Genomic DNA, 113797 nt, shown 5'->3' with positions numbered 1-113797 from the left:
ACGGGAGCATCCACCGGTGCAATGCCGATGACGCAGGACGAAGTTATAAATTAAAACTACTTTTAAAAGGTGTCCAGGACAATAGCTCAGAATTTAATAAATGCCGATGGGTCTTTATTCGATCCCAGCAAAGGCACGTGATGAAGTAGCAATCTTAAGGGAAAAGTAGCACCTCCATATCCTCCCGCAGCCTGTAACATAAAGAGGAAAACCAGAGAATTCACTTTCCACAGTCATGTAGTGTTTCTCCCTGCTCTGAATCTCTTTTATGATTAATTTTGCCGCCAATATTCATTTGCCACCTGTTATTTATAAAGGTTTCTATTGTTTAAAGGGAAAGCATATATCATCTTTGCAATTTTGGGGAGTTCAGTGTCAGTGCTGTGACTTCTGCATTTGTGCTGCTTTCTGGTCCCTGCAAATGGGCACATCACAAATTCACACACCCAGAAACAGTTTTACAGCACTTCCTTTCTTAACCAGGCACACTAGCACAGATATTTCATCTGCATGGTACCAGGCAGCAGGGTTTTCAGTTCTTGGCTTTGGAAATGTCAGAATACTGATACATAACTATGGATAGGTTGGTCCTATCAATAGAATATTGTATAAACATTGGGGGAAAATAAGGTGTCATCCAGCAGATGACTTGTAATTTCAAGTATTACATAGTTTCTTAAAAGCATTTCTGATACAAGGACACAGCCTAAGATACCACCGTGGGAGATGACACAGATCTTGTGTGAGAGAGCCCATTTTGGCTGGGAGTGTTGAACCTGTTCCAGCTCCACACACCACATCTATTTCATCCAGTCATTGCTGGTTCAGGTGAAGAGGTGAAGGTGGGAATCTGCTGCTTTGCTCTGCAGTCAGTCCAGGGCAAATCTGACAGTTGCTCAATGCATATACCAACCAGATCCCATCCACAGACTTCCCATCTGGTTCTTTTAATCCTGGAGACAGATCCACTGCTTCATTCTGTGTCCTCCATCTAACTTCTCCTGAGCATGATCTGGCAACTGCAATCCATGTGAGGCTCCGAGCCTGTCCCAGAATATAAAAGGTCTCCCTGTTACACCCAGTGGGCTGAGAAAGAAGGAAAGAAGCCATGGATTTAGAGGAATTCCCCAAAGGGAGCAAGTACAGAGAACAGACAGACATTGTGAAAGTACAGCACAGAAATACTTAATTGTTTTAAATGCAAAAGACGTTTTCTGTTGTCAGATGGAAGCAAACTACATTGCTTTCACATAGAGAGGTTGCTGGCAAGAAAATAGCTGGCCCGTGTTTAAAAGCATTCCAAGGATACTTACCCCCTTGGGAAACCAAAAGCACAACAGCAACCATTTACATACAAACTGATGCTGCTTACCAAGGACCAACTTGAATTAGGCTTAGGCTTGTCACAGAGCATCAAGAGCAAACCCGAATTTCTGTCTTAGGAGTTTGCAGTCTTGCCCAGTTGCTTTCTGACTGAATGTACCTATTTGCCATGTTCTTGACATGAGTATTCAGAGAACTAAAACAAGTGTGGGCCTTCCTTAACAATATCTTGGATGGATACCAGGCATGTGTGAAGGAAAAAGCATTTGGCTTGGCAGGCTTCCAGGAGCTGTAAGACAAGCCATGTTGCTTCGAAGGGCCCTGGGAAACTAACACGCCACCAAGAGTGGCAGAATGCACCCATTTATGCAGTAAACAAATGTAGGAGTCCCTAACTCTTTCAGTTCCACAATCCCAGGCCATGAGTCCATTTTAAAAACCTATTAGAAAACATCCATTGAGGCTAATGTAAAAGCAACATAGACATTCTTTACTAGAGTAAAATACAAGCAGAAATAATGATAAAAAAGAAAGTCTTCTGGGCATCATCATTCATGTAGAACCTCTCTGTTTGTTCTGATACTCAGGATTTCTGTATCCTACTCCCCCTCACTTGTCCAAACCAGTGTGAGCACCTTGGTCCTTGGGTGCCCAAGGGACATCTGTCAATTGCAGCCACCTCTATTTTCCACATGTAGAGCCATTTCCCTAGACTCTCCAGGGAGCTGCTGAATGGATGGTCCTCTTAGGGAAAAGGCACAGGAATGTCAGCAGCCAGAGTGGGCCACCATATGATTGTTCTGACACAAAGATCCCACTATCTGTAAGCACATCTGCTCTTTTTCCTTTGCTGCACATTCACCCACATCCCAATCCTCTAGCTGTACTTACATACGTTTATATATAAATCCCTCCAAGCTACTATTTCTGTTTCATTCCTTCCCTCCCACCTCATAAACCTGTTAGATTTTTTAAAATTCTTTGAAATTAGAAAGAATCTGAAAAAATGCTCATCACTGTCTGCTCCCATCTGCTTCTGCATATCACAAGCAGAAATTTCCTTGTGAAATGTTCTTGCTGTACATTTCCGCAGTTATGTCCCAAACCCTACACTAATTGGCTTTTACACCTACACTCCCTCCTCTTCTTGACTCCATTCTGTTTTTTAACTTAATCACTCTCTTTCATCTCATTTCTTTTTCTATAAGCTCAAGCCAGTTTGGTGTGTAGCTTCCTTTTGTATTACCATTTCAGAAGTTTACATTGTTTTGAACTCCACATTCCATGTTTCACCAGCTCTGCACTCGAAGACGAGGGGAGAAGGACTCGGTCACATCAGTGACCTTCCCCATTATGGAGCAGCAGAACTGAGACCCCTTCATGGAGGAAGGTCAGCCTTCCAGATGGGACGTTCCAGGTGACACACCATCCCACGGTGCCTAAGCAAAGCAGAGCAGGGCTGCAGACAGAAATGGTTTTGACATCAAGTGACATGACAAGTCAGGCCCCAAGTCACGCCAGCCACCAAGTATGGGCAGCATGGCTGAGCACAGCCCTCCTACAGCACAGCTCAGGCCAAGAGCAGGGTGCCCCAGCCCACATGGGAGCCCCAGCCAAGGGCAAGACTTATGAGTGCACTCAGGGCTGGGCCCTCTGCTGTTTCATCTGCTCTGCAGTACCCTGCACTGTAACTGTACTCGTTCAAGAGAATGAACTGGGCACAGCTCCAGGAATTCTTACCAGCTGTAAGCATTGTTTTGGCATCTTTAAATATTGTTCAATGATGATTGGAGGAAAGCAGATTATAAGTAAATCCAGTTCAGAATTAGCTTTATCCTGCCCTAGTACAACCACTGATCAAGTAAGTGCCTTTGTTCTCAGGCCCCCTACCTTCTCTCAGAGACAGGCATGCTTTCAGTTTCCTTCCCTTTCACTCGCACTCCTGGCTTTAGCTATATCCAAGGGTAATCCATAGATGCTCCTTGTTTTCTTAGCTGATATGTTTGAACCCAATGCTCAGAGTCAGCTTCATCTAGACTTAACATCCTTTTAGAAAAACACAAAAATACTAGATGAGGCGCATTTTCTCTTGGTGCTTATTTCTGCCTTTTATATGTTTATTTAAATTATATACTAACAAAGTACACATCTTTCATAGGGATCAAGCACAGAGAATATATTTAAAGGTTTACAAAGCAGCCCTAAATCTATCACAGCTCTCACTTCTGTCATATAACATGCTGCCAACATTTTCTTTAAAAAATGTAGGACAGGGAAAACTGTGACTCTTCTTTTCCTCTAAGTGAAAATAAGCCTGTATGTCCAACTCACTTCTCTTAATACTTCCCAAATGCTTTTGAACAAGCGATCCTGAGCAAAGAAATAAATCATCCAGAAGTACATGGCAAAAAATATACACAGAAATCACAAACTAACCAACAAAAATATTTGCCTAATAAAACTTTTCAATAATCCTAAAGTGTTTTCAGCTTTCAGCTGTTTGGTCTGTAGCTGTATTCTGAGGCTGCCTATTGATATTTCTCACAAGTATTATAAGAATTAGCTGAAAATACCCTTGGAGTCAACAGTGACTTGCAGAACTGCTGTTAGCAGCTTAATAAAGGGTGCCAGAAGCATTTGCTACTGTAGAATAATAATGCTACTGCCATGTGCAACAAAGGTGTTTTAAGGTGCATTTGCAGTATGGTAGACTACTACAGCATCCAGCTTTTGGAATATGTTCAGTGTTGGATTCTGCTGGATTATGGGAAAAAAAAAAAAAAAAGATAAATTAAGTTCAAAAGATACATGAAGCACAAAAAATATCACTGGTTGGTATCACACCTGAAGGACTACAAAACAGCATAGCAGACTTGAGGAGGAACTAAAAAATGCAGTATAGAAGAAATCTGACAGATGCCTTTAGCAGGAAAACTGCAGTAACAGTGGAAAATTTATCCAAGCCACTGTTAAGTCCATCTGACATCTGGCAGCATTAGCTTTGGAAAAAAAATGTAGCAGAAAACAAAGTTTGTAAAAATCTTTGTGAGAAAGTCCCTTACTGGATTGCAGTGACTGGGGCAGGTCTCATCCTCTGAAATGACAACACAACTGTGTCACCCTTTAATTTTACAATTGATCTCTGAAGTTTTTATTGCATAGCTGTTTAGGTCTCAAGTGAAATACTAGAAAGGAAGTTCATGTGTGCCCCTCTTTGATTTAATGTACCATTTGGGACAAAAAATATTCTGTTTATTTCTGCACTGGTAGGAATCTGTCAGAGCAAGGAGAGTATCACTCGGAAGTACATTATCGTGGTTTAACCCCAGCCAGCAAGTACCAGGCAAATACTTGGTCACATAAGCCCCACAAACCATCCCAGCCCACCCCAGGGGGAATGGGGAGGATAACTAGAATAAAACAAAGGTTAAAAACATGGGTTGAGATAAGAATAACTTCTCTCTTAATAATTTTAATAATTTAAATCAAAGAAGATAAACAGCCTGTCTCTGGGCAGTACTTGGTCCCTCATGGCCAATGCCCCCCAGTTCATACAGTGCATGTGATATTCTGTGGTATGGAATATCCTCCTGGCCAGTTTGGGTCAGCCGTCCTGGCCATGCAGGTGGCTTCTCGTCTACCTGTTCATCGGCAGAGCGAGGACTGAAAGGATCTCGACTTGCGGTAAGCGCCACTGAGCAGCAAGGAACGCATCCGTGTGTTGTCGACATTATTCTCACGTTAAATCCGAAACAGCGCTGTGGCTGCTAGGCGGAAGAAAATGAACTCTGCCTCAGCTGAAAGCAAAGCATACTTCAAAGTATATCTAGACCAGAAATGCTTAGTCGCTGTGTAAGTCACTCATTTTGAGAAAACAGAACTCGGTGCATGTCATGGAAAGGTGACACACGGACACAACGTTCCGGTGGACGCGGTCCAGCCGAGCAGACAGGTAACACAGCGGCACGGTCACTTCTTCCTGTATTTCCTCCTCTCCGGATCCGACCTGCAACCGACGCCGAGCTGATGCGCGGTGCAGCGGCTCGCAGGGGCCAGGCAGGGCGCGGCCCGTCCCGGTGGCGGCGGGCAGCCGGCGCCGACCGCCTCCCACAGGCGGCGTGGCCGCGGCCGCCCCAGCGCCGCTCCGGGCACTGTCCGCGCCCCGCCCCGCCCGCGCGCGCCCCCGCGCCCCCGGCCTGTCCCTCCGCGCTCGCCGTCGCGCCGCAGCCAATCAGCGCGCGCGGCGCCGGGCGGGCGGGAGCGGGCGCAGGGCGGGCGCGGCCATGGAGGACGTGAGCGCCAAGTTCGTGTCGCAGAAGATCAGCCGGACGCGCTGGCGGCCCCTGCCAGCCGCCGCGCTCCAGCCCCCCGACGTCTTCGCTACCGGCTCCTGGGACAACGAGGTACCGGCCGGGCGGGCCCGGAGGCGCGGCGCGACCTTCCTGCCGGGGCGCGGGGCGGGCGGCGGCGGCACCCCACGCCACCTCGGTCCCCTGCGCCTCCGCCTCTTGGTGCTGGAGAGCGGGGCCGGAGCCGGGCTGTGAGCGCTGCTTGGCTCGGCTGTCCCGCCCTTCTCTTGACCGCGCCGTCTTCGTATCCCCAAGGAAGCCGTGGGGCCGCCCCGCCGCACGGCAGCCTTATCCCCCTGGGCAAGCGCTTCCCTCCCGCCGGCGGCGGCTTCCTCAGCAGCGGTGCGCAGCCCGCAGCCTACTGCTTTCCCTGGCTGAGGCTTATTGCTAGGTACCTTCAAGAGCATTTTCGTGTAAATGTGGTATCGTTTCCGTTCAGGATAACAGGATCTCCATTTGGTCTGCTGGCGACCTTGGAAATGCGGGCCTCAATGGTGAATATCATGGAGAACCTCATCTGCTGTGTGACATCCAGCACAACGGTGATGTTATGGATATGCAGGTAAAGTAGCTGTATTGAATAGATCCGTACTTTTTAAGGGCTTGTCACTTAGGAGAAGTTAAGTGGAAGTAAACTGGCAAAATACTGAGATTGCCAAAAAGTTCTTATGAGGAAAAAAGGACAAAAATAATCAATATTGCTTTGTGGGTTTTTTTTTTTGTGGGTTTGGCTTTTTCCCCTCCACTCACCAATAATTTAGGTTATTCTAAGATCGAAATTATCATCTTCGTACTAACATGGACTAATAGCATTCTTGTTATCTCCCTCTAGTTTTTGGATCAAGAGAGAATTGTGGTTGCCTCATCAACGGGAACCGTAACTATATTCCGTCATCATCAAAATAACCAGGTATGTGACATGCACTGGCTTTAAGATGTTATTCTCTGTAATACAGGTCACTTTGATTTTAGCATTAAAAACATTTGGCTACCAAAATCAATTTCTTTTTAAAGTCTGTTAAAAAAAGCTTTGACTTTACACATGTGAGGAAAGAAAATAGAGTTTTGCAAGACATGCTACATAAACTAGGTTCCAGAGCAAGACAGACTGGGGTATCTCCTCGCCTGTATCTGTAACCAAACATCCCATTCACTGGAAACATACTTTAACACATTAGAGTGTTTTGAGGCAGTAAGTATTGATGGACGGGGACCTGCCTTATCAGAGTTTTTGTATTCTTGACTAAAGGACTCGTGTTCAATTCTAACAAGTTATGAATGAATTCTCATTTGAATTCTCAAGTGTCATATGAGGGAAGATATCTAAACTCTGTAGTCTTTTGCTTTGATTATAAACCACTGAAAAGAAATGCATAATTACCCTTTTATAAATGTTCACAATGACACAGTAAAGGCGAATGGCAGTTAATATTTGGTGTGGTACCTAAAATAAACTAATTCCTTGCAATCAAGATCTAAATCTGACCTTTTATTTTCTCAAGGTCTTAGTTCTTTTCCCCTGTCCTGAGGAAATACTGAAGACATCAACCTAGTGAAAGACATTTTACAGTCTGTAGTGTTATTTCTAATTGCTAGATCATGTGAAAATGGTTCAGAGAAGAAATAATTAGCGTTTTGTAGAAGGGTTGTGTGCTTAAGAGTTGATGAAAACTTGGATCTCTTGGTTCGTATTTGTATAGGAAGCTGTCATTCCCAAGAAATAGTGTGCCTTTCCTGGTGCTTGTTTCTTGTTTCATGAGTATTCTGGAAGCTTTGTTCTATCAGGTTCATTATTTAAGACCATCCTTTCATGTCTGGTTACTACACAGACATTATCTGCCAACCACCGTTGGGAGAAAGCCCATTATCACGTGGATCAAGACACGTCTTGTGGTGGAGCTGCCTGTACTGGAGTCGTCTGCAACAACCCAGAAATTGTCACTGTTGGAGAAGATGGTAGAATAAATCTCTTCAGAGCTGACCAAAAAGATGCAGTAAGAACCATAGGTATGTGAAATATCTGATTTTTAAAATTAGTCTAGTTTGGAGGGAGTTGTTTGGTTTTCAGCTTGTTATAACAAAACAAAGATGTTAGTTTATTATTGATTTCAGTATTCCAGGTTGAACATGTTTGTTCCAGATTATTTGTATATCCCCCCATAATTCAAATACTCGAAGCATACTTCAGATATATTTCTATATTCATCTAGGTATTTGTAAGTTCGTAGTTTTACAGTGACAGTTGGAGAGGGAAGAGAGAGAACATCTTGGAAAATGCTCTCAGGTTCTTCAGGATGGAGTTCTATGGTGTAAGCAATGTGTTTTACTGGTTCCCAGTTCAGTGACACCTTTACATTTCCCCAGCACTAAGCTGAATCCCTAACATGGAGATAGAACTCTTGAACCTCATTCAATAGTTGCAAAGGAATGCCTTGGTATTTTTGTTATTGTTTAGTAGATTTAAGAGTGCAGTACTCAGTGCACAGGTTTGTAGTCAGTTAACACAGAAAAAAATATCTAAAGTTAGAGATTGTGTGAAAGTCTTTTGGGGCCATAAGCAGCTGTGTTCTGTTCTCCAGTAAGAGTTATTTTGTAAACGGAGACTAGCTTTCCATAGGTTTACCTGAATGCTCTCCTCATCTCTTGCAGACAACGCAGACAGCAGTACACTCCATGCAGTGACTTTCCTTCGCACAACTGAGATCTTGACAGTAAATTCGATTGGACAGTTAAAAATATGGGACCTCAGACAGCAAAGAAATGAGCCATCTCAAATATTTTCGTTGTAAGACATCCACTTTTTTACTTCTTTACTGAAAAACATGTGCTACTTTATGTGATCTGATTCAAATCTTTCTTAATAGCTCCCTAACAACAGGACAGTAAATGACTGATTTTTTTTAAAGTATTTTAACTTCTTTGGTACTTAAATAAACAAAGGCAGACTGCTTAATGGCTGAGTCTCTGTTGTGACTCAACATTGTGCTTAACAGATCTGTTTAATGGCTTAACTTTTGAAGGACTATTATACCGGTACACTTCTCTTCTTTGAGAAAAAAAATCTTTTCAATCCTCAACCCCAAGCTCTTTACCTGTTCATATTTGCTTTTCTCCACAGGCCTAATGTAAGGTTTCTGGCATTTGGAATGTATTTAAATGGTTACTTTGTGCCTTACAAGGTACTGTGAGAAAACAAAATGAGCTAGATTTCATTCCTGTTGTTGTCTGTGTAATAATTCCCATTGCTGATTTTGTTAGTGCCTGGTCACCCTTTTAAACTCTTAATATATACCAAAATAATAATTATATCATGCATCAGATTATTATTATTGTTGTTGTTATTATATGTAGAGTATTACTTGCTTCTCACTCCTATAAAGTCGTCAGATGCTGTGTAGATTTCAGACGCATACCACCAGGCACAGAACCCGATTGCAGCTTCATGTTATTGCCATTCCTCTGGTTTCCAGTAGATGTCATGTGCCTTCAGCCTAGGGTGGTCAGATGGCACAGGAACTGATGGTGCTGTCGATACTGGTACCTCGCTCATCAATGCTCCTGATGCCAAATTAGGGATTAAGAAGGGGAAAACAGAAGCTAAGTAAAAATTTCGTTTGGGTTATTTGGTTGTTTCATTTTTCCTCTTTGCAGGGCAGGTGACAGAGTTCCACTTCACTGTGTGGATAGGCATCCCAATCAGCAGCATATTGTGGCCACAGGGGGCCAGGATGGAATGCTGAGTATATGGGACATCAGGCAGGGTACTATGCCAGTGTCTCTGCTAAATGCTCATGAAGCAGAAAGTAAGTATCTGAAATGTAAGGGAGAGAAGAAGGTGGCATTTTAGAGAATGATTCCTGTAAAAATAAGTTGTAACTGTGGTAAAAAACAATCACATACTTGCTACTTCATTGACTCATAAAATGATTTGGGTTAGAAGGGACCTTAAAGCTCATTTACTTCCAACTTCCCCTGCCAAGGGTAGAGGCACTAAACCAGGTTGCTCAGAGGCCAGTCCAGCCTGGCCTTCAATACTTCAGAGATGAGGCATTCACAACTTCTCTGAGAAACCTGTTCCAGTGCCTCACCACCCTCACACTAAAGAATTTCTTCCTAATAACGTAATCTAAACCTACTCTCAATTTAAAGCCATTCCCCTTCATCCTATCACTATATGCCTTTGTAGGAAGTCCCTCACCTGTCCTTTGTGTGTTTTAGCATAGCCTCTAGGAAGATTTGTTCCATGTTTTTCCCAGGACCAGAGCTGAGGCTGATAGCTTGGTAGTTCTCAGGGTCTTCCTTTCTGCTCTTTTTAAACATGGGTTTGTGCCCATCTTTCCCTTTTTTCAGTCCCCTAGTACTTCACCTGACTGTTGTAGCCTTTCAGATATGGAGAGTGCCTTGGCGACTACCTAATCCAATTCCTTCAGGACTCTAGGATGCATTTCATAGATTTATGTACATTCAGGTTCTTTAAATAATCATGAACCTGAGCTTCCCTAACAGTGGGAAGGACTTTGTTCCCCCAGACCCTGTCTTGCAGCCCACCCACTTGAGAGGTATGGGAAGAGAGGTTGCCATTGACTGAGGCAAGAAAGTTATTGAGTAGCTCAACCTTGTCCAGTGTTACCAGTTTTCCAGCATTGATTACTGGGGGGTGTACACCTTCTTGGACCTTCCTTTTCTGGCTGACATACATGTAGAAGCCCTTCCTGTTTTCATCCCTTGCCAGATTCAGGTTCAGCTTTTCCTTGGCCTTCCTCACTCTGTATTCCCAACCTTTGTCTATATTCTTCCCAGGATACCTACTACTTCTCCATGTGTTTCCATCTGGTTGGCTTCCTTCTCTGTATAGGAGACCGTTCTTATCTAAAAGTGAACTCTCTAAACTTAAAAGGAGCCTTAGAAAGCAATTCTTTAGTGAGCTGTTAGATGTATTTGATCAGAATGGCTGTGTTTCTAGCAGGGTAGGTGTATAAATAATCTTGGAAGCTGGTGCAGTGTTGGGCAGATAGAGTAAAGCAGAATGCAGATACTAACAGACTTGAAAACATGAGGAAGAAGGGGAGACTGAACATTCATTTGGTGTCTCCACAATGCTGAAACAGCTCACTTTCCTGGTAACTGTGAACAAGACAGCCATTAATTTTATGCTGAAAATTTTGTGATTTGATGCTACAATTAAATAAAAGGAGCAAAAATGTTTCTTGATACTAAGTTTTACTGAATTAAATGTCTTCTGCAGTTGTGATATTTAGATACAAAATAATGTGTGTCCTGGGAAGGAATGCATGCTATGCGCGGATTTAAACTTTACAGCAGGGAAGATGTTATAATACTATGCAGAATGCCTGAATTCAGATAAGACTTTAACAATTTTCACAGCACTGAAAATGCAAAAAAAATAGGGACTTTTTCTTTCTTTTTTCCTTATTTTTTTCTTTCCCCCTGCCAGCAGAGGGAAAACTGCAGTATTTAACTCAGGATGGAGCTTTGGGTTTTCTACCCACATACAATTAAAAAAGAAAGGTTTTGATGGAGACATGGGTTCTTGTAAATGTATGTCTATATCATACTATACAAATGCATTGATCAAAGTATTTGAGGCTTGTTCTGAAATGGTTTTGTTTGATACTTCCAGTGTGGGAAGTTCACTTCCATCCCTCCGACCCTGATCATTTATTTACGTGTTCTGAAGATGGATCTCTTTGGCACTGGGATACTTCTGCAAACGTATCTGAAAAACCATCTTTTCTTCATCAAGGTAAGGATGTTTGAAGTCCATCTGCACTGAATTTGTCAGTTGGTAACATCATTACAGTCACTGTTTTCACATGACTCAATTAATAACACAATTGTAATAAAGAAAATAAAAAGCAGGTTACTTGTCTTAGAAAGCAAGTCCTGATAGGCACTTGAGGAAAACTACTTATACAGCAAACAGTTGTGCAAGGTGTTTTGTGGTCTGGTTTGGGTTTTTTTAATCTGCTACCCTCTGACCAATGCATGAAGGGACACATCTATGATTTCAAAGATAGACTGTGCTCACTTAAAAAATCATCTGTATGTAGAAAAGAGAGGCAACCTGACTGACATTATTGAGTCTCTGAGGGAGTTACACAAAGTTAGAGTACAAAAACAATTGATAGGTTAATGAGATTGTAGAATTATGATTTACAATTCAGGGTAATAATTGGAACTTTCAATAAATGAAACTGGATCCTTTTGCATGGTGGCAGGATTTTAAAGTTATGATACTGACTTTTAATATAAGCATTTATTTTCACATATTAATCACAAAGACTCCTAAGTGCTTGCCACTTTAGGCTGTAAATAGTGGGGAAACTTTCAGATGTCACCTGCTGCCTTGGCCTCCAAGTTGTCATTCAAAGTTAAGCTTTTTTCTATGGAAATTATAGGATGACTGATTTAACTTGGACTCTGCATGTTTTCAGTTATATGAAGTATAAATCCTTTGGCATTGTTTCTGACACCTGCTAATCTTGCAATGAATGACAATGCTAATTTTATGCTTCAATTTGAATCTAAAATGTTATGTGGAAAAAAATTCAAAGTCAAATATAGGTATATCACTTGCTGCAGAGTAAGTAGGGAACAGGAGCAGTAGGGAATAAGTGTTATTGATAAGTGTTATCTGCCTAGAGAAACTTGCAGGTATTTACACAGTCTGTTCAGTGAGTTAACAGCTGTTGTGATGTATTTGTCTTAACTGAGGGTAGAGCTGGTAGAAAATTCTTGTAATGTTTTCAAGTACTTGATTTTTTAAGCTATTTTCCCTAATTTACCAAAGAAATGACATCTCAACTAATCTGAAAACTGACTTAAATGTAAAATTATATCTCCGTTATGTCTGACTCATATCTACTGCGTTTCTCCAAATTCTGAGAATATATAAACTAAATTGAAACTTATTTGCTTGTCTTCCCTCTTTCTTCTTTCAGGAGGAAGAAGCACTGCCTATCTTTCCCACAGTACCATTAACCAGTCTGTAGTAAGTGCCTGGCTAAGCAGTGATCCGACCAAAGACCGCATGGAAATCACCAACCTGATTCCAAACCAGACTTTGTCTGTGAATAGTTTAGACGTTCTAGGACCATGCCTGGTGTATGGTACTGATGCAGAGGCCATTTATGTGAACAGACAACTTTTTGCATGAAGTGACTGTGGTATCCCTTTGAAGTATTGAGCAGCTTGAACTACTGGGAAATGTCAGGTTCATTCTTAATGCTACTCCTTAGTCTGTTATTGGCGTGTGTGGGGACAGGCCTCAGATTGGTCCCGGTGCTGTGGAAGAAGTGAGGTACTTCACATTCTGACAGCTTGATGCTCCAGGATGGGTAACTGAGCCAGCTTACGTGCCATTTCTTCCTTGCTGCCTGCTTGGTTTTGACAAGCAAGAAGGTTGTCACTAAGGGCAAAATCTTTGCTGTAAAGTGATGTCCATTATACACATGCACATAAGAACAGAAGAAAAGGTAAACCCTGGATTTTTATTTTTCCCTGTAAAGGTATTTTTAAAGTATTGTTTCTAAAGCAAAACTGTGGGCTTCATGGAAATTTTTATTTACCTGAAAGAGATGGGGTTTTTTTAAGCTGAGTTTTTTTATATATGTAGGGGAACATAACTTTTAATGTTAGTTCATGAGAGTTGGAAGGAAAACTGTTAAAGCTATGAAATGTGAAAGGTTCTATAGGAATCTAAGCATTCTAGCAACATTATTTTGTATTATTTACAGCTTCGTCATGGATGCTGCATGTTAAAACTTACAATGCACCGGTAAATCTCCCAACAGAAAAGTGGGGTTTATAATTAAGATGTCAATTGACAGATGTGTTGGCTGTGTTTTCAGGTGTAATAAGAAGACTTTCCAAACTTGAGACATAGTCTGCCAAAAATTCTCATCTGGTTTATTGAAATCTTTCCTGCTAATTTTATTATTAGCATTGTACCTGCTTTTTGTTACAAAGACCCCTTTCTCTTTTTAATAAAAACTTTTGCACAAGAGTAGCAGTCTGACTTACTAAAATAATTCCAGTAGGTTTGCTTGCAGGAGCTTACTTGGATTGAGCCTGAGTATTGAATCTGAAGGATGGAGAAACCGGTGTATTTGGGCAGGAGCAGGTTAGTTATTTGGTGTTCCATGGCGTTTCCTCCACGGCCGCTCTAGCGTGTACTCTCATTCAGGTCGGCGCGAGTGTGCTGTGGCAGGAACACCTCCCCTGATGCCCATTCCGTGTGTGTCCGGCTGCAGAGCTGGATGGGGCGCTGGCGACAGGGCGCTCCTCCCTTTGCAGGGCAAGGGACTGTGTCGCCAATCAGCTCCTTAGAGCAGCTTAAATTTTGCTTCCCGATTTATTTGAAACGCAAAAGATGGAAATTAAATGGATCACTCTGAGTGCTAACCGGTGGGTTTTCCTTTCTGTTGGTCTGTACCGAGTCCATCGTTAGGGCATCCTCTGAAACCCGAGGCTCGTCGGAGCTTTCTCCCCCTCATTACAAGAAAATCGGAAAATCAGAAGATGGGAATTAGTCCGTGGCGCTGGGCCGTGGCCCGGGAGAAGCAGTGTGCGGCTGCCCGGCCGGGCGCGCAGGGGTTACAGGGCGCCGCCGCTGCCCGCCGGGGCGGGCGGGAGCCGCGGCAGCTCCATCCGGGAGCGGCAGGAGCCGCGCGAGGCAGGCCGGGATCTGCTCATATCCGGGCGGCTCCGCGGCGGGGACACTGACAAAATGGCGGCGCCGAACTGAGCGGCCCCAGGCGGCGGCGGGCGCTGGCGGAGGGACCGAGCGGGCGCTGGCGGCATCGCCGACGGGCGGAGGAAGGGAAGGGTCGCGGCCGGTCGGCGCCGCGCGGGCGGGGCCGGGCTCCGAGCGCCCCGGGGCGCTGCTGCCGCCGCCGCCTTCTCGCCGCAGGTAGAGTCCGCCGTGCGCGGCGCCGCGGGGCGGGTCGCGGCGGTACCGGGCCCGCTCCCGCCCGGGCCGGCTCCCGGGCCCTCCGCGGGACGCAGCCGTGGCAGGAGCGAGCTCAGGGCACGGCCTGGGGCCGGCGGGGCCACAAGCGCAGGTGTCCCGGCGCGGCACGTTCGGGATTCTCCTGCCGGCGCCGGAACCCTCCCTGGCCTGCGTGGTCCTTGGGAGGCCGGGCCCCGCTGTCCTGCGGGAATCGGTGCCGGCCTGAGCCAGCGCAGCGGGGCTTTGGTTCAGAGGCTGCCCTGCTGTTGTTAGCCGTGAAGATCGCTCCGAGGTGTGCCTGAAATAGCTCCTGCTGCTCCCGGGAATGCATGCGAACGTAGAAGAGCGGTATCCTGCTAAAGGAGATAGCAGAGCGTAAGAATGGAAGCAAACCGAGCGAATGCACAGTGTTTCTAGTGTTCAGCTGGCCTCTGGTTCTTTCCAGCTGTGGCTTCTGTGACCGTATGTAGTTGTGCTTATGTGCTAATTTCGGGGTCCGGTTTTCTCCTCATCCTGTGAAAACTTTTAAGAGCATTGGAAATGGATCCTTTGGGAAATTGCCGTTGCAGCTCAGTGACTTGTTACCTGACAAAAGCTTTCTTTAGTTGATCTGAACCAAGTCCCTACAAACTTAATTTTATGACTTGCAAGATCTCTCTTACTTTATTTATCCCTAGCAGTGAAGCACTGTGATTATGTTTAAAACGAACTGTTGGAATAGGTACGTGAGGGAGGGTACCTAAGGACATTAATGTGATGTTCAGTATTCAGTTGGAAATGTAAGCATTGAAAGTATTTTTATAAGGAATGTTACAGTTAGATTATAAAGCAGTGTATTTTTTCCCTCGGAAAATCAGTAGAGTCATTGACAGTTGTGTGTTGCCGTTCAGAGCATCACAGACTGGTTTGGGTTGGGAGGGACCTTAGAGATCATCTGGTTCCAACCCCCTGCCTCTAGACCAGGTTGCTCCAAGCCTCATCTGGCCTGGCCTTGAACACTTCTGAGTTTTCATTCAAGCACTTATTTATATATAAGTCCAATCTTTTATTATTATAATGTAAAATAAACCCCAAGGTGGGCTTTTTTTCTGTTGCAGTTTGACCTGTAGAAAAAAAATACGGTATTCCCATATTTTGAAAAGAAGTGAAAGATAATTTTTTTCAACTCCTTTAGGGAAGATAATTTAATCAGCAAAAACAGCTGCATTAACAAACATAATTTAAGGACACAAAGCTACAAGAGGGAATAGACATCCATTCCATTGGGTACAGTTGGTGTTTGGTAGCTGGAAGTAGAAGTTTGAGATCGATTTCTTAGTCAGCAGTCTCTTCTTCCTTTAAAATGTGTGCCGATGTCTATAAGCAGAGGTGAGTTGTGAATTTTGAGGTTCATATATAAAGCAAGGTGAACTGTAGTAATTCCTGCTTTCTGGAGGACTAAATTAATTTGTTTTCTAAGAATTAACATTTAGTTTCATATGTTCCTGCTGGTAACCATCAGTGCTGCCAGAAGGAACAACCAAAAAAAGTTATTTATTTGGCTAAGTTCCTTAGCTTGGTTGATGCTGTGTGGCCTTACAAACAGTTATGCTGTCTATGGTAAGTGGCGGGAGATAAGTGGACTGGCTGGTTTAGACTCCTAAACCTAAGCTGCTGCTAAAAATTTAAGTTAGAGTGCAGCTTTATTTTCCAGGACTGCTCCTGATTTATGATTTTAGTGCCATGTTAATTTAACCTTGATTTCCCTTAGGGATGTTAGATTTGTTTAGCTGAGCTACCCAAGGTGTAACCATAAAGTGAATACTGAAAAAACAAATGGAATTTATAAAATATGTAGGTGCTATTTTCTCCTGAATTCCAGGCCTTTGGAATTTTTTAAAAACTTACGTATGGGTATTTTGTTGTGTTCTTACTTCATTTTCTTTGGAAAAAGTTCTCTGTGGAAAAAGTATTTTCACTGTGGTCTTAAATACGGCATGTTTGGAAAATTATTTTGAAAGTGGCCAAAATTAAATTACATTTTAATTGCTGATTTCTGAATTTCTTAATACTTTGAGCAAAATTTCACTGTTAATTATTGAAATCCACTATTGTGTCTGATGATCTCTTCCTTTTTTAGTGAGCGCTGAAGAATTATGTGCTATCAGACTGTACTAAAAAATATAACTACCTAGCTACACTCATTTAAGATTTCACAAGTATCACAGTGCAGAGGAAGCTTGTGGATGCAATTACACCCTTTAAGATTTAGAAAGGTTCATAAGAGGAATTCTTGTTATTTCTAAAATGGTTCTCCAAGGAGAATGGGATTAAGTGGCTATCCCTTGTGTTTGTTTTCACAGTCCTCATTTATGTATTACTTTCCAGCTTTCAGGTTTTATTCATATATGGGTGCCATGAGTATTTATTTCATTTAATTTGCATATGTTTCAGAGAGTTTTTTTCCTATTAGCTTGTCATATTCTTCCTCAATTGCTGAATCACGGATTGGTTTGTGACAGTGCAAGTATTAGAGAAATGAAACGTGAATGAAGAAAAAATGACTTTTTTGTAGACTGTGTAAAATTTAGATACTTGTTTAGTTTATGTCTAGTGTGAGAAACACTTAGCAGCACAGCAGTAAATTAACACTGTGAGTTGAGGTTCAACACTTTTGTTGCCTGTGAAGAAAAGACAGCGCTGAAACATTTAGTTTATCTTGCACTGTCTTAGTAACTGATCTTCCTCTGTGAAGCAGTAGAGGCTGGAAAAAGTTTTATTCCATGATACTCTAAAGAGGCAAATGCTGGGCAATTTCTTTAGTGTTACATTGTGGTTGCTTTATCCTTTGCCATGGCAGTTGCAGTAATAATTAGTGCCCAGCCTGGACACAGAGATTTGAGTTCTCTGCAGACACGGGGCTCTTTCCCTGATGAGTCAGTGACTTCAAAATGCAAACGTTTTTTATTTGGCTTTTGGCAGAAAATTCTGTTTCCCTTACCAAATGTCATAGCTATGCTCTCAGCGAATTTGATGCTCGAGTTGTTAAACAATTTTAGGTTTTAAAAAAATTGGATTAAATTTTCTTTGTTTCTCTTCCTGCTCTCGTTTTCCCTTATGTAAAATAATTTTAAAAATTACTTAACCATTGATGAAGACTGCTTCAAAGTGCTAAGAGACTGTGAGAGCCTCAGAATCTGAACCCTTAAACAGATTCAAGTGGCAGATGGTACAAGAAATCATAAAGTTGCATGTGATGAGCTAGGCAAGTGTTTACTTTTAACAAGTGGGACTGTGTGATAATGGCTAAAATCACTGTGATTACATGCTCTTACTGGTGTACTTCTCACTTCCACCTTTTTCTGGATCTGGATGTCAGAGTCCTTGAACAGCAAGGTTATTTGACCCTTATCCTGGCTAACTGAGTAGTAGAATTGGCTCTTCTGGCTATAAAGGCATTGTTGGGGAGAACATAGGTGATAAATGGAGAGAGGGAGGCAAAGAAGCAGTGCTGGGTTGGCACATACCAGTGGTTCATATCTGCTCTTGAAAGCTTTGTCCACCAGACAGAGGAGCTGCTCTTTACTGTGTCCACATCCTTTGCAATTCAGGACTGTTTAGATTTAAGGCACCTAAAACATTTGTTATTAACAGTTAAAAACCCAACATGGTTTGCAAGTTAGGTTGAGCAAAGACTGCCTGAAGAATCTGCTTAGCATGCTTTTAATATCTGTGAAGGCAGTGCTGCATGAGAACAGTTCAGTGCTACATTGTGAATTTTTTTTACTTCTCTATTAACTGTGATTTGTTTTGTTTTGTTAACAGAACAGCAGTTCTGGGTTGTGACAAACTCCATCACTACAGGAACCAAGGTTTCACAGTGAAGAGCCACTGCTTTCACGGGTTCTGACATCAGCCAGTCTTCCTTGAATTCTGGTGTGTGCGAGTCCTTGGTGGAGGTTGCATATATACATGTTTTCATGAAGAGAAGTGAGAAGCCAGAAGGTTATAGACAAATGAGGCCTAAAACTTTTCCTGCCAGTAATTATACTGGCAGCAGCCAGCAGATGCTACAGGAGATACGAGAGAGCCTCAGGAATTTGCCTAAACCCTCAGATGCTGCTAAAGCTGATCACAGCATGGGCAAAATGTTACCTGAAGATCCTAGACAAGGCCGAAATCCCCCCAAATTCGTAACATATCATAAGGTTTTGCAGGAGATAAGAAACTCGCTTCTGCCTTTTGCAAATGAAGCCACCACAGCTGTCAAAGGAACATCAGAAGTTAATCGACAAATGCTGCAAGACTTGCAAGCTGCTGGCTTCGATGAGGTGAAGTGTTTTATTTTGAAGATTTGGTGCTCTGCTAGGTATAAACTAGTAATGCATGTTGGAGGCGGTGTTGGTCAGGGAATGTTTGAACAGCATGATAAGCAAAAAGCTTCAAAATCTGGTAGGTTTCTGATTAGGACATGAAACTGGTAATAGTGGGGGATGTAGAAGAGGACTAGAAGGATTTAGAGAGACTTGGCTTTGTTTTTTTAAGCATCTTGTCCAGATTGTTCTTATGTGGTAGGTTGTTGTAATTATTTATATAATTTTAGGCAGAGAGGACTGGACTCTCTAGAGCATTGATTTTACCTCTGATACTCAAAGTAATTTTTGATTGGGCTCAATTAAAATAGGTTGATAAAATATGGCTGTTCTAAATTGAAAGGCAATACCAAATGTTTTGGAAATTAATCTGAAATGGGGTTTCTGGGAAGGAAAAATGAATACACTTGCAGCTCCTGTGTTTTTACTGGACCTGCACATCAAAGTAAATCCCACTTGTTTTTATGCCTTCTCTGTAAACCGGGGTACAAAAGCATGTTTAAAAAAGAGCTAGCAAACCACTCATCTTTCCAAAGAAAAAAAGGCACAGTACCACAATAGGGATTAACTTTACAGGCGTGGACTGCTTGCAGTAGTGACCAGCTCATGAGTTCTGCTGTCTGTGATGCTTTGATATTTTCAGAGGGATGTACCTCTACCAAGAGTGAACTGCTCCAAAACTACCAACTGGCTTTTCCTCAACAGCATCCCAGTGTCAAGTACTGATAGTGGCTTTTCATGTTCCTTTCACTTGATCAAATACACAGTCCAGACTGTGTGTCAGGGAGAATGGAAGGATTTTATAATAAGAAATGATTTTTGCAGTAATTTGCTCCAGCTCTGTATTTCGTTGCTGAAGTTGAGGAAGTCTTTCTGTTGTTACGGGGCATTTGGGGTGAGGAGGGGTGTGCATTTGTTTTTTTCCAAGTTAGATCAGTTCTCAGCTCCATTTTACAGATTGAACCTGCAGCTGGTTTTGCAAACTGAAGTTTGTGGTATATGGCAGAACAATAAACTAGAAAGGTATCCTAAGTTGGTATTTTTGTTGGATCCTTTGTGTCTTGAAGCATTTATTCCTACTCTTTGTTCTTGGATACAACTGCAGATTCCCATGACACTTGTGATTATATGGGGCTTTTTTCAGGCACAGTGCCAGCATAAGCCCTTTCTGCCATGTGTTAACCTACAGTTGTGTTGCCACAATAGGCCATATGGCACCGATCCACATATGTCACTAGGAACAGATACAGCTGAAGCAGGAAAGCATTTTTCTTGATCAAGAAGTTTCAACATACTTTGATTTTTTTTTTTTTTCAAATGATGCATCACAAACATTCTGGTTATTTCCCCCTACCTCTCATGTAGTAGGTAGTATTAAGTGTTAAAGTAGAACAGATAGATATCAATAAGTATCAGTTGTCTGTATATAGATACATTATAACAATGTATGTATGTGTATACTAATCAGGGTAGAATGCTGTTCTTTGTATTTGGGGTTTTTTTAATCCTAAATAGCTTACAGAAAATCTCTTTTGCTTACTATGGTTCAAATTCAATCCTCCTATGTTCTGTGTATAGTGATACTCTTTAAGACATTGAGTACTTTGTATCAAGTAGGCGACCAAATTTTTGAACTGAAAATGCTGTTTCTAACATCAGCTGGTCGATAAAGATTGTGACAACTTTATTGCATAGATCTTTTTATTATAAAACCCTTTTTTAAGGATTGTATGACCAAGCTGTTGTTTGAATGGCAAGATGACATGATTTACATCAAATTACTGTGCTTCAACAAGTTACCTTTTCTTCTGAACATCGACTGCAGTACTATTTTGGATGATCTCTTCTGGAGAAAACATTTTAAAATTAGTTTTAAAACAATTGAGAGCAGTCGATACTTTGTCAAATTACTTCGGTAAAATTAGGCTATTTGGATAGATAACCATGATTTTTGATTTTTTTTGTGATTCTCTAGGAAATAATTTTTATATATAATTTTCTCTTTAGGATATGGTTATACAAGCTCTCAGACAAACTAACAACCGTAGTATAGAGGCTGCCATTGAATTTATAAGTAAAATGAGCTACCAGGATCCTCGTCGGGAACAGATGGTTGCAGCAGCAGCAAGACCTGTAAATGCAGGTATGAAACCACCAGGTAGGTGTATCCATGGTGACTCAGTATCTCACTGAGTGTGTTCCTATAGGTGAAAAGTAGAACAAAGTAAATGTTGCCTTCACATGCTCACAGTAGAACAGAAATGCTGAGATACAGGTTTTTTTTCTTTTAAAAGCGGCATTTTAATATCTGATGAAACCCTTCTGAAAGATAGGTCCATTTGACATGAGTTTCTTAGGCATTGTTTTATAACTGCATGTTTTATTACTGTGTGCAAACATTTTACACAAGGAATAGCAGTCAGATCTCATTTTTGGCAATTTCTATTACCTTGCTGATGTGAAGCCTGTATTTTGTTCTGTGTCAGGTGCCACTTAGAAATAAGTGCTGAGCATTGAATTATTCTTTTAATTTTTTGTTTCTCTTCATACACACTCCCACACAACAGCATTCTGTATATATGTGTCTATGTGTGTATTTATATACTACGTATTTATATGACTACGACATTTGTATTTTAGGATGTTATGTTTCCCTCCCTGCCTAATTTCCTGCTTGGTTCCAGCTTTTGTTTGTATAGTTTTTAAGGCAGGTTTCATATTCTTAGAGATGTTAGAGGACAGACTATGTCTTTACTAGCAGAGTCAGAATTTTGCCTCTTGCTATTATTGCTTTCTTAACAGATGCCAGCAGATTTTTTTTATACAACTTCATGCCTTTTTAGTAGCATACACCTAAAAAAAGAGTAACTTTAAAATGCAGCAGAAACACTGAACTTTTATTTGACTAAAACTCAGTGCTGAGCTGCTAGTGCTGGAGTTAGATTTTAAATTAACAATATATGTAGGAGGAAAAATTAGTCAGGAGTTGCAAAGAACAGTGTTATTTTTCTTTAGTCTGTTAAGCAGGATTAGTTCGTGTTTGTATGAAGTTTGTAGGTAAATTCTGCCATTTAGACATAGTTTTCATTGTTAACTGCAAAAATGCAGTAATTAGCACATTCTTTAAGTGAGGACAGGGTGATTTTCAGCAGTTACAGTACTGCATGTGTTTACACATCTTAGTGTTGACATGATAAAAACCACAGTAAGACTGCCTGCACTCTCACTTCCTTGTACATTTTGTTTATATGCTGCAAAATAGCATCTGTGAAGTAAATACATAGCAGGGTTTTGCTCTGTAAGTTTTGCATTCATACAGTTTTAATTCTTGCCTGTCTACAACACTTTTACTCAAAAAGATACAAATTTTAAAATTAAAGTACTTAGTCAAATTCGGCATGACGGGAATATAAAAAGTCTGGATGATCTGTATGCATATAAGGGTGCAAGCTTTGATTTTTATGGTATTCAGTAAAATTTTAGTTTAAGAACACAAAGTGTTTTGCAAGTGTTAACTGGAAGGGATAGCAATATGCCATTTTTCCATGCTATTACTTATTTTGCCTTTGTGCTGAACATTCTGAGAGTTACTTGTACACATGATTAAAAATACATTGTGTGTGACTAGTAATTTTGCATGTTACTATTTTTTTCGATTAAATTTTGCATTTTTACTGGAGAAAAGTGCTTTCTAAAAAATCACTTTCTGATATTATAGTTTTGTAGTTTCAGTTTTTTTTCCTCTTATGTGTAGACTGAGCATATTAGCATGCTGTGCTGTGTATTACTAGAAAAAGTTTGCATATGTAGTACAGTGGATTATATTGTGTCAGAGAATTCAGGTCCTGTTTCTGTAGTAATTAACACAGAAGAACAAAATATTCAAGGCAGTAAATAGGAATATTATCCAATGATGTAAATGCTGTGTTTTCTTCTCGTGGAAGCAGGGGCTGTCCAGCAGTCAGTTAACCGCAAGCAGAGCTGGAAGGGTTCTAAGGAGTCCTTGGTTCCCCAGCGGCACGGCCCTTCCCTGGCAGAGGGTGTCGTTTATCGCTCGGAGAGTCCCAGCTCCCAGCCCGATGTAGGAAGGCCATTATCTGGATCCGGCATCGCGGCGTTTGCTCAGGCTCATCCTGGCAATGGACAAAGAGTGAATCCCCCACCTCTACCGCAGATAAGGAGTGTCACTCCTCCTCCTCCACCTCCTCGGGGGCAGACGCCCCCTCCAAGGGGAACTACTCCTCCACCTCCTTCCTGGGAGCCAAATTCTCAAACAAAGCGGTACTCTGGAAACATGGAATATGTCATCTCCCGTATTTCTCCAGTGCCACCAGGAGCATGGCAGGATGGTTATCCACCTCCACCTATGAATCCTCCTCCTATGAATTCATCCACACAGGGTCAGAGAGGCATGAGTGCTGTCCCCATTGGCAGGCAACCAATAATCATGCAGAGTTCTGCCAACAGCAAATTTAGTTTTCCCTCAGGAAGAGCTGGAATGCAAAATGGGAATTGTCAGGCAGAATTCATAGTTCACCAGAATGTGGTGTCTGGAAATTCGGTGAGTCGCCAGCCACCCCCGTACCCAATGAATCCAACTAACAGGCAGAGTCCCACAGCACTACAGATGCAGGCAGGAGGATCTGCTCCTCCTTCAGCGTACACCAATGGGAATCTTCCTCAGGCAATGATGGTGCCAAACAGAAATAGTCACAACCTGGAACTTTACAACACAAATGTAGCTGGAATACCTGCATCCTGGTCACAGCCTTCCCCTGTGCAGCCGCAGTCATCGCCGGGCAACGGGCACGACATGCCTGCGTGGCAGCCCAGTGTTCCCGTGCGGTCAAACTCCTTCAACAACCACCACGGCAGCAGGCAGAGTCACTCGGGCAGCTCCCAGCCTTCGGCCACCACAGTGACAGCCATCACGCCAGCTCCCATCCAGCAGCCAGTGAAGAGCATGCGAGTGCTGAAACCAGAGCTACAGACTGCCTTGGCACCCACTCACCCTTCCTGGATGCCGCAGCCCGTGCAAACTGTTCAGAGCATTCCGTTCTCCGACAGTCCCTCTGCCAATATGGCAGTTATGTCTCCTGTTGCCGAGGCTCCAAATTACCAGGGTCCCCCACCACCTTACCCTAAACACTTGTTACATCAGAATCCTTCTGTCAATCTGTATGAGCTAGGACCCAAGCTCAATAAGGAGGAGCCGCCTCCTTTATCCAGGGAGGATGAGAATGAAAAGAATTATGATTGTGTTGATTCAGCAGATAAAGAAAAGAAACAAATTACGACCTCACCTGTTCCTGTTAGAAAAAACAAGAAAGATGAAGAAAGAAGAGAGTCTCGCATTCAAAGTTATTCCCCTCAAGCCTTTAAATTCTTCATGGAGCAGCATGTGGAGAATATACTCAAGTCACACCAGCAGCGTTTGCATCGGAAAAAACAACTAGAGAATGAAATGATGCGGGTAAACTCTTCCTTCTTTCTAAATCTGTGACTAAACTGTTCCTGTATTACTTCTATGACATATGTCTTAATTGTAGAATTGAATAGTACAGATAAGGAGAATATTTAGAACTGTGGTATTGATGTTGATTTTCAATCTTTGTATTTGAGAGGTGGCAAATTTCTTCCTTGTCTTGTTTACATATTTAATGTCCTTAGAAATTGATTTTTAAGTAAGTTTTGTACATGCCTAAAGGTAATTCTTATGGCCTACATACAGTAAGGTGGCAGAAGCCAAAAAATTGTTGCATAAACTGAGATGTAGCTACATGGCTCATAGCTTTTTGTTATGGGTTCTGTTTAATCCTGATTTTTGAGTTATAGGCAATATTTTAATGATTTTTAAAAAGACTTCTGTTTTTTTAAAATAAGTACTAAAGGTACAAACAAACTGGGGACAAGTTGCAGACTGGCTAGTGCACTTCTATAGACACAGTGATATTTTTTGTATTCTTCAGTTTGTTACCAGTAGGGATAGGTTTTCTAAGTTCAAATTAAAAAAAATTAAAGGTTAGATGGAGTTTTTTTAGAATGAAAGAGATGGCATCTTTGGTCTTAATTATTTTGTAATCTGCACTGTAAGTGTATCTTTTTAACTGAAGAGCAATTGAAGGGCGTAGTTATAAAACAAATACATTTGAAATCAACTTTTTTGTGCCTAGATGGGGAGTCAGTGGTCTATTTCTAGTATTTCAGTGTTCTGTTAAACCAAATCAAAAGGGTAAAAACTGGAGCTGACAAGCATATGTTATTTCAAAAGAGAAAACAGTGAGAAGTAGTGAAACTAAGATTTGCAGAAAGGTGAAAATCATGTGTCACACGTATATTTTTTAACAGTTGTAGTTGAAAATTTGACATAAGTATGATGTTCCATTTTATTTATTCTATGAGAGTATGTGTTTGGCTTATGCTGTTTTCTAGACATGCTGTTTTTTAAATTTGTGTTTTCTTACTCTCTGAAAGTTCTTACTGTAAGCTGTAGTGTTTTTTAAGTGTTTGCTTAATCACAAATATATAAATGTTAGCAAGATTTCATCCTGGAACTCTTACTAGATCTTTATTCTTAGTCTTCTCTCTTTCCTTTTTCACTTCACTAACAGCTGATTTAAACTGTTAAGGTGTGGGAAGCTTTCCTGAACTCTGTAGCCTCCATCCCTGTGTAGACAAGTAAGATTCTGAAGCAACAGTGTTTCTTAAGAATAGCATGATCCCTTTTCAGAGGGCTTTGCATGCAATCCTGCATCAAAATTAAGCATGAATTTATTTTGGCTATTTTTGAGTACTTAAATGTAAGATTATAATTAATGTTGATTTGCAAACTTCACTTTCCCTTCTTACTGTGTTGTGTTCTGTAGTATCTCCAAATAAGTATTACTTATATGAAAGCACTGATAAAACTTTTCTTTATATTTTTCTTGTGCTTTTAAAGCACCTTAGTAGGGTTATTTTATAATACTTCTAATATTAATGCTGTAATTTTAATAGTTTATGCTAGATTTAAAGCTGGGATGTTTAACTACAGGCTGGAGGGTGGAAGATGGGTTATTGTGTTGCAGCAGACTTCTCCTTTTTCATAAACATACAGGAGATGAATGCCACAACAATAAAGTGTATTTTGGGTCTTCATGAGAAGGAGAAAGGGAAACAGGCTCATTATTTATTTTCCAAAAGTTTTAAGAAGGTTAAGCAAGTATTGAATCCCTTCTTTTCTCCCCTTTGAATTTTAAAAGAAAAAACCCAAGAATGCATCCCTATGAAAATACCTGCTTTCACTGGATGTTTTATTTCTAACATAAGTGACATATTTCTGTGGTGTCAGGTCTCCTAGGAGTTGAGTGGTCTCAAAAATGTTTGATTTAGATGTATGAGTTTTGGCCAAGAGTTACAATAGGTGTCTCTCCTGCGAAGAGAAACTTAAGTCATCCTTTAAGACTCAGCAAGATGAGAAGGAAGCAAAATGAAAACAAATTGTGTGATGATAGAGAGCAAGTCAGGAAACTTTTGGTCTGACATTTTCTTGAAATAATTGTAGATACATGTGCAGAAAAGTTTATGCAGCTAACAGTTTGTTGATTTTTGGTAAATGCTGAAGCTGAGAAGAGTTCTAGGGAAAATACAGCAATTCAGAGAGAAAGTTTGTAATTAGCATTTGGTTTAGTGGATAACGGAAAAATGAAGGTGAGTTGAGGGAAGAGGTGACAAATTGCAGTACTTGGCCTAGTTTTTTATGATAAAAGTGTTGAGATACAAGAGCTAGAGAGCAGGTAAGAGAAAGCAAAGCTGTAAGGCTTTGGGAGACTTTGTATGTCTTGTAGGGATTAATTACTGTATTGAGTCTCACTTCTAGGGGGTTGTTGCCATCTAGGTTTTATTCTTTGCCAGCTTTGTGATGGGTAGGGTTCAGTTTGTGTTGAGTGGGTCTGTACTGAGGCAGACTTTAGGGTTCAGATGGGCCTTAAGAAGGTGACCCACCACTGTCTGAACTTTACCAGGCTCAGGTCTTTAGTCTCTAAGTCTTAAAAAAATCCTTCCTTCTGTTGGTGTGTTCCTTAAGCCTGCTCGTTCATAGAAGACTTCAGATGTTTCTGTCTTGGAAGTCAGTACGAAGATATTCCTGCAGTAAGACAATTTTGGATTTAAAATATATAGTTGAACCTATTTTCCACACCAGCCTTAAAACTAAAGCTAACCAGTCCTAACTACTGCCTATCTGATGTCTACCAAAAATTTTGTCTCAAATTTGAGACAGCCTTCCCCACTGAAATCTTACCAAATTTGTATAACTTGTGAAATTGGTTTGGGTAGACAAGCATTTTGTATGCAGTTTCCTAACTGCATCTCCTTTGGATCCATTTTTGCTATGATGCCTGTAAGAAATTTTCTGTATTCTAACAATATTTTCTTTAATAAGTGACATATTAAAGAAAATGACTTGTGAAAGCATTTTTAAGATACTGAATGATGTGTAGCTGATTTTTTTTGCCTTTTTTTCTCAGTCACATCTCTTATATTTTGTTTCAAGTTAGGTTGGAAGTCAGCCAAGGCCAAACTCGTCTATTAAGATACAGTCTGTAGAGGCCTAGTTACTTAGTCCTATTGATGGTCCTGAGTACTGCTATGCAGACAGTATCTCAGATATTTGGGGGTTTAAAGAGATGGAAGCAGTAAGATTTGGTATCAAAAATCGATGTGACAGTAAAAAATGGAAAGCTTTTAAAATAGTGCTTGAGTACAGTTGTGATGTTTGCAGGGGTTCGGTGTGGCCACGTTTGAGTTTCTGATCAACATGTCCATGAAAAAATAAGGAAGCATGCTATAAGTTGAACTTGGAAATCATTGATGTGGGATGGTGATTTCAAGCCAGGTAGGCAGATAAAATAATTGAGATGTGAGAAAGGTAGCATATACTAATTTGAAAATGCAGTCAGAAAACAAAAGAAGGAATGAACATCAAGCTATGTGGGGACAGTGTCACAGAGAAAAAATACTAAAAAATTGAAGACAGATTCTATTCACATTAAAGCAAAGAAGCAGGATTATTCTGATTTCAGGCCCTGAAATTTGCCAAGAAAAATGGCAGCCAAAATTGGGACTTTTAAGGGAATTGAAACCAGCAAAAATTTACCAGGAGGGCATACAGGTTGGAGTATAATGAAAGCGGTCAATGTGGTTCTTGTAGATAAGGGTTTCCACTCTGTAGGTGATGAGCTGTGTGTGGCCTGTGAGTGTTTAAGTTGTCAGAATGTTGGTGGCATTGGCTGGAACACCAGGGATGTTCAGTCAAGATAGGGATGTGTACACAGATGGGAGCCAAGAAAAGACACTGTTGGGAGGAGTGAGCCACTTCAAAAGAAAGTGCTCTGTTCAGCAGGTTCCTGGGTAGAGTGGAGAGCAGTGGTGAGAGTGTGAGCGAAGTCCTGTTAGGAAGGGGTGTGTTGTGTGATAAGAGGCAATATCAGGCCCAGGCTTGTGGCAGAGGCATGGGTTTGGTGTGGGCAGGCAGTAGGAAGCAGTGCCAGTAAGATCTGTTTTGAGTAGCTACAAGTGGAAGTGAGAGAGTGCCTACTCCCTCCTGCAGCTGAAATTCTAGAGCATGGTTAGGAAGTTCAGTGACTTCTGCTCCAGCTAGTCTGCCTTTCCCATGGCAGCTCCTTAGCCATCAGCAGCTTTAAGCTCCTAGATGTGTCTTGGCTTTCTTCAACCCTGTAAAGAGAATCAGGGAGGCAGCTGATGCACACTGTTACTCAGATAATATTATATTTATTATAAAGTGGTTTTTATCAGTAATTTGTATGTTACCTTTCCTAAGAATGTAGTAGTCCCTTCTCTAGAACCTCCTGGTGCATGGCACCTTGTGCATTTTGCTGTTGAAAATTATCACATTTCAGTTTTTTATCACTCCTATATGTTTTCATAGAATCCTAATGTGTAAGTTAAAACAAAACCAAATCCCTTTAAGTATTATTTCTTGTGCTGTGTATAAGTATTTAGTTTGCTTTGCCTAAGCCTTGTAATTAATTATGAGAAGATCGCCAAGAATTAAGAGTACTGTTCACTCTTCAGATATAACTCTCGTTTGCTGCGCAGGTTGGATTGTCTCCAGAAGCCCGGGATCAAATGAGGAAAATGTTGTGCCAGAAAGAGTCCAATTACATTCGGCTAAGAAGAGCTAAAATGGACAAGTCAATGTTTGTAAAAATTAAAACCCTGGGAGTTGGTGCGTTTGGAGAAGTTTGCCTAGCAAGAAAGGTGGATACTAATGCTCTATATGCAACAAAGACTCTGAGAAAAAAAGATGTCTTGCTTAGAAATCAAGTTGCTCACGTTAAAGCTGAGCGGGATATCCTTGCAGAAGCTGATAATGAATGGGTGGTTCGCCTGTACTATTCATTCCAAGATAAGGACAATTTGTACTTTGTAATGGACTACATTCCAGGAGGTGATATGATGAGTCTCCTAATTAGAATGGGTGTCTTTCCAGAAAATCTGGCACGGTTCTACACAGCAGAACTGACGTGTGCAGTTGAGAGTGTTCATAAAATGGGCTTCATCCACAGAGATATTAAACCTGACAATATCTTGATAGACCGTGATGGTCACATCAAATTGACTGACTTCGGGCTCTGTACTGGCTTTCGATGGACCCATGACTCAAAATACTACCAGAGCGGTAAGAGAAATACGAGTATTCTTTACAGGGAATTAAATTATACATTAGTAGAAAGATGACTTTGCTATTTCCTTTATGAGAAGGTTTAAGTAGCCTTTTCAAAATCCTACTTGATTACTTAGAACAGCAGCTGAAGAAAAAGCTAGAGCGAAAGAGAAGTCACGGTTTTGAGAGTAGTAAAATACAGATTATGTGATAACTTGTTTTTAGTTTCCAAAAATAAAAAAATGCCTTCAAAAACAAGGTTTAAATTACTTTTGATTAGTTTTTCTCAAAATATCACATATCTTAGGCCGGACTCTTACACAGTCTCTGGTGAGAAGATATTATTAAATTATTTTAAATGCTAATTTAAAATCTGATTTTATTTTTGACCATTTTAATGTTTGAGCTTCTATGTTTACAGAAGTGTAAAAACAATATACACCTTATACGCCCCATGTGCTGATGTTAAGAAAAATCTGAAAAGTATCGAGATTTGTATTTTCTCATAGTTATGTCAAAAATTAGCTTAAAAAAATTGTGTCTTCAGAGATGGGTATTTTATCTCATAAACAAAAATCAACATCTTGATGTTGATTTCTGTTTTAACTCAAGTTGAGTATTGAAACTGTAACAGATTCTGTCTTGTAACACGAAATGTTAACGGATAAAGAAAATTTCATAATATACAAGAACTAAAGCAATCATCCTCAATTTTGCTATCCTTGTTGCACCATGGCAGGTGATCATGCCCGTCAGGACAGCATGGATTTCAGCAGTGAGTGGGGTGACCCAGCGAACTGCCGGTGTGGGGATCGGCTGAAGCCACTGGAGCGCAGGGCTGCGCGGCAGCACCAGCGCTGCCTGGCCCACTCCCTGGTGGGCACACCCAACTACATTGCACCAGAGGTGTTGTTACGGACAGGTAATGAATGCTTTTTTGTGCTGCAGTCTCACTGCAGAGTAACTGCTATTCAGGTGTCCTGCTTCACCTTTCCCACACTCCTGCTTTTCCCAAGGATGTGGTATTTTAGGAAAAAATAAATAGTTGTTACTATGGAAATCTTAAATAAATATTGAATAGAATTGAATTCTCTTGTGAACTTTTATGTTCTTAGAAATTCAGGATTAAAACTATACAGAGGCTTGACTACCTTATTTGAACTTTATTTCAGGTTACACACAGTTGTGTGACTGGTGGAGTGTCGGAGTAATTCTCTTTGAGATGCTAGTGGGGCAGCCTCCATTCCTGGCACAAACACCGCTGGAAACACAAATGAAGGTAACTTTAAAAGTCTGGTATCAATCATCTGAAAAAGTCTTGAAACCTAGATAGTACTGCTAATTTCTGGTGGAAACAAATGTCATGTTTGAGAATGCTGCCTATCCAAGCATGTTACAAACTATGGAGATTTTAAATTTTACATTACTGTGGAGGTGCACTTAATTTATAAAGGCACTTCTAAAATCATATTTGTAACTTACCTGGTCATACAGTAAACATGACAACTAAAAATCACATTGCATTTCAGCCTTTCACTTTTCCAGTTGTTACTCCCTTTCCCCTTCCCTCTTCCACTATCTGTGTGTTCTTTTCCCTCTTGGCTTCCAAGCTTGTTTGCCTGCAGAGGATTTCCTTTGGTGATATACCTGCAGGTTCTTAGCATGGGAAGATGAAGAAGCAGCAGATGACTGACAGCCTAGAGCTTTTGGTCCTTTCCTTCCTGAGCCCCTGCTGTTTCAGAGAAAGCATCAAGGCAGTCTTCTGCAGGTGTCACTTTTGCAAAATTGCATTTAGGTGGCTGAAATGTAGTGCAGTACTGATTTTTTAAAAAAAAAACTTGAAATCTGTTAGTCTTTACAGTACATCGTATAACTCAAAACTCATCTGCCTCACCTTTTTAGGATTCTAAGCCATGTGCCTAATCTCAGGTTCACGTTGCTGGATTTTATGATATCTTTGTTGGTTTATAGCAGGGATCTTCCATGCTACACTCTAGATTTGGAACGTGAATAAACTTTACCTGCATTTTGCTAGATTTCCAGACAAAATACTCCTTGTGTCTCTGAAAGAGCAGTTTCATGTTTTCCCCTCTACTGTGAAAAACCTTAGACATACTGAATTATTTCTTTGTGGTCATTTGTTTTGTTTTATTGTTTTAATGTGTTTTTTCCTTTTTGTGTAATTATAAATAATTAACACACCTTTTTGATTTTCAGGTTATCAACTGGCAAACTGCACTTCATATTCCACCTCAGGCTAAATTGACTCCAGAGGCCTCTGACCTTATTATTAAACTCTGCCGAGGGCCAGAAGATCGTTTAGGCAAAAATGGTGCAGATGAAATAAAAGCTCATCCATTTTTCAAAACAATTGATTTTTCAAGCGATCTACGGCGACAGTCTGCTTTCTACATTCCCAAAATTGCTCACCCTACGGACACGTCAAACTTTGATCCAGTTGATCCAGATAAATTGTGGAGTGATGATGATAAGGAGGGGAACAGAAATGATACCCTTAATGGGTGGTACAAAAATGGAAAACATCCTGAACATGCTTTTTATGAGTTCACCTTCCGAAGGTTTTTTGATGACAATGGCTACCCATACAACAATCCAAAGCCCATTGAGTATGAGTATGGTAGTTCCCAAAACTCAGAACAGCAGTCAGATGATGATGATAATGATGAACAGGCAGGTAGAGGAGTTCAAAGTCGTGATCTGGTTTATGTTTAGTAGAGGAATAAAGGTCAAAAATGAAACAATGAGTTTTGCAACTATAGCTTTTGGAAAGTCTCTTCCTTTAAGAGAATTGAAAGAAGATTGCTAGGGTAAATATGTGCACACTTTTTTTTAATGCTACAAAAATTATTTCTTCACTTTCCCTCTCTGTACATTTTATTTGCCCAGAAAACAGGGAAATCCTTCTCAAAAATTAATTTATTCCAGTGATGTTAATTGTTTAATTTAGAAGAGATTTGATGTTAGGTAAAAAAAAAAAAAATCACTTGAGTATTGTTATTGGTCCTCTGTACTCTAAGTACTCAAAAACTCAAAATAGCAAATAGTGATTTTTTTTTTTCCTGAGATGCCTGGTATGTATTTATACATATATTTAATAATTTTAGAGAACAAATCTCTGCTTCAGAATTTTTAATCACGGTTTTTCCATGCATTTACCAAATATAAAACGTACTTTACGCTAATAAAGTTCTCTGATTCATTTCTGAAGAGGAAAAAAAAGGCTGCTGTATGCTCAGTTCTCATTGTATTTAGCCTTATTATTCACAGCCTTGGAAAAACAGCCACCTATTTGGTGAAATGTTTCCAGCTGCTGTGGGAGTGGCCTAGTTCTCAGCTTTGAAAGAAGAAAATGTCAGTCTTGGCTATGGTATGATCATAAGATGATAAAACATTAGAACTAGTATTTTATTAAATAGTAATTGGGTTTGATATTAGTAATGCTGTAGCATGTGACTGGTACTCTCAAAGCAGGACTTCTCACTCAGAAACAACTTGATTGTCTCCTGTCATCAGTTCTCCTACAGATGTAAGAGGAGAAGAAGCCTTAGAAACACTACTTTCTGAAATCTAGTTCAATTTTCTGACTACAACCAAACTGTAAAGTGTGTACAGTGCTGCTTTAGTTTGAATTTTTAGTTTGGAAACTAAATTTTAGAGTAGTGTCTTTATGATAAATTCAATATAGTAATGGGAAAATATTATAAATTATGACTTTTGAGATTCGTTGTGAAGACCCGTTTCCCTTGGCTGGAACAGTTTTTCCTCCTGGTAACACAGACACTGAGGAGAAGGGCTCTGCACAGCTCTGTCTGAGCTGGCAGTACAGTTTCAATGCTCTGTCTTTCACAGCCCAGTTATGAACAGAATTGGGAACTTACAGTTGTGCCTGCTGCCTCGTGCATTACTGCTTCCAGAATTTCCAGCAGCAGATGCTCAGGTATCTCCTAGGGTCTCATGGTGGGAGGATACTGAGCCTGTTGAGCTTACGTGAGGCAGGGATGGGAGCATCACTCTAAGCAGCTTCACTGAGACAAGGTCAGGAGTTAGTGTTGAGAGGGAGAAAGAGCTATGTTTTTGTCTCTATCCTTATTTTTCCTAAAATAAACACAGTGGTTAAAAAATGCACTATTTTTAGTAAACTTTGTCTTTTGAAACATTTCTTCTTCCTTGGAATTGAATTCCAATGGATAATCTAATAACACGCATGTAAGCATTACTGCTTTCCTAAATTATTATTTGTGCCATAGCAGCACTGGCATTGCAACTATCTATCTAAACATCACAAAATTGGTGTTCATAGCTGTTCTTGCAGCAAACATCAGTTACTAGTTTCTTTTCTCACAAAACTGGTTTGTTTGCTTATGGCCATTTGTTCTCTTTCTGTGCTCCAGTCCAATGTCTCTCTGTGCCACTGCAACTGTTTCTAGTACTGTCCTAAATACTGGATCAGCGAAGAAAGTGCTTGTTGGTTAGCATTTGGAGTTTCTTTTAAGTGTTGTCATTTGAGCAATTCACTTTCTAATGTGGTCCAAAAATGATTTATATTGACATAACTGAGGAGCTGCAGCAGATTGGCAGTGAGGAAACTTCTTAAACATACTTTGTCACAGAAGAAAATGTTTGTGGAAGTTCACCCCTCTACTGTGAAGTATTTATTATGGTTAGAAGATGGTTGTGAGAAGTTGTTTTCTCAAACAGTTAGTTAGTTGCTTTCTATAATGAAAAAGAATTTGCAGCTCAATAAAACACTACCTGTTCTGCCTTTCCTACAGCTGTTGAAATAGAGTAGCTTTTAAGTTTAATTTCATTTAGCTTAATTATTATAAAATGGCTGCAGTGCATAACTACTCCATTTTATATATTATGTAAAAAAGGTTGCTTTTCATGTAAATAAACTTTAAAGATTATCCTCCTTTATAGTAAGTATCCCAGTAAAACTGGTCTACTTGTCTGGGAGCAAAGTATAATATATTGCTGGTTAAAGGTAATTTAATTAAGCCTGCGTCACCATTTTTGAAGTGTGCAGAAAAAATAATGTCAATTCATTAAATTGACTCTTAAAATTGCCTTTTCTTCTGAGTGTATTCCTCCTCTGCCTGCACTATACTATGGTGCATTCCTGCTTAATACTCGTACTGATCTTAGGCAATTTAAAAATAATTCTAAAAAAAGATAGAAAAGTGTCCTGTAAAGTCACCATTGGTCTAAAAAGAAAAACCAATTGCTTTTATTAAAGGAAATGATTGATTATTTTAAGGACATGGGCAAGTACTGAAATACTAAATACTCTTTTTGCCTTTTTTAAACAAATACACGAAGTGCTCACATCTTTAGAATTTGGTAGATGCTTCTGGCATTTTCTAATACCATGTGGTAGAAGTTGTAATGTACCTTGTTTGAATTTTGCCATCTATATGCTGCAGTATTATGTATTTCCTTGCAAAAAGTACAGATTGTTGCAGTCCAGGTTCTCCTCTGAGAAAGTCAGTTACACATGAATGTTGTCACAACTCTCCAGCATGCTCTGCCTTACCCATGTTTTGAAACTTGATGTTTCATACATAGATTCAGAGTCTGTTGAGATTCTTCATAGTTGCTGCTTAAAACATGGGTGTTTCACTGGTGACCTACGATGGGGATTGGTTTGTACAGGCAGTGGAGAAGAGAGGCTCCTAGCCAGCAGCTGTGGAATTCTGCAGTAAGTTTTAGTTCAGGTTACTTTTACTTTGTAAAGCATGAAAACAAGTTTCTCTTTTATGTGCCCTTGTATACATATTAATTGTATTTATAAAATGTTCTATAATCCTATAACTTGTACTGTAAATACTATTTGATATTCAGTGGCATTCTATCCTTGGGCAGGCCCTCTTGCTGTATCTTTTCTATCCTCAATTTGTAATAGAATCTATAGAATATATGTCTAGAAAGTGTCTTTGAGACTGATGTATCTTCCGCTGTTGCAAAAACTGTGAGTGGGATTGATTTATTTAGACTGCTTTTAATAATATTCAGCTGATAGGCAGTGCAGTGGGTGGGTTCTTAGATGATGCTGCTATCACTGAAGATACTATTAGGCTTTTGTTTCAGATGTTGTGGGTGTTTCAGATCTGACCTTCAAATCTGTTTGCTTTATTTCAGCCAAAGCAAAAAGATAATAAATTGGGTCAATGTCACAGTAAAATGTTTGAATGCCTTAAGAAGCTCATTATAAAGGCACTATTCAAGTTTACTGATTTATATATATCTATATAGATATATATATAGACATATTCTGTGTGTATATGTATATATAATGTCTTTTTTGTATTATAAGACTGTCAGTTCTTTTGGATTCTCCAATTAAATACATAGACCATCCCACAATTCTGCTTAAGTGGATCATTCATATATTCTGTTTGTAGCTAGTAAATGTAACTATCTCTAACAATCTCACGTTATCTCATGGCCATAGTATGTTATTCACTGGGGTGTTTTTTAGTATTCTTTACTTGTCTAGATCATGACCTGGGCATCCCCTTTTGCCAGGTCTCTGCATTCCTGCAGCCCAGCTACATGTGTGCCATGTAACCTCTGAATGCCCATTGGCACATTTGGGTCTTAGGGCCTTATGGGATGGTGGCTTGGACCATGATCTCCAAGACTCCTCTTGATGTTCATATGAAAAGAATGTGCGTCTTTGCTGACTTTTCCAGTAGGTACACTGGAGCATCCATCCCCTTCGTCCAGGAGTACCAGGTTTCCAGTTTGTCAGTGCCCAGCAGATTAGCAGTGGAGTCTTCCTTGCCCCTGCTGACTGAACACCCAGTATGTTTGACTTGGGGGATGGGATGTGAGTGGGTGGTTGCACTGACACCTTCTTAGAAGTTATTTCAGAAGAAGAGAATAAATACCAGTCTTGTGAGCAGCCTGAGTTATCAGCTACTGATAGTCAGTGATATTCCTGAGTTAACAGAACCTGTTCCTGTTACACCACAGAATTGGTTTCTGTAGTGTAACGCTGGATGCAATAATAAACCCTGCACTGAATCTTTATAAGAAGTGAAAATCACATTCTTATTTTGGCTATTCAAACATGAACTATAAACACTAGTTGCCCAATTGCATTTATTTTTCTGTCCTCCTTCACATCCCTCTTCTACAAGTCCCATTTATGTGACAGCTCTGCTGTTTCACAGTAAAATGGCACAAGTGTAACAGCAGGAAAGCTATTGTACTTGGCTGTCATGTCATGTTTGTAACTCTTCTCAAAAGTGTGCATGTTGACATTCAAGAGTTCAATTTGTTGGTGTTCTTTCTGTGTCCTCTGATGCCTCTTTGATCAAAATAAGTAAACTTTATGAATTACTATTACTGTTTTTATTATTTATTATGCATACATTAGGTACCATGAAGCTGTTCCTTAAGAGGACAATGTATCACAGCTTTCATCTGTATTCGTCTATGAAAATCCCTTTAAGTGCACATCTCAAAGTGCTAATGCAGAAACTAATGCGTTATTGGAGAGAATGAGTTATATCCTTATTCTACTACACTTGTGGAGGTTTTGGAAGTATAGCACCGTTTTTTATTCATTAGCCCACCTACAAAGGAGAGAAAAGAAATTCCTCCAGCTCTCATCAACCAAGTCACGTGACACACTTAAAATTTTAGAAACTCGTCAGCGGCTTTCTGTGTCTTTACAGCTGAAGTAATGTAGGAATGATTTGTTTTAAACGTAGACACTCGTTAAAGGGATAGACTAAAACTGCCAGTTTAAGAAGGGGGAGAAATAGAACAAGGAGACGAGTAGGAATGGATGTGATATACTTAATTAAAGGATGACATACTGCTGTGGGAGGTTGGAGTTCACCCTGAAGGACTATCATAAACCTCCTGCATTGTGCCCAACCTTTAGATCCTATTTGTTGCTAAGCAGCTGAGTCTATTTAGACAGGTGACGAGGTACTGCTCCGTCAGGGACACATAAGGGCAGTTTCCTGGTCTGGCTGCGCTCGGCGGCAGGTTTTCCTCAGCACTCTCAGATGTGGGGTTTTTTTTTCCCCAGAACTAGACCATCTATGAAAGTTTGAAGAGGTGCAGACAAATCACAAGCAAAGAACGTGTAGATAAAAGTGGGCGCTTGCTATTAATTCGGCAAAGCTCACATTTTTGAGTTACGGAAAGGAAATAGCCGGAGGAAGGAAGGCCTTCGACCACCAGGGCGGTCTCTCAGGTGAGTGCGCAGGGGCGGGGGAATTTGTGCTTGTCACCTTTGAGTAAGAAAAGGCAAACCTACCCCATCGCACAAGCATTGGTGGTTCAGTGGTAGAATTCTCGCCTGCCACGCGGGAGGCCCGGGTTCGATTCCCGGCCAATGCAGCTGCTCTTTTCTCGACTTTTTTTTTTCTTTTTTTTTTTTTTTTTTTTTTTTTCCCTCCCGCTGGTCTTTAAAACTTAATACAAAACCAGCTCTTAGCTTTTAGTAAAAACGCTCAAACAGCCACCAACTCTTTGTCGGTCCGGCTGGGCGGATCTTCTCCCCCGTCCCACCAGGCTGGAAGTGACGCAGCCGGATTTGCCTTCAAAAATTGCCGGCGGCGGCGGCGGGAGGAGGCGGCGGGCAGGGCCGGGGCGGGGCCAGCGCCGCTAAAGGAGGAAGGGGGCGGAAGAAGTGAAGGGGTCGTGGCTGGTGCCGTGGGAGCCGCTGCCTCCGCCGCGGGTACGAGCTCCGGAGAGGAGTAAGTGAGCGAGAGGGGCCGGCGGGCTCCGGGCCGCAGGGACAGGCGGGCCCGGGGCGGGGGGCGATGGCCGCGCCCCGCCTGGCGGGGCCACCCCGAAGGTTCACGGCACGGGCGGGCTCCGGCTGCCCTGCCCCGCGGCCGGGGGGCGAGGAGCCGCGGGGTTGCTGTGGCGAAAGCCGTGGCTGTGATCACGAGTTCATTATGTCAGGGCTGAGGCTCACATGTGCTCGGCGCCGCACGGGGCATCGCCGCCGGGGGCTGCCGCAGGTGTGCGGCCGCGCTCCCGCAGCCCGCCCGGCTGGGCTCCCTTCGCTCCCCACCTGCTTTGTTGGTTTTGGGGCTTTTTGTTTATGTGCAGTAATCTGCCATGATGCGAGTTTTCTCTCCAGACGGAGAGAAGCTGTAGGCAGGAATTCCAGATATCTATTCAGCCGCGGACCTCTCTAAACTTCCAGAGAATTTTTTTTTAATTTAATACTGAACATCAGAAAGAATGCCATCCCCCTTGAAGTGGGGACAAAGTAGCCTGCTTAATAAAACCTTCCGAAAGGCTTAGACTGGAGAACATAAAATCAACATGCCACCAGTGTGTCTCTACTAGTAATTGATTTTTTTAATGTTTTTTATTTTGCACAAACTACCATCCATGCTTTTGTTTGTGGCTGCTGCTGGTAGTGGTTCTTTTGCTACCGTTACTGTTAAATACAGCAACTGCATGAGAACCATTTTGTTCAGTATCCAGTAAGTCTGGCAACTCTTCTTCCTAAGTAATCAGCACAGTCACTTGTTGATACCAAATGTTTCTGGCCACCAATGTTGTGAAGAAGGATATTCAAGGTGGAAGGGAATTCGGAGGTGATGCAGGCCATCGTGTCATCAGTAAAAACTGATTCCCGAAAGCTGGGGTGTTTTTTTTCTCATCTGGCTTGCTAAGAGAACTTTGCAAATACTACACGGTTGCTTTGATGTCAGAGCCTGTATAGCAGGCTGAAATAATGGAAACATGTGCACTCTGCCAAAATTCAGGCTCTGGCTTAGTCCAGACATTAAGGTTGGAGCAGAGAACTCTTTAGGAGTATTTTCCGTGTATGGCTCATGCTGTTCTTCGAGTCATCAGGTCCACCACGGTAATTGACCAATGTTAATACTCACTTTTAATATCTGCATGTCAGACTCTTCTTTTGTTTTTTAAAGTTTGAGGGATTTCTTTGTGTTACAGGATTCATTCAGTGTTCCTGGATTCTAACATATGACTGTGAGCAGAAATTACTTACAGTCATTTCTATTGATGAGTTCTTGAAGCTATTATGGAAAACATGAAGTATCCCCAGTGTTTTCTTGATAATGGTTAGGCTGGTATCTTTCAAATGAAATACAAAAATAAGCTCCAAAACCTCCCAGGCTATAGGGCTCTTGAACTTTTGTTAGGTTTCACCCTTGCTGGACTTGGCTGTTTTATACTCTAGAAATACTTCAGGTCCTTGGAGCATATGATAAAATGTATTTTGTAACTAGAGATGGGTTAATTTCCTTATATACTTGCAGCTGGTGAGAAGAGCGATTATTCTTGTTGTGAAGGCTTGTGTGTTTGTACACAGTGGAACATTAAACTTGCAAGACAAAGTGCTTAGGTTATTTCCCTTATATCCTGTTCACTATAAACTTTATGAGCTCTTCACTGTTTCAGTGGCTGTTGAAACACAGATAACTTCACTGGTCATGATTCATGGAAAGGTTGTGGCTGATAAGTGCAGACCTGCTGCTTTGACATCCTGTTACATGATAGCACCAAGTATTTGTAAACACATGTGATATTGCTAAGTATTTGTAAATACTTTAAAAATCACTAAGTAGTGCCGGATTAGTTTTGTGAGAGTTTTAATCCCTTCAGTTCTGGTTTAGCTCTGGATTTGTGTGTAGTCACGCCTCTCCCACGTCCTCCACCCTGCCGAGCTGCCCCAGTATATTGTGACCTTTTGTCACAAACTTCAATCTGCTTTCAGATTAGTACTCTAACTCCTCTTCTTTTCCCCCCTTAGACGTGCTCTACCATCTTCACTTACAAGTACAGCAGACCCTTGGACTCTCATTAGTGTATCAGCTCTGACACTGCCTGAAGTGGCAACATAAGCCAGACATAAGCAGAGCCAGCAGCTTTTTCTGCCTCACTTGTACTGAAGAACCTTGTATTTGAAAGCCACTTCAAGCTCTTTTGCTGTCATGAGTCAAGATGAAGCAACAAATTAAATTTGTTTTCTAGTTTAAACCAAATTATCCTGCATTTTCAATAGCACTGATGAAGCAGGTAGATTCCAATAGCATTAGAAACTTGAGTGAGCACCTTTTTTTCTTTTTTTTATTCCGACAAGTTGCTAGCTTCTGCTTACATGTCTGTTTCTACTTTCTGTCCTTACATTCTCTGCCCTTTCTAACCTAAAAATGTTGTTGACTCTTTTATTATGTGCAGTGCTATCCTTTTGGTCCCAGGCTTTCATGTTTCTGACTTGCCTCTTTAGTTTTGTTGGTTTTGGTTTTTTGATTTCTTGGGGATTTTTTATTTTTGCCTTTTTTTTTTTTAATTCCTGTCATTTTCACATTTCCAGATGAAGCCTATTCTTACAAACCTTTTTCTTTTTCTGTATACATAAAGTTGCTGTTCTGCTTGGATTGCTCTACAGCATTCAGTGAAAAAAGAAGTCACCTATGACTTGCCTCTGTATTTAAAAGTCTAGTTTGGTTTTACTAACTTGCTATTACTTGATTTTTAAAGTGTCTATTAGCAGCTTGCTCAACTTGTGATTTCAGTAGTGTTAGTCATCGTTTTGAATGCTCAGGACAGGCAAACAGGTGTATCTGGTAGGATGAGCAGGAGTGGAAGAGCTTGCTCCTAAATACAGCAGGGAAAACTTCGTTGACATCTGTGTGATGATCTGTACAGCAGTTGACAAACATCTTCAGGCTCTTTCTACTGAGGTTAAAACCAACAAAACTCCCAAGCCAAACTGTGTCTCCACAGCCTAATTAGCCTGGGGTATGTTAGTCTTTGTAGTTGGTGGTCACATTAACTGTCTCAGCTTGTAGACATCATGGCCAGCTGGGCGAGTCTCTGGCCGGAGTGAGATTACACAGGTTCTGTGATAGCAGCTTTCCTGCTCACCCCCACGGGTCCCCTCTGCAGGGATGGGTGTGGGCTCTCACAGGCCTGGCTTCAGCTCCGCTGCTGCCAGAGTTTTGCTGTTCTGCGCTGAAAATTTTGACAGCAGCTATTTGCTCCGGGGGAAGCTGGGGAAGGAAGAGGAAGGAAGCAAAAAAAGAAGAGGATGTTGGCTCAGGAATGCCTGAACTGTGTTTGTGTGCATGAAACTACTTGGGAAGGGGACACAAAAAGGAATGAAAGCCCTAAAATGTTTGATTAGTACTTAGCAGCCGCTCTTTACAATGCAGAGCTCACATTTTAGCAGTAGGTTGGCAGGTGTATGCAAAGAGTGGCTTCTGAAACCTCTGATAATGTGTCCGAACTTGACCCTGACCTGGTCTTGAAATATATTCAGTCTTAAGTCTGTTTATTGCGCATGTGAATTTAGTGCCTCTTACATTCTTTAAATAGTTGATCTGTATCAAGTATGCTTCATCCCAGGGCTTAGCTGGAATTGCTTGTCTGCAGTTGCTTCTTCCTGGCATTAGGTACGGGTACCAAAATGAGAGCAGGATGACTCTCTTGCAGGCATGGTTTTTATGCTGATTTTAATGTTTTTTGGGCCTAGTTAGAAAATTATGAGGAGAGTGAGGAAATTCTTGGTGCGTAAGAGACAAGAAAAGTGGAGACAGCACGAGTATCTTAGAGAAGAAGGGGATGGGGTGTATAAGACACTTGAGAGTAATGTGGGACAACTGCTCTATGCGTAGTGGCACTGTAAAAAATGAGTCTGCTTCTGCTTCTACTTCTACTGTACTTATATAAATAATACTTCTGTGCTATTCTCATCTAAAAGCACAGATTCTGTTAGTGCTGCAAAGTGGAAGTAGTCACATTCTATGATGCTTGCTCCAAAAAACCACCAACAGGGAAAAGCACCATGGTTTGAACAATACATTAAATAAAACGGGTAGTTACACACTAAATGTTTAATTGTGGCTTTTGCTTACTTTTCAGTGATAACTTAAGCAGCCTTGATGTTTTTCAGGGGTTTCTTTAGGTGTAAGAATGAAGGTGATTGGAAGTCGCAAGCTGGGTGTGGAAGGTGGATATTTGTTTCAAAGAGACATTACATAAAATTGAAGAATTGTAAAATCAAGCTAATGGAAGAATAGTGTTTTTCCACAAGGCAAAATCAGGCTATTAAAACTCATGCATGGAATGTTAAGGGGGAAAAAAAAAATCATGAAATATAATGCATTAGGAAGAAGGCCTTTGATTGTTGCTTGCTTGGTGTTTTTTGTGTGGTTTTTTTTAAAGCACACAGCACAGGCCAGGCACAGTAAAATAGTGATTTCTCTTACGGTAGAATAAAGAGGTAAGGAGAGTATGCAATTGTGCAATTGTGACTTGTAATAATGCATTTAAATTTGCATATCTTACATGGGCTTTTTGACAGAATCTCCATGACAAGAAACAAAGCTGTGATGTGAAAAGTCTAATTTCTACTTACCGAACATTATCTTTTTATATGTATGACATTCATTTTAGGCCCTTTTTTGCTAACCAATGTTTTCTCAGCTTCTATGTTTTGATATGCCAAATGAGGTAATAAGCATACGAAAATACTTGCAAAAAATTGCTTCAGTACTCAGTTGGTTTTTTACTTTCTTAATATTTCTTATTTTTTTTTTCAGCTTCATGTTGAACATGAGCCTTGTTATGATCATTGAGAATGTGAAGTTGGCCCGTGAATATGCCTTACTGGGAAATTATGACTCTGCAATGGTCTACTACCAGGGAGTTCTTGACCAAATGAATAAGTATCTGTACTCTGTGAGAGATACCTATCTGCAACAGAAATGGCAGCAGGTAAATAGCCTCTTCTGGGACATCTCGAGGGAAAAGCATTGAAGTAGCAAGAATTGCCTATCTTATTGTAAACAAAAATAAAAAAAGACTTACCCCATTCTCTCATGAACTAGTGTTGTTATATATAGGCTTCTTTTTTGTTATATAGACTTGTTTAAGTCGTCTTTATGATTTCTTTGTCCGTCAGTGGCAGAGCAGTCAATGAAACATGTTTCTGAGGAGCCAGTGCACTGTCTGCCCTGACAGCTATGCTGATGAGTACCCCTGTTGTGCTCAGGTCTTTTAGCCTGGTACCATTCAGGGCTTATTTCCCTCAATGTTTTAGTGGAACTGAGGTCCTTAATAGCGAGTGAGTTGATAATTTGTCCTCAAGAAACCTCCTTTTTTTTTTTTTTTTTTCATTGATAATCTATCAGTTGATGCTTTTGATTGATATTTAGTCTATTAGGTTCTGTCATACATGTTTAATCTGCAAAATTTGTCTAAAGTCTCTTTGATGTTAAATCAAAAATCTCTTAGTTTGTTCTTTAAATATGCTGAGGAAGGCCAAAAAACATCCTTAATATCTAATGTGCCTAATTCTTGCTTACTGAAGTAGAATTAGGTAGCTTGTTAAACCCTGTGGAATCTATCCAGGCATTATATGGGTTTGAACAGAGGACTGTTACAAACTTATTTCCAATGTGCTTAGTCTACCTTCTTTTTCTTAATCAGGTTTGGCAGGAGATAAGTGTGGAAGCTAAGCATGTGAAAGATATAATGAAAACACTGGAGAGTTTTAAACTAGACAATACTCCATTGAAAGCCTCACAACAAGAATTACCAGCTCACGATGCAGAAGTCTGGTCTTTGCCAGTACCTGCTGAACGTAGGTAAGAGGAAACCTGAAGACCTAAATTAATATTTATCAGGACAAAGTGTGCTTTGACTTCAGCCTGTTGTGGTGCAATTTTTGTTCTTGAACTTAGATGTGTAACACTTGTACCAGCAGCTTGACACCATTTGTGGTGAAGGAGGTGTCATTTTGAGGCAGCCTAATCCAGAAAGTGCTGGGGGTTTTATCTTGCATAGTCCTGACTAATGTCAAGCTTCTTCCCCCCACATGCTGTTGCCTGAGTTGTTTGGTTTTTGGGTTTGAGTTTTAATTTCACTTTTGACTCTGCCATTAATTAGGTGGTTCAGGATGCTAAAGACACTTTTCTGTGTAGTGGTTTTAGTTTGTTTCTTTTTGTCTTTTTTATCGTAGCTATCTGACATAGTTCACTAGAGGTTCTAACAGATGTCAGTGGTAGCGTGAGGGAGGGGACAGGAGTATGTACAAAGCAGACACAGAATTGTGTGTTTTGACATAAAGTGACTGATTACTTTAGCTGTATTACCAAATTCTTGTTTGCTAATTTTTTCTAAGCTCCATATTACTTCTACTGATGAAAATACAAAGCAAGGCACTTGTTTTAAGCAAGTGGACCCTGAGCTTGTGGCACAGGGAAAATGGATTTTCAGTCACTATCTAAAAATACCTGTCTTGTTTCTGACATAGAGATCTTTATCTTGAGCAAAATGGCTTTTCAGATAGTAACCAGTTGATTTGGTTATGTAGTGCTCACCAGTGGCTTTACACTGAGGCTTTTTGCATATGTTACAACTAACTAGACCTTCGCCAGGACCCAGGAAGCGTCAGTCTGCTCCGTGCAGCGATTGCAGAGGTCACAATAACCGTGTGAGTACAGCTGCCAGAGGCTCTCACCGCCCGTCCTCTCGAAACCCCAATGACAAAGGGAAGGCAGTCCGCAGCCGGGAAAAAAAGGATCAGCAAAATAAAGGAAAAGAGGAAAAGGTACACTTGCAAGTAACTTCATGGAGTTGAGAAACTCAGTTGTGCTTTATTACTACTGAGTGTATTATAAAATGACATGCCTATAAAATGTTTCTTCTGTTCATGTCAGTGTGCTGATTTGAATCTCACCTTTGAATAAGGTGTCTTTCCTTTGTGCACAGTGTTGCTTTTGGATTAATTAAAAACAAACAGTCGCTCTGGGAAAGTTGAAATCTGGTAAATGTATCTGAAGGTGGGTGCCAAGAGGATGTTTCCAGGCTCTTCTTGGTAGTGCCAAGCAATAGGACAAGAGGCAACAGGCAGAAACTGGTGCATAGGAAGTGTCACCTGAACATGAGGAAGCATTTTTTTGCTGTGTGGGTAACCGTGCACTGGAACAGATTGTCTGGAGAGGTTGTGGAGTCTCCCTCACTGGAGATACTCAAGAGCCATCTGGACACAGTCCTGTGCCATGTGCTGTGGGATGGTGCTGTTTGAGCAGGGAGGTTGGACCAGATGACCCACTGTGGTCTTCCAACCTTGCTCATTCTGTGACACGTTTACTGCAACTTGAAGGCAGTTGCTTAAAATGATCCTATTGAATTTCTGGAGTAGAGCCTGTGAAGCTCATTCACATGGGATGTCCTTGTGGCCTAATTTCTTTGGGTATAATTTAACCAAGATTGAATTACTTACTCCAAAGCTCGTCAAGATTTGACTTAATCCCTGAATGAGACCCTTGCCTTTTTTTTTTTTTTTTTTTTTTTTTTTTTTTTTTTTTTTTTTTTTTTTGGTACGTTGCTAGCTCCATACTCTCTTCAGTTGTAAACAATCAAAACCCTAGCATACTTGAACTATGATCTGTTCTTGGCAATCAGAGTGCTTTGATTTTTGCTTTGTGCTCTGGTCTCCATAAATTTAGTGGATGACCAAGGTGAGAGACCATACAGCAAACAGTAGATTCATAGTTTCCTGGGTCTAAATAAATCCAATATCTGTGGAATAGTTTGTTAGCTTCAGCAACCTTAAGCTGTGGCAAGGTGTCATGTCCTGTGGAGATGGTATAGTCTACAAGGGTGGAATTGTTTAGCTGTGTAAGGTACTACTTTTATTAGGAGCTAAATTAGATTGTCTTTCAGTAATAATCCTCTATCCATCAGAATGTACCCACAGAGAGACAGGATAGGTCTCTTTTTCTCTTTTACAGTTGTTCTGTCATCACCAGTGCTTGCTGTTAAATGTGTAAAACCAGGGTATGTCTAGTGCATTTTATTTCCTTTCAGTTGCATGGTCTCTGCTGTTTGAGCCCTTTCAATTATGTAGCTTCTTTGCTTCGACTCTGCTGCAGAGCTGCTTCTCTGCTGTTCATGTCCATGCTTCTGTATTAGTCAATTAACTCTGGTTTTACCTTGTGGTCTCCCTGCAGATCACCATTGCTCATTCTACATATGGAAGTCATGCTTAATTTTTTCTTCTTGTGTCCCACATATGTGACATATTTATGACACTTAGAGAATTTGAGATACTCTCAATGTGACACTTTGTGGTCCAGTTTTACACATAATTTTCCCCTACTCTGTCTCAGATAGTTTCAGGTTTCTGTGAGAGAAGAGGCAGAAACTCTTACACTGGGATAGGTGTATGCAGTTTTGATTAGGTACCAAAACAAAGAAACTGCTTCAGTACAACATGCTGGCTTTGGGGAGAAGGAAATGGAGCCAGGGCACTACAGAAATCTGGGTGAAACACACAGATCCATCCTGCAGTGCAGCTGTAGTACGGATGCTTCATAATTTTCATGCTGGTTTATGTTGCCACCTCCTAAAAAATATGATGCTGTTGTGAACTTGTGGTAAAAATTCATTAGTAGCATAACCATTGCTATGTATTTACATTGTTGTATCCTTTATGTGTAGAACAAAGCCACATCTGAGATTTCAGAGTCTGAACCAAAGAAATTTGATAGTACTGGATATGACAAAGATTTAGTAGAAGCTTTGGAAAGAGATATAATTTCTCAGAATCCCAACATTCGATGGTAAGTTTGAGTACTGCTAGTCTCTTGAGTTGTTTCTGTTTCCTCTCGCATGATATGACAAGAATTAAGTATTTTAACAGATACTTAAATGTAAAAAGTACATACAGGTTTTCCTTACTGCCTTTAAATAGGCAACTAAACTTTAGTTGAATACTTTGAGCTCAGAAAATTTTTTTTCCACACACATTCATATAATAGTTTGGGCTAGGTGGGGCCTTTAAAGATCAGCTAAAGCAGTTTCCTGCTATCTCAGGCACATCTTTCTTTAAATCAGGTTGCTTAAAGTCCTGTCCAGCTTGGCCATACAAAGCTTCTCAAAATTTTCTGAGAGTCCTAAAATCAACTTTTGAGATACTCTTTTGCAATGTAAAAGTTTCTAACATCTGTCAGTGTCTCTTCATTTGAAAATCTGTTTTGCTGCTCTGTCTATCAAGACAGAAAACTGATTAACAAAGAAGTTATGTCAATATAGGAACCCATTGCAATGTTGCTGAGTGTCATGTGGCCACTAGTATAAAATATAACCCTGTGCCAGTACCTTTACATAAATGTGTTAAATATTTAACCTTATATAAAGGTTGTTTTGTGTTCTGAGATTCCAAGCTTAGGTGGTTTCGTGAGGATTTAATGAGCAAAAAATCTTCTGGCAAATAAAGGAGGCTTTAAAAAAAAATCTGAACAGTCCCACAAAACACTTTGTGTGCATGCAACTGTCTTGTATTTTAGTTTAATATTTATGTTTCAATTTTTATATTGAATTTTAAATTACAACTTCAGATTTGAAACTAATTCTTCATATAGATATGTTTTGAAACCAAAATATTACCTGGGCACATGCTGATAAGAGGAATGCCCTGAAAATTCCTTTCAAGGAAATAAGACCATCCTATAAGGTATCGAAGAATTAATACTTTTGTAACTCTGGAAAAGAATTCTAAAAATTCTGTTTTATTCCGCTCCATTTGCTAGTCTTCAGCAGGCTGTTCTTGTAACAATGAGAGATGGTATTTAAGTTTCAGGGACATCTAACCTCGCAGCAAAAGAAGAAAGCATAATTGGTAGCTAGTCTAAGTTTAACCAACCTGCTTTCATCTGCTTGTCTTTCTCTGAATACTGACAGTGGTGTCCTAATGAAATAGTTCACTTTTTTTGCTTTTTGCATCTGGAGTCTGCCTGGCTGATGTCAATTGTAGCTGTTACAGGCTTTTGCCATTAGAATGTAAATAATCCAGGAAAATGAATTAGATTTATGGGAGATCAAATGTGTAACAAAAAGTTTAATTGTGTGGTTTTTTGAGCTGTGGAGTGATTCCTTTGCCTGCTGCCTGAATCTGTCAAACAACTTTCACTTTCTTGTCAGGGATGACATTGCTGATTTAGTAGAAGCCAAAAAGCTGCTTAAGGAAGCTGTAGTTTTACCAATGTGGATGCCAGAGTTTTTCAAGGGGATTAGAAGACCATGGAAGGTATGAAAAAATCTGCTGCTGTGATCATAAGTAGGATTTTGGGATTGGATCTTGGCAGAACAAGAGATTTCCAATGTTTTACAGTTTAAATAAATTCTTCCCAGGTTTTAGTAACAGCATTTATTGTAAACAATAACAACAAAATCAACAACAAAATTACTGTAAATAACAAAATAAACATCAGCCTGCACACTGTCTTCAGCTATGTGTTTGTGAGTAAGCAATGATATTCATTACTTACCTTTGAATAACTTTTCAAGGGAAAGTTTACACCCAGTAGTTTACTATTGCGCTAAACAAACTGTAAAATTCTCTGTTGATTCTTGTCCTAAAACTGGTTCTTTTTCATTTTAATAGGGTGTGCTGATGGTTGGTCCTCCTGGTACTGGAAAGACCCTCCTAGCAAAAGCTGTAGCCACTGAATGCAAGACAACTTTTTTCAATGTTTCTTCTTCAACACTTACCTCAAAATACAGAGGAGAATCTGAGAAACTTGTTCGTCTGCTGTTTGAAATGGTGATTTAAGCTTCTGAACGTGAACAGAGAGATAATAAAGTAGAATCACCTCCGGAACAGTGAAACCTTACCAAGATTTCAAACTCATAGCATACATAAACAGCTCTCCAAGCTTCAAATGCTTGGGGCATTTCCGATTTGCCTATTTGCATTTCAAGATTATTCCTGAATGGATTTATAAAAGCTGAAAAATAGGTTGTCTTACATTAGAGGTAGCTCACTATAAGCTACCTTATAGTGAGTGCTGCAGAACATACTTGAATGTAAATCTAGGGACAGAATTAATTACTTTCTGGGTGAGAACCCTATTTAGGCTCCGTGTTTTGTTGTTTTTGTGCGTGGTTTTTTGTTTGTGATTGAAAGAAGTGGCCTTCCAAACTGCAGTTGGCTTCAGAACACATAATACTTGAAATGGGCTGAGAAAATGGTTGTCTTTTTTTGCCATGTGTTACCAGGTGTGTGTGCAGTGTTTGCTAGAGTGCCCAGTACTGAAGGGAGCAACAGAGTTGCAATTACAGTAATCAGAAAAGGCAGGAAATAAAAGATCTTCTACATTATAGTTTGTTAGACAGGATACCAGCTCCAGTGTGATTGGTCAAAAATGCAGATAATACAATGAACAGCATCTCAACTGCTTTAATACAATAGCTTTTATTATCCTGGATCATTGTCTTTAAATGCTCTTGTTTTCAAAAAGATCAGTTGTTTTGCAGTTGACCTAAGTCTTGGACAGGTCCCGTGTCATGGTGTCCCAGCTTAACATCCATCCTGTCTTTAACTGAAATCTCATTCACGCATTCTGCGATGACTTTGCCAGTTAAAAATGTTGCTCCTAGTGTGGGAAACTGCCTATAGCTTATGAAATGTTTGTTTATAGCCCAAACAACTACAGGACTTTGCCAAAAGCTCTTCTACTCAAATACTCTGAATGAATGCACAGCTGCTCTGTACCTGAGTGCTGGGGTCCAAGAGGCAGAAGGGTGGGGATCATTTGATACTTAGAAGCTGGGGTAAATACATCATTACTCAGCTCTGAATATGATGCTACTGCTTAAATGGGAGTGAACTGCTATTTCAACTTCTGCTTTATCCTTTGCTTTCTTCAGGCTCGATTTTATGCCCCAACAACCATATTTATTGATGAGATAGACTCCATCTGTAGCCGCAGGGGAACTTCGGAGGAGCATGAAGCCAGCCGACGTGTGAAGGCAGAGCTGCTGGTTCAGATGGATGGTAAATAACCTGATCACTGGGAACTGCTGGACTGGAGGAAACTTCAGGGATGGGAAAAACCCCCCCAAAAAACCAAACCAAAAACCAAACAAAGCAAAAACCCTAGAAAAGTGGGAAAACTTAATTTTTCATAAGCCGTTTTTCAAAAGCATTACATGAAATTGGGGTTAAAAGCTACAAGTGACATTATTTAACAGTCTTTTGGCCTCTGACCTATGATCTTGTATTAGTGACCGAGAATAAGGAAGATTCCATGGAAAATACAAGATTTCAAAAGAGCAGCAGAAAAAAGAGTTCTGCTTCTGTCAGTCTTTGCCTGGCATATCACTCACTTCTTCAAAATTAAGTAAAAAGTGGTTCAAAAGAACAGTTACCTGTTTCTATTTTAACTTCAAAGGCAGCATTACAGTTAACTTCTTTGGGATCTCTTTTTCTCCTAAAAATATAAACAGCAAGTGAAGATCTTCTGTTCTGTAGAAGTGGTAGGGAGAGTTTTCATTTTAAAACACTGAGTTCACTACAAATATGTGGCTAATATTTCACATATCAATGAAGTTCAAAAGTAGGTAACAATGCGGAGTTGCTATAGAGGCATCCATTTTATACACTGGGGAGCAAAGAGAAGGAACTACTGAGAAGTGCTAATCTATGAACTGATTTGTGATAGAATTCCATGTGTCAGAAGATTTGCATATTTGTTTATGCTTCTCTGATGTTGGTACCCTTTTATTTTTGTCTTTAAAGAGCAGCAGAGCTCTAATACTCTTCTCATGTCAAGTATGTACATAATCTGATTTTATTAGTTAGAACTATTTGAATCCTTTTACTTAGACATTCATAAAAAGTGTTTTATCTCTAGACTCTCAGGCAGACTCGGTACAATGGCCATCCTACAGCCCAATCCTGTTCTGAGCAAAAACAAGAGAGAGAGAAGCAACTTGGCCAAAATTACCTCGTTCCTGTTTTACTAGATTCATAGTATTTAGAAACTGAGGTGTTCTATCTGTCTCTAAGTTGTTGTAATTTAGTCCACCAAATTTAAACATTTGCTTCAGCAGTTTGTACAGTCCACCTGTACATATGAAACCTTTGGCCTGACTCCAGAAGTGAAGACACTTTGTAGGGGAGTCATGCTGCTTTTGTGTAGCTGTTGGTGAATGCTGTGAAGGGTGTTGGGTTTTGGTGTGGTGATGCTGCTGGGCGTTTTTTTCTTTACTCACCTGCTGCTACAAGATGTTGACGTGAAAATTGACCCACTGTTGTGTCAGAAGTACAAACAACTTTGCTGTAAAACCATTCTAGCCATGAGAGAGAGGAACTTCCTGGTCTGAGCAGTGGCCTATGCCCCTGCTGCGGTTTAAACCAAGCTTCCATTTATGCTTGCAGGCTTCATAGAGATGAAAAGGCAAACTCTGTTGTGCCTGGTGATTCTGTTATGCTTGGGCTCATTAAAGTGCAGGAGAGTAGCTGCTTTAACACTGCAGAACTGTTTTCTCTGTACATGAAATTTCAAAAAAACTTTGTATATTTTACCTCCTCTTTTCTCTGCTGCAGGTGTTGGGGGGGCTACTGAAAATGATGATCCTTCTAAGATGGTCATGGTACTTGCTGCTACTAATTTTCCTTGGGATATTGATGAAGCCCTAAGACGGAGACTAGAAAAGAGAATTTACATTCCTTTACCATCAGGTATGAAGAACTGGGGAGAGGAGTGGTTAAAAATTCTAAAATTAAACTTTATCAACATTCCTTTGATATTGATCACTTGGTTTAAAAATCTAATTGATACCCATATGCAAATTCGCTTATGGATTCAGGACCAGCTTGAACATTTACTCTTGTAGCAAGTACAGCATCCTTTTTTTCATTCTTCCCTCTTATCCTCCTTCAATTTATTATTTATCTTCAGAAAGCAAATTATACCGACTCTGTTTTCTTTTCTGTGATTAGCCAAAGGTAGAGAGGAACTCCTAAAAATAAATCTGCGAGAACTGGAACTGGCTGATGATGTTGACCTTGCAAACATAGCTGAGAAAATGGAGGGTTATTCAGGTGCAGACATTACCAACGTATGCAGGTAAGTTGCATTGCATCATTTGTGTTACTACTGCTGCAAACTTTAGGAAAACTGTTTGTAAGATAACCAGTTGACATTATTAAAGTTATTGAATAAAAATGGATAGTAACTTGTCTTTCATGTATAGCTAAAAGGTAAAATACTGCATTAATATTTACCTACATTTCCATTTGAAGAGTAGTTGCAACCTAGTAATCTAGTAAGCTGTGATTTAGGTAAAATGCCACCTTCTTTCATATAGACTAAATTCCATGCATGAGAACTATCCACAGGATGGTAAACTTTAACTTGTAGAGTTGCAGTCATTCTGCTTGGGCTATATGACGTCTGCGGAAATCCATATGGAGGAGGCAACAGTGATAGAGGCTTGAATAATTAAAGTAATAACATGGAGTTGTCTTGTTTCATCACATGGAAAAGTTGTAGAGTCTTTTGTGATGGTACAAGAGCTGTGTACTCAGCACATTGTTTTTGTGATGAGACTGACTAAAGTTTTCTGCTACCTCCTTCATTTCCCTGTCTCATCTGTACTGTTGGCACACAGTTGTTGGACCTATTCTCTAGCCTAGATTCCTGAAATAATTGACTAAAAATATCTTCTAATTCCTCCCTTTCATTTTCTTTGAAAAATTGGAAGGGGAAGGAGGAGAGTGATCTATTAAGGGACAAGTGTCTGTTGTCCTGTTTACATCAAAGGACTTGCAGTGGCAAATTCTGAGATCTGCAGTACAGGACAGAGAACTGAAGCTGCTTAAGGTGCTGTTGTCATCTAATAACACCTGCGTAATGCTGCTTTCAGGCTTTGGAGGCAGCACTGAAGCGTGGCAGGGCAAGGCTTGAGCTCCTAGTTGTCTAGAGCTCCAGCCCAACTTTAGTGGGACTGTGCTTTGAGCAGGATGAGAGAGCTGGAGTAAAAGCACCTCCTGGTTGCTTCCTCAAACATGGATCCATTTCTTGCCTAGATTCTTAACGTGGCTCTGCAGACACATGTCAGCACAGCTGAGAGGACAGTGTGCTGTGCCCCAGGGATGAAAGCAAGTAGCCTGTACACAAAGCTGCCACCAAAGGCTCTGTCAGCAGGGCCACTGCAGGCTGAGATAAAAGTTTGAAGCCTCAGTATGATATCCTGGACAAACCTTGCACAGTGTCTGGGAAAAGAATGGTACGTTAGTTGCTTTGAATCTGTGTTGTGGAGATTTGTTTCCTTTGTAGGTTTGTGAGATGAATTTCTGGTGTTCTTTCAATCAGTCTTGGTTCTGCTTTGAAAGGAGTTTGTACTAATAGGTTCATGTTACATGAAAGAGAGTTTATTTGATCTGCTGTTTTGTGCATTATAGTTGCAGTTTGTCTCTTCCAGTCTGTTCAGTGTTGTTTGTCATTAATTTTACACTGAATGTCAATACACTTACTTAGAAAGGAAAATACTTGTAATGTTTTTCAGTGAATTTTATGTGTGTATGTATTTCTGCATAATTAGTTTGGATTTCTTTAACCAAAGCTCCTTTGTACAAATACCATTAAACAACAAAAAAAGGCAAACAAATTAAAAAACACAAAGAAACATATGAATCTTCTATTTGTGGCAGTCTCTGAAATGACGACTGAGGTGGCAGCAAGCAGAAACTGAGATCTGGATGTACATGGCTTGAAATCACTAAGAAAGTACTCATATTAGCCTGTGTATTTACACTTTGTTCATGGTGTCAGGAGAAATAGCTTTTGGATATGATTATTTCATTTACATGGAGATAAAAATACGTGGATTATTTAAAAGTGCTTTTTTATGGTACAGGCACTCGGTATATAAGCATGTAAGTTCAAACCTGTAAATAAACTATGGCAGTCCTTGCTAGTGACACAAGCAAAATATAAGTGGACATGAACACTGGTTTACTGAAATGACCCTCCTATCTTAAAGAATCTGAGGTGAAGTCCAAAGTTTGCTGAGCCACAGTGAAAACCAGTCAGAGGTAACACTACAGTTCCTAGCAGTCAGCATATAACCAGGGGGGAATAAAGGTGAGCCTTTATGAAAGGTAAAATGAAATTCAGGAAATACAAAACACATCCAAACTGCAGATTAGATGTGAGTGTGAACTAACTTCAAATTGTTGTTTTGAGTGGAATGTCAATATTGAAAGGCCTTTAGAACAGAACTGGCACCTGCTGTGTCTTCCAGTGGGTGGCTGCTTGTTTTTTAAACAGAGCTTTGGTGCTTCTCCAAGCACCAAGGTTGCATTTGAGAAAGCACCAGGAGTTCAGTTTGGAATGACTGTCCATAAAATGACTTTACAAAAGGAAGTGTTGGCAGCTGCACTTCAGTTCTGTTAGTGTGTTAAAGTGTGATGGGCTTGTTGGTTGGTTGGCTGGATTGTTTTTGCTGGACTTTGTTTTTTTTAACTGCTGTCTGGAAGCAAATTAGATGCAGGGAATGTCCCCCCCATGCCATTGTGTAACAGTAGCTTATGGCTTACAAATGATGTTTTAACAGCAAAGCATGGTGATATTTGGTTGAGATGGAGTTCAACAAGGCAACCTTTTGGTTGTTCTGAAATTTTAGTTCCTGTATCAGAGAATTTATTTTATTAATTAACACTGAGATTGGTTCAGTTGGTCAGAGCGTGGTGCTCGTAATATCAAGGTTGTGGGTCTGATCCCTATACGGGCTGTTCATTGAAGAGTTGGACGTGATGATCATTGTGGGGCCCTTCCAACTTGGAATACTCTGTGATTCTGTGAATTATTTAGTGAATTCCTGGAGTCTGACAGTTATGGTTTCCTTTAGCGGGAGGGGATGGTACTGAAACAGAATATGCTCAAAACATTTTCTAAATCCTTCTGGAAGACAACGTGTAAGCTTTTCTCTTTGGATTCTCACCTTGTGAGATGACACAATATACTATTGTGATATCACTCAGATTACACTTCCATCTTTTTAACTGCTAGACAGATAAGCAGTGTCTTCTTGTTATTATAAGATATACAACAATGAATTAGCAGGAACTTCAGCCTTCCAGTGTTACCTAATTATCACTTCACCAGCTTATCACCTGCTGCTACCAGATTTGCTGCTGGAAATCTAGCAGCAAAATGTAGTCAAACCTAACACAAAAGAAAATGACACACTTGTAAAAACACTCAGTGCTCATTAAGGCCAGACATTTGAGGAGCTACAGACAGAACAGATTTTGTTATTTAACATTTAGTTGTTGAGTGTACAGGTTGGAGGTAGATACTGTTGACTCCTCTGTCTTTGAAGTGGGCTTCATGTTCAAACCAGAAACCATTCAAAACAATCCAACTACTCCTTCTTTATATAGGAGTGAAATAGGTATTGCCTTGTTCCTCTTTAAAAATAATATAAACAGCAGCTACATCATAGGCATGCAGTGACATTAGCTAAACCAGTTTGTCTTTACCTCTTTTGCCTAGCCTGTGAATAGTGAGGATAATGCCACGTTTGAAGAATATGGTTAACGTGGTATTGTAGCTTGTACAAGCACTTGGAGATCTTCCCACAAAAGTTTACAGTTCTTTTTTGAATCTAGTCAAATGCAGCAGCTTAACTGGAATGCTGTGTTGAGCCTTTCAAACAACTGAGCTCACTGTCCCGTATTGAGTAATGATTTTATTTTCTTACCCTCCTGACTAGAGATGCATCATTGATGGCTATGAGGAGGCGTATTGAAGGCTTGACACCAGAAGAAATAAGAAATCTTCCCAGAGATGAAATGCACATGCCAACAACTATGGAAGACTTTGAAATAGCTTTGAAGAAAGTTTCAAAATCTGTTTCTGCTGCGGACATTGAGAAATACGAGAAATGGATAGTTGAGTTTGGATCATGTTGAGTTGTCTTCTCTCAGAGAAACCACCTTATGTCTTAAAACAGCTTTAGAAGTAATCGATCATGTGTCAGTGCACTGCATGCTCTTTTTAACTTTTGTAATTTAAGAGCAACAGATGTCTAAATAAATCTTTTTCCTAAAACGCAAGTTCTGCCCAGCTCTCTTTGAACTAGCTCAGAAGTCATCCATTTTTCTCAAATGCTGATGGTATCTGATTTGATTTTCAAGATTGTAAAATTACTTTAATACTAGAATTCTTTTCATCAGATTATTTACTCTTGAAAAATTGCTGTTGTATCAAAAAAAACCCCTAAACTACCCCTGCTAATTGAGCCAGGGATGCTGAGAACTTGAAAATGGGACAAACAAGATGCCATTATGCAGATAGTTTTCCTAGCTGATCTTGGAGAATTCTACCCTTAAACTCTTGCTAAAGAACCTTTGCAAAGGCTGAGATGTGGAACAGCAACTCTCGTGCTTCAACAGTCAATAGAGTCAGTGAAGTTTGAGCAAGGGGTTTACAGGAGCTGTTAAATAATAACATACGTTCAGCTGGTGTAAACTAATTCTGCAGCCAGCAGTAATGTTCTCACGTGTGTATTTCCCTTGTTAGTCTGAGAAATCAAAAGCTTTCTGGTATTAATTCTGAAATGGATGTTTCTTCCTTGACTGTCTGGTACTGCAAGCAGCAGAATGCTAGACTGGTGAGTCGAGTCTGGTTTACATGGTTATTCTGGTAAGGCTGCTCTGATAAGGCAGTGTGTGTTGTGTTTGTGCTCAGTTGATAACCCTGGCTTTACAATTGACATAAAATCTAAATTCTCATTTTTCATTAACTGCTTCTACGTGCCACTTATTTTCTGGGAATGGTTCTGCAGTGTCCATCCAGGTAATAATTTCAGATTATGCTGAACAGTGGTAATTGTAAATAAACCACTTTTAATTTCTATCCATTTTCTACTGTTTGGGAAACACTTCTTTCTGCTAGCTCCTCCCAGTGCAGCCACCTGTAGCTCTGTTTATGGGTAAACTTCATGGTTTTTTCATGAATCAAATAGGTCTGGACTTGTTCTATGCTGTATAAAGCTGGCTGTGGAATTCCTGCTCATGTGTCCCTTCAGATGCTGCAAGGTAGGTGGGGAGGACAAATGGTAATGCAGAGTTGCAGTCTGAGTAGGAGGCAAGTGCATCTCAGAGACACAGCTGTGTAAATGCCATTATTGTGAGCATCTTGTTCATGTGCCTAAAATTCATTGCTATGTTGTGAGTGACAGCTGGACACGCTGAAAAGGGACTTCCAGCAGTATCAGTGATGGGAAGCTCAAGTAGGACACTGAGATCTTGTGAGAGCTGCTGAATCCCTGGGTGGAGCTGGCATGATGAACTCAGAAATTAAAGGAGAAAGCTGAGGTGAGTATATGGGGGTGTGTACTTTTATAGACTTCCATTTCCAGAGTGGAAAACATTTTTTATTTTCAGATAGTCTTAGGTGTTAGAGTTAATAAAAACACACAGTATTTTGAAGATGTGGGTACTCTACATACAAACAGAAAAATAAGTATTAAAAGATGAGTGTAGTTGTCAGCTGTTGTTGCAGATTTCTTCTCATAGTTCACTGCAAACAAACCAGAATACTTAATCTGTCTCCCACGTAAGAAGGGAGGGTTGGCAGCAGTCCATTAAGGAGCCACTTAGTGTAAGTGTGATGTATTTTGAGAACTCCTAAAGTAAACCTCAACTTAAAAGCAGTAGGTGTACTACTCAACCAGCCCTGTTCAGTCTGAATGAACAAAATTAACATCTCGGTAATGCGTAGTACAGTAGAGAAAAGGTGACAGAGGCTGAATTTGTAGCTCAGAGGTTCGTTTTGGTTTGGAATGCACATCATCATCATGCACGGTTCTGAGGGCAGGAAGGGCTGCAGTGGGGTGCTTGTGAGGAGATGATGCTGCTGTTTCTACAAAGCTGCCACTATTTTGGGTAGATGGGTTTTGTTGGGTTTTCTTTTTCAGTTCACAGTCTCCCCCCACATACCTTCCCCTAGAGGGCACATGTATCCTGATCAGTTCATGTCCTGGAAAAATGAGACCTACCATGACTGGCATGCAGGACAGTTGCTCACTCCTTACTGCCTTAGTTGGGTGAGGTGTTTTTTAATTGATTTAGAAAATAGTTCAGAGTGGTGCCAGCTCAGAGTAGTACTCCTCTGAAAGGCATGAGACTCGTGATTTGGGAAAACCATGTGCAAGCTGAAGCAGAAACACAAAAGCTCTAGCTTTTTTAAGACTCCAGCTCCACAAAGCAGCAAACTGTCTGGTAGTTACTGTGTTCAAGATTTGCACTATTTATAGAATTTCATTACCCTGATGGTGATATTTCTTTCCTGGTGCTTTGGAACTTTGCAGAAATCAGCAAAGTTTTGAAGTAATACCAACACTTTCAGGGTGAACCGTGGATTTGTTGCAGCTGTTTAGAACAGCTAAATCTCCTTGTGGCTGTTGCAGGTGCTTGGTTTCCAGTTTCATAAGGAGGGATGCAAAGAGCACATGCAAACAGCTGCTGAGTTTCCATCTGCAGTGTAATTCCTACTGTTTGTGCACTATGGAAGAACTATTGTGTTTCCAGTCCATCCTATTTTTTTTCCCCAAAAGAAGCTAACTTTCAGCCTTGTACATCACTTCTTGAACTGAGCTAATGGGGGGCCAGGGAATATCCACATACAGAGAAGTTTGTCTACACCTGTGCAGTCATCATTCCTGTGCTAATCCTAGCAATTTCCTGTTCAGCCATGGATGGCAATCCCTCTGCCACCCACAAGGTACTAAAACAAAAAATAAAATTAAAAAACAAGGGAAAGTTTGATCAGTGTCCCCATTACCTTGAGCTGCTGTGGTGTATACCACACTGCACTGCTGAGTGGGGAAGTTTGGTTTGGTTTTTTTATAAAGCTAAGTTGGTGTTAGAAATGTTCATTTTATCACTGCAGTGCTGTCAGTTCAGTGAGAAGATGAGAGTTGTTCCTGCCAGAGACCAGCTGTAAGGACCAGCATCTGAGTAATTTGGATCTCAATTAACTCATGATAATGTTTCCTTAGGGCAGGAGAAGGGGGGAATCCCAGCTTTTCTCCTTCACTCTTTAACAACTCCAGCTGAGCACATGTAATTCTGATCACTCAGATGATAACTGTGCTCAGTCTGGTGCCAGGTAGTCACAGTTGTGAGATTTCTTTCCTGTTTAATCTTTTAACAATTTTTTAAAGTAAGAACAATTAAAGACCAAGAAACAGATAAGTGCCCAGAGTCTGAAACGTTTGGCAAACTGCTGTTTTATCTAACTATAAATGCACACATGAACACAGTCTAATAAACAATTTAAATGTTTATTTGAAAAATGTTAACAGCACAAACTGGCATGAGCAGACTGGGCCTACTCAGCAACAGTAAGCCAGTGTTTCTGTAGAATTTAATGGAATTTTCATTTTTCTTTTGGGACTTCATAGAGTACTGCTGTCACAGATACAAAAAGCAAGCTGGTTACAACTGCTAACAATTTTTATGAGTGGAAGGGACCATAAAAATGTAAAGTGCTTGAAATATAAATCTGCTGTTCAAATTTTTGTTTTCCATATATAAAATGTCAGATCTTTTGAGTAACACAAATGTTTGTAGTGGTATCTTCCTTGCAAGACGTGCTGGATCCTATGAGACCTGGAACAAGGTGGGGCAGCTTTGCTTAGGTTTGCAGGCACAGCTGATGTTTGCAATATTTCCTCATCTTTTTCCGAAGAATGCTATCTGTTGACTTAGGGACATCCTAAATTTCATCACTGTGTTAGTCCGGACAGCTGACTCAGTTTATGGGCATGAAGGCAGCCAGCATCCTGTCTGAGGTGTGGAGAAGTGACTTCACAGAAGTTAAAACCAATGGTAGCCCTCAGGGTGGAAAGCTGCTCTATTTTGAAGCTTCTGAAAAGGCAGCTGTTCTATTCTGAAGCTTCTGAAAAGGCTGCTTGTTTATGCAGAGGCACAAGGAAGTCAGCTTTGGGCCTCGGCCTGAGTGGCCCTTTATCAATTCATCAACTGACTTAGTTTTCTTAGTAGGAAAAAACCCAAGGTATTAAGATCAGGTGCCAAATAGAAGATCAACTAAAAGTATGTTTTTAAAACCAGTAACTCCAAAGTAAATACAGTATTAAGTGCATGCTTTCTCATCTAAATAATTTTTCCTGTCTGGAAGGTCTGAAGGCAGGCTGATGGTAGTCACAGGCACAAAGCTGACTTGATCCAGGAGAAGGATGCCCCTGAAAGGTAAAGTGACCTGGCATTAGAAAAATAACACACAAAATATTCTGTGTTCTAAAAATTAGACTTATTCCGAAACTCCCCAAACTTAGTTTAAATCTATGTATCAACTAAGTATTATCCTCATGATATCTCTTACGTGGAGTTGCAATGAAAAATGCTTCCAAAACACATTGGCTGTGGTTTCTGAGGGCTCCCTCTGCCCAGTTTCTACATCCGAAATGTCAGCAGCATAGGTTCTATCTGCTCAGTTTCACAGTAGCATAAAACTGTTTGCTATCAGGACCTGCAGCTGATTCTCCAGGACTCAGCAACAGCCTTCAGTTTTTTCAGTGTAACTGATAGAATGGCATTAAAGACTTGGGATGAGGTCCCAACTCACATCTGCAACTGTCATTAACAAGATGAGATGTTCTGCCCATTCTTACTGGTTTACAATCCTGAGTTAAGATTTTAGCATTCTTCAGCATACTTTACAGAGGTAGCAAGAAAGTAACTGTGTGGTTTAGGGATTGTTTGTTTGGTGATGGTGTGGGTTTTTTTGTTTGTTTTTTGGGATTTTGTTTGGTTGATTGGTTGGTTTTTTTGGGTTGGTTGGTTGGTTTTTTTTTTCTAGTTGGTTTGTTTTTTTTAAAGAGGAGGGAGAAGTTCAAATTCTTTATACACTCTAACAAGGCATGAGCAAGCCCCATGTCCCTCAAGTGGAAGAGAAATTACTGTAAGCTGGTTCCTCTGCTCCATACTGACCTCTGCTATGGACAGGCCATCATCCACTTTGCTGAACAAAGTCTGCTGGGATTAGAATTTTCTTCCTAGTTCTACTTAGTTCAGTTTCATACACGGCAGTGTTAAGCTACTTACTGCCAGTGGTAAGCTGCTTACTGCTGGGGAAAGTACAAAGTGTTCCTCCACTGTTTCTGCTAACTAGGGAAGCCCTCCCATCTGACAGCACGCTGTGTGAAATGCCAGGGGAAGCACTGCCTCTTTTGTCACTGCAGTTTCCAACCTTCCTGATCTTCCAGCCCTCCATTTTCCTGCCTTGTCAGAAGGCCCAAGGCCACTCCTACCCCTGAGTAGACACATAAATTAACTGCATGCAGAGCCATTCAGAGGCACAGCTGATCAGCTGCACCTGAAGACATCAGCGATGCTTGAGGCTGATGAAGCGTGCCACACTGTCAGTAGCTTCCCAAAGAACATAAAGCTCCGAGGGACAGTTCTTCCAGAGCTGATTCAGGTTACTTTGAAGTAAAGTGCACATGCTTGCCCATGGCAGCACTAAATCTACACTGGTTTGTTACCTGCAGTTACTAATTCATCTTTCTGCCCCTTGTTCTGAGACCTTGCTTTTCCGAAAAATATTTGTGTTGCTGGTAACATGCAGAGTGGATACAGCCCTTGCAGGGAATCAGCTTTATCTGTGGCCTCTTACCACCGATGCAGCACCAGCCATAATGGCTTGGAATTTGCCTACACAGGTAGGTCTCTCTTGGAGAATTCCCACACAAATTTGCCAAGCCAAATTTGAGGCCTTTCAGAACTACTGTAAAACTCCAACACGGTGGGAGTATGAAAAGATTTGGAGATGGTGGAATTGTTTAGCCCTGGTTTCTACCCTCCTTTCTTGGAACGATGTTAATAACATCTCACAATGTAGTCCTTAGAAGACTTGATAAAAATTTGGCAGTATGACAGCTCAGCTAAAGATACTTCCAATTAAATACTTTCCCATGTACCTCTGAAATGCTTATGTGTCAGAAGTGCACTTGGAATGGAAAGTTACCAGTAGCTTTCTCACTGAATTCTTGCTACCATTATCCTACAGAATGGGCCTGCTTCTTGGAAGAGTCTTTCAGTCAATATTTTGCCTTCATCACAGCAAAAAAAGAATTACAAAAATTACTTACTTATTTTCACAGGAAGGGAGAATCACCTTTAAGACTTTGATAATAAGGGCTGCTCCAACAACTCCAACAACAACAACTTCCATGAAACTAAACAAGATAGGTAAAGACTGGAACCAGAATCTGCACAACCTTTTTCTCAAGTCTTCCACCCACTGGCACATCACCTACAAAACAGGTAAAAATACGAAGATTGCAAAACAAAGCAACTGCTGGGCTTTTGGGGTTTTTTTAGCTACTGGTAAATCACATTACATGGTGATAATTTTACTGAAACTCATATGTTCTTAAACACACCTAAAAGCATGATGGAATTCACTGATGGCTCAGATCGTTATTGTTCTAAGTTTGAAACAGGTGAAGGTTTAGTTCTTTGTTCATTAAAGGCCCCTTTGGAAAATAGAGGACACTTGAACAGAGCAGACAGTGGGTTGTAGCTGTGAGTGTTTTGGCCACAGAGGAAGCCATGAAACCCATCCTTGCCTAAGCTGAAACTGATACTTCTCCAGCTGTTACTGTGTTTCCTACAGCAGGGGAGACCAGTGGTCCATTTCTCAGAGGGGTAAGCACTTGAGCAGAGTGGTGGACTTTAAAGCTAAGCAGTATTTGAAATTGTCATAAATGCTTAGCTCAGTATAATGTAAATATCACAAGTGACTATCATGAAGCATCTATGGGGCCAGAACATGGCAAGATTTAGAAGCCCAATGGATTCCTCCTGGACCTGTCACTGCTGAATGATAATTTAGGAGGGGGGCATTTTTTGGTTTATTTGGGGTTTGTTTATCTGCAGAAATCCACTGGTCTTAGTGGTTGTCTGTATTTAAATAATTTATATACTAATAATTAAAAAAGCAAACAAACAAAAGCACCTTGTAAGAAGATGGAGGTTCTATCCTAAGAGGAGTCTCTGGTAACTTGCCAGGTAATGTCTCTTCATCCACTGTAGTTTCTACTTGCTGGATGAGGTACTGACTGGTAGTCTGCAGCGGATCTTGAATATCTGAAGCAGAAAAGCTAGATTTAGTGGAGAGTTTGCTTTTTGTTTGACTCATTCTGCAGGAAAATAGATATGCTGTGTGTCTCTGCAGAAGGTACAGTTCTCACACATTTACAGCAAGAACACAGGCTTTTTTTTTTCACTTGAGTAGTGAACTTGATAAGAAGCAGAAACAGTGTTACAGTGCAGCCTTTAGCTATGCCCTTAGCTGTAAATTTCAGCTGTCATCAGATTAAATCGTGATGGACTAGATCAAAATACTCTACTCCAATTAAATCCTTGATAGTTTTTGATTAAACAAAACTAAATAAAATCAAGGCATCAAATAACTTCTACTGCTTTTAAGTTATTCAGGTTTAATAACAGAAAACTGTTCTGTGGTTTGGAATTGACCCAGACAGGTATTTCCTCTACAGTTTTCTCTTTCATTCTCAGGAAAAAGGGGGAGCTGTAGAGAAACTTCCATTGCAGATCTGACAGAGAAATTTATTCCTTTCAGATGTGTGGACTGCAGACTGCCAAGTATCAAGTACTTCAAAGGAGAACAAACTTGAAAACAAACAAATAAAATACCTAATATGAAGAGCTGAATTTAGGTGTTTAAAAATAAAACCAAGACATATAAAATAAAACCCCATCCCTGTTAATGAAGACATTCTTTCACTAGGTAAAACAAGGGATAAATGATGCTCTCTTAGCCTGTAAAGCAATACATTGAATATGGATGAAGATATTACTTAACAGCTGAGAGATACCTTTTCCTGAGAGGTTGGGCAGTGTAAATAGCACGTCGTTGTCCCTTGGCAGAGAATACAGCATGCTCTCTTTCAGAGGGACAGTGTAGTTGGAATGTCTAAGTACTCTCAGGTCCTTTACTAAAATATCTATTTCTGTTACTTCTTCCTGCTGAACCTACAAAAGATGCAAACATGACATTACTGAGTTTAAAGCAACACTGAAGCAGGCTGGCAGAGGACACCAGTACATCCCAGAAAAAAACTCTAGGTCACTAAGATGTACACATAGGGCTGTTATAAGAGGAATTAGTATTCTTTGTTTTCACATACCACACTTCTGTAGACCATAACACATCAAAAAATATGCTGAACAGACTGGCTCTCTCTACCTGCAAAAGGACATGGTAGTCTATAGATGGATTTTTAACCAAGTCTTACATAGTACATCACTATCCTCTTGCAGGGAGGCATTTTAGGGCATGGAAAACTCGGGTATGTAGTGAAAACACCTGCAATCATAGAAAGTCTTGCTAAGCCATGACTGACACTTCTGCTTTTGCAGGAACATTGCTTGTTTTCAACAACTGAAACCCAAACGTCACAGTATTTGACAGTGTCCTTCTTAACATCCTTGTCTCCAAACAAGAGCTATGCACTTGACTGATGGACCAGGCAGTGGACAAGGCACTGGCTGGATGGCTGCACTCTAGGAAGTTGCTGTCAATGGCTCAATATCTAAATGGAGATCAGTGACAAGTGGTGTCCTCAGGGATGGGTATTTGCTGCTGTTTAACAACTTTACTGGCACCATGGACAGTGAGACTGAGTGCACCCTCAGCAAGTTTGTTGCTGACACTGTGTGGTTAACCTGTTGAAGGGAAGAGCTGCCATTCAGAAGTAGCTGAGCAGGCTTGAGAAGTGACTGCTGAGGAAGTTCAACAAGGCCAAGTGCAAGGTGCTGTACCTGGGTTGGGACAGTTCCAAGCACAAGTACAGGCTGTGCAGCGAATGGATAAAGAGCAGCCTTAGAGCAAAGGACTTGGGAGTGCTGGTGGATGGAAAGCTCAACATGACCTGGCAATGTGCACTCACATTCCAGGAAGCAAACTCTGTCCTGGGGCTGCATCAAAAGCAGTGTGGCCAGAAGGCTGAGGGAGGTGATTCTGCTCCTCTACTGTGCTTATGTGAGACTGCTTTTGACCTAAAGGAACAATCAAGGAAACAGCGGTAGTTTTCTGTTCATTTTTACTAGGTTCCTATGAAAATCTGAAATGCATTGTGATGTCTAGTTTGAGGCCTGAAATACAATGCCACTGTTATGTAACAAATGAATCAAACCACGGTGTCTTAGGCTGTTATCAGTGGGATAAAGACCTCGCTGGAAAAGCTACAGACCTCTCAGTGGGGCTTTTCACTAACAGAGTAAGATTCTGACATGATACAGATCCCTGTCAAAAATACTACATGCTGACCATGCAGTTCATCAAGGCTCAGTGGTATTATCATCATTATCCTTTAAAAAAAGAAAAAGGCAGCAGAATACAAGCCACCTTCAAAAACGCCTGGCTCCATGTAAGATGCTGAAATATGACACAGAAACAAGCCAGTTGCTGACTTCACCAGCCGGACCTTTTCTACCGAATCTCTTTGGTTAGTAAATCAACTACACCATACAGGTGATTTTGAGAACTCAGTTCTGCACATTTGAATCTCAGCTAGAATTGCAACCCCTCACACTGACTGCTATTTGTGCAAATACAGCTAAAATTGGAGGGGTGGAGGTGCTTGTTCACCTCAAAGATTCAAGATTCATTATCAAGATTCAAATTATCTTACATGCAAAATCTTCTGAGGCAAAGCTCTCAGGTGTAGTGGGCTTTCACAGTAAGCCCACTTGCCGTAAGAGTTTCCTGCTGCAAGCTGTTCCCCATGCTACCTGCTTGAAACCTTTCGTTAGCTTGGAATAAACAGTGGGGAAAACCTCAAGACACAGAATGAGCCTGTGCCTCTTTTGTTCGTTTTGTACATTATTTTATAAATCAACTCTTGCTTGTGAGTCTGGATTTGCTTGCACAAGTTCACTTATTCAAAGTGCATGTGATATAGTAAATGATAATTATTAAAATATTAATAGAAAAATTAAGACTTGAAATTTCCTCATGAAACACCCCCACTGTTATACTGCCAACTCTGATGTTATCTCCCTCAGTACTGGGTTAGTTAACATTAATTATATACTTTGTGTTCTAACCACCAGCCAGATACATGTAAACCTTTTAATCCTTGGGAACTACTTGCCTCTCCTAAATTAAAAACAAGCAGAATGTTGTGGCAGGGCTCTTTTTTACCTGTTTTCCATCAATTTCTGTCACTTCTTCCTGAATGACAATCAGCTGCAAATCAGAAGTGGATGCCAAAGGCCACTCGTGAACCATGATGCGAACGCTGACAGTTCCCAGGCGCTGCTGGTCCGGTAAGTTATCCGAGCTTCTGTTCTCCACTGTTAACACACAGTGTCATGATTTTCAAAGAGAAACCACCTCAACAAGAAAGCAGTACCCAGCCACAGAGAAAACAGGTGCAATCTGACATAGATGCCTTTGCATGTGCAGCACCCAAATGGAGAAGTCAGAGTACTCCTAGCACCAAACCAGAGGTGCCAGAACAGCAGTACAGAACACCTGCACTATGCTGATATCCTTAACATTTCCAGTAACTGCTTTTACTACCAGCAGTAATCTGAGCAAGAGCTAAAACAGGTGCCATGATTTTTTTACCAGTATATCACCAAATCAGACTCAGAGCAAGTCTTGTAACACGGCAGAGCTGTACAATCAATCCCCTGACTCAGGGAGCCTGCAAACAATGTCGTATCTCTGACTTTGAGGTCTGCATTTAAGCACTCTAAGCAGAGATCTTTGGCTTGGTTATTGCTCCATTCTTATTTCAGTTGTACAAAGGAGTTCATAAGAGTAATGCCACAGCCTAGCCAGCCACCTGTGTAAATATCTTGGTTTGCACATCATTCCCCTTCTTCTGAATACAGGAACAAATATGCTCTTTTCCAGGCACACTGCATCTCCTGCTCAAGATGAGTGCCAGTTCCCTCCTACATATTTTTCTGTCCTCCTCTGTTTTCATATGTGATTGGTGACACCTCAACCTCTCTTCCTATCCAAAAGTTTTTAGCTATTTCAACTTAATATTCTGCAAGTACACACAGAACTGCCTTTCTACCCTGGCTGTTTCTGCAGTTTCCCAGTTACTGTAGCCACCTCTGCTTCAGGTGAGGGCATGTTAAAACTGAAGCCCTGGAGAAGCACAAGAGTAGAAGTGAGGGATCTCTCCAGTATGCAGATACCAAGGGACATGATCTGAGACCAGACCATACCTGCTGCTAAGCCACTGCTCACCTGCAGTGCTGAGCCTGTCAGGTAATGTGGGATAAGGCTCAACTCGGGTCTCTCGGTCACACAGTAACTACTCAGTGTGTCCACTACTTTTATGCTGTGATCCCTGTCCTTATAAAGCTATTCTTCTTATTTAAAATATAGAAAAATACTTTCTGGCACAATTTAGTAATGTCTTCCATTGCCAAAATAAGTGGCAGAAAGAAAGTTCCCTACAGGTGTGAGGCAAGGCACTAACCTGGTTGCTGAATGTTTTCTGATTTAGAGCAAGCAGCAAGCATGCACTAAAGGCCCAAAGCTTCTAAAGATGCCAAGCAGCTGAAGCTCCCTCTGTTCCCAGCTTTCACCATGTGTCAGGCTGTTCAACCACCACTTCATTCACAGGAGTGAGAGATGCACTTCCAAAACTGACATTTGGGGAAACTTCTAGTGGGGACATAGGTGCCAAGAATGATCTGACAACTATGTCAGAGTACATGGTCTCTAATATTCAAAGACCTGATTATTAAGGTCAAGTTTTGTTTTTATACACTCAGGAGTATTTCCACTCTATGATTAAGTATCTTGGTATTTCTTTAGCATTTCACAAATACTACCTGAATCTGTTTTCGATAATTTAGGAAGTAGATAGTATAAATATGACACTACAGGTAATTAAATTCCAGGTAACAGAGAAAGGTATTGTGCTGGGGACTCAGACCCAAACATGGAGATAGAGTTCCAAGTTTCTAGCTCCCAAGCCAAATCAGTATTTTCCTCACTGTTTCAAATTCAAAACTATAGTCACTGCAAGTGCTAGAGCTATGCTTTGGGAAATTAATAAGAACTCCAGAAGAGTGCTCAGGAGCTCTGAGAATTAGTCAATAAAATCATTATCTATTTTTCTGGAGTGAGTTATTTTCCAAGTAAATGCCATTTTGTCATGGTTTTGTACCAGAAAAAGAGAAATTGATTACTGCTCTTCCTCTCCAGAGAAGAAATACTGTCAAATTAATAATTGATCATGCTTGGAAAAGAAGGGTTCAAGCAACAAGGTCACAGCTCAGAGAAGTAATTTGAAAAAGTGTTAGTATTCTCTAAGTGCTTGATCAGGACAACCTCAGATATCAACCTAGAGATTGACTGCATCTCATGGAGCAGAAGATTGTTCTCAATACAACAGAACCTTAAATCAAACAAACCTAATGGTCCTTGTTTAATTAATTATACAGTATGCTCTGTGGAGCTCCAGAAAAAATCACAGTACTTTCTTTTTTTTCACAAAAAATGTAGCATTGAATCAATGGAAAAGCAGCATGTTTGAGACAATTTGAAGTAATGAATTACTGCAGGATCCTGGCAAAAGTGCAGTGTTTGTGCTATAATATTCTATCCAGCAAAAACTCATTTATCCAATAGACACAGGAGTGGTATCATGAAAAGATCTTCCTAACAACATCTCATACTTTTGTTACTGAATCTTCTTTTGGATATATGCCAACCAACCTAGGGACACAGCCATTAGCAGGATGGAGTTGCATCCTTCTGTTTACACTGTCTAGCCTGTAGTGCAAAACATTCTTTTGAAAAGATGGGCAGAATCTGGATTTCAGATTAGACAATTTACACACAAGCCTGTTAATGTCACTTGAGATGAAGGCGGTCAGATTTTTTGATCCATTTTAATACCAGAATCGTCCTGCCTTGGGAAATGTTTTGCTTCTACAATGCTCTGGTTTACAAAATACAGAACACATAGCCATTGTAAGCTTTGGTTACTAGACAACAGGGAAGCCAAATATCCTGGGGGAGGGAGTAACATTAAAACAAAAACAAAAAACCCAAACAAACAAACAAACAAAAAAAAAAAAAAAAAAAGAGAATACTCACGTATTATAGTCTGACATGTTATGTGGGCAACCCCACTTTTCATAGGAAAGTCATTTAGATAAACCTGTCCATTATCATAGGTGATGTTAAAAAGAACCTAAAAGAAAGACAGCCAGAATGAGTGTTATGTTTCCAGCCCCTGTGCTGCAGTTCTGCTGAGAGAAAAACACTCCATAGTGACTGGCGTCAGAATGAAGGATATACTTGCAGCTGCTGCAGACTTTGTTTCGCTGCACATTAATTCACTCAATAAACAGAAAAACCAGACAAACCTGTCCTTTGTGAAATTCTCCACTGGGGTTCAGCATCATAACACCAACTCTGATTGCTTCCTGGAAAAAAAATAGTGAGAAGAGATGTAAGTTTGAGAAAACACATGAGCCACTGCAGGCAACTTTTGTGTACTGACCTGGCAGAACAACTCACTAACCCCAGAGTGCATGCCCAGGCTTTCTATCCAGCAGACAGAAGGATCTGTTTCTTGTTTCATGTAAGGATTAGTCTGGTTTTTTCACCCCTCTTTTTAAGAGAGAGGACTGATGAGAAAGAATGACATCTGCATTCCCCTATGTATAGCTTGTGGGGTTTTGTAATAAAATCATCATCATCCTCACTTGTTTCACAAGGATATAATGGAAGTCTCTCATGTTAGCTGAAAAATAAGAGACCACAAAAGGCAAAAACCAGATTCTCTGTAAATGTTTTTTTAAGCACTCTAGTTAGTCTTCGAAGTGAAGTTTAATACATGTTCATCTGCAGTAAAGAACATTCAGTTTTGTCAGCAGAAATCCTATTTCTTTGATTATGATTCCCAAATTATGCCACATGAGACACCTCAAACTCAGAAAATGAGGATTTGGTCCTTTCTTTCAAGCCCTAATTGCTGTGATTTATTGAAACCCTCATTCTGTCGTCTCTTTTCTCCCCTGTAATTTCAGGGGCTGCTTTGCATATGGGACCTTAAATCTCCCAGATTTGTCCCTGAAAATTCTACAAACAAGGATCAAATCTTGCTTGCAGATAGCCAAAAGTAATGATTGCCATACTGCTTTCCTCAGACACCTCTTCAAAAATAATGTTAAGCTTCATATTTGGCCTGTGTGAGCCTTAAATCATTGTAACTTCATTTCATTAACACCTGGACATGGCACTTAGTGCTATGGTCTAGTTAACTGAGTGGTGGCCAGTCAAAGGCTGGACTCGATCTTAGAAGTTATTTCCAACCTAAATGATTTAGTGATTCTGTGAATCAATTTTTCTCTGGAAAGTGTCTCCATACTTTCAGCATCTTCTTTAGCTCTGTAGTTGAGTCATTTTTTCACAACCAACAGTTAAAAAGTGAGTCATGTCTTAATAAGAAGTTGAACATGCTCAGAATTTAAAATAAATAAAAATGTAAATACACAAGATGACTTTTCATTTAGTATTTTTACACAACACTGGATTTTTAGCCAGAAAATATGTGAAATATACAATACCTAACATAATACAGCCCCAGTTCATGAACAGAAAATTTCTGAAGTGTGACTATAATGTCAAAAAATCATTAAAACAATGGGTGTAAATGAGCATACTCAAGTAGCCAGAATGGTGAAAAACTGAGAAACAGCCTCCAAGTCCAATTCAGCTGGAATCTGGCATCATGAGAAGAATGGTTTAAATCCTAACACAGATAACCTCTTGGTTCAAAGTGACTTGGAAATACTTCAGACCCACTTGGCACATCAGTAGGAAAACTCTCTGGCCACCAGGACCAAAGAGACAAAATCTCTTTCTCAATGCCCCTTCTATGAAAAGGTTATTATATTGATTTTCCTTCAAAATTTAAATCCTAGCTATTCAAAGGAAATAAAAATTACCAAATGAGCCAGACAAGTGAAGTCTGTAACTGAAAATATAAACTGAATTAACAGGATAAACATGGGACATATTCTATCCTGTCTTCCTGTAATTTCCTCAAATCACTTATTTTCTTCCTATATTTTAAAAATTGTGTATATTAATAATAAAATAGAAATTTTATTATTAAACTTTTAGCTCTTTTAGCTCTAAGCATTCAGTACTGTAAATCTTTTACACTCCCAAACTTTTATACAGATTACCAAAACTTTGTGGCATCATTTCCTTGGTTTTTCTGTTTTCTGGGAATTAAAAAGGCACAAAAGATGCATTTTCCAGGCAGTCATAATAATCCTTCATTTTTTAAGCCACATATTATATCTGAGGTTTTTTTTCACAGAAAGCATTTCACAATCTTTTCTCGACATCTACAAAGGGACTGACTTGGATTACAAGGAAAAGGAAATGACTGATGAAAAATAGGAAAATCCCCTCCTTTTTTTTTTTTTTTAATCAAATGCTTTATTTGAAAGTGAAGGGCATGAAGGAAGCTAGATATGCTGAACAATTGACTGCAAAATGCACAAAATTAGCTATATATACAATGCTTAATTTCCTTCAAAACAGCTGTCAGCTCTGTTAACACAGTATCCACAAGCACTGTTATGGATTCTGGAACATACTTAAAACTTGCACTTGAAGAACACGTTCTATGTTTAAGAAATGAAGTATTTCAGTGGATCACTTCTGTGCTGTCAAAGGTTCAAAAATCAGAAAGGCAAAAAAACCCCACATCCCTTATTTTATAAAAGCATAGTAAGCCAATCCTGCAGCAACAAAGCCACTGAGAGCACAGCACGGGAACTCTGCAGTAGTCCACACTATTGCACTGTCAGTTTCTGGAGAAGCCTCAACTATGAGTGTAAAACTTGGTTGTATAACTTAAATATGCTTTTCAGTATTAATAATATCATAAAAGTTTCAGACAGGCCTGTAATTTAAAAGGTTCTGAATTCACTGGGATATTTGGATAAGCAGCACTTCAGCAGAGCCAGAATGAAAGGACAGCCCCAAGAAGCAATTCAAGTCCCTAAGAACTGGGATGTGCTTTCAGCTTACCATTGACCCTGTTCCATACTTCGCAGCCCCTTGTCCCCTCCTGTGCTGGTAAATGCCTTCACACAAAACTCCAATCTGCACTGAAAATGACCCTATCATTCTTAATGCTCTTATAGGATGTAAACGTCTCTCCTGAATTTTCCTATGATTTCTCATCCCTGTTTTAGTGCTCCAGCAGTTATATTTACAGTGGTAATGGCCACAGAATCTGCAAAGAGGACAGCACCTCTACCACAAATATAAGTCAATCTGTTCTAGGACAGCTAGGCAGCAGCACTGACAGTGTGATGGCATAGGTTACAGTGAGCAAGTAAATTTCTGTGAGCTTGGATCAGCACAGGTAAGCAGGTAGTGATCATTTTCTAATTCTTTTCTCTTTCGCTGTGTGCTGCAACAGAACCCAGGACTGTTAACTGGGGCAGTATAATCACAGCAGAGGAACAAGAAGGGGAAAAGACATCAGCAAAGAATATAAAGCATCTGGCGTAAGTTAAAAGGGAATATTCATTAATTCTCCAAGACTAACACCACACAAATCTACAGAGAATATTTCACCTAATATTGTTTTTTAAGAAAAATGCCGCAAAAGAGAAAGCTGATGGGTCCAATCACGCAGGAACTTCAAACAGATCTGATTATCTGATTAAAGAATCCTGGAAAAACTTTATCCACAGGCAGTGAACACCTGATGGGATGCACTGTTCAGTTTCTCCCAGTACAGAGCTCAGTCCTACTCAGCTGCATCAGTCACACAAACCCCATCAAGACTGTGCTGCTAGCAGCCGGCCCACTTGAAGCACAGCTGTTCCCTGCTGAGGCTCTCCAAACAAGGCTCTTTCTGCACTACAAGGCCAGTGGGGAGCCAAGTGGGCAGCCCCAGGAACAGATGGCACAATGCCTTACAAGATGGCCAGCTGTACAGAGACCCGAAAGGCAGACAATCCCCTCACAGCCATTACACAGGCACTGCTGATATCCTGTTTGAGACCGAAAAATGTAAAGCCCCATGCAGGTTGCCAAACAAGCAAAAAATAGACAGAACTAATAACCTGTTTCTAAATTTGAAAGAGATTATGGGAAAAGAAGTGTCTGAATAGACAAAACTATCACACAAACTCATACCACTCGAGTCCTGGCACTGACATGGACAACTGGCTCCAAACAGTGTAACTATATATTGCAATCCAGTGCTCCATGACCCATGCTTCACATAATTCTTTTATAATAATCAAAACAGAACTATGTTGTAGAGTCTTAACTGCAATCAGGCATAACTGAATTGAGAAGTAACCATGGTCAAAGTTTGACACAAGTTAGAATTTCACAAGTTTGTAGGATGGTAATTTGTCCTTCACATTTCAGAAAATTTTTCTACAAAATTTTCTCTGTTAAGATTTGGCATTATTAAACTTCATGAATGCAGGGTAAGATAACTACATCCAGTATTTTCATCACTAGCTAAAGCTGAACTCTTTCTTAATATTATGACCTAACATGATGCTTTTGCTTTACTCTGCTTTTCTGAACAAGCACACTTACTTTCATTCCTTCCTTGTTTTACAGTGACTCATTATAGCATGGTTTATCCTTCCCTCTCCTCCAAATGTGTTACTGGAATTAATTGCCGTTAAATCCTCCCTATTAAACCAAATCATACTATGATATTTTATCATGGGTTTTAAAAGTGAATACTCTGTCACATCATGGAGATTTGATTGCATCATACTGCTTTAATTTAATCAAATATACATAGGAAGATGATGTCAGCTCCTTCAGGCCTAAAATTCACATGTGCCGGGCTCCTAATAGAGAAACTGGCATAAAGTGACGGAGAAACATTCCAGCACATTGCTATTAACAATCTTCTTTGATTAAAATACATTGTACTCACTGCATCAAATGGTTGATGTAGTGAAAATTATTTCCTGCTGTTGTGAAATGACCCATCCATACAGAGGTTTCTTGCAGGCAACAAATAATATAAAAGCTTTTTTTTTTCCAGGCAACTGAACTGAACTAAAAAGGAAAAAAAAGTCTGGTAGGCAAGTATGTTATTTAGAAAGAACTCTGCTAGCCTAAATTATCAAGAGGTAAACGGAATAAGCAAATAACATGGTGTTAGCACTGCCTTTAGCCACTTCCTATCAGCACATCAAAAAAATACTCTAAAGCACAAAACCATATCCCGACCTTGCACCAGAAACATTACTTCAACGTGAAGGTCAGCTGTCTTATTGCATCATTCCCTTTAAATTTTTTTTAAGAAAAAAAAAGCACAAAGCAATAACAACAACCCCCCAATTTTGTCTACAATCAATCAATTTTTAGTCCAGTTTTGCATATCCAAATTTTATGAGAAATAAAAAACACAACAGACATGCAAATGTTAAAAAAAAAAAGTCCAGATTTCAAAATAGCTTTTTTAAGAAATTACAAGTATTGCACAAGAGTTGAGGCATTCACATTCCAGAGCCAAACAACAGCATTTCAGCCTTACTGAAATGCTATTCCAGCGTTAAAAGGTTTTTCCTCAGTTCTTCCACTATGGTTTCTCCAACACCATTGCCATCAGCAAGGAGGTACACTTCAACACTGGCTTTAACCCCCACATGGAAGAGTTAACAAAATGAGAAGCTGTCAGTAGAGTGGGCTGACAGAGTTGTAGAGCACAGTTGTGGTGTCCAGCCAAAGCAAGGCTGACCATGCTGATGCTGCCTGCTCCCAGCCAGTGTGCAGTCCCAAGCCATCCTGAGGGAACAACACAGTTATTCTGACCCCATCACTGTCACTGAGCTCATGGCTTCTGAAAGCAACCTGACATTCCAGCCTGGCATTCCCACTCTGCCCATTCCCACTGCCTGGGCACCTCTGCTCCTAACAGGCCACCAGAAAACAGCTCAGTGTCAAAAAACATTGATTCTTCTACTCAAAACTTTCTCAAGACACACTGTTCCTTTTGCATCAAAACTGGCCCTGTATGTACAGCACTAAATAGTGCAGGAGAAAACACAAGTTTTTATTTTTGCTAAGTTTAACATTTAAAAAGAAAAGAAAATTACAGTAAAAATTTGTATGTCCCTTTTTGACTCTTAGAAGAAATTTTCTGCATATACTTAGGCCACCGGACCCATGTAAAACTAAAAGAGAGCAGACACTTCCAAACTAGCAAATCATGAGCTCACAAGACCACCTGAGCAGTATGACACAAATGGACAAACTCAACCCCCCAAAACAGCAGAGCTGTGCCCGGAAAGCATTACAGTTCCTAAGTCAAGCCTTACTCACACTCCAGAACACACCCGATCTATCTCTGACCCCAGGCTGCCTTAGTGGGACTGCCCCAGCACCCCTGCTCACGCTTTCACATCCAAAGACAGCACACACATTGTGCCTCCGCGTCCTTTGAAACTGCCAGCAGTGACAAAGAACTTCAGTGCTACCGAGCTGTAGTTTCAGTGGGGAAGTGCGACAGTTTCTGGGTAGAAGCTGAGAAAGAGCATGAGTCTGCATTACACTGTCACTTCACTAGCCTTACGGGAAATCCCTGCCAGCACTGCCTTTCTTGGAGAGGTAAGCGAAGTACCCAAGCATTGAGCTTCCTCTGCTCTCTTCAGCACACCTCACTTCAGGCATTCGGGCACTTTTATAGCTGTCCGAAGATCCAGATCCCCGTTTTGAGGTGAGAGCTAAGCAGGTCTCCCTTCAGAAGTTCATAAAGAGAAGCAGAAACCAGGAAGCGAGGCCAGGAATGAATCCTGCTTCGCAACACAGGATGTGCCAGGGCAGGGCCTCTGTCAGGCTTTCTTGGAAATGTTTTACTTAAATTACACTAATAAGTAAATAAATAACTTTGGAGGGAAAAAAAGACATAATAAATTTGGCCAGGTAACAGTAACTTCACACTGGCCAGACAAGTTGACTACAATCCCCTCACAATTCTTCCCTCGGTGATATTATGCTTTGGGTTCAGAATTATAAAAATTTTAGAGGATATATCTCATAATAATTCAAGCTCAGGCAGAAATACCCAGTTCCTCTGTAATTCCAGAGGTCAGAACTCACCTGGTTCTGCAGCAAATCTTTTTATTCCCACTGGAAAGTTCTCCTAAGTAGTACCCAAAGCATTCCTTCCACTCTTTTAAAAAACCACCAGATTTAAAACTGATGTCACCAAGATACAGCATAGATATTGGAATAGAAAAACAGACAACACAATGCCCTGTGTATTTATAGATATACCAATACATCAAAACCCTTTTCTTGGTTCAATTCACCAGAAGGCTGGGCACAAGTGCGGACCTAGTGCAGCGCGTACTTGTACGGCACTGAACCATGGAGATGTAGGCGGACAAGCCTGAAAACACAAACACATCTACACGGCACAGAAGGAACGATCTCCCCCTTCAGACCTGTCCGACACGGCACATCGAATCCTATACAGACGAGCCGGCAAAGGGAGAGGGGAATCCCTGTCGCCCCGCGGCAGGGCCGGCTCACCCTTGCGAGGGAGCGGGGCGCCGGCAGGGACAGGGAAAGCGGCACTGGCAGGGCAGGGACAGGGAAAGCGGCACTGGCACGGGCAGGGACAGGGACAGGGCCAGGGAAAGCGGCACTGGCAGGGACAGGGACAGGGACAGGGAAAGCGGCACTGGCAGGGCAGGGCCAGGGAAAGCGGCACTGGCAGGGACAGGGAAAGCGGCACTGGCAGGGCCAGGGAAAGCGGCACTGGCAGGGCAGGGAGAGGGAAAGCGGCACTGGCAGGGCAGGGAGAGGGCCGGCCCCGCGGTACCTGTCCCAGCGGCGCGGCCGGGCCCAGCAGAGCGGCGGCCAGAGGCGGCGGCAGCAGCGACAGCGACAACAACAGCGACAGCAGCTCCCGACGTCCCAGCGCCGCCTCCATCTTGCGACTCGGGAATTAAAAGCAAGTGAAACATCAACAGGCGGGGCCGGGAGGAAGCGGGGGAGGCGGCGGGAGGAGGCCGGTCCTCCCCGGCCCTGCCCCTGTCCCGTTCGCTGCTCGCTCTCCCTGCCCCTGTGTCTGTCGCTGCCCTGCCCCTGTGTCTGTGTCTGTCACTGCCCTGCCCCTGTGTCTGTCACTGCCCTGCCCTTGTCCCTGTCGCTGCCCTGCCCCTGTGTCTGTCGCTGCCCTGCCCCTGGCCGGCCGGAGCCGCCGCCGGGACATCCCGAGTTCGGCGGTGCGGGATGAGGCGGGAGTGCGGAGCTGCGCCTGCCGGAGCCCGTCACGCTTAATAGGAGATTGCCGCCTTTGAAAGCGCTAAGAGAAGTACCCATGTAGGTAGTGTACGTAATTGCAGCCGTCTGTGAAATGGGCAGCGTGTGTCGTGCGGCTCCCGTGAGGGCCCTGCTGTTGTCACCTGCCCTGCGTGGGGAGGGTCGTAGGGCCGCAGCAATGCCGGGCTGAGCCCCGGCACCGCACTGCTGGAAAGGGTTCCGGAAAGCAAAGGAGGCAGAGTACTCCAGGACGGAGCAAAAAGTCATCGGAAAGGAAGACAGCACAAGATAAAGTTTTCAAGAGCTAGAGGTGATCATCCTAAAGAAGAGAAAGCAGAGGGAAACTCAGTAGTGGCAGTCAAAACCATGGAAGTCTCAGGCAAAGACGAGGAAAACAAGGTAGACCACCACGTCCTCAGTGGATTTGAAGATAACAAGTGGTTTTTTTGCGACAAGAGGTACTGCCATTACCTATTAGCAAAAAAACGTTAGCAAGGTAAATATATGAATACCTTGTCTAGATAGGTTTTATTACTGCCATAAATTAGCTGTCCTGTTGAAGCAATCTTTAGCCTGATTTTATATTGCTCTATGACTCCCCATTGGTTGATAATAAACGCATATCACTAAACCCAGAGAAACTTCTTATTTGGTATGCAGTTTGCGTTCATGAGACACTGATACAAACATCTGGCGCAAGGAACAAGGCATTGGAAAATGAGGCCTAAGAGAGTCGTGTCTTGTGAAGTATGTTTCACACATTTCCATGAAACCCTCAAATATTTAATCCCTAAACGTATTTATCATCAGCAGTTCCTACTGTTTTAGAGATCGCAAAAATACAAAGCTGACTGATTGCCTTTGTAATATCCACAGAAGTCAGTAACAGAAAAAGGAATAAAACCTGACATCTTAGTTTCCACCATCTGTCTTCACCATCACATAGTTTACCTAATTCCTCGCATACTCGTCCTCAAGATTTTTCATTTTTAATTTTTTTTTTAAATCTGTTATGTTTGGTAAACTGAAAGCAATAGGTAAAGGATCTGTTCCCTGTGCAGTGTCATGAGGCAGAGAACTACGAGGTGAGTGAGGTTTTGCTGCCTCTCCTGACGGCTGCAGGAGCATGTTCAGGGATATGAGGGCTGTCAGAATGCAGCTCTTGTCAGTACTTGCAGTCATTTGCATGTGCTGGTGGGAGGAAGTTTAAATCACCGAAATTCCTAACTGTGAGTTACATTCTCTAGAACCCAAGAGTGGGGGTTGCCTTCCAGCAGGAGAATAGTACAGTGTTTTGTGTAATAGATTCATTACTTCAAATGTTTACAAAATGTACCAGAGGCATAATAATTAATGTTAGCAGGGTACTTTGAAATGGAGGGAAGCAAAGATCCCTGATCTGCAGAACTTACAGGTTCAGCAAAATTTAGGCTGGGTTCTGATGTGACCTTGAGGTTTTAGCATCTCACTGAAATGGAATTGTAGATGAACGGCTATTCATTTTTGACTATATCTGTTTGCAAGTTGTCTGGTAAACTACCTATCAAGGAGTGCTTTCTTTCTGTTTCTGTTTCCATTGTTCTTTCCTTTTTCTTCCTATTTTCCCACCCTCTTTTCTTCATTCCTCTCTCACACTCTCTTTTATTCTCCTGAAACTTAAAACTTCAAAAATTATGGACTAATAGTGCTTTCAAGTATTTCTGTTTTCTTCAAATTTCAATGCTTTCATTAGTCTCACAGTAAAACAGATATCATAACAGTTTTATTTATTGTAAATAGGGAAATTACTTGCAGTAACTAAATAACTTATGATCAGTTTCACAGGTGAACTGTCCTTGGATGAAAGAGGAGCTACTCAGTGCTAGGAAAAACTGGGAGCATAACAGGGCTTTCCCTTTGGGCTCAGCTGTGAGGCTCTTAGGCTCATCCAGTGAATATGTTCTGACATTTTGAACTATAATTAGAATGTGTAACTTTTTAAAGTATACGGTATTGCGACTGACTACTACTTGAGGTGCTGTGTGCCAGAAGCGCTGTATTTCAGTGGGGTTTTATTTGAGTTGGAAGTGATGTCTTTGACCTTTCTAGGTCATTGTGAAAAGCTGTTTTTTCTTTGAACCTTCATTACAGGCATGGGTTATTAGGAGAAGAAGCCAGTGTGAAGAAGGAAATTTGGATTCTTTTTCTTTTATGACTACAAAGAGTGATAAAAGCCTACTGTTAGTTAGTAGTATGTTTTCTTACTGAAGTGCAAAGTGAGATTACTTAGAGTGGCAAGTAAATAGTTAAATTTCAGGCAGCACAGGCTTGCATGAGACTGTTGCACCATTTACATCCCTCCTAAAGTTTCAGAATAATAAATGTAATACGTGCTATAGTGCTTTCTTCTGTCGATAACTGCCATATGGATGGCTTAAAACCAGCCTTGAATCAATTCTGGATCGACATACTGGCTGGGAACAAGCTCACAAAAACAATACAACCCTGCCAACCACTCGATGACAGCACAAACAGCTTTGAGAACTAGCACAATGTGGAAGCAGAACACAATGCCCTGCAGTGCAGATCTTGGCCCCAGGAGCAGCCCCCTATGTCTTTCAGGACCATCCTGCAGCAGTATAGCATCAAAAAGTAAACTCCCTCCTTGGCTGTCTATAAAGGTGCTATTAGATCTCCTATTGCTTTTACTGCTATTTAAAGAGGAGATCCTGCTTTCACCAACCTACAAACACCTCTGCACTCCCAGTTCCTGCTCCCCCTTTCCTCCTTTGCTGGTTCCATTTTACTGTATGGTGAGTCAATTCAGGTCACTAATCTGGCAGAAAACAAATTCAGGATAAAAGAAGAGAAATAGTTTTACAGCGGATTAGTGACTTGGACCAACTTGTTATGAGGTGAGTACCAGATTATGATCTGGGAGGAAGTGAAGGCAGTAGTTCTCTACGCTGGGGAGCAGGATCCCCTCTTTTGAGGGCAACAAGCCTGTTTAGATGAGTGCAGCTGTAACACATAAGCCCAAGAACACGCTACAGCATGTGCACTGCAGGAAGGGAATAAATTCTGTTTGCTTGTCTGTCCTTTCAGAGGTGCCCACAGTACTACAGGTCACGTTGTGACCATGCACTCATTGTAAATATTGGGACTGTTAATTGCTTTGAAACCCTCTAATTGATATCTGTGAGGTAGACAGGGTAAAATAAGCACGTGGTCCCTCAGTGTGCACCACGCTCAAAAGCTGAGTGATCCACATCAAAATGTGTACTCTCCCATAGGAGGTTGCTCCTGGGGCAGTGTGGGTGTGTGCCTTTCGTTTTCCACATCCCCTCCAGGACAGGCTCCCTGGCAGCTTACTCACAGCATTGTCCACAAAATCAGATTCATTACTTGATGTGCAACAAACCAATAGTTAGACACTCAAAAGAGGTGTGCTATTTTAATTGATAAAAGGTATGTCCCGTCTAGGATGTGGAGATCAACTCTGAAAAGGGTGTGTCCTGTTAAAAGCAATATAGTATCGTAAGTAAACATCATCTGTTTTACTTGAAGGGTGGCCAGTTTAGGACTAGGCAGTCTCATAAAAAGCAGTTATTCATTGTATTCGAATGCATGTGATCCTGAATGGAGAGGGGCCCCATCCATGTCACCATCATCTCATTCCACAGGAGTACAAATTTTGCTGGATGCTGTCAAAGGTAGGGAATAGGATAAAATTCTTTGCTTCTCTGTCAGTCTGGTGGCAGTGTCCTGCAATGTAGCTGTGACCCTACAGCTGATTTCTTTTCAGCTAGTGGGATTGAAATTTTTTCTGTATTCTCGTGGAATAAATTCGAACATTTCCATCATATCAATGTAGAGAAGATGCATATTTGGAAAGGAAATTTCAGCAGCTAAATTTCATTTTTTTGTGTTTTGCAAATTAACTGTTGTCATACAGAGCACAATAAGCAATTGAAGCTCATTGTCTGTAAACAGGGCTAGTACTTTGTTTCCGACTTCATGAAATCATTTTGCAGCTGCATGAGTGAAAAGAATATTGACTTCCTAAAATGCAGACTTTTGTTAAGTGTATACTTAATTTTCTGTGACAATTGACACAAAATAATTATAATAACAATCAAGTAAAATAATTGTCTTGAAAAAAACATATCACATGTGAAAGTGAGGTGCTCTGGATGCTGTTATAAAAAAAAGGGGGACATAAGTAGCTTGGGAATTAAGGTAAAGCTTCTCTGCATGGGAATTGATTGTTTCGCCATGTTCTGACCTCATCACTCCTGCTGCCCCTGAAATCTGTTCAGAGTCACAGAGCAGCCAGTTATTGCTCACCTCGCTGTGACCTGTACAGTCAAAAGCTGCCTTTTTGGTGCAACAGAAAGCAGCTCTTACAGAAGCACACTCAGCTGAGGGTGCTTATGTTGGGAAATGCAGCTTTCTCCCACCTCCTGTCAGTCTTTACCTTTTTGTTTGAACATTGTCTGCTCCTGAGTGTTCTCATTTCCAAACTGCTGGGAACATGAGTCTCCATAGAGCAAAGTACTTAGCAGTAGACCTGGTTAGAAGCTTTTTAGATGGAAATCAGAGGGAGAGTTGTGTTCATTTATTTAGGACTCCTGTGGTCTTAGCAGAATGTGACAGCAGGTCTCAGCAACAGAAAATCTCAATGACGCTGGCAGTCTTCTGAGAAATGGGAAATGCAGGGTAGGCGCTGCTTTTCCAGATTCCAACAAGAATCTTAATGGGAATCTAGTAGAAAAAGGGATTATGTTGCAGAAGTCCCAGTGGTCTGGTAGCAGTGCCAGTGCTGCTCAGGCTCTGCAGAGCCCTGGATGGAAGCACCAAGTGCCCTGTCAGTGTTGCCTGGTGTGCCTTTGGGGTGAGTATCCACAGAGAACTGGGAGACAGGGTACTGGGAGCTGGACCCTAGGGACTAGTATCTGGGATTTGGTGCTCATAGAAACAAACACTGACAGAGACGGACCAGAAAGAATAAGAAAAGCATTATGGACTGAAACAAGATTCTTTATGTCAGTGCAGTACAAAGAAATGGGAGTTACTTTGCTTTGAATGAAAGTACTGAAACTAAAAAATGAAGCAGATAACATACAATTGTATAGCAGTAAGAATCCTTGAGTATCAAAGCAGTGAAAAATGATAGCTATTATGCTGCAGCACTCAAATAAATATTTACATATTTTTAAACAAATGCACTACTACCTTGACTTATGTTGTATCACTGGTAACTTAGTTTCCAGCAGTAAAAGATATTACCACTGAAAATGCTGTCTTAAACCACCAGTCTTTTAGCCAGTAATTTCTTTATGTTTAAAATGCATTGGTACAGAAGTAACACACTGTGCCTAGCCAGCTCTCCAAAACCTGAGCAAAATCAGTCAGTCTCTTTTCTTTTCTTCCAAAATAAAGAATTTTATCCATTTTGTTAATTACATTGACCTTTGGTTATGTATGGTAATACTTTAAATAGTGGGCCCAGTTCACAATCAAGTAGCATGAACTCGTTGTACTACAGTCATGAGAAAGTATTGTTTAAAGGAAAAAAAAGATTGTTCGACTGTCATCCTGCAGCACCAAACACAGTGGCTGCTCAGGATTGGGCTTTTTCAATTACAGCACTGTTTTCCAGCTTGAATCAGGACAGGTCATCTGTTTTCCTATGAAATTTAGATGATCTGTATTTTCAAAGATACCAAGCAGACTGACAGACATTTGCAGCAGAGTTAATAGCCCCATTTACTGATTCAGGGATGCTCTTTTAATAAAAAAAAAGCATTAAATACACAAGTATTGCTGTGAACCAAGTCCATTGTCCAAAGGAAGCACATTTCTTGCCTAATTAAAAGTATTTACGTAAGATTGTTTTTAATGGATTTGAATAGCTGCTGTGCAAGTTATTAAAATCATGTGTCTTCCTGCTCACACTTTGTACCAGCACTGAAAAATAAATAAACAAGCAGTAAAATATATCACCATTTAGAAAATAATGTGTAAAAAAAAAAAGATAGGTATTTCCTAGTGCTGTGCTGGGATATCTTTCTTCCTTTGGTGGGGAGGAAGATAAAGGTGTTAGTAATGTGATGGCTTCCCTCTCATGCAAGTGTTCAAAGAAAATCAACAGATACTTTCACAGGTGCATTTGGGTGAAAATGTAGTCTTTTTTTTTGCATTCATAGCCTTCTCACAAACTACAGTAAAGACTGTAAGTCTTCTGCTATAAGTTATGGATTTGTCTGCTTTTTCAAGTCAATGAGTGTCTCCAAAGATCACGCTGCAAAGGAATATCTTTGTTAAAGTGTTTGTGCAATATGTACGCATGTGTCATGATTTTCAACCAGCCTTTCCAGAACAGCGTTTCCAGTGGCTGCAGTTGTTAATGCTGCTGAGCCGTCCTTTTCTCTTGTTCTGGAAGTGACGAGCTTCAGCCACAGCACAAGCTCCAAGCTCCCCCCTGTGGCACCACAAATTTTATTGTGCAAGGAGCACAATTTGCTTTGAGGGATTCATAAGCTAGAGCTCTGAACTTTGAGAAAGTACTTGAGCCTATGCTGGAATGATTTGGATACAGCTCATCCTCCTGAGCAGATCTCTGCATCAGGGCAGGTAAGTCTTGGGGTTTGCTTATGTAGCCGGCTCTAGCTTAAGTTCTTTGGAGTTGAGGTGAGTGACAGACTGGGGAAGCATGAGTGAAGGAGGATGTCCCACATCATTATTTAATTGTATTTTATTTTTAAATAGTAAAGTCTTGTAGACCTGCAAGCCTTAATTTGATTTTCTCTGTTGTGATTATATTCACTGAATTTGTGTTTAGTTTCCAAAAAAAAAAAAAAAAAAAAAAAAAAAGAACAAAACCAGGTCACTCATCTTTCACAGCCCTTGTCTTGTTATAAATACTCTAAATCGTGCACTTTGTGTTCAGCTGTATCTAAGAGAAAAGTAATTTACTGGTCATACACAGACACTCACCTGATCATCACTACCTGCTGCCTTCTCCCAGTAGAAGGGGAGCAGTTCTTAGACTGAGAGATGGCAGTCATCCTGTGAGAAGAGAAATGTGTTTCATTTGATATTTTCTTTTGCTGTGCGAGGGTAGCACAAATAGAACATTTTATGTTCTGTTTCACAACATCTTCTCTTGACAGCAGTGGATGTGGAACTTTGAAAGTCAGATTATGGACAGAAGTAACATGTAATGATCCAAACCATGGTCTTCCTAAGCAAGGTATGGTGGCCAGCTGTTTTCGTTTGTGCTGATAGATGTTCTTGCCTCATTCCACATGGAAAGTGGACTTGACTATTATAGATCATTAGAGCATTTCCCTTAAAGAGAGCAGTTTTCAGTTGCTCTCCAATAGGACTAATAGATGAAAGCGTTACCATATTCTTATAATTCTTATTCTTTAAAATTTCTGAAACTACATCATTAGTGTGGTTCAGCCTGTGGTTACGATCTGAGTAGTTTTGGTTTGTGTGTGCTCACTGCCACTACTGAGAAGAGAGAGAAAACTACTTAAAACATGACGTTTATTTTTTAGCATGACAGTTTATATCAAGTGAAGAAAATTAAATCCAACATGATAAAACCACTTGATGCCTTTTAAAAAACACTGTGATGCCTTTTAAAATTTATTTTCGACACTCTGTTGAAGGTCAGTAGATTCTTCTGAAGAATCAGGCATTTTTCTGTTTTAATAGTATTGTCTTGAAAACTCTTTAACTTGGAGCACTGTCTCTCCCTGCACTTCAGTCATTCACCAGAAGGTGGGGCTTAAGGTATTGTCAGTGAAATAGAACTGAAGGAATTTCACAAAGTCCTTTGGATTGGAGACTGAAACGTGTATTCTCTCCTCCCTGTTTTGCAGAGGAAATCCTAGATCAGCATGACAGCTCCTCAGCCATAGCATCTCACACTCATGAATCTTAGTGGTCCCAGACTGTCTGGTACCAGCACAATCTAATTAAGCCAAAGTATCATCACCTAAGACACATCAAAGAACAGAATCGTTGTACCAAAAATGAGAACCATTGTGCCCTTGGAGATGCTAGTGATATTCTTTGGGATTACTGGGAAACTAATGAATGGGAGAGAAAGGAATGTTTGCCTCATATTTCTGTCCCAGTCCCAGCAGGCACCACTGTTACAGAATGATAGAACAGTTTGGGTTGGAAGGGCCCTTAGAGATGCCCCAGCTCCAGATCCCATGCCATAGGCAGGGACACCTTCCACTAGACCAGGCTGCTCAAAGCCCTGTCCAGCCTGGCCTTGACTTGTGACCCCATGGGCCAGAAGCTGGTCAGCTTGATTCCTGTGGGGGGAGTTGCAGTGCTGGGCTCCACACACCTCTTGGCGATCTTAGGCTCCTGAGAACTCTTGGAGAAGACTCTTCTGGCACCCAAACCACTGCTGCCTTGACGAGGAGTTAACTTGTCAGCTGCAGTCATTGCACTGCAGTAGCAGGAACCCTTTGGGACAGCAGGGACCCAAACTCCACAGTGCCTCAGGGATGAGAGTCTCAGATGTTGGACCTGAATCAATTCTCTGTGAGACTGTGACAGAGCAGCAGGAGTACATAAGGGTGTCTGCAGTGAAGTGTTACCAGGATTCTGCACACCAATGGGCTGCATGGAGAGGAGCATTCTCATGGATTTCTGCTTATATACACTAGTTGCTTAAGTGTAGTCTGGATCATTCTAGGCCACGTTTAGTAGATAACTGGAAGCTGGATAGATTTGTCTAGCTGCTTTATGGATGTACTCAGGATTAAGACTTCGTACTGAACAGTACCTGACAAAAAACATAGCATCTCCCTTAGCTTTCCTCAGCTCTAGTTTGGGAGGAAGGATAGTTGCCTTCTCTGCATGATACAGGAAGTGTTTGACTCGGAGCAGCTCTTGTCCATGCTCTTTTATGGGTCAGAAAGATACAGTTTGGGTCCAGTTATTTTTGGTGGAAGTCCATGTAGATCCTTTTGCTGGATGATGTGGATGGAATGATATTTTGATCCTTGCCTTTAAGTGAGCTTTCTACTGAAACTGTTTGACCAGAGTAGCTGCTCTCTGTAGTGGCAACTCACATCACAACACCAGAAACGTCTTTTTTTGGGTGAAACCAAAGTTTCAGCTAGATCTTGTCTTTGTCACTGTCCTTTCTTTGGGAATGGCCAAAGGATGATGCCTAGCGAAGAGGGTAAGACTAGAGCAAATGTATAGTAATTGTCCCCTACTGTACTTCTCTGACCTGCAGTGATTTCCACCTGTTGGATTTATTGGACTAGAGATTATGTTCAATTGCCCTTTTCGAGACTTGGAACAATTCTAGTGGGCAGTTTTCCCAGGCCCTGTTTGTCCTAAGGCTAAATTCCCACCACTTCAACTGAGAAGCTGCAATGGACCCACTGGAAATCACTTCAGTGTTGATTGTAACAGATTCCCTTGGTTAACTATCTAGGTGCTGACAACACTGATCAGCAAAGATTCAGTTCCTTCAATTTTACACCATTCCAGTGAATGGTGCAAAATCATTTACTCAAGATAGCAAAACCCAAGAGAGGTGGCAAAAATGTTGACCTATTGAACCGGAATGAGTGGTTCAGTGTCTCCATGAAAAAGAAATGAAAAATAATTTTCTGCCCATTTCAAAACAATAGCTTTATTTCAATTACGTGTCCTTTTTGAACAGTGAAGATAAGTTCTGATGTGTATTCAAAATATTAATCTCTTTCCTATTTTGAAAAACAATCAATAGGCTCAAAGCACTATTGGCACCTAGCAGAAGCTAACCACAACTGAGAGTGAGGTTAACAAGGCAGACCCACTTGCTCAGGAAGTTTTTGAGACAAATCTGAAATACAGTGTTCCTGTCTGGCAACAAAGGATAAATTAAGTGTTTTTCTTAGCTCTTAAAATGCATTTAAATGCCAGAATTCTCATGGGGAAAATTGGTTTCTGAAAAGAATTTTCATCAAAATTATCTTTGTACCCACTCCTTTAGAAAAAGAGTTGATTGTCATTTATTTTCTTAATCACTGTGCCAAGTATTCCAAGTATGAGGAAATACTGAATTCTGCATCTGACTTGCAGCAGCAGATTTGCTGCTCCAGGCAGCCTCATCTCCCAGAAAACTGATGGCTGTTCCCCTTGCAGCATGGCTTGGATGGGATGCTGCCACCCATCTTAGCTCTTGCTCTGAGGCACACCTGCCATACACCTTGTTCATTCTGGTGCTGCCGGAGTCCAACAGGGGTGGAGGTCTGGTTCTTCTGGGTTTCATATAGCAGGAGAAAAGAGATTAACTCTGCCAAAAAGTACAGGCATAAAAAGGAAAGACATACAAGAGCAAGGCACCAGAGACTGCTGAGAAATTACTGTGATGTGGTGAGGGTTTTTCAAAGGCCTGTGGAGGTAATCTAAATTACCTAGAATTATAATTGCAAAGGAAATTAGTTAAATTTAATCTCTGTCTGTCTGCATAGGTGTTCTTGTCCAAAGTGAAGATGACCCTGGTTGATGCCATTAAGTCAGTTTCACTTCACAATTTTCATGAGTTCATGAGTTCCACTGTTGTTTTTTTGGGGTTTTTTTTGGTGGTGTGGTTTTTTTTTTTTTTTTTTCCTTTCATGGTAGACAGGGTGGAAGAACGAAGGACACAGGGAAGAGGAACCATTCTTCTTAGGGTCAGAAATGAGAGAATTGAGTACCTTGTTAAAGAGATGAGGCTTGAGCAGAGATCAACCCTTCAGAGCAATTTGTCACTTGCAGAAAATGTACACGGGAGAAAGCAAGGCAACATCAGAGGCTGAAGGATGACAGAGGCTGAGAACAGTTGCCTAGGGAAGGTCTGAAAGGTAAAAAGAGAAGCCTTTCATGAGGTATAGCCAGTGGGTGCCAGGAAGCAAGAGGACAAAACTAGAGAGTTAAGAAAATGATTAGGAGCAATGCTCTGGAGGGAGTGGTTGCAAGAAAGGACAAAACTGGAAAGGAGAAGGGCTGTGAAAGGAGAAGAAATGAGAAATTTTAGAGAGGCTGAGGAAGTTAAGAAAGCTGAGACATAGAAACAGTCACATCCAGAGGATTGCATAAGTGAAAGATGATATCCAGGAAAAGGGTGGAGGGGGCTTAGAGGAATCTGGTATTGACCAGTCAAACACAGAGGGCAGTGCTAAAGCGGATATCAACATCACAGTCAAGTGGACCAGTGAGGGAATAGTCCATGGCAAAGGTGAGATCCATTCCAGTGGATTAATTTCTGTATGAAATATAGACCATGGCCGCAGGGCAAATCAATGAAAGAAAGATGTCAGGTAATCAGATGGGCACTCATGTGGAGGTGAGAGTTAGTGAGGCTGTGGCTAAAAGGTGATGATGTGAGGGAAAGGTGATGATGTCCAAGTTGTGACCTCCAAGAGAAGTCATCCAAGAGTTATCATGGCACAGCAGTGTCAGGATGGGACATGTAGAGAAGTTGGATGAAGTGGTAATGATGGGAAGAGGATGAGAAAGAGCAGGGAGGTGCTGGAATTATTGATAATGAGAAGAAAAGCCCAGCAACCTCTCTCCACTTTTTATCTCTAGAGTAATTAATTGCTAAGAAAGATGTTGGAAAGAAAAAAGAAGGAGTACAGTGACTACAATAATGAAGAAATGATGAGATGCCATTTGAGGATAAGGAGTGAAAAGTTAATAAAAAGGGAGGAAATATGATTAGCAAAGGAAGATTGAGGGAAGACAAAATGGTAGTGCTGGAGAGGACAGGGAGGCAGGTGCAGTTGGAAAAGGCCTTTTGAAAATGCTATTTGGACGCCAGAGTTTTTACAATTCTGAACAGAAGGGGAGGAAAATGTAGGTCCATTGTAGGACTCAGAGGTGACTCTGGCAGTCAGAGTGTGCTCAAACCACTACTAGTTCTTCCTGTGACAGGCTGAGTTCCCTCCCCTTTTGTGGTAGCTGAATCCCAACAGTCTATAATCCACAGTCCCATACCACATGTCTCAAATAAAAATACCTCATCCCTGAAGTAGAGAGAGAACTTTGTCAATGCAAAGCTTAATGATAGAGCACCATGAATGACACAAATACCCCAGAAGATCTTTGCCCTGAGCTGTGTTTCCAAACTGGTGCTTCAAGTATGCAGAGCCACCATGCATTGAAAAAAACTTTCTTCTGAGCCAACAGCAAGAGAGCTGCACCCCTCACAGCATGGTAGTGTCACATTCAGCTGAGCATCCTCCATGCCCAGGACAGGGGCACAGCTGCCCTGTGTTGGTAGTGTCTTCCAGCCCCATTGGGCAGCCCCAGGTGTGCCCAGGGCCACTTCTGCCCCCCGAGCTGCCCCTATGAGATCAGGCAGGTAACACTGGGCCACTCTGGGGACATCCATCTCAGGGAAACCTTCAGGCAACAAGTCCTTGGAGCCAAATATCAGCAGTGCCTGCTGCTGAGCTCAGGAGCAGGAGTGGCTGGCTCTTGTAGGGTGTCAGCGAGGCTACGCATGGATCTGGCCTTCCTCATGGCCCTGGTGACAGGAAGACCATTCATAAGGAAATTAGGCACAACCCTTCAATTTTTTGAGTGCTGCTTGTGCAATGGCAGCATTGTTTCCAGCCACCAGGCTGACATGAAGATTCAGGCAATGGAGCTGCTCAGCAGGAGGGCCCTTTCTGAAGAAGAGGAGGAAGGAAAAGCATCTCAGTGCTGCTGAAGACTTACTTGGGGCGTGTGAGGAACCTGTGGGGCTTTGGCTAATTCCTGTATGCAAAATGAGCAGAAGGAGGATGCCTTGGCCAGGATTCCCCTTTAAAGATGGCCATAAATAGCCTGCTCTGTGCATGGGCCACAGTATTTAATAGGTCAGAGTGATAATTTATGCTCATTAAGCAGTATTTTGTAAAGCTCTTTGAGAAACCCTGACTTGAAAATATATATAACATTGGGGTGGAATGGTGAATAATATTTTGAGGATGATTTCTTGACCTCAGAAAGTTCATTTATTCTTCTTTTCTATTTAATTGATGAAAAGTCATGTCTCTCACACACTTTTTCAATTATCTGTTTAAGATCTGCAACCACAAATAACTCCAAATATTTTAAGTCTATGCAAGTCACCCTAAAGGTTGAAAATCCTTTATCTTTCTTCCAAATACAAGTAGATACACCCACAGTTAATTTCATGTCTTAAATACCACAGATGCAAAGTCACCTAACTTTGCAGATCACCATCTGCACTTTACCATGTTTTCAGGGTACTATTACTGAGGGATAACGTGACCTCAACATTGTGACTGACAGTAAATTCATAGGGTCATGCTGTGTAGCAACTGGAAGAATTAGTCTTGACTAGTGAGATGCCTCTCTGCCTTGTAGCTGTCAAAATCAAACACTAGTTTGAAATTCATTGCACTGGGTGCCTGCCAGAAAATGCAGTGCAATGCAGTTTATTTGAATTCCAAGTATCCTGAGTAGGGCTGAAGCTGGAGTAAACAATATCCCTAAAAAAACACTGTGAGAGCAAAGCAGTTGTAGTCATTAAGGAAACAATAAGCCTAAGCCGTTGACCAATTCTAATTTCTTTCTTGCCAAATAGAGCCATAACAATAGCCTTCTTTTTTAACAGGAGGATCTCATAGAACAATTTTCCTCTACTGCTGTAAAATTAGAGTTGTCTTCTCACTCCTGAGAAGTTTCATGGACATACCTATCAAAAATGGGTTGTCACTTGAACCTATTGGTGGAGCAAGGGGAGTGTTAGGGCAAACAAGTTTGGACAACTTTGTAAATCAGTGGAGTTTATATAGGCCCAGTAGACATTTATTAATTGGGAGATATTTCCTCTGAGGCTCTCAAATTCACAAAGCACATCCTCTCCCAATCCTGTGACTGCTGAGCTTGGTGAGAGCTCTTTCCTCACAGGACCAGAGCTCCCCATCTCTGTCTCTATCCCCATGCCAGTCACCCTCCCTGGGCCAGGAGCACATGGGTGCCCCTGCAATCACTGCTCTGAGCTGCTGGCCATGGTCTCATCAGACAGAGAGGAGCAGTAAGGGTAGCCCCTCCTGGACTATGTCTTTAATGCTCCTAGTTTTTGTCAGCATAGCTGACTGCCGTAGGAGTTAAGGAGAAGAAGGTGAAATCAGGGATCTAGAAGTCCTAAACTCTCCATCACATAGACAGGCTGTGCTGCAGGGCCTGTTCATGCAACTCAGATGGCCTTTACCCCTTGAAATTGTCATGAAAACCTGTTTATTTTGGCAAAATGGTGAAGTTCAGGGTTTTGTGTAGAGCCTCAAACACACTGGAAGCCTTTTTTTCCCCTATGTCTGAAAGTTACCACCATCTCCAATGTGGGGGTACAAGCACCATTAAGGATGCTTAGAATCGTTCCACATGCCTTTCCAGTTCAGTGCTCTTCCACTGTTGAGGGCTCAGTACAGAGGGATGAAGCATTTTTCCTGTTTTAGAAGCAGCCACAATTGTGCTTAATTTGGAAGAACCCATGGTAAGAGTGGCCAAGCTGACACACCTTTTATTAAAGTGCCTCTTGCCATGATGAAGCTTTCTGGACTCAACACTTCATTGTGCTGAGTGAGCATTAGCAGCTGAAACAGCTTGGAACGTGGACAGACAGTGCTGCATCTCTGATGGCACCCATCATCAAAGCCTGTGTCAATCAGTCTCTCTCTCTCCTGACAGCTCCCAGAGTGTGAATATTGATGTCCAGGCATCACACTGGCAGAATCCCATACCACTGGGGATTGTGTGCTTCAGGCAGCCAACAGCCCCTAGGTTTCACATGCTTCAGGGCTTTCTTCATTTACCCACCGTGCTTCTCATTGGGTTGTCATTTCCAAAGCTGGACTTGGGTTTTGTGACACCAGACAGGAACAAAGGGAACTTGTTCTTGAGGCTTTAAATACAAATTACGCTAAGACTTTCATAAATAGCACTTATATTCTGCTGTTTTAATGCTGACTAGTTGCTGTGTTGAAAGATGTTTGGCAAAGCAGCAATGGCTGAATTATAACAACTCAGTCTCACCAAGAGATGAGGAATAGGGCATCATGACATGGCATTATTACATTCACTGTTCTGACAAAACTGCATGGTAGAATAACACAGCTATGCCCATATATATAAGCACTCAAAGGAAAATATTAATTTGCACCAGAAGCTGAAGCAGTTTAATGGAGAGGAAAAACATTATTTGCCACCCTCTGTTGTGGTATGTGACAAGGAGTGGGAGAATTACAGGTGTGGTTTCTGTGAGAAGCTGCTAGAAGCTTCCCCATGTCTGATACAGCCAATGCCAGCCAGCTTGAGAACAGATCTGCCACTGGAAAAGGTTGAACCCATGAATGACAGTGGCAGCACCTGTGAGGTGACATGTTTAAGAAGGGGAAGAAATTGCACAACAGCAACTCCAGCCAGAGAAATTAGAATATATGAGAGAAACAGCTCTGCAGGCAGCCAGGTCAGTGAAGGAGCAGAAGGAGAAGGTACCAAGTACTCAAGCAGAGAGTCCCCTGATGCCCCTGGTGAAAACCATGGTGATGTGCCACTGCAGTCCACACATGTCTGTGGTGGAGCAGAGATCCAGTTGCAGACCATGAAGGAGCACATGTGAGAGCAGAATGCTCTGAGGGAGGCTGTGACCCCTTGGGGAGCATGCCCTGGAGCAGGCTCCTGGAAGAAACTCTGAACCCATGGAGAGAGAGAGAGAAGCTCATACTGGAGCAGGTTTTTGGCAGGACTTGTAACCCAGCCCCAGAACACTGGAGCAGTCTGCTGCTCAAGGACTATATCCTGTGGAGGGGACCCTTGGTGGACCAAGTCATGCAGCCTGTGGGAAGAACTCACATTGCAGAAGAACATGGAAGACTGTCTCCTGGGGGAGAAACCCCACCACTGGAGCAGAGGAGGAGTGTGAGGAGTCCTCCTCTTAAAGACAAAGGAGCAGCAGAGACAACATGCTGAACTGACAACAGCCTCATTCCCACTGTGCTGCAGTGGGGGAGGAGGTAGAGAAAATCTGAGTAAAGTAAGCTGGTGAAGAAGAGAAGGTAGAGGGAAGGTGTTCTGTTTTTATTTCTTATTACCTTACTCTGATTTGATTTGTAATAAATAAATTAATTTTCCCAAGTCAAACCTATTTGCCTGTGACTGTAATTGTTGAGTGATCTCTCCCTACTCTCATCTCAACCCATGAGCCTTTTGCTGTATTTTCTCTCCCCTGTCCAACTTAGGAGGGGAGTGATAGAGCGGCTCTGGTGGGCACCTGACATCCAGGAGGACCTGCTAAAATGGAGCTCAGCAGAAGTAATGCTAGGCACTTTGTCCATAAAAGTCAAAGAATCAGAGAAACATTTAGTTTAGAAAAGACCCTTAAGATCATTGAGCCAAACTGACATTGCTGAGGAAGAATGGCATGGAAAATACACGTTTTCAGACATAACACAAGAAACAAGGCATGCCAGTTCTACAGCTGCCTAAGAAACTTTAGTTACTGCTTGTTTGTTTGCAGCATTCTTTAATGACATAATCTCCTCTTCTTTAGTTTTTGTTTAAATGAGTCTACCAGATGGGCATACAAGAATTCTGATTCTATTGACACTCATCTGGCAATTTCATTTAACTTAAGCAGCTCTTCATTTTCTTCTGGCAGTTTGGTTTTTGGAATCTCTACCTAGAAGCTGGATTGGGTAAATACCCCACATATCTTCAAGAACACATGCCTGAACTATTTTGTTATTAAAAATCTTTAATTTTGGTTTAGAAATCTTTATTTGGTTTAAGTGGGAGGATTACCAAAACATACAAATGTAAATAATTAACAGATACATTAAAAACTGTTTTCAGGCAAGTAAACCAGAACAAAAGGCAAAATTCAACAAATAACAAATAAATTATTGGCTACTGTGATTTGCCCAGAACAAGTATATCTTCTACGTAGTCTTCTTTTTTAGAAATGAGCATTTATTTTCCATGATGCAGCTATTTGTGATTTTACCAACCTATAGCTAACACTGAAATAAGGCAACCTGCAAGGATTTAATTTAAAGAAAAAGGAGTTACCAGGTGGATGTAGTCTTGCATTGCTGGAAGATATTTCCTGGCTCTCTTTCAGCCTCTTTTCTCCCCATTAGTGGCCTTCAACAGAATTATACATTTCAACTCAAGAATTACATTATTAACATGCTTAAAACAGTTTCTGTTCATTTTGGAGTAGAATAGGCACTTAGACTTATGATTTAAATATTCCTTGCATTTTGTACAGGTTTAGTGTTAAACAGATCTAAAACATTTACAAGACAAGGGTCTTAGATCATTTAAACAAAACTGTGTGAAATGGTGGTTGCCATTAGAGTAAGTGGTCAGAAACTTTCTTGGCAGGGTTTAATACAGCATTCCTCCTTTCTTGTGCATAAATAAATAAATATAATAAATAAATAATATAAAGCAGCTATCACTGGGATTTAGTAAAAGGCTGCTATGTTTCCACTTGGATCTGAAGCTGTGATCACAGATTGTGCAGAAGACACTCCACAGCAGGTGTGGGTTTAGTTGTGGGGTGCTGAACCATGCCTGTATTGTAGCCCATGCTGCCATACCTGGGCTGAATTTTGTTTGCTTGTATCCCAAGTGAGCTGCAGTCAGTGCTGTAGAGAATTACAGAGGAGAGAAACTCTCTGTACAGAGCCCTTGAAATTTATTATAAGTATCTGGACAGTTTGGCTCATTAAAATTCTTCCTTTATATGTCTCTGTCTGCCTGTGCCTTCTATTTGTAAATCTACCCCTACAAACTGTGGAGAGTACTATTTCTATCTCACAGCCTGCTGCTGCTGCCTTTCCTTTGCATCAATGACAAACACTCTAGAAGTCAAGAGTCAGTAAGTTTAGCCACCAAATGCAAAAAGCTGTTTCCATTAGCTAGTATAAATAGAAGAGCTCCACAGAGAATGAAAGAAGGTGAGGCAAGAAGCTGTGCTACACTGTGCCAGCTGAAGACCTGTTACAGCAGCCCTCTTGTCAGAGGGTAGAAATCAGGGGCAAGGTCATCTGTATTTCCTTCTTCTCCAAATACGTCTTTCAATGAATTTTCTAGAAATCCAGAAAACAAACTGCTGGTGCATTGCACCTTCTCTGTTCAGGATTTTCTAGCATATAGTGATTATTTGTCTGGCCTTATATGGCTTCAAGAGAAGCATTCATAAACAAGACAGAAAAAATTAGCAATCCCAAATATCCCTTGTCTTGGTTTAAGCTATAATTTAATCTTAAATGTTATACTAATGCTGGACTAATTACAGAAAATTCCTTTCCTGCAAAGAAACAAATTTCACATTGCCATAGGAGCAAGTCCATACTCACTGCAGTATGGCGTCTTGGTTGTTTCCTGAGTAATCCCTGTTCTCAGTGGGATTCTGTCTTTTAAATGAAAAACTTCCAAGACTGCACAGCCCATACAGGTGGTGGATAGTTTCATCCAGACAGATGGTTGCACCCCTGCATGTTCAACCTTCTGTCTCTTCTGGATGCACTTGCACAGAGCAAGCAATGAAGAAACAACTGAGGGAAATAAAACACCTTTCAGATTTATGTACTCTGCAAATATTCAATCTTTCCATTATACCTATATGCTGTTTTGCCACCAGTCAGTAAGTGCCATGGTTTTTCTCTTTTTAGAACTGTGGTTTTAAAAGCAGCAAATGGGCTTGAGCCTGCTGAATAATGTCAGCTTCCATAGGGGATCCCTCTACTGGGGGGTGAGGGGATGTGTGTGGGTGCTGGAGGAGCATGCTGAGGCTGTTCCTCCTGCCTTGCCATTTTATCTTAGGGCAAGCTCAGACATCCTTGTCAAGGAGTACTCACACAGTCACATTGTTTCACTAACTACATGCACTGCAATTCCCAAATGCCCATCATGTACAATGATACCTTCTTCACACAGAACAGCTCTTGCTGCAGATAACAGGCAGGATTTGGATTTCTGTGATGCTGAGAACCCTGGCTCTAATACATACTCTTTACCCAGGTTTATTTGCTAAAACTTTTGATCTAAATATCCAGGTCTCTCAGTGTGCTTGTTTTTGGTTTTTTTCTCTAGCTGTCATGCTTTGCTAGTGAAGTACTTTCTCCCAGAAACAGCTGGTGTCTCATGTGAGAATTGCTTGTCTTTCACCAGTCAGTATTCAAGTCAGTCCTTGATTCATAATCAAGAGAAGGCCTTTCAAAGCTGCACTTTGGTATTCCACTCCTCACTATATGACTGATGCTGTTGCCCTGCGAACCACATCCTCAAGAATGCCACTTAGGAAGGAGAGACCCAAAGCTGAAAGGGGATAATGAAGCAGTGATGATCAAGCAGGAGGAGCATCGTTCAGCAATGAGGGGTACAGTGACCACTGATGCCTGGTGTGACGCAAAGCCAGGAGGCTGCAACAGACTGCAATCTACTAAAAATGTTGCATTACAGATGTGCCTTAACTCAAGCTTCCTGAAAGCCTGTCATCTAGAGACTCCTTCTGTTTGGTATGCTGCTTTGTTTTTAAAAGCCTCTCCCAGGCAGAAGCAGTTAAGTTCTAGGAGGAAATATTCCCGGAATGATGAAAGAAGCCTTCAGGAGATGTCCACCACTCAGGACTCCCTTTGCTTGTCCCAGTGTGGCTTCCTGCTTCAGTTCTGGACTACAGTCCCTACCTTGTTCATGGCTGCTCCAATCTCAGCTTGCTCCCAGGCTTCCTTACAGAGTGCAGTGATCACCTTGCGATGAAACAAAACGCAGGTGTAGTTTTGCAGGAGGCTGCCCCATACCCAGTACAGATGAGCAGCTGCCAGGTTTGGCTCCCTATGTCCCACAGAGCTCTTCAACACCATCCCACTGTAACATCACAGGGTGTGTAGTCTACAGTGTTCTGCTGGGAATCCACATTCAGCTCATCAGTTAACACTGTCTGCACCTCATTTTGGATGCTGCAAACGATGAAAACGCACATGTGTAACACGCAGGGTACCAAGGATACTGTATACTCACTGATACCAGTAGGGGCATGGCCAGTGTGCTCCTGTGGGCTGTGAGACCCTGAGCAGCTTGGCCAGAGTGGTGAGTAGGGCCAGAGTCCCAGAAGCAGGTATGTGCAGCAGCAGAGATGTAGGTGAGACTTTGGGGCCACTCTGTGCCAGTCCTCCGTGCACTCGGCCACGGAGTGTGTGGCAGCATGCCAAAGCCGTTGTCTGGGCACAAGAGGTGTGGAGCCAGACTCCTGTGCAAAGCCTGCCCCTGTTATTTGCCTTCCTTTGATTTGTGCTTTTGTTTGTTTGCTCTGATTGTTTCTTGGGTTTTCCCAAAAAAATATGGCGTTTATTTTTCCCAGTATCTTTCTTATTCCTTCATAGCAGGCAAGAACTTTTGTGCCCCATTTTGTTTTGGTTTGGTTTTATTTTTGCTTTGTTTCCGCAGCAGAGGACCCATTAATAATTGTTGCAGAAATATCCTTCAACTATGCAGCAATGCAGCAAAAAACTAGATGGGGGATCTGGGTTGGGGAGTTGTGGGAAGAGTGTGAACAAGTCGGAGTGCGAAATGCCTGGTAGATCTAACAGTGTGTCTCTCCAGTGCAAGGCTTCTGAAGCAAAAATTCCAGCCAGACATGGGGTGGAAGTCCGGAAAGAACAAAAGACGATGTGAAGAAGGAAAGACAACCCGGTATAGAAAGTTCTGTATAGTGAACCCTGTGCCCACGCAGGACTGAATCCTCACCCCAGCTGGGAGGGCACAGTGCCACAAGGGGAGAAGACAGAAGGCAGCACGAGGGTGCGTGTAACACGCGTAGGTCAGCTGAAATTCCCCTGGGTGCCGAGGGGCAGCCTCGGAGCTCCTAGTTTCTCTGCGGAGATGTTTCCCGAAGGCGCCAGGTGCGCGCACACCGAGGCAGGGGATGCTGCGGGCAGCGGCCGCCGGGGCGGGCGGGCCGGGGCGCCGGGCGGGCCGCGGGGGGCGGAGGGCCGGTTCCCGCCTCCGCGGGGCCGCCCCGCTGCAGTGTCCCGGCAGCCCGGGAGGAGGAGAGGCGGGGCGCGCAGGCAGCAGCGGGGCAGCCCCGCCGAGACGATCGCCGGGCGGGCGGCAGCTCCGCGCCCCGCCGCTCCCGCCGCCGCGCCCCGCGCCCCCGGCCCCATGGCGGGGCCCGCCGCCCCCTGGGCCGCCCTGCTGCTGCTGCTGCTGGCCGCCCTGCTGCCCGCCGCGCTGCCAGGTACGCGGGAGCTGCCCCGCGCGGGGCTGAGCGCCGCCGTCCCACGCGTGTCGCTGCCCGGCGGCGTGGGGCGGGGAGGCGCCGCGGGGCGGGGGGCTCGGGGGCGACACGGTGCTTGGGGATGCCCGGCGGCGCCGCTCTCTGCCCCCGCCCGGCTGGGGGACAGGCATCGCGGGGGACTCCCCGGGCGAGCCGGCCGCCCCCTGCCCCCGCGGAGGCACCTGCCGCTGCCCCCTGTGTGTGCGGGGCGGAGGGAGACCCGAGGGCTGCAAAGCCGGGCGAGCCTCGGCACCGAGGGTCACCCGGCTCTGGGAGAGTGGCCGGGACCCTCCGTGGGTTAGCCCGCTGCGGCTGTCCTGCCTTTCGAGCAGCTCTGGAGCGCAGGGCTGCAGCCCACGAGGGCGCTAGTGGCCGGGCGTGAGCCGATGGCACCGAAGGGTGACAGCCTCCCGCTTGCCTTCAGCCCTTGCGTGCCTTTTTTCCCCTGGAACCTCGTGCTGGTTCCATCGTCCCGTCTGGGCTCCGCTCGGGAGCCCCGCTCGCGTGGTTAGCGGCACTGACACCGGCACAGCGCAGCGCTGCATCTCTGCGGGAAGACAGATCCCTCTTTTCTTTCTTCCCGCCGCCGGAGTCCTGTGGGACCGAGCCCTGGATCAGCCTGGGCGAGGCTGGCGTTGCTGTCAGAACTCCCCGGGCCCGCAGGCTCAGGTTTAAGCTGCTCGGGAGGTGGCGTTGTGGGAGGCAGTGGCAGATCTGCCCTGTCCTTTCCCTTGTGGAAGCAGCTTACGATCGCTGCAGCCCCCGCGGCACTTCTTGCGCCGTAGGCAGTGTTGAACCGAATCTCCTCAGCTTGTGGCCGCAAGGTCTGCGCCAGAGCACGGCTAAAGACAAGGCATAGACGCACATACCCGAGGCATTTCGGTCAGATTGTATCTGTTGGGGTTACAGTAGCCAGAGCGGCGCAGGGACACTTGTCGCCAGGCTCCGGATGCGGTGGCTGTCCCACCTCCAGCCCCGTGCTGTAGTCGCAGAGAAGCCAACCGAGGACGATAGCATCCTCTCCAACCCTCCCTGCAGCTCTGGTCTGTGTGGCAGAGCCCGGGACTTCATGTCACCCGTGGCTCCTGGTGAGTTTTAGTGTGCAGCTAAACAACCGGAAAGCAATGATCTGCTTGACTTGGAACTGTAGTCTCTCTGCCACTTGCTGTGCCCATCCAGGTTAAGCTTGGGATCCAGTTCTCCCTCCATTTACCACTGCCACAAGGGAGCACTACTATAAAACCTGGAAGCGGCTTTATAATAGTGCTCCCTTGTGGCAGCGGTAAACGGAGGGGGAACTGGGTCTCTGAGGCTGCCTGCTGGCAAGGGAGAGGAGGAGGGAAGGGAGCAGGGGAGTTCTGCATCGTGAGAAATGTCACAGCCTCTGAGGAAAAGTGTTAGCTGTTGAGTGCACGCAGGCTCTTGCTTCCCTGACTGCGCAATGTCTAAAAGTGATTCTTGGAGATTGTGATACTTCACTAAAATTTTTGCATGTAGTGTCCATTTAGTCTTTCCTTGTTTTCAGTCCCACACCAATGTGCTGTAAAAATTAGGCCAATTTCTGAACAAACCCAAATGTGTTGGCATAGTGCTTCACAGAGCTCTGCGTGCTTCCCAGCTATGGAACTCTGGAGCACACCAAAACCTGCTGGAGTGGGAATACTGCACTGTTAACCCCAGAGTGGCTGGAGAGGACTGGGTGTGGGCTGCATGTGTGCTCCCTGTCCTTGTTGGTGTGCTGGCTGCATCGAGTGGACACTGCTTTCTTTCTCCAGTCCGGAGAGTAGTTTATAAGCTACTAAACACAGGCTGTGTCCTGAGCAAGTGCAGTCTCAGGCAGGAGGGCTGGTGTGCTCTGAAGTTCTTTCTCAGGGTGTAAAAGCCACTGCTGAGCATTTTTGCTGCCCTTGGTCCTGCTTTCTCTCATTCTAGCTGTGTTTGAAATGGTCCTGCTGACCACCTTTACTGCATGTGCTCTGTCTAGAGGGTCTGTCCCCAGCTCACTCTGCACTTTGCTGTCCAAGTACCATGTCTGTGAGACAGAGAGGCTGCCTTCGCTCAGCAGACAGGCTCCAATGAAGTGAAAGAGCCCTTCAAATTTTGTCTGCGGAAAGAAAGGAATGATTTTTCCCCAGTAAGGATCTGGCATTGGGCTGGCGCTCTCATTGACTGTGTTCTGTTTATCAAAATAGAATGTCAGTGTGGGGCCTGTGCCCAGGATTGTTGTGGCAGTTCTTGGGCCAAGAAAGCGTAAGAGAAGAGTGTTGTGCTGGAGCCAGCTTAGGGGGCAGATCCTATTTGTGTATTCCCAGGAGAGATTTGTTACTTGCTGCCAGATCCCATGTATGGAAGAATAGATACCGACTACAGGAAACAGTAGTCACCTACCTACCTTATTAGCTGAGACAAACTGTATTCAAGCACCACCTGTGGCCAGTGGGAGAAATTTGGGAGAAATATTAAGAAGAGGCTATGCTCAGAGCAAGAGCCTTTCTGACAGCAGCACTAACTCTCATTTTCTTTCCTTGTCTAGACTGTCTGACATAAACAGAGAAAGCAGAAGGGTTTCTAAAGGAATTTTCCACTTCATTTAGCTCTAAGGAATGTATCTTCTCAGTTATTTAGGACAGTGCTGTAATGGTCTTAACTGTATAGCTCTGTACCAGCCTCTGGGTGTGTCAGATGTATGAAAGCTCCTGTGCTGTCCAAGTCTGTGATTCCAGCTCTTCAAACAGCACGTGGATTGATTTTGGCTGGATGTGTGGTTAAGAATATGCTTTCAGAAGCTGATCTGTACAGAAAGAGATTAGAGGGGAGGCTGAGTAGATGATGCAGCAAGACTAAGAGACGCCAGCAGGGGGAATGGGATCTCATGTCTATGATCCAGTGTGTTGAGTGAGCATTCAATTGCCCAAAAATATAGCTCAGACACATGCAGTGATCATATTTCCCATGCAGGACGCTGAAATGTGACTTCTAAGTTCTCAAGATAACTTAGGTTGGACTTTATATCTGCTTCATATTATATGCAGCTGTCTGTAGGTGGGCTGTTGTCTTCACATGAAGAAAGCATAGCAGTATTCCACCAGGCTCAGTTTCTGGTGCATGTCTAGGACCCATGGTTTCTCTAGCTGGGTGTTATGTAACACACCTCGTCTGTCACCGAGGAAGTGCTCAGGAGTGTGGCTAAGTTGGCATTGGGATGTGCTGGCACCAGGGAGTAGGTCTCTTAAAGTTATGCTGTTGCAGCTCAAGTATAATCAGGACTGGAACCTCTTCCTAACCAGAGACCTCTAGAGTGAACCTGTGTTTAGTAGTCTGGGTGTGATCCCAAATATGCAAAAAACTGCAGCCAAATCAACATTTTTTCCCCCCTTAGTTTTGAAGTGTCAGGATCTGCTTATCTTGTTTAACTTGAGCTACCTGTCTTCATAAATTAGTATTCCTTTACTCCCACCTTTGCCTGCCCAAGTGAACCATAGCTAAGTGCACATGTGTATCATGGGAGCATTTGCCTTTTGTTGTGCTTTCTGCCAGGAAAGAGGAGGCAGCATGGATGATAGGCATGTCTCCCACAGACTGCTAATGCACTGGGCAGGAGACGTGGTCAGTTCTCCAGAGGAAATGGTGTGGATGTTGATGTGCTTCCTCTTGGGAAGCTCCATGCTGCTATTTTCTCCTCCAAGCTGCAGATGTACCACACTTTCGTGCAGCCTTGAGAGGGTTCTCCCAGCCCTGCAGACTCTGTACTGATCCTTCAGACAGGTGCCAGCATTCCCTGTTGTTTTTTCTCTGCCCCTGAAATTGCCTCATATAACTTTTCTTTTACAGCCCCCTAAAGCAGCAGCACTTGTACTGGTGTGCTGCACTGTGGGATTGTTTTTATTCCATTGAATGCACATGAAGTTTAATTCAGTTGGAACTACGAGTGTTTTCATTATTCCCAAGATGAGAAAGATGGCTTCACCTCTCCAGCCAGTGCCCCTCCCCAGCATGAGAGGGAGAGATGGACTGCTGGCTTGTGAGGCAATGAAATCCAGAGGAGAGAAGCAGATACTGAAGCTGGGGAGATCCTTTCCCTCTCTCTCATGAGAAACCCAAGTATTTTTCTTCCATATGGGTTGAGAACTTATATTTTGGCTGTATTTGTGCTAACATCATAGTCCCTGAGGGGTGGTATGGCTTATGTTTTCAGGTCAGTAGAGGAGTGATGGGTGTCTTGAAGAAATGTGAGTTTGTCTGAAAGACCCTTTGCTGTGCATGACCCAGTAGAAACCCTTTGAAATCATGTTTGCATTTTCTTATATCTGCTGTACTGCTGCTTATTCTGCTGCACTCTTGGCTGCATAACCTATAGTCTGTGTTGAATGTTCACAAACTGAAGTGCCAAAATAAGCACTGCCAAGATCAAGACAGTGGCTTAAATTGCACAAGATTTAAAGAAAACGAAGATGATCTTCTGCTTTGCTGTCTGTTCTCTGAGTCTCAGGACACACGTTTCTTAACTTTGCTCCACACCCTGGATGCCTAGGGATCTGGAGGGGTGGTGTGCTTTAGTCCTGTATCTACACTGCTTGCCTCTTACCAAAGAAGCATTTAGACCAGCAGGATTTTGCACTGCCCTCGTACCTGGCTACATTGACTGTGGACACTCTGATCCCAGCTCTCACATTTATTCTTACTTGAGGCACAGCAGCTTTTGCCTGCAGCACCTCTGTAGTTGGATTCATTTCTCCTGGGGGATGTACAAGCACCTGGAAAGTGTCTGCTTTCCCTGGTTCTTTAAACTTTAGACAAGCTTGTAATGCAAAATAGCTTTTTCCACAGTGTACCACATGGTTGAGTGCTTAACTGCTATACCAGTAGCAGAATGAACAAGAGCAACATCAAACAGTGTTCAGAGAGTGCCCCCTTCATTGCATGATCTGGATTTGCCTGGGGAGATGAGAGGTTGTGGTGGAAGCTTGTGTGTTTCTGGTCCCCAGCAAGACCTGTGCAGGCTGCTGAGCTCCATCTGCCTCCTCTCTGTTGGATGGGACCTGGTGCCCACCTCTCTCCTGACCTCTTGTCCTGTGTCCTGCCCTCCTAAGGCACATGACTGCTGTGTCATGTAGCTCTGGAAATGGCAAATTCTCCTCCCCGGTCCCTTGGCACCGCTGTCTGGGATGTCATATGGGATGTCTTTTCTCCTACTCAGAATTTCTGCAAATGTATGTTGAAACTTCAGCATGTTTTGTACTGTTCAGAGCACTTTCAGGATGGTTAAAATCTCAAAATCTCTCTTGAACTTGTAACCTCTGGCTCACTGTTAGCTCTTCATAAATGACATCTGTGCAGTGGGAGACAGCAGCTTTTCCCACATGCCAGTTGGGCTGTGTCACATCTCTGTGCTGAGTACTCTCCAGTGCCTCTGCAATCAGCCTGCATGTGTCTCCATTTTGGTATAGGTGCTTGCATTTGGCAGGTCTGTATTTAAAGCAAATAGCCCTGAGGAGTGGAGAAGCAAGGAAAAGTGGAAGAAAGACCCAAGACATGTAGAAATTGTGTGCTCTAAACAGAGAGCTTTTCCTAAACAAAGGGAAATTGTTAGTTACATCAAATGTAATACTAAAATCCAGTGGTAAGGAAGGCAGTCCAAGCTTCTCCTCATCCTGGAAGAACACATAAAAAGTACATCCAAATTTAACTCCGTACGCATTAAAAAGTGGTCTGGAGAAGTGTGCATTTTAAATCACTCCTCTTCAGTGAGTAACTCAGTCATCAAATCAGCTCTTCATTAAACAGAGTAAATTGCTCTTTGAGGACTGTGGAGTGTGTTCATATTTCACAGTTCCACTGCAGCTATTCCACTATTACATAGTTATTAAGTCCTCTTGGGCATCCTGCAATGATCCTGGTTCCAGCAAATCTTTCCGACTGTTGTATTCTTCCTGTGCTAAACTGATTATTTTTCCATTGAAGGAGTTGGTTGTTCTTAATATATACATTTGCTGTAAAATAAGAGGTCACTTTTCAAATGGGTATTTGTAATGTTTACTGTAGAGTTGAATGCAATATTTTGGCTGAAACTTGTTTTTGGGAAGAAGTGCAGGACTGCTGGAGCTTGAATGTTCGTGATTCCTTGTCTCTAAGAAATGAGACAGAAATAAGAGAAATTGAATAGTCAAAGTAATTTGTTTTGGTATTCTGTTATGAAGTGCTTAATCCATTCTTTCAGAGCGGTGTCCTTGGAAAGGTGTACAGAAGGATTTAGCTGGTATCAGAGAAAAACTAATGAGTGTGTCTTAAAATTCCTGCAATGGAAAGCAGCAAATGTAACTGGCAAAACATACTGCCATGGCTGGAAGCTTGTGGTACCCAGAGAGCAGCCCAAGCCCTGCCACCTGCCTGGCCAGCCCTCTCAGAGCCCCTGGATGCTCCTGCTGCTGAGAAAGGGGACTGTGGGAGCAGCACCCAGTTCCCAATCCCAGCACCAATCCGCAGCCTGAGGAGTAGCTAGGCTTCATGTTTTCAGCCTCAGGAAGACTGCATTTAATTTTGCCTTTGCTGCTGAGATCTTGGGACAGGTCTGAGAGGACAGCAGGATGAAGGCTGTAGCCAGATAGATGGAGAGCTGGATTTAGATGCTATAAGTCCTGCTGGGTCATGTCTTGCTTCATGTGGCAGCCCCGTGGAAGTGCCTAACAGCATCAGAATCTGCCCCTGCACAAGTAACTGAGCTGCACTTTCACATAGCCTGCATGTCTTTCCCTTTCATCACGTTCTGAAGCCATGCCAAGTTTGGTGACATAATTTTGAGGTCTTTAGCACGGGATGCATTGCAGATGGCCCTCAGCTCACGTGCCAAGAGGCTGCAGCAGTGTGAAGCCAGCATGGATCTGGTGACTTGGCTGAGGGCTCACTGCACTTTGCAGGAGTGGGTCTCTGGTTTATGTGCTTGCAGCCTTGCTGTCTGCATCAGCTGAGCTTTGTGTCCTCTGTCCCAGCTGTAACATTGGTTTGATGTTTTTGGTGTCCCAAAGCAGAGGTGCTATAAACAATTTAAAACCAAATGGCAGTGATGGAAATGCTCCATTTGGCTTTGCTAGTCTGAGACTTCAGGCTGATTTCAGGTTGCATGTATTTTTAATATATGTATTTGATAAGTGTCTAAGATTGTGTTACTGGGGAGGTAGGCTGGGGATCACAAGGCCTGGTTTCATTCAAAAGTCTAAGACAAACTTTGAAAGTGACATCTCACCTTTCCCGAGCTCCACTGGCCCTGTTTTAAAAATGAGTTGAATGTTTTTTCCATACTGCAGTGCTGAAGAGCTGCCCAAGCTACACCCTACTGTGTTCTACTTGAAATTTTCCAAACAAGAAGTAATGACTGATGTCTTGTGAATTGCCCAGTTGCTCAAAGCTGAATGTATGCAGAAGCAAAATCGGTGTTTTTACAAAGAAACAAAGCCAAAAGAAAATGAAATTAAGCAGAAAAGCTCTTCTGTGATAGCACAGCAACAGTATTAAAAACCTAGAAAGTTTAAACCTTAAGCAGCAAAATTAGCAAGCCAAATTTCCATGTTAGATGTGTACAGTGATGTATTATTTTGTTTGCAGTGTGGTGATTGCTCTGCCAGGGCTCTGAGTTTCCTTTTCTTCACTCTTAATGGCTACTGTAAGTCAAACTGGTCCTCCAAAAGCCTGTCTACATGCTTAAATGGGAGTCAGGGGACTGAATGCTCAGTCTACATACTGTACATGTCTTCATGAAAGCCCTTCCCAGTCAGGTCAGAGCTGCTGGGTTTCAGTCGCTGAGCACAAATTTATTGCTACAAGATGTCTCAGATCGTATGTGCTCCTCATTTGCCCTCCCAGCAAGTCGGCTCCCAGTGCAGGATGTGCCATGCCCCTTGGAAGTGCTGACTGCTGAGGGCCAGACACCTCTGCAAACAGACTTTCTTTCCTCTTCAAAAACAGCTGTTTAAATTACCCTCAGGGAGGGATGATGAGTGGTACAAGACATTGTGGGATTCTGGTTGTGTTTGGTATCACATCACGCAGGTCGGGCTGGAAACCTGCAGCTGATGATGTGATGTGGGAATGAGAATGAGTGTGAAACATTGGAGGATTGGAAACAGATTCCAAACCACTGCTTAAGTGAAATTAAAAGAGAAATGGCTTTGTACTGGCTTAAGTCTTTCCTCGTGGTGGTGACAAGGCAGCTGTCCCATGTTATGCTAGCACAGGGTAGTCACAGGCAGCATGGTGTGGGCACAGCTGGGAGTTTGTCTGGGAGAACATGGTGTCCCCACTCCCACTGCGAGTGGAGGGAAAGAACCATGTGTGTGTCAACAGAGGGAAGGGAGAAGGAAATAAAAGAAAAAACAAGATGTTTTTTCCTAACACCAGCAGGGAGAGAAGAAGGATTCAGCCCTTCCTGGGAGAGAGCTGAAGTGAGAGCTCACATAACTGATGGACCTCAGGGTCTAGTGGGTGTAAGCATCAGAGGATCTGATGAGTTAGTATGTGTGTTTCTGAAAAAAGGTGGTATGTTTGAAAGCAGAAGGAATTATTTTTAGCACATGCCTACTGTTCTACCTGTTGCTTTCCTTTGGGAGAAGCAAGATTATTTTTTAGGACTGGATCCTTACAAAACAAGCTGCTAGTAATTGTAGTAAGGGTGGCAGAAACAGACCCTATGAATCCAAACGTAAGAGCATTATAAAATTAGACATAGAGTTTGCAAGATTTTTTGCAATGTGGAATGAACCATTTGGCTTTTTCAGCAGTTGGACCTTTTGAAAATATATATTTTTTCCCTGCTTGTGCTGTATAAATGTATTTTTAAAACCCCTACACTTTTGTTATGCTTGCAAGTAGTCCCTATAAAAACTGAGAAGGCAAATAGTGAAACTGCAAAATGTCTGTGGGAGTTTTTGAGTAATTTGGGGCCTCTTTGTATGGAAGGAAATCAGTGTGTTTCAGGAGGCTTTGCAGCTTCAGCAAAATGTTTGTGCTACTGAATGGTAGCAGATGGCTAACCCACAAAATGGTAGCAAGTTACTTAAGCTCCTTGTAAAACAGTGCATATTTCCTTTCCTTGCTCTTAGCAGCCAGCCTTGGTTTGAGGGATCCAAGCTCGGACCTTGTCACTGCTGTTGCAGCAGGGCTGCTTCCCCAGCGCTGGCCACATGGAACACCCAGATTCAGGCTGCCCGTGACTCTGTTGGGTACCCTGTCCTTGCCAAGCAGATCCAGTCAAAGCCCTGTGACAGCAGAGGATACTACCACTGCCACAGAAATAAGGGTTGGTTTTCATCAGAAGCTCAGGTTCAAAGAGAGTGGAATGGTTGTTCATCAAATCATTGTAGGTCATCAGCATTGGTGATTGGTGGGCCAGAGCTCACAAGCAAAGTGGACAGTGCTGGGTGGGTGTTTTGGTATTGGAAAACTTTATTCCTCTGAACTGCACCAGTGCCAGCTTGGTGTCACAGGTCACCTAGCAGCAGTCAGACTGGACTGCATCCATACACCTTTCCACTCTATCTCTCCTTCCAAATATCCCACTTTCGGTGTTCAAACACCAAACATGAATAGTGTAAAATAGGAGTCCATGGACACTGGCACATAGCTCTAGCAGGCTGCTAGCTATGGCATATTAAAGCTCTGGAAATCCTTCCTGAGACTTGCTCTCCTTATTTTTACAGAGGCTTTGTTAACAGAAGAATTGATTTTCTTCCCCAAAGATTCCTCTTGCTGTACATCCCACTGGTCAGGGATATTCTGTACCCTATGGGGAGAACCTCAACACTGGACACCAAACCAATGTAGATAGGTGTCTTTTCAGTTATATATATCCCTGGGCTAACGCAAGGAAGATGGCATAGATTCTCTTTTACAAACCTGCAGAGCTGTGACTGCATCTTTTTGATCTGTTCAGATGCTTTTCAAGGTTATTAATTGAGTAAAATCTTTGCCAGATGTCCCAGTACTTGACAAATCATGATGAGCCAAATCCAAGTGGCTGCTGCTGTGTGTCTCAATTGTGTCTGCTCAGCTATGATAGAACTGCTTATAAAGTGTGGAACAGCCCAGGGCTTTGCATGAAGACATTGCTTTGGATATGACTGCAGAAAGTTGCTCTTTGGAAAATAAATTAAATTAGAAAGTAATTTATTAGTAATGAAGACCTGTGCCTATCTGAGCCCAACCTAATACAGAGCTCCTAAGAATAGTGATCATAGTATTCTGTCCATTTTCCTGGCATGCACTTTATATAGGAGCTATGAGTTTTGCACTTTGGGAACCTTGGAGGGTGCTCCACCAGCTTCCCTTTTAGGACACAATGCTAGATATGTACTTTTTGAAAGAACTTTTGCAATAAATAATGTGGAATAAAGTTAGTGAGAAGAATCAGAGTGGGTATTACTTCAAGACATGAATCGTGAACTGTTTTATATTGGAGATAGATAAATAATAATTTAGTGGGTTTTATTTGCATTTTCCATTAAGAGGAAGCAGAAAAGGCTATGTTATTTTAAGGTTTATGTTTTCCAGTCTCTGTAAAGAAACTTAATCTCTGAGAGCTGCTAATGAAAACAGAGACTAATGTTGAGCCTGAGTTTTGCTCTTAGTATATCTGCACCTTGGGAAACTAACATTTCTGATTTATAAAAGGCTTTGAAATGTGAAATAAAAATGGACAGTTTTAAATTTTATTTTCCTTCAATGTATGATGAAGCTTGAATTCCTACTTTCTGACTTCGTGAGTCTGAGGCATTTTTGGCAGTTTTGAATGGAAAATTGAACATGCACTTCAGATTGAGATGGAATGGAAAGACTTTACATAAACATATGAATCTCCAGTAGATTAAAAAATCTGTGCTATTTCACTGGGTAAGGGGGCAAATTTATCTATATTGAGATGGTTTTGGAGAGAGGTGTAAACCAACTACCCCAAATGTAAGTGGGATGCTTGAGGATGACTTGGTGAAGTCTGTGATATGCATAAAGGAATGAACTAAAAGCAGAGCCACAGCATCCAGATTACCAACACTTTGGATTCAACCCCAATCTTCATTTTAGAAGTATCTTACTGATCATATTTTTCCTTTTTTTTTTTTTTTTTTTTTTTAATAAGAGAAAATCAGTTTTCTGAAATTTTCAAAATCCTAGATTTCTGAGTAAGAGTTGAAGCCATGAGGTTTTTTTTTACTAGTTGTGGCTTGGTTAACACTTGTTGCTGTGTCCACAAATGATGGATGTAATCCATTTGCTGAGTGTTAAAGTGGCCGAGATTAACAGGTTTTTCAGGGGGTGTGAAGGTGACTGAGAGTTATCACTTTCCTCCCCCCCGATCTGTAACAAACCAACACGGAGTAGGCTGTAGGCCACCATTTGTCTCCTGCTTTGAGGATGGGCCATGAAACATCCCGGCAACCAACAGCTGAGAGAAATTTTGATGGAAATTGGGTGTTTGGATAGAAGTATTTAATTAAAAATAAAATTCTCAGATAAAGTGAATAATGCCAATGAAGCTTGCATTGTGCTTCATGGATGTTGGTAACTGCTGCCTGATGAGGTTGGAGTGAAAGTTGGTGCAGAAAGAGAACTGTGCTTCCTGCTGCAACTTTCCATAAGCCTGGTCCATATCTTCCATCAAGATAATTACATACACTGTTTTCTTCAGCCTTTGAATGAGCAAGACCTCATTCTTCGCTTAAGTGGTTCTATAACATGCCACTGGTTTTAATGAGATTTGCATGGATGTGAAAGGAGAGCAATGGAGTGAAGATTTAGGTTCATAAGAAGCGATCCAGGTGCACAGCATAAGATGCTGCCAAGGTTCAGTTAGCCTCCTAATGAGCAGTGCAATTTTAATAGGTGTGTTTTCCTAACTGGAGATCTATGGCCATAGCTGTGGGGAGCAGGACAAAGGTTGGCTCACAGAAGCACATACTCTGGCTCTGACTTTTGTCCCCTGCCAACACACTTCAAAGCTACCTCAGGCTGCGGGCACAGGGGGAGGGAGCAGTGGTGGAGGGGATGCCTGACAGCCTAGGAACAATACTCTCTCTTTTTTACTACCTTGCCTGTGGGCATCCTTTGAGGTCCAAATAGACAGAAATAAGCTGTCTCATCTGCAAGCCTGCGTGGGGGTGACAATAAATGTGGGTATACAGCAGTGCAGTAACACACACCCAGGACCAACATCCAGTCTGGGCAGAGCAGCATCATGCAAGCTCCATGCTGGTGTCAGTGCTGGAGAGAAGGGCATTTGTGGGCTTGTAACCCTGTCATCTTTCCCATCTAGCCATACCTGTGTGAGCATCAGCTGTAGTTGGAGTTTCACCTTCAACTTAAAGAAAGCTCTGCTTATATTTCCTCATGTAGAAATAAAACATTTCCTTGGTGGCAGCTTCACAGAATGTGAGAAAGCCACTGAGACTAAGTCAGTCTGAGAAAATACTCTGTCTTATTCCAGGTTTTCATAAAAACATCATAAACTTCAGTTAAATGGAGCAGTGCTAGCAGCTGATGTTATTTCTTCCTACTGCCATGCTGGATTTTACCATGTGCATTAGTACCAGCAGTCAGTTCTTTGTTACAGAAGCACCTGTAGAGATGGTTGTCTCAGAGGTGGCAGCTCTCACTGTGGGAGTCAGTATACTTTACAAGAGAGATAATATCCATCCTGGTGCAAGCTTTTTGTTGTCTTCACGCTACCTTCGGCTGTTGTCATGGACAAAATTGCCAGGTTAGAGGAGAATAAGTGTTGCTGCTCATGTTGGGTTGTGCAGCCAAAATCCTGCCTGGGTCCCAAGTGGCTCTTAGAGTATCCCCATGCCTCTGACAGCCTTTGAAATGCTTGAGGAACGAGCAGTAGACTGGGGTAATGGGGAGCAAAGGGGAGCCCTTCTCTCCAGGGGCTTGCATGGAAGAGCCTGTTGAAACCCATGAGTGGCCAGGCAGCAATGACCGATGGATGTGTGAGTGCCCTTGGGTCTGCCCTCAGGAACCATGGAGTTGCTCAGGGAGACCCTGCTGCCTTTGGAATCTCTCAGGGATTTCTTCTCCTACCTTCTCGTGCAGTCAGAGAGGGCAATATCCACTGTGCTTAAAACCCACTTCTATCCACTAAGGAGTGTTGCCACTTGTGATACCAACAGTTTTCTTTAACACTGATTAAGCTGTGTTTCCAGGGCCAATGCTGTTAAAGGCCCCAGGCTTTGTAGAGGTGGTTGTGAGGAGAGTGTGAGGATGGTACATGTGTGTGGGTGGAAGTCAGGGATGTCCCAGGGAAGATGTGGCTTCCAAGCATCCAGGAGTATGTTGTGGGTTTCTCCTCTGTGCTGTCCACTTCTCTTAAATAGACAGTGTGTTTTCAATACCTTCTTTGACAGCAAAAATACATATTAAAAGTAGCATGAGTCAGGTGTCCCTAATTTTAAAGAGGAAACTAACCAAATTTGTAGGTCTGTTAGCTTTGTGGCAATATTATGTGTGCTCTCAACTTTCTTGACATGGTTTTGATGTAGTGCATGCTTCATCTTAGACTGTTAGAAACAAAGAAATTATCACAGTTTGTAGTAAATAAAGAACATGAGTATGAAAACAAGAACAAAGTTTAGGCAAAACCAATGTGGTGTCTACAGTCATGAACACAGTGTGGAAAGACACAGACTTTGAAGGGGGGTGTTTTATTCCTGACAGCGTCTGGCCATGGCATGAGTTGCTTGGTGTGGGCTCTAATTTTCTCACCCAGGTTTCCTTCCTGTCACTGAACTTCTGACTAGGGCTAGAGGACAGCCTATACAAGAATTATCTAGAAGAAAATAAGGTCAGTTCTAACTTTATCCTGTGCTTTTGTCATGTTTGTGATTGCAGTCAGATTAAAATCAGACCGCACCATTTAAAGCAGCCTCAGGCTCTGATTTATCTCAGAAACAGGGCTTAAGATGTTGTAAGTTGATATTTGTGCTATTTCTACAATTGAACATCCAGTGAAGCCAAGAAATGCAAGTTTCTTGCACACTAGGAAGAATCTGAGTGTCACAGGACAGCCAGGAGTCTCATGAGGTAGTGTGGTGACAGCACTGGGAAACCTCAGGTGCATTTCAGAGCAGAAGCACTAATACTCCCTTTATCCTGCTGATGAGGGGTTAAAGAGGTGTGTATGGAATCATTTGGGATCAATGGCTTTATCAGATCCATTGACACCTCAAGCTATTCCTCCTTGTTGATGTAGAAGAAATAGGTGAGCTTTGCTATAAACTTGTTTTTGTGTAAAATCAGTGAGCCCCTCTTCTTGAAAATCAAATTTCCAGTGACAGACCTGATAAAGTAGAGGTTTCCACTGAAGTCAGAGAGTTTCGGGTCAAACTGATGTGCCACAGGCATCCAGTCCCTCCTTACAGTCTTCTGCTTTTAAGTTTGGAAAAGATTAGACTTGAAGTCAGTAAACAAAGATTGAAATGATACCTATATTAACATTTAAAACTTAATCAAATGTTATAGATCTGATTTTTATTCGTTATCAAAAACTTAAAGGCTGTAAGCCTAATTCTGCTGTGGATACCCCCTAATCCTCTGCCAGTTTTCTGGACTCTCAAGGAACAGCTGGAGTCAGAATTATGACTCTGTTCTGCACAGAAAGAAAAATCCTTACGTTGTCAGTCATTTTGGCAGTATCTCTGGCTGATATGGT

General features: G+C 41.9%; 4 protein-coding genes, 2 long non-coding RNA genes and 1 other non-coding gene across 15 annotated transcripts; 6 read left to right on the top strand and 1 right to left on the bottom strand.

Annotated features, from left to right (window-relative positions):
* Positions 1-5583: 5583 nt before the first annotated feature.
* Positions 5584-13698, top strand: NUP43 (nucleoporin 43). The gene is made up of 8 exons (XM_066315465.1): positions 5584-5726; positions 6112-6234; positions 6505-6582; positions 7502-7679; positions 8322-8457; positions 9324-9475; positions 11314-11436; positions 12635-13698. The coding sequence occupies exons 1-8, from the start codon at positions 5607-5609 to the stop codon at positions 12847-12849; spliced, it is 1125 nt and encodes a 374-aa protein (XP_066171562.1). The 5' UTR covers positions 5584-5606; the 3' UTR covers positions 12850-13698.
* Positions 13699-13840: 142 nt separating this feature from the next.
* On the top strand, positions 13841-36045 carry LATS1 (large tumor suppressor kinase 1). 3 transcript variants are annotated; one of them, XM_066315464.1, is made up of 8 exons: positions 13841-14604; positions 18448-18953; positions 21003-21138; positions 22943-24468; positions 29094-29676; positions 30401-30583; positions 30834-30940; positions 31879-36045. In XM_066315464.1, exons 2-8 carry the CDS (start codon positions 18603-18605, stop codon positions 32392-32394), a joined length of 3402 nt encoding a protein of 1133 aa, XP_066171561.1. In that variant the 5' UTR covers positions 13841-14604; positions 18448-18602; the 3' UTR covers positions 32395-36045. The 3 variants fall into 3 exon arrangements, with proteins under 3 accessions (XP_066171561.1, XP_066171560.1, XP_066171559.1); XM_066315463.1 differs by having other exon boundaries at positions 21003-21153; XM_066315462.1 differs by having other exon boundaries at positions 21003-21153; positions 22940-24468.
* A 1634-nt stretch (positions 36046-37679) lies between these two features.
* Positions 37680-56551, top strand: KATNA1 (katanin catalytic subunit A1). Of its 6 annotated transcripts, none has more exons than XM_066315458.1 (11): positions 37680-37894; positions 43236-43410; positions 44125-44282; positions 45064-45247; positions 47143-47264; positions 48625-48730; positions 49088-49246; positions 50353-50479; positions 52034-52168; positions 52430-52556; positions 56209-56551. In XM_066315458.1, exons 2-11 carry the CDS (start codon positions 43240-43242, stop codon positions 56405-56407), a joined length of 1488 nt encoding a protein of 495 aa, XP_066171555.1. In that variant the 5' UTR covers positions 37680-37894; positions 43236-43239; the 3' UTR covers positions 56408-56551. The 6 variants fall into 6 exon arrangements, 5 of the variants coding, with proteins under 5 accessions (XP_066171555.1, XP_066171552.1, XP_066171554.1 ...); XM_066315455.1 differs by lacking the exon at positions 37680-37894 and adding an exon at positions 38246-38399; XM_066315457.1 differs by lacking the exon at positions 37680-37894 and adding an exon at positions 38295-38380.
* On the top strand, positions 37970-38040 carry TRNAG-GCC (transfer RNA glycine (anticodon GCC)). Its single transcript has one exon. It is a non-coding gene; the product is annotated as a tRNA-Gly (tRNA).
* Positions 56552-59765: 3214 nt separating the features above from the next.
* Positions 59766-77510, bottom strand: GINM1 (glycosylated integral membrane protein 1). Its single transcript, XM_066315461.1, has 8 exons — positions 77374-77510; positions 69899-69958; positions 69627-69723; positions 66696-66847; positions 64366-64522; positions 63483-63613; positions 62614-62777; positions 59766-60705 (listed from the first exon to the last, which is right to left on the bottom strand). Exons 1-8 carry the CDS (start codon positions 77482-77484, stop codon positions 60597-60599), a joined length of 981 nt encoding a protein of 326 aa, XP_066171558.1. The 5' UTR covers positions 77485-77510; the 3' UTR covers positions 59766-60596.
* On the top strand, positions 60578-64201 carry LOC136359123 (uncharacterized). Its single transcript, XR_010743228.1, has 3 exons — positions 60578-60712; positions 62626-62788; positions 64110-64201. It is a non-coding gene; the product is annotated as an uncharacterized lncRNA (long non-coding RNA).
* Positions 65923-69897, top strand: LOC136359124 (uncharacterized). 2 transcript variants are annotated; one of them, XR_010743230.1, is made up of 3 exons: positions 65923-65997; positions 66741-66820; positions 67416-68638. It is a non-coding gene; the product is annotated as an uncharacterized lncRNA (long non-coding RNA). The 2 variants fall into 2 exon arrangements; XR_010743229.1 differs by lacking the exons at positions 65923-65997; positions 67416-68638 and adding an exon at positions 69707-69897 and having other exon boundaries at positions 66704-66820.
* Positions 77511-113797: the final 36287 nt, after the last annotated feature.

This window comes from Sylvia atricapilla, chromosome 3 (assembly GCF_009819655.1).
Source record: "Sylvia atricapilla isolate bSylAtr1 chromosome 3, bSylAtr1.pri, whole genome shotgun sequence".
Taxonomy (NCBI): Eukaryota; Metazoa; Chordata; class Aves; order Passeriformes; family Sylviidae; genus Sylvia; species Sylvia atricapilla.
The sequence above is the reverse complement of the archived record's forward strand: the minus strand, read 5'-3'. Positions and strand labels throughout refer to the sequence as shown.

Bases quoted from the DNA above. Each gene is read 5' to 3' on its own strand.
- NUP43 (XM_066315465.1), top strand. From the start codon at position 5,607: ATGGAGGACGTGAGCGCCAAGTTCGTGTCGCAGAAGATCAGCCGGACG. The intron at 9,476-11,313 runs GTAAGTATCTGA...TGATACTTCCAG, and splicing joins AAATGCTCATGAAGCAGAAA to TGTGGGAAGTTCACTTCCAT. The intron at 11,437-12,634 runs GTAAGGATGTTT...TTCTTCTTTCAG, and splicing joins ACCATCTTTTCTTCATCAAG to GAGGAAGAAGCACTGCCTAT.
- LATS1 (XM_066315462.1), top strand. From the start codon at position 18,603: ATGAAGAGAAGTGAGAAGCCAGAAGGTTATAGACAAATGAGGCCTAAA. The intron at 24,469-29,093 runs GTAAACTCTTCC...TTTGCTGCGCAG, and splicing joins TAGAGAATGAAATGATGCGG to GTTGGATTGTCTCCAGAAGC. The intron at 29,677-30,400 runs GTAAGAGAAATA...GCACCATGGCAG, and splicing joins CTCAAAATACTACCAGAGCG to GTGATCATGCCCGTCAGGAC.
- KATNA1 (XM_066315458.1), top strand. From the start codon at position 43,240: ATGTTGAACATGAGCCTTGTTATGATCATTGAGAATGTGAAGTTGGCC. The intron at 47,265-48,624 runs GTAAGTTTGAGT...CTTTCTTGTCAG, and splicing joins CAGAATCCCAACATTCGATG to GGATGACATTGCTGATTTAG. The intron at 48,731-49,087 runs GTATGAAAAAAT...TCATTTTAATAG, and splicing joins GGATTAGAAGACCATGGAAG to GGTGTGCTGATGGTTGGTCC.
- GINM1 (XM_066315461.1), bottom strand. From the start codon at position 77,484: ATGGAGGCGGCGCTGGGACGTCGGGAGCTGCTGTCGCTGTTGTTGTCG. The intron at 69,724-69,898 runs GTTTGTCTGGTT...TCTTTCTTTTAG, and splicing joins GAGAATTTCACAAAGGACAG to GTTCTTTTTAACATCACCTA. The intron at 64,523-66,695 runs GTAAAAAAGAGC...CATCTTTTGTAG, and splicing joins CAGAAATTGATGGAAAACAG to GTTCAGCAGGAAGAAGTAAC.